Below are 134,290 nucleotides of genomic sequence, written 5' to 3'. Positions count from 1 at the left end.
AGGTAAGACTCAACCCACGCAATAACATAGATTCCGATAAAAAATGCTAATCCTAAACCCCGTCCATCCTGAAAAATAACTAATTTTTATGGCGTTTGTCTCGTTTATGTTTCAAATACATAGCAAGCGGATTTAAAAGGTTGTATTGAGACTAAAAAAAGTTGATAAAATTGGGCAAAATGTGTTCAAAAAGATGGGTTCAAAGCTAATTTAATGGGTTCCAAGTGATGTCTTGATGTGTCCCATTTGCTTGTTTCAGGAGGAGCGTGAGGCGTACGACCAGGCAGACAGATTGAGGAGGAGCAGGTCCTGCTGTATGCCCCAGTGTCAGCCATGTGAGGTGAGGTGTCAGGGTCCATGCAGTGTAGACGGCTATGGCTACAACACCACCTGTCAACAGCCCAGATTCACCAATCTATGCGCACCCAACCCATGCAAGGTCAGCTGCAATCTTTTTTTTGCTGGCATCAATATCTCATAACTTTCTGCGCAGAATTTTCCTTGAATAAATTTTTTCCATCGTATAACTTCCAGTTTTTGCAGTAGCTCTTGATTATATTTTAAAATGTGTTTCTTTTAAACAAAATAAATCAACGCTGTGAAACTGTTGTTTTTCGAAGCTGTCAATCGACAAATAATGCTTCCTTTCTTGACAAGAAAATCCAAAAACCTCAGTGAAAAAAGAGACAGTAAACGAAAGTACCTTAGAGTCCAGCAAGCTGCTATACGTTTATATTCACTCAAGCAACCTTTATATATGAAAAAAAATCATTTGAAGTTGTAGGTCTGTATTTTCTTTCGTTTTGCAGGTGCCAGCACCTCTGCAAATGAATTGTGCCTTGGGCCCCCCAACATCCGGCTGCGTACCTGGATGCTCCCCCGGAATGGTGTCGAACTGTCCCCCCTCCCCTTGCAGGCCAGGGGGGTTGAACTCAATCATGAACAGACTGTCTTGCATGGAACAGGACCTCTGCTCTCTGAATCAACACTGCTGAGGAGCAAAATAGCGCCGAGTCAGATAAATAGAATAAATGATGGGACTTTTTTTGCAGAGTCTAAGTTGTCAAAAGCCAATTTAGATAGTAGTGTTTTCTTTTTTCACTTATTAGTACTATTGCAACAAAGTTTAGAAAATCAACTTTTTTCATTTCCCATGTTTTTTGAGATAATTGCCATATTCTAAGCGTCGCTTGAAAGTATCGTTGAAGAACGACAAAGATTTTTTCAAGAACATTCATCTCTTTTAAATATAAACCGAGGGTTAATCAGAACATATTTAACAACACTTTTACAGCTTACCCAATTCAATTCATAACGAAAAGATGTTTAAAACGTTTTTAAAATAGCTTTTTTTTGCATTAACCAACTTACAGCAAAAAGTTTTCTTATAGGTTATGTACAAAACTACAGACAAAAATCACGTTTTGCTCTTTGGTACATATGTTTCTAACTTTCTTTTACTATACATGAAACTAATTATGATAAAAATAAATTGTCACCAGGTTCACAAATCTGTAGACTATCTTAAGATCTTGGTAACAACTATGACCAAGAATGAAGCCTGAGAGAACGTCTTCAGGCCAAGAAGTCCCTCTTCAAACGCCTATGAGTAGTCCCTTGTCAAACGCCTATGAGTAGTCCCTCTCCAAATGCTGAAAATATTTTAAAAAACTATAAAAAAATATCAAGAAAAAAAGGTAGAAGATCAAAAAAATGTATAACTAAAAATGTCAAAAATATGATAGAAATTGTACTGTAGAAATTGTAAGTTGAAAAACGCAAGAAGTGTTTTAGTTTTATCAGAAACAACCTCACCTAAAAGATAAATATGAGCTTCGTTTACATCAGTCGAATAAATGATTTTCCAAACCATGATTGCTTAATAAGAAGTTGTCCAGAAAACGGTAATTTATACAAATAATTTCTGAAGTTGAAGCCTTAAGTAATCTTCTTTAAAATCAATCTACTATCCGAATGAGGCTTTATACACTTTTCTGATTCGGATGATTATTAAGTTTTTAGTGTTCTAGTGTACTTATATGTCTAGCAGTTGATCTTCAGACGATATTACGTTTCTGAGTGTATCGATAGACTTTTAATCTGGAGTTGTAATCACTTTGCTTAATAAATTGAACAGTTCATTGAGATATAAGTCAGTAGCACTGTGAAGGTGATAACACTCATTTAACGCTTTGGAGTCTTCCCCTGAAAAATTATTTGGTGCAGTCTTATAAAATCGGATCAAAATATTTGATTCAAGTAAAGTTCGTGGAGCCATAAATAAATAAGCCGTATTCAATAATAGGCTGAACATATACCCAAAAATTTTGTATCTTCTCTGATTATGTCAATGTCTACCTCGGCTGGTCGATTGATATCTTGCCGCACATGAAGGAAATTTTACGTGACTGCTAAAATTGAGATCAGAGTCAATGGCAAATTTCAATTACTTAAACTGATGTTTGTTTTCAGTTACTGTTTGACTCATTTGAAACCCAAAGTTAGCTTACGTCAGCTTTTTTTTGCTGTATCATTGGCACACAAATCGTCTTCGTATCTTTCTCTTCTGGATATGAATCAATTATAAAAACATTGAAGAGGAGCATAGACCCATGTGGGAAGTCAATATTAACAACCCTTACATTTGAAGACTTTTTATTTTTTCGGTTGTAATTCCTGTTATGAAGATATGATATCAAGAAATCAAACACAAGACCTCCTAAGCCAAATGATTTTTTTTGTTTTAGTAGTTTATGATCTACCGTGTCGAAAGCTCTAGTTAGATTCGAAAAAGCGCATTTTGTGTTTTTTCAATCTCCCATTTGGATCTTATTAGTTAAAACTATTGTCGCAACTTGTCGCAGCTCAAAAGTTTTCGAACAAAATACTTCTCAGAATATAATGAAATAGCAAAAACTTATCTTTTTTTCTTTTTTACAGAGAACGATGTCTTTTCCGACCAAAAAATTGTAGACCCGTATCATTGCTTCCTGCACTGGAAAACCTCTGCAAAAAATCTTTCTTAACAGAACTATGAGCATCCCGCAATTTTGAAATTACTTTGACTTTGCGGGATGCTCATTATTCTGTTAAGAAAGATTTTCTGCAGAGGTTTTCCAGTGCAGGAAGCAATGATACGGGTCTACAATTTTTTGGCCGGAAAAGACATCGTTCTCTGTAAAAAGGATAAATTTGTGCTATTTCAATATATTCTGAAAAGTATTTTGTTCGAAAACTTTTGAGACAACCTTGTAAGTGTCAGAACTAGGTATGGTGTTTGTTTTCTTAGAACAAAAAAAATTCAACTCGAAGCTATCTGCACGATATTTAAATTACAAGTCAGCAGGCACTTTTTCCTTCTCTCTCATTTGAATTGGTAACATGCTTTGTTTTATAGCAAACTAATCTCTCCTGTTTCCCAGTTTCTTGGCAAACTATTGCATTTTTCTTGAAAAAAAGCTCATCAAAACTCTTTTGTGGCCAATAATAGTGCCTATTAGCTGTTTCCTTGTTATCTCACAAGCAGTTAGCGCAAACCAATCAAACCTCAAACTATATATATCTAAACTCGATGTAATTGAATCTTCAACAACGTTTTTACCGCAAACTCACAGCAATTTGATGCCGCCTGCGGACTCACAGGCAGGTCACAGCGATTGAAAACAGAAAAATAACTACTTTTAATGGGTTATGACACATGGGTGTTTAGTTTGGCTGCATGTTACTCATCTTAGATCTTTCAGAAAAAATTCGAACGATCGCAGTTATTTAAGAGTTTCAATTTCGATTATAATTTCTCGTTACGCTCAAGTATTGGCTGTGTTTTGCTCTTTATGCGCTAAAGATCTCTCATCGGCATCGTTTTCGACCGCTCTCGATGCTTTTGGTCGATTGTTTTCGATGTCAGTCTTTACTATTTTCGGCAAGCCCGTCTTAAAAAGTACGCGCAAAAATTACCAAGTTCGTTTACTCCTTCTGCAAGTATTATCAAGACTATAAGTATTTTGCAGTCTCCTATCTGAGTTCAGCCTCCGATGGGGACAGACACTTAGTCATGTATCCGTTTTTTTGGTTTCTCCTTATTTGATTCAATTTATGGCCTAACTGACGATGGGCATGAAACATTTTATCTTTATCAGCAAAGTATATGAATCTGCATTTTACACTCTATAAAAACCAATTAATGGTTGAGTCAAGCAAAATGCGACATGCTTTAGTCCTATGTTCAGTTATCTTCACTACCAAATATCATTTGAAAAATACAATGTTCGTTTGAAAAATCCCTTTTTGCATCGAAGGATCGGTTCATTATCATCGTGCAATTTTTACTTGTGTGGCGATGTTGCGCTTGCAATCAATCATTCCTACTCTCCAAAATTAGTCTGATTTTGTTCGAGCTTTTTTGACTACTACTACTTTGCCTCTGTTCAATTGTAAGAGCTGGCAACTTTTGCACCTCTTGGGCACCATCACATACTTTTTTTCTATCTCTGATTTTACCCTCACGAACTCATGTAGTTTAGATGAAATTCCACTTTCATCGGAAACATCCATTGAATTATTCGTTACTCGAATAAAAATTACATCACGCTTTAATTGAAAGATTATTAATTCTTTTTTTTTCAGTTCTATCGACGAGAAATTTAATTTATCCATCTTTTGACAAGAAATATGCTTTCGCTTTGTGTTATAGATGATCCGTAAATTGGAGCTTTAATAGATTCTGCATGTCAGTTTTTCTATTGTAAAAAGTTTTGATGAAAATACAGGTTCAAGAGCTCACAAATTTGAACTCTGAGTTTTTAATATCATCGATTTACAAGTCTACGCAAAGGTGGATGTAGAATATTCTCAAAAGAGTGGGTTTCAAAAAAAGAAAAAAAAATCGACGTTGTTTGCACTCGACATAATTCAACCTCCATTTTGCAGCATTCTTGTTTTAGGCACGTATTTGGGCGTTTTTTGGACTGTTTTGGTCAGAAGATGGCGCTCCCTTAATTTATTATATACTGGCGCAAAAACTGCCGTTAGAAAAATTATTAGTGCTGGTCAGCCTCAAATGGAAATCTTAAAACGGTCTCAAAGGCAAGACTCTGGGTTGGGCCAAGGGGTCAAATCCCCGAGCAGGAAGCCTCGCCCCCACCCCCTCTAAACTTTCTATCGAGTCTACTGCTTTTTCTGACAAAATTCACAAAAACAATATTTCATTGCAATAATAGTCGAACTGTTTCTTGACATGCAATTGAAGGCTTTTTTGAAACACTGCGATGACCTTTTGTTCAATAAGGGCAAAAAATTCTCTTCTAAACTATATAACAATGACATACTCGTGTGGTTACATCAGTTTAAGGGGTAGGGAAGCTGATTCTTCTGCTAAATAGAATCTAGTTCAGATTATGCTTCGATTGAGACCTATCCTGGTTGATCGTCAACGGAAAATATTAGCGTTTAACCAATTAGGTTGCATGAAACAATTTAGAAAATTTGGTTTGACGCCTCGAGCATTCAAGAAAAAGGTTTTAAATTTTTGCTTGAGCGGTTTTCAAAAGGTTGCAGAGAAGTTAGAATGATATGTTGCAGTAGATTGCAGACTCGATGTTGTTGTTATCTGATTTTATGATCATATATTTTAATTTAATTAACATGCCTTGTCTGGCCTTCGGTACTAAGCACTCCGTTGGAGTGCTTATTTGTTACTCTTTACATAATGTTTCAACTTCATCTAATTCAATTTTTTTAACCAATTTTTCTTAGAACTTCTGAGTAATTTCGTGTTAGCAAAAGATAAATTTATCATCGCGCAGTCTAATAAAAACGCCTCGATCGTGAGAAAAATTCCAGGGTTTTCGCGAAGTCATACTGTTGACCATCTTTTCCGTGGGAAGATTGGAGCTAATTACTTCAATTGGCAATGGAGCCCAAAGAAAACTGTGCTATCATTTTTTTTGCTGAATTAGTTGAAACCACACCCAGCAACCCGACTCGGCCAATCATCGAAAATACCCGGAATGAAACAAACATTCAAGAGGTGCAAGATTGGTCAGAAAACTGACTAAAGAGAAAAGCTACGATGACGAATAAATTAGCAGCCGCACAGCATGCAGAGCAAAAAGAAATTAACGGCATGCGTCCAAAAAGCGGACAAAAAATTGAGATCGTTGTTTTATTTTACTTTGAATTTGGAGTCAAAAATGGTCAAAAAGGAAACGCAATGGAGAATAGGGAGAAATGGAGAAAAGGAATTACAAAAGTGAGAGTTTTAGGGAAATTTTTCAAAATTGTTTCTGATATTCTTGCACAACCTTTTTTGTTCAAAAAACATACGCATTGTTCAAAAGACGAAGTATGTCAATTTAAAAAAAATAATACCGACTCTCTATAAAGAATTTTGAGGAGCTTATGTAAAAATAGCAAAAATGATGGGGTATATCCAGCGGAAAGGAAAGTAGACATGAGACATCTTCATTAACAATATGATTCGATATCCACCAAAAACTCTAACCAAAATTTTAATCTCATTGAGAGTATTGAAAGTAGCACTAATCGACGAGAAAAGGAATAAAAAACAATTGAAAAAGACAAACAACCCTACATCCACCGTAAATTTTGCACATAGTGACAGCAATATACCTTTTAATTTCACTGGAGAACCCTCACTGGATAAAAAGAGAGAACCCACGAATGGAAAGCAGAAAAAAGTGTTTGAAGGACTTTTAACATTCTGATGATCAAAAATTGCTAATTGCCTAACCAATAAATACAAAGATCAAATCACAAAATTTGTGTAAATCTAAACGTAGAAACGTAAGCTTTGTGATTAAACAAAACAAAAACGTTCATGGGAGAAGATTCTCTCGGATCATCTAATTCTATGCTATATTCCTGATTTTCAAAAAACGAGGAAGAAAACAATTTGAGTTCATTCAAAACTTTCTTCGTTTAGATCCGAAAAATTAAAAACCAAACAAAATTTACCATTTACACATTCACTTTCAGCCTATGCAAAAAAAAAAACGAAGCAGAGTTCCAAACCATTTAAAGTCAGCCCAACCATTTTATTTTCAACCGCTTGGTTTACCTGACTTTAAATGGTTTGATACTCTGCTTGGTTTTTTTGCATAGGCTGAAAGTGAATGTGTAAATGGTAAATCCAAGACCGTCGAACTTTTGGTGCTTTGAGTAAACCGAAGTCTTTGTCAGTTGCGTTCTGTTACAAACACAACCCAAAAATTTTCTGAAAATATTTTAAGAAAATAATCAACTTTTAGTTTATGGAAAAATTTTTGTCATACAATCTTCAAATATGGAAAAATGCTTATCATAGAGATATATTACAATTTGCTGTACGTATGGAATTGTATAAAACTGTGTGGTAAGGAGTTTTTCTTAAATGGAAATTGTATGATAAGAAGTTTTGGTCAGCACGGGAAATACGATTTTACAATATCGTATGGAGAAACCTCGTTTAAGGCTTATTGTCAAAGACATTTTGATTTTAAACTCTTTTTTTTCAGTCTAATTTCCTAAACCAAACACCTCCTTCGGTTTGTTTAGTTAAATGTGCCGTGATTTGGTCTTATAATGGATATTGAGCAATTGAAATTTGTTTTTTTTTGACTCAATCAAAATTGGAGTTCACCGCTAAATCAATTTACTAGTTTTTCTTGAACTTTTTGTTGATGTGGTTCAATTTATTAGTTTTTCTTGAACGTTTTGTTGATGTGGTTGATAATTCCCGTGTTTCATCGTCGCAGTTGTCTAGTTTTTTGAGAAAGCCCATCAATTTTATTTTCAACCGCTTGGTTTATTTATCTCAAAAAGCTAGACAACTGCGACGATGAAACACGGGAATTATCAACCACATCAACAAAAAGTTCAAGAAAACTAATAAATTGAACCACATCATCAAAAAGTTCAAGAAAAACTAGTAAATTGATTAAGCGGTGAACTCAAATGTTGATTGGGTCAACAAAAACAATTTTCAATTGCTTAATATCCATTATAAGACCATATCACCGCACATTTAACTAAACGAACCGAGGGAGGTGTTTGCTTTAGGAAATTAGACTGAAAAAAGAGTTTAAAATCAAAATATCTTTGACAATAAGCCTTAAACGAGGTTTCTCCATACGATATCGTAAAATCGTATTTCCCGTGCTGACCAAAACTTCTTATCATACAATTTCCATTTAAGAAAAACTCCTTACCACACAGTTTTATATAATTCCATACGTAAAGCAAATTGTAATATATCTCTATGATAAGCATTTTTCCATATTTGAAGATTGTATGATAAGTATTTTTCCATAAACTAAAAGTTGATTATTTTCTAAAAATATTTTCAGAAAATTTTTGGGTTGTGTTTGTAACAGAACGCAACTAACAAAGACTTCGGTTTACTCAAAGCACCAAAAGTTGGACGGTCTTGGGTTTACAATGCAAAGAGAATGACTTGAATTGTATGACCAAATTATATAGCGAAAGTAACGAACTTTCAAGTTTGGCAAAACATTTCAACGATGATTGTTTTTAAGAACTGAGTTTAAAAATTATCAGACATTGATCAAGACAAGATTTGCCATACAAAAGAAATAGGAGTTTTCATCGTTTTTGAAAAAATGATGAAGCAAAAAGGAAGAAACTTTGAACATTAGTGTATCCAGGACTACGTTATGCACACAAAAAATTAAAATTCGCAGGCAAAAAAAAACATTTTGGACAATGTTTGTTCGATTACAAAATTTGATTTGCGGTTGAAAAAAAGTTTAAAAAAGTATGTTTTTTTTGTAGTTTTTTTTGTAATTTATATTGTAATTTTATAGATACCGACCATATTATGACAATATAATCGATTATGAACCATGAAGGCTCGGTGCGGGCTTACAACCAAATGAAATTTTATTGCGAGAACGCCGTGGTTAGCAAATTTTTCAGAAAAATTTTGGGTTCTGTTTGTAACAGAACGCAACTGACAATGACTTCGGTTTACTCAAAGCACCAAAAGTTGGACGGTCTTGGATTTACAATGCAAAGAAAATGACCTGAATTGTATGACCAAATTATATAGCGAAAGTAACGAACTTTCAAGTTTGGCAAAACATTTCAACGATGATTGTTTTTAAGAACTGAGTTTAAAAATTATCAGACATTGATCAAGACAAGATTTGCCATACAAAATAAATAGGATTTTTCAGCGTTTTTGAAAAAAATGAGGAAGCAAAAAGGAAGAAACTTTGAACATTAGTGTATCCAGGACTACGTTATGCACACAAAAAATTAAATTTCGCAGGCAAAAAAAAAACATTTTGGACAATGTTTGTTCGATTACAAAATTTGATTTGCGGTTGAAAATGTTTGGCGCAGTTTCAAAAATGTTTGTGTCGCTATCAAAAAATGTTAGTCATACATTTTCCACATATGGGAATTGTATGACAAGCCTTTTTTTTTCAAAAAAAAAACAAAAACAAAACCAGACTGTTACCTAAGAATTAAACAGCCGCTGTTTTCAACCAGTTTTCGAAATCGTACGAAAATTGTATGACAAGCTTTTTTCCATACATTTGATGTATGGAGTTGTATGATAAGCATTTTCGGTGTATGGAGTCAACCCGGTTTAATAGTTCAAAATAGTTAGATCAATAAAGCATCAGTTTCAACGGTAGAGCTAGCCTCAGTGGCACCATACACAAAACTGACCTTGCCTTCAGAAACTGTGGCTATTGAAAACAGAATTTTTTTCGTGGGAAAGTTTCGATCCCTAAATTTCCTAAAACCCGTATCAAAATAAATACCTCTAGCCGGAAGATTTTGAAGTTTCAACTAACTGTCATAATATTGCTCTCCACAAAAACACCTGTGGTAAATAAACGATCTTTAAAATCATCTTCTTGAACTCAGCTAAAAACTCATGCAAGGGCGACATTGCAAACGGATTAATAAAAATAAAAAAAAATTGTTGGCAATGATTCCATTCACTGTAAAATTTACTGAATTCCCGCACCGAGCGCACATAATTGTAACCGATAAAAATAGATTCCCGAGTCAAAAATAAATCCATTATAATCCGAGACCAAAAAAAATCCATTATAATTAAAGATGAAGAATTCAGGCCACGAACTCGATTATATTGGCAAAATAATCGATTATTTTTGAAAAAAAAAACAATTATAATCCAATGAAAAAGGGATTATAATCTATGATAGTAGGTGGTTATAAAAGATTTTCGGAAAAACTATAATCAATTATAATTGATTAAAATTTATTAAAATGTCACCAAAAATGTTATCATGTAATGGATAATAAATCGTTTAAACATCTAAATTTGGCGCTTATAATTAATAATAGTTTTGCTAAAGACACGATTATAAATATATGATAATCAATATAACTCTCTTTTTACTCTGCACGGTTAGCAACAGCACTAAAAAGGATTTAAAAGAAATTTGAAAAATAATGTAAATTTCATGATTAACCTCTCAAAAAAATTTTTTATAATAGAATATAATCTATACTAATGGATTATAATGCCATAGAAAAAACTCGATTATGATGGATTATTTTGACGTATAAAAATTTAGGATTTCAATCCGTTTTTAATGGATTCTAATCAATTATCTTGTAATTTTATAAATACCGAACTTATTATGACAATATAATCGATTATGAACCATGAGGGCTCGGTGCGGGCTTACAACCAAATGAAATTTTTTTGCGAGAACGCCGTGGTTAGCAAATTTTTCAGAAAATTTTTGGGTTGTGTTTGTAACAGAACGCAACTGACAAAGACTTCGGCTTACTCAAAGCACCAAAAGTTGGACGGTCTTGGATTTACAATGCAAAGAAAATGACCTGAATTGTATGACCAAATTATATAGCGAAAGTAACGAAATTTCAAGTTTGGCAAAACATTTCAACGACGATTGTTTTTAAGAACTGAGTTTAAAAATTATCAGACATTGATCAAGACAAGATTTGCCATACAAAAGAAATAGGAGTTTTCAGCGTTTTTGAAAAAAATGATGGAGCAAAAAGGAAGAAACTTTGAACATTAGTGTATCCAGGACTACGTTATGCACACAAAAAATTAAATTTCGCAGGCAAAAAAAAACATTTTGGACAATGTTTGTTCGATTACAAAATTTGATTTGCGGTTGAAAATGTTTGGCGCAATTTCAAAAATGTTTGTGTCGCTATCAAAAAATGTTAGTCATACATTTTCCACATATGGGAATTGTATGACAAGCCTTTTTTTTTCAAAAAAAAACAAAACCAAAACCAGACTGTTACCTAAGAATTAAACAGCCGCTGTTTTCAACCAGTTTTCGAAATCGTACGAAAATTGTATGACAAGCTTTTTTCCATACATTTGATGTATGGAGTTGTATGATAAGCATTTTCGGTGTATGGAGTCAACCCGGTTTAATAGTTCAAAATAGTTAGATCAATAAAGCATCAATTTCAACGGTAGAGCTAGCCTCAGTGGCGCCATACACAAAACTGAGCTTGCCTTCAGAAACTGTGGCTATTAAAAACAGAATTTTTTTTGTGGGAAAGTTTCGATCCTTAAATTTCCTAAAACCCGTATCAAAATAAATACCACTAGCCGGAAGATTTTGAAGTTTCAACTAGCTGTCATAATATTGCTCTCCACAAAAACACCTGTGGTAAATAAACGATCTTTAAAATCATCTTCTTGAACTCAGCTAAAAACTCATGCAAGGGCTACATTGCAAACGGATTAATAAAAATAAAAAAAAATTGTTTGCAATGATTCCATACACTGTAAAATTTACTAAATTCCCGCACCGAGCGCACATAATTCTAACCGATAAAAATGGATTCCCGAGTCAAAAATAAATCCATTATAATCCGAGACCAAAAAAAAATCCATTATAATTAAAGATGAAGAATTCAGGCCACGAACTCGATTATATTGGCATAATATTCGATTATTTTTGAAAAAAAAACAATTATAATCCAATGAAAAAGGGATTATAATCTATGATAGTAGGTGGTTATAAAAGATTTTCGGAAAAACTATAATCAATTATAATTGATTAAAATTTATTAAAATGTCACCAAAAATGTTATCATGTAATGGATAATAAATCGTTTAAACATCTAAATTTGGCGCTTATAATTAATAATAGTTTTGCTAAAGACACGATTATAAATATATGATAATCAATATAACTCTCTTTTTACTCTGCACGGTTAGCAACAGCACTAAAAAGGATTTGAAAGAAATTTGAAAAATAATGTAAATTTCATGATTAACCTCTCAAAAAAATTTTTTATAATAGAATATAATCTATACTAATGGATTATAATGCCATAGAAAAAACTCGATTATGATGGATTATTTTGACGTATAAAAATTTAGGATTTCAATCCGTTTTTAATGGATTCTAATCAATTATCTTGTAATTTTATAAATACCGAACTTATTATGACAATATAATCGATTATGAACCATGACGGCTCGGTGCGGGCTTACAACCAAATGAAATTTTTTTGCGAGAACGCCGTGGTTAGCAAATTTTTCAGAAATTTTTTGGGTTGTGTTTGTAACAGAACGCAACTGACAAAGACTTCGGTTTACTCAAAGCACCAAAAGTTGGACGGTCTTGGATTTACAATGCAAAGAAAATGACCTGAATTGTATGACCAAATTATATAGCGAAAGTAACGAACTTTCAAGTTTGGCAAAACATTTCAACGATGATTGTTTTTAAGAACTGAGTTTAAAAATTATCAGACATTGATCAAGACAAGATTTGCCATACAAAAGAAATAGGAGTTTTCAGCGTTTTTGAAAAAAAATGATGAAGCAAAAGGAAGAAACTTTGAACATTAGTGTATCCAGGACTACGTTATGCACACAAAAAATTAAATTTCGCAGGCAAAAAAAACATTTTGGACAATGTTTGTCCGATTACAAAATTTGATTTGCGGTTGAAAATGTTTGGCGCAATTTCAAAAATGTTTGTGTCGCTATCAAAAAATGTTAGTCATACATTTTCCACATATGGGAATTGTATGACAAGCCTTTTTTTCAAAAAAAAAACAAAAACAAAACCAGACTGTTACCTAAGAATTAAACAGCCGCTGTTTTCAACCAGTTTTCGAAATCGTACGAAAAATGTATGACAAGCTTTTTTCCATACATTTGATGTATGGAGTTGTATGATAAGCATTTTCGGTGTATGGAGTCAACCCGGTTTAATAGTTCAAAATAGTTAGATCAATAAAGCATCAATTTCAACGGTAGAGCTAGCCTCAGTGGCACCATACACAAAACTGACCTTGCCTTCAGAAACTGTGGCTATTAAAAACAGAATTTTTTTCGTGGGAAAGTTTCGATCCCTAAATTTCCTAAAACCCGTATCAAAATAAATACCACTAGCCGGAAGATTTTGAAGTTTCAACTAGCTGTCATAATATTGCTCTCCACAAAAACACCTGTGGTAAATAAACGATCTTTAAAATCATCTTCTTGAACTCAGCTAAAAACTTATGCAAGGGCGACATTGCAAATGGATTAATAAAAATTAAAAAAAATTGTTTGCAATGATTCCCTGCTTTGTAAAATTTACTAAATTCCCGCACCGAGCGCACATAATTCTAACCGATAAAAATGGATTCCCGAGTCAAAAATAAATCCATTATAATCCGAGACCACAGATCAGGACCACAGACCCAAAATGACCACAGATCAGGGCCTGAAGCAGCGATACTTATCTCTGCGACGCCAAACATTCGTATTCTTAACATATGGAAAAAAAATTATCAGTAAGACGACTTTTAGCATTTTTCAGTGAATTTAAGCTCGCTCGTTAAATTGTTTTTTATTCGCGTTTTCATCGGAGAAAAATTTTGAGAAAAGTGCTCGAGATTTTCAAGCGTATTTCTAAAAAGCATGAAAATTGATTTGATTTTTTATATAAATTTTCAGCGTCTTTAAAAGAAGCTAAGAGTCTTAGGCTTTATGCGAAGCACGCTATGTTTTGAAACAATAAGACTATACGCTTGTGGACAAACATCTTCAAAATTAATTTGGTCAATTCAAAAAACTTTGATATATATTAATCTAACATATATTTTTTCATCTTCTTTGCACATTCCTCTTAGATCTTCGGTTCAAAGTCATTTACTTACATTTTATTCATTTAATAACATCCACATATTACGTCTGATCTTCAAAAACATTTTGAGCTGATACGACTGATTTAATATCCTCAAAGCGTCGTCTCCTCATCCTGATTTAATATCCTCACCAGTTTCAGAATCACCTGTGAACAAGAGTTTTATGAGTAATTCTTTAAATGTTTATGACAAAGTTTATTAGCCTACAAATAAATTTAAATACTATTTTTGAAAAATACCTATTTTTAAATACTTAGTAAAAACCTACTTTGTTATCTGAGGGCTATATGGCAGGTATTTAAAATTTAGTTGCAAAAAATCATGATGCGTTTATGAATAATTAATTTTTACCGTATCCGCCAGGTTACCTACATATGCGAAGAAATAAACTAAAGTTTTGTTGTTTTCTGACAAGAAAAGTGTTTTTTTTTTCAAAAAGCGTGAGACTTCCTTGTAAAGTTAACGTTTTTATGATATCACATACAACAAAAACAGTATACGCAGTTTTGCAATTATTTAAAACGAAAATAGCATAAAAACTGGGGGCGATACAAGATTCTATCGCGTAAAACGCAACTCTCTTTATAGTCAATAATTTCCATGTTTCTGAAAAAACTGAAACTTTGTTAATATTTTCATGTCTTGGGATTTTGGCGAGATATCTTATCCGTAAAGAAAAAAACTTGAAACAATCTATCGATTGTTATCAACTACACCGCTTCAAAAAATAGAATGATTTATCGATAAACCATGACTTACACCAAATGTGAATTTAAAACTTAGTTGATGAAACAAAGATAAAAATTACGATATAACATTTTTTTTACGCAAAACTTTGAAACCTAATCAAGGAATACTGGTTTCGCTACGATGCATTTTTCGTTTTCATCATAAAGTATCTTGAGCAACGACAAAATTGCTCGTATCAAGGTGATGCGCTGATTTTTTTTCGACTGTCCTTTAACAATAAATTGTTGAAAAACGTGCAAAAAATGTTTTTTTTTTCATTCGTTTTTTTTTCGTTTTTATCACCCACAGGCCAGAAAAACTAAAATAATGATAGATTTTTCGTCTAATGACATATCAAAAAGAACAAACAGTGCGCCTCAATTTGGCTTCGAAAAATTTATTTCGCAGCTTAAGCTTTAACCAGACAAAGTATACAGCGCGTTGATTATCCCAATTCTATTTAAAATGGTCGAAGCAGTCCAAAAATTAAACCCTTTTAACTTATTTGCAGATCACCACCGGATAACTTTTTAGTTGTCTGTGAACCTAATTTTTTAAAGGAAGAAATACTAAAATTTCATCGCGTTTCTTGCGGTTTAGTTTTTGATTGAAATAATCAAGTTACGCTCCCCAAACACGGAAGCAAAAATGACGCAAAAAATGTGAGCAACTTTTAGTTTCAAAAGTGGACTATAGTTATTAAATTTTCCAGCGAACAAAATATTTCATAGTTTAGTTTTTTGACTCCCTTTTTACAGCCAAAGAAGTGTCACTCATATCAAACTCTTGAATTTCAAAGTGCTCAAAGTCCATATGTATATATTTTAATTCAGAAAAAATGAGTTTAATAGCACTCAGTCGCTTTTTTCTATCTGCATACTGGCTATTTTTTAGCTTTGAGTTTTGGGCGTCAATTTAATTTGGTGGGCTCAAAACAACTCACCAAAAATGGCTGGTCAAGAAGTCAAACTTTGCTATTCGAAAACTACCTCTAGCACAAGCACTTTGTCACTATTTTTCAAATTTTTGAAAAATTTTGACTCAGTTACTGCAGTTTTTTCTAGTTCAAATTAAGCCAGAAAAAATTTCGAGCGTTTCAATATTAATTTTTTGCTCTAAAATTTTTTTTAAAGCATGCGAATTATATTTTGGGCTATCAAAGATTCATCAATGTGCTTTCGAAAAATTTGAAAATTTTTTAATTGATGAACATATGATGCTGATGCGCAAGTGAAGTTAGGATTGTAGATCATCTCTTACATGTATCAAAACACTGCAACAAAATGGTACATTTCTGAAGAACAATGCCATTTTAGTCTCAGTAGTTTGTGCATTTCATTTGAAAGTCTATGTAAAAAAAAGCAAGCTAGAGCTTTGAGTTTTGATTAAACTGGTTTTCAATTAGGTTTGCGACAAATTTTTGACGATTATATAAAAATGAAAAACAAGTCATAGACGCTTTTGTCATAGTTTGGTGTGATTTTTTTATTCAGTGAAGTTTTGGCGATCAAAATAATCATAAACATTTTTAAGAAAAATTTTTACAACCCCATTGAACCCATTAAAGTTATCGATTATCTATAAAAAAAGTGCTAAAAAATTTTTTCAGCTCCGATAAATTTTTGTAAAGTTCTAGTAGTTTAAAAGTTGTCATTTTAACCATCCTCCGGACTAATTTATGGAAACTTATTCATAATGCCGGCAGCGTAACACAAACTATTTATGCGTGGCGAGGTATCCCGCACAAAAAGTGTTCCAAGTTTAATTGAGGCTACCAAACTGGTCGTATTTTTTTTGTACGATTTAAATTTCATGCTTGACATTTGGTTTTGTCCAAAATTTTTAGTTTATCAATGTTTTGTTTCCAAAAATGTTCGATATGTATTAAGGGCAGTCGTAACATTCAGGGTTTTGACGTGATATACGAGCAGTCAAATTACAATCTTTGCATTGATTTCCTCCTCCCTCATCTTTTGCAACTTAAGTTTCACAATATTTGTGCATGATTCTGTGACCAGATACGCGATCAATTAAAATATGAAAAACAGGTGTCTTCAAAATAAATAGCTTGTTGAGGGCAAAACTTTAATACTTAAATTTCGGTTATAATTAGAAGTTGTATATGCAACAAAAAAAAACTTCAAACATTATATAAGAAGACAAAATTTCAAAAATTCTGAAATGATTTCAATGTGGACTAGAATATGTAATAATTGGCTGCTTTCTCGGAGTTTTTCTAAGCTTAAAAACTCACCAAAAATTTTTATGTTGTCAGTCCTCAAAAGTGATAGAAAGAAACCGGGAGCAGATTTAAAGATATTTCTATCGAAAAAAAGTGCTGAAAACCAATGTCGCAAAACTGAGTTTTTTGTGTACGTAAAAAGTACTTTTTCAGTTGTTTTTGAGACGAATCAGATTATGAAAGAATTCATGATGTCTTTTTATGTTGAAAAAAATCTTGAAAATAGCAAGACAGTTTAAAATTTACCAATTTTGCTTCCCATTTTGAAATTTTTGGAATAGACTTCAGAATTGCCAGTTTGGTGATTTCTAGTTCCCCTTTTTTGCGTGACCGTGTGATGAAATCGCTTGTAAATTTTAGCAAATATGAATTCAATCAGAAACCGCAGAAAATCAGGCGAACAAAACTTTAAAAAAACTGACGTATCTTGAACTCAGTCCTGTGTTTCAGTCCTGAATTATTTAGATGGTTCAATTATTGGGTTTGGTCGTTGAACCGCTGAAAATTAGCAACAGTTTTGTTGTCGAAATGATGAAAATTAGAAAAATAATAAAATTCTAATGTTATTTCGTTTTGTTTCGCGATTTTTTCTCCACCTCAAAGCCAACTTCCATATGATAAGCATCTTACTTGTTGACTAGTTATTGGGATCAATAAGCTCGTCTCAGTTCATTTAGGAATGAGTTCAAGCCGGCTCACCTTGCATTTTAGGAGAAATAGGGAATAAAGCGGGCTTAAGTTATGTCGAATTGGTCAAAAAATACTCATGAAAAATCATTTGGGGCGAAATAACTTCCAATTTTTGAGCACAGGATAACAAATTTTTTGGAATGTATAGAACAGTTGCGCCACTATTTGCTGTACAAAATGTCATACAGTCTTTATTTAGTTCAACTTACAGCAGTCAATCAACTGTCAATCGTGGTGCTAATTAATCTGTTAGCAGGTGCTGTCCTTAGAATAGTCTGTCACCCTTGGATATTGTTTAGTATCACTCTTATTGTTAACTTTGTGAGATCAAGTTGATTATATACTGGAATTCAAATACTGAACAACGAACGTTTTTAACATGGCGCAGCCAGCAGTCTCAAGTGGGGGAGGAAAAAATCCACTGGGCATTACAGGATTCTGGCCATCAAAATGTACTGAACCGTCCATGATGTGGGATTTCTGGATTAATAGATTCCAATGGGGAATGGTGGCGAAGCACACAATCAACCCGAAAAACTGCTATTACGCAGCAACCCTTACTGCAGCCCAAGTTACCGCTTTGCCCGAGGAAGTTGATGGGAAAAACCGACTGGAATCAGAACAAATACTGATTTCGAACATGTATTTGTGTCTGCGGGAAAAGGGGCAAGATGAACTACGCAAGAGACGACCACATCTGGATCTCTCAACGATTCGTTACCCAAGGATGTTAGACGTACTGGAGACGGAATTCAAGAAGGAAAGGAACGAAACATAAGAGACATTTCAACTTCTCTCTCGGAAACAATTCATCAACAAAAGTCTGGAGCAATTCCACTCCGTCCTGAGCGGACTCGCGGCCCGATGCAATTTTTGAGCATTGGAGGACCGTATACTCAGGAATGTATTCATTGTAAATATGAATAACCGCGAGGCACAAAAGGAATTGTGCAGTTCAACGAAAACACCGGAGGAGGTGTACAGGATCGCCGTTTCGTATGAGCGGGGAAACAAATATGCTACATCTTACGTTGTCACGGGATCGGTGGGAACCCAAGGATCGTCATCAGAGGGAGGAATCTAGATTAAAACAGAACCGGTCGGGACGATACGAGGAGGATATCGTAATAACCGTGCAAGGGGCAGAGGCTCATACCAAGGACGAAGCTCAAACCGGGGGGGGGGGGGGGGGGGGGATCTGCTCCAGAACAACCGACGCTACAATTGCGACCAACCAAATTTTATAAGAGAACATTTGGATAGATGCCCCGCAAAAGGAGTCACGTGTAATTTTTGCCATAAAATTGGACATTTCGAACGTACCTGTAGGAGGAAGCGTGAAAATCAGCGAGGACAGGAAGCAGTCGGAATGATACGTGAGAATGCTGATGATACACATCTGGAGAATTCGGCGGATGAGGAAGCGTTTTTCACTATCGGGGAACTAAAAAGAGCCCTTGGAGCTTCGGGGATAAAACTGGACGCCCTCTCGAACGAGGATAATGCATTTCGGGATTATGGGAACAATCCACTACAGATGATTGGAACAATGGCCATCACTTTAGAATCCATTGGCTGGAAGATAAACGCGAGGATAAAAATCATCGGAGGTAACCGCCCATCGATAATTGGAAGAGACCTGATGCCTCAACTAGGACTACAGTTGGTGCAGCAATCACCAGGGGAGCAGATAAAGTCCATTAATGAGGTGAAAGAGGAAACATCGGTGCAAAAGGGGGAGCTGGACTCCTGGCAAACTTACTTCACTAAGCAGTTTTCAAACCTTTTTGATAGGGTCGGGAAAATAAGAAATTACAAAGTGCAAGCGGAATTTTTTGAAAATCTCACACCAGTACAACAGAAGGGACGACGAGTTTCCATTTCATTGCAAGAAAAAAGTAGATGTTGAAATCGATAAACTACTTAAACAAGGTCATATCGAAAAACTATTGGAATGCTCGGATAAATACTTTGTATCCCCAATCGTAATCACAGTAAAAAAAATGTGTCTGTAAAACTAGCGCTCGAGTCAAGAGAATTAAATAAACAAGTGCATAAGAACAAGTATCAAATGCCGAACATTGAGGAATTAATGGATACAGTGGGGCAAACGATCAGCGAGAAAAAACCAGGGGATATATTTTTTTACAACGATGGATCTGACCTACGCGTACGGTCAATTGCCTTTAAGCGCGGAAACGAGCGTACGATGCAATTTTTTTCTCATCGGAGGTCGGTCAACGGGTACGTACCGGTTCAAGACCGGGTTCTATGGACTGACTACAATGCCATCTAAATTCCAGCGCGCAATGGATTGTATCCACACAGAATACCCGAAGGCGCAGGCGTTTATCGACGACATCTTGGTAGTAACCAAGCGAAACGCGATTGACCACATAGCAACGGTAGAGAAAATCTTTTAAAAACTGGATCGGGAAAATATGTCGCTAAAATTAACGAAATGCAAGTTCGCACAATGGGAATGGGAGTGGTTAGGTCACAAAACTACAAGAATACCTCCATTGGTACGAAAACAGAACCGATAAAAGAGCTAACGCCACCGCCGTCCTTAGCGCAGTTAAAATCGTTCATGGGGTCAATACATTGCCTTCATAAGTAATTGCCAGCTTTAGCTCAATCGTCCGCGCCTTTGCGGCCACTATTAAGTAAAAGTAATGAATATATTTGGACACCCGAATGCCAGAACGCATTTGAAAATCTCAAGAAACAAGTGTCCAATATTGTTGAACTGCGACATTTCGATATTCACAAGGATATTCGATGAGTAGGCGATGCATGTTCTAACGGGCTAGGTGCCGTACTCAAACAACTAGGACCGGAAGGGCGGAGAGCGATTTCATTTGCCTCACGGTATCTTAACGATGCGGAAAGAAAATATTCAACAAATGAATTAGAAATGTTGGCAGTTGTGTGGGGGGCTGAATACTTGCAAAATTACATACTGGGAAGAAAATTTTTAACAGTGACCGATCATAAAGCGCTTATATCCCTTTTGATTGGAAATAATAAGAAAAACAAGACAATGTTTAGCCGTTTAACGCGTTGGTTAGACCGACTCATTCTATTTGATTTCCAAATTGAACATAAACCAGGGGCAAAAATTGGGCTGGCGGACTACTTATCACGTCATCCGAGTCAAGAAGCAACGCCAATTAGTACGTATAATATTATGTTTACCTAGGCGTAAATAAACTTAATATGTATCGCTCTCGGGTTCGATAACAGTAGTGCATCCAGGGGATATAAAACACGCAATAATCAATCCAAGGACCGCATATCAAAGCGGAAAGCAAACAATCAATAAATAGATTGAAAGTTTCGTCACGAAATACACCGGTAGAGGGCGGCAAGTCATGCGAGTTGAAATCGACCAATCAGAATCGAACACATGACTTAAACCGACGGCTACGCAATTTACTCAGTAATTTAGTCGGTGCTATTACTCAATCTCAGAAAAGTTGTCTAAATTTTAATTCAAAATTCCACAATTCAAAATCTCAAATTAAAATGGACAAGAATATGAAAAAATGGCAGAAATTTTTGCAACAACACCCGAGTTTAAACAACAGCAGTGACGAGAAGAATTACCACGGAATAACTTATCCTTAGAGGCGATTACCAAAGAAACAAAATCAGTACGGAAAAACACTACCCTCTCGTTACCCTCGGCTTTCAAAGGTGAGACAATTTCACCCGTGGATCCGAATTCAATATGCATGTCAATCATTCCTCGAAATTGCAAAATTGTAAACAAGATTACCGCATTACCGGATTTGTTCAATCTAAAGTTCATAGAGTCCAATTACGTTTCTGACCCCCAACTGAGCGCGATTAAGGATTTAATAGTTACAAAGGATCCTAACATTCACGCGAAGGTTACAGCTATGAATCGTTATTATTCTCAATTTTTTAATGCCTTTTACGTGAAAGAGAACGTCGTGTGGATGGATGAAAAAAATTTGATACCAATGAACCTCCAAACTGCAATTAATAACCAAACTCATGCTTATCATAACGGGAAAACCAATATAATTGATGCCGCAAAAGCTGTTTGGTGTCCATACATTTATCGTCCAATAGCTTCAATAGCCGAGGACTGCCCTGAATGCACCGCCGCAGGTAAGAACTTCAAAACGATTTTAAGTAAGAATCAGCTCAGAAATATACCTGAACCGAAGGAACCAAACGAATCAGTACAACTGGACTTTTGGGGCCCTATTAACTATTTAAATGAATCCCGGAAAAATGTGTAAGTGGCGGTCGATAGGTTTTCTCGTTGGCCATCGGCAATGGTCTATGGAAACAACCGGTCTGATAAAATAATGAAGTTTTTAAAATGTTATATAACAAATCACGGGGTGCCAAGGAAAATTCACTGGGACCAGGGAACAAGTTTTATGTCGAACGAAATTAAAGCATTCTGCAATGGGGAGGGCATTGAAATCATAAAATCACCAGTTAACGATCACCGGGCAACTGGGTGCGTGGAGCGCACCATTGGTAGTCTTAAAAACTCATTTTGCCCAAGAAAAACATCCCGATCCCTTGGAGAAAATGGATGAAAGGGCCCTTGGTGCTCTCAGATTTTCGAAGAATGCAACACTAAAAATCTTGCCATTCGAGGCGCATCATGGTCGAGAAGCGCGAACACTGTCCTAAGAAACCTTACTAAAAACCATCTCTTCAAAATCTGGATTGGTCGCGGGTTATAAAAACGAAAAATGCTTGTTTAGATGACGCCTACCCTAATGTGAGGGACATGCCACACCCTGCTGAAACGAAATGGGGTGTACGATCGGATCTCGCTTATGATATTAAGCACAGAAGCCACGCGCGCCAGCTGACCAATGAGCAATCAGGATCCTAGGAACACGAACCGTCAATACTAAAATCCGCAGGCACCAGCGGACAATCGGGACGCTCTGGGTTGTTATTCCAGCGAACCGGAAACCGAAACCTAAAATTGTATAAACAGCTTCACTCTAAGGTTAAAGCAGAAAGTGCTCATACGTTAACTTTAAATAACGGGGTTGTGCTTAGAAAATCGGGTGTGGCCACGAAGCCAAAATCCAAGAAAGTAAAGTCGGCAGTAGCACAAGCGGTTCTACCACCCCCAACTCCAAGCGAAGTAAAAGAGCGGGCGACACGGAAAATAGATCCCGAAAAACAACGGAAGCAAACCGGGCGCCGATTTGAGAACAGTGGTTCCGAATAGGAAGATAGTGAGGATTTACCAATTATCTCAGTTAAACGAACAGTCCAAAAATCCGCGGAGACACAACCAGGAGCAGCACAAATCGGAGCAGATATCGGAAGATATCAAGATACAATCCCGGCACTAGGCGGCGAATCGGAAAGAAATCCAAAGGATCCATCAGCGTTGAATCCAGAGGACCAAAAATTGCCAGTACACGGGTAAAGAAGAGAACGACACGAAAAGCCAGGCTGGTATCGTATAGCAGTCAAGAAGATAGTCAGGACGAGACTGCATCGAGAAGGAGCGGAAGAAAGAGAACGGCGGTGACGAAGATGGGAGGGGTGATGATCGATTTCATCAACAAGAACGATAAAGAAGAGGAGAAATAGTTGAAAACTTAAACCTGGAAATTACCAAAACTATCTAAGCCCAGGGAGAGGGTTGGTCTTCATTTGACTAAAAACTCAAAATGCCAATTCACTGCTAAGTGATATTTTAGTTGCTAAAATCAGCTGTCAGTAAATTTGTTAATCATATTCAAAACGCTCAGTCAAACATTTTCTTCATCAGTAACTTATGGTCAACATCTAGTAGTTAAATTTTTCAGTCATTTAGAGTTTCATCTATTGAAGGGGAAGTGTCATATAGTCTTTATTTAGTTCAACTTACAGCGGTCAATCAACTGTCAATCGTGGTGCTAAATGATCTGTTAGCAGGTGCTGTCCTTGGCATAGTCTGTCACCCTTGGATAATGTTTAGTGACACTCTTATTGTTAACTTTTCGAGATCAAGTTGATTATCTATTGGAATTCAAATACTGAACAACGAACGTTTTCAACAAAAATGTCTAGTTTTATCTAGAAAAAAAACAAACGACCCCAAAAAACAATACTTTTATAACCATACCAGTGTAATCACCCCAATATCACCACACAAACCACCTCAAAATCACTTTTATTTCTTATCATATATAATGACGCGATTTTGCTTAAATGTTTAATACAGCAGAAAGAAAAACTGGCAAAAAATGACGTATTACGGCACGGTTTGTGAATATTTCGGCTGAAGGGTATTTTTTTGCTGCGCACCCCCTTGATGAGAATTGACAACATTAAACGAAGGTATTGTTGATGAGAATTGATTGATAAGGATAAGAATAGATTGCTGACCTTAATTGCTGATCTGTTTATCTGTGAACTGTAGTTTTTCGCCAATGTTAAGCTGTAGTTTTTCTCAAACTCTGATTTTTTTCCTAAATGTTGATCTGTGGTTTATTTTAATCCAAACATGGTTGATCCAAACATTTGTGGATTCTCGCTAAAACCGCAATTCTTATCTCAAAAAAAATATAAAGTACTAAAAACTCAAATTGCCAATCATTTTCTCATCTGACTTAAATGCCAACGCAACTTAAATTAGGTTTTTCAATTACAAAATAAAGAAACACTAATACTAGTTAATCTGTAAAAACCCATTCTCTTCAGCAATCGTAATATGGTTGAGTTTTCACGTTGTTGTAACGAGCAGGGCTGATCGACTTTAACGCTTCGCATTCAGAAACTAAATTTGTCTCTTTGATCGCGTGAAAATTTATCGGCCTTGGGAACGTATATTGGTTGTTTTCTGTGATGAAAAACTGATTATCTTTGTTTCTACTAGGAGTCACTAATGTACCAGTTAGCTTCAAAGGAATAGGTGACCCGTGTTTTCTTCTGTTTCGGCCATTCGGCAGTTCTCGGCTGTTACATATTTCTCGGCTCAAGTCGGCTTTAATTAACGGCAGTCGTGAAGTTGTGTTGAAATGGAAACTATTGGTTGCTGATTGACAAGTCGCGTCGCTCTCCGTTGCCGAACTTAGTTTGTCGGACCCAGGAGACAAATCATCGGAGCCCTGGCCAAACAACGGCGTCGTGTCAGAGCGAATATGTTTTCGACCAATAACGCTATCTTCATTCGGCGAGTTGAAAGTTTTCGAGCAACGGTCTTCTAATGATTTCGTTTTATTACCCAAGTTGCATTTTGCCGCTGAAGGAATTTTTCCATTCATGGATTTGTTATGGGCATGATGGTTGTCCATATGTATGGTCGAGTTTGTATCGTCTGAATACTTTTTTGTATGGACAGTTCCGTTAGGTCTTCGAATGTCGTTACTAAGTTGTATTTTTTCAATCAGCGAACGTGATTGTGCCTCGCTGATTCTCAAATGATTGATTCTACGAATTAAGAACAAGATAATTCCGAATAAAAGAACTAATAGCATGGCGAATATTGAAATGATAACTGCTAGTACAGAGTTGGATTGTTCGGCGGTTTGTTCACTGCTCCAAGAAGGTCCCCCCAGAAAGTGATTGTTTCCGTTGTGGTAGGGGGGTGACAATTTGTCAAGAGTTGGATCTAATGTTGGGAAACCTCGCAGTTCGCCACAATTCTCGCGAATACCTGAAAGTTTACAATTGGCAAATAACTGTAAAAAGTCAAACGCATTACAATCACCTTTTTTGGGCTTTAACAACAATTTTTCACCCGTTTTTAGGACTATAACTGAACTTCCAACTACAAACATTTACAATTTTTGAATCTAGAAAAATTTCTTTTTGGAATAAGGGGAGCTAGTTCGCTAGATCCAATTTTTTTTGCTTTCTAATTAATATGGAGCTTAATCATGATAATTAATTTTACGGACAGTTATTATCATTTGAGAGAACGTCAACGCCTAGAAGCCTTTGTTGATTTTCGAAAGACATACCATATTACTATAAAAAACAGCTTCAAATTTTAGCTTTGAAATTACTGATTTTTTTTGGGAAAAAAGTTAGAGAACTTACCCGACAATCGTGGCATGAGGTTATTCCAGAAATCCAACGTTCGCTTCCTGAACAAAAAGTATCTTTTTTTATGCTGCATTCTTGGGAGGGTTATTGAAATTGAACTGAATGAGCAGGGCAGCAATAACTTGAACAACCTTTACAATATGGTACCATTAGTTTTTAAGATTGAGTCAATAGTAGCAGAGATAATCCACCTCACGTAAGTTTCATCCCTACTTGCTCACATTGCGATTCAGCTGCTGATCGTTTTAGTTATAAATCAAATGCCAAAAACATTAGTGTGGGGGGGGCGCCTTTCTCTCCCCTCAATTCTGTCTGGGTGCCAAATTTTTCCCAAGAATCCCTCCTTTGGTAGTAATTTTACGATATCCATTTTGGCTGGCCAACCTAGAAATTTTCTTGAGGCGTCTATGCGCAGGCGCCAATATGACTTAACTTGAGGGGGAGTTCGCGCCGAAAAAAACGCTGTTTTTTGTCTAAATTTTTCAAAAAGTGCCCAAAAACAGCATTTTCATGTTTTTTATCAAATTGCCTGCGGCGAAGAAGTTTTTGTCATAATAGGGTTTTTATAGTGCTTTGGGAAAGCTCGAGACTCAATCATCAATTTGGTTGACTAAAAAAAGAGAGAGAAATGGTCGACAAAATTTTCAAACTTTGGGTACATTCTGAAAATTTGGGTACATTCTGCATAAAATTAGTCAAAATCTAGGCCAGCGTAAAAAAACTTAGCCTATACTAACATGATTTGGAAAACATTCAAATGGCCAGAGCTTAGCCAGATATTTAGGTACCAGAACATCGCAAACAAATGCAGCAGTTGAAATTAATGTTTCAAAACGTGGAAATATGGCGGAAACTAAAGCCCACAGCCTTTGTCGGTTTAGAGTCAAAATTATGAGATGTTTATGGCTGGAAAAATTTTCATAAATACAGGCTATGCATTTCTGATTTTTATTAAAATTTTTCCAAATAAATGTTTGATCAGTGATTATTAAATGAGAACAGGAATTGATTTGTTTCAGTGACAATTTGTCAAATTTTATTGCTATATTAGAGTGGTTTTATCCGCCTTAGATATTTTACGAGAAGGAATTAAAATGATATCTTTTTCTGTTGTTTTTTCATTGTTGATTGTTTATCATTCTTCTGACCGTCTTTCAAAAATACTCATAGGCCAAATTTTAGCAAGACATTTTTTTTGTTAAGAGTGTAAAAACATCCCATTGTTTTGATTTTTGATCGATAACTTTTACGACTTCAATACCTTCAAAACGATAAGAATATAGAAAAAAAATAAATCGAGGCTAGAAAAAAATATTAAAGATAACTGAATTGCTTACGTAAGTTTTGATTGTCCTATTTTAACTGTTTCAACTATACTGTTAAACCTATGAAGATATGGTATAATTGGTATAATTTAGTTTTTTCTCACTTGAAATGTGTTTCCACCCGAGTGTGAGATGCAATATGCAGATATGTCTGTTGCTGAGATGAGTCATATGGCACCCATGTCAAACTAGCCCTGGTGGACGCTGGGCTACTATCACTAACTGAAGAACTACCATTTCTGGACAAATTCCCCCTTGTTCTCACCCCTGAGTTGTTATTGGCCTCCTCGCCCTTGTTTCGAGGACCAATCAGCGCCTTTTCACTGCCAAGTGCAGGGTTCCTGAAACACTCATTCAATCACGTCACGTGTCAACTTCAATTCAACTTCAAATTCAGCTTAAAACCTTTTCATGTTTTCATTTCAATATTCCAACTTGATTTGAAACAACTTACGCGTTCAGATTTTTTAATCACGCAGTAAGCGTCTCAGAATTGAAAGTTAAATTCAACATTAAGTACTTCAAAAATTTGACAGGCTTGAAGTCGGCTGGTTATAAGATGTTTTGGCAGAAAAAGAAAGGGAACCTTTATTTCTGGTCAAAATTTTGTATTAATTTTCATGCAAAAATGCATTTCAAACACAGCGACGATAGAAAACTACTCTAAGCGTAACGAAATAGTGAAATTGTTTTTGTCGAACAAGATTTTAGACCGAGTATTTCAAATAAACAAAAATTTCTTGAAACTCTTGAAAAGCTTGGAAACTCACAATTGCTGACGCTGAAAAACATGAAACTTTTCTAAAAAAAAACAGCATGATCTTGTACATCAGAATTTGGCATTTAACTCTAAATTTTAGATTGGAGATGCGGGTAATCTGGTCTGGATCCCATTTTTTGAAATTCAAACAAAATAACCTTATACAAATTGAATCTTCGTCAATTGATACCTACCTAAACAAACATCTTAACACCACTACAAGTTTTGAAATAAAAAGTGGACTCAATTATAATTTTTGTTTTCAAATGGACAATATTATGTAAGCTAGCAGACCAAAAATGCTAATCATACAATTTTCATATCTGGAAAAATGCTAGTCATACACTTTTCATGCAATTCCATAAGTACAGAAAATTGCATGAAAGGTCTTGATTAAAGGTTTTTATTATATGGAAATTGTATAATTAGCATTTTCTAAAAAAAAATCCAAGAAGGTTATTTTTTCATTTTGATTTTTTAAATTATCAGACATTGATCAAGGCATCAAGGCATACATAAAAATGCCGTAAATAAGAATGCCGTAAGTAAAGGCCGTAAGTAAAAGTAGGAGTTTTAGGCAATTTTGAAAAAAAAGTTACCCAGAGAAACGGAAAAAAAATCCAATTTTTGGGTGTCACGACTATGTTATGCACAATTGAAAATATTTTTTGTTTTGGCATAAAAACCGGTGTATCGTACTAAATGAAAAAGAAAAAATTTTGTTGTTGCCTTCAAAAAAATGCTAGTCATACAATTTTCATAAATGGAAGTTGTATAATTAGCGTTGTTTCTGACAAAAAAGGTTCTTATTTGCTTAGTACGATACACCAGCTTTTATGCCAAAAACAAGAAAATTTATAATTTGTTGAAACCAAATTAGCAAGATGTATAAATTTTGTATGATTAGGGTTTTTTCGTAGACTTAAATTATGGAATTGTACGATAAGCATTTTCGGTCTATGGAGGTCAACCCGGGAGTGCTTTGTAATGATTTTGAAGCGAAAGTGTTTTGGATATTCAAACATTCAGTTTGTTATATTTCAACACATATAGTCTCAATAGGGTATGAAATCCAAATTTTGGAGGAAGTACGGAATATTTTTGCTGGCGGTGTTTTTTTTTTCAGTCATCTTTGGACTTATAGCTCAGTGTTTTTGACGGAAACTTTCTTTACAATCTAAAAGCTAATTGTTCCGACTTTGGAAAAAAACAGAAAGTTTATGCTTAGTGCGGTTTTTTATTCAGTCAATTTTTGGCGATCGATGTAATAGATCTTAACAAAAAAATATACCTCCTTGAAAAAATCGGATCTCTTAATTCAAATGTATTAAGAAAATAAGTTACCTCCGTTTGTTTTTTTCAAGGTTCAGGGAATTTGAAAATAGACAACTTGGCCATGTTCATAAGGACTAACATAAGCGCGCTTTGAATAATTTATTCCTTATGCTGAAAGCCTAACGCGGCTTATTATTTAAGCGTGACGAATCATCCTGCACAACAAAATCGTTACAAAGTGAATGGAGACTAGCTGATCGGTCGTATTAAATTTGTGCGACAAATATTTTCTCATTTCACGCTTGATTTTTGTCATTCTCCAAAATTTAAATAGTTTCTTTTACCAAAAACTATTCGAGACCAATTAAAGGCAGTCTGAACATTCAAATCTTCGCCCTGATCTACGAGCAGTTTCGTTTGACTTATTTGGTATCATTAAAGCGCGTATAATAGCGTTATTATAAAGCACGCAATGCTTTTTAAAGTTGAATTGAGACGCATCTATTGGCCTAACTTTCAGAACACGAGACACTTAATTCATCCCTTCTTACTTTACATGACATATGTGAGGTTAAAATGAATAAAAAAATAGGAAAAGGATCTTTCACTGGTTTTAAAAACTTTTTAGTTGGCCTCAACAGGCAGTCGGAAAAATCAGGGCCTCGCCCTCATACACGAGCAATCTTTTTGGCGTGAAAATTGTTTCATAGCACAGTTTTCATTCTATTTGATTTAAGAACAATTACCAATGTTTTGTGAGCTCTTATAATGAAAAAGGAAATCTGAATTCCAGGTGTTTTCGGCTTAAACTTCAGGTATGAAAATCCTATGTATACCATTAAATAGGTAGGATTAAGTGCTTCCTAATTTGCCGGTGTTTATAATTCCAGTTAGTGTTAAAAGTTACATAAAAAGTTAAATTGTCATGGAGTTAAGAGACATGTTGATAAATGACATGGTGTTATTGTGTAATGATGTTAAATTGTAGAACACCTACTAATCGACTTCCGAAAAAAAAATTAAAAACTAAGTATTATTTCTTTTGTCTTTTAGACGGATTTGAAGTTTTGATATGAACTGACGCGTTTTTTAGCAAAAGTATCGGGGCCTTTATTGTGGCGTGGTAACTGTTTTGAACGAAAAAAAATCCTTACGAGGCCAAACTGTGCATTCTGTGCATTGCAAGCGGATTCGGCAACTGACCAAAATCAGATTTGTCTCGGAACCCGCAACTTTGCTACTTCTCTTTGATCTTTTTCGCTGTTTTGGATTCCACAAACGAATACTTAAAACACTGTACCGCTCAAAATTGCTCCAAAAATAGGCGATTTTGCGCAATCCATATCCGTAATTGCGGAATCAGAACAGTTTGTGGAATCCACAAACAAATAAAAAGACATTCGTATAGTTAAATTGAGCAGTTGCGGATTCCGCAACTGTAAGCGGAATCCGCAACTTGCAAGTGGAATCCGCAAATTGTTGGCGGAATCCGCATTTTGTTTGCGGATTCCGTTTACATATATGTATATGTGTAGTATAGCATTTAAATTTATATCTTTTAACTACTGGTCAAAAAAAATTAATCTCAATTACTACTGTGATCAACTACGAGTTGAAATACCAAACGTTTGGTCTCAATTCCTGTCAGCCCAACTTCGATCTCAAATCCTGTCGACTTCAATCCCAACTTCGATCCCAAATACTGACCTACTGAACTTCGATCGCAAATACTGACCTACCCATCCCAAATATTGACCTAATTTGATCTGAACTTCGAACCCAAATACTGACCTACTGAACTTCGATCCCAAATACTGACCTACTGAACTTCGATTGCAAATACTGACCTACCCATCCCAAATACTGACCTAGTTTGATCTAAACTTCGAACCCAAATACTGATGCAATCCCAGATACTGACCTAATTCGGCGATTTCTAAACACTCTCAAGTCAGTTACTACCAATATTGATTTTATTTGGCGTTAAGCTTCTAAAATCAGTGTTTGGGATTGACCTAAACTGACAATATGATGTGTGTTGTGTTTCCATACACTCTCAACCCAATGACTCCAAATATTGAACTTAATTGGCCTTAAGTTTTCAAAATATTAAATGGTGACATCCACCGATTTAGTTAACAAATGTTTTGAGATTTGTTCGTGGATTCCGCTGACAATGGTTAAGTCCTTGCCTTTAAATTCCGCATTGCTCTAGATAAGAGTTCCAGCTCTAGCTTTTAATTGTTCATATGCAAGTTCAGTAATAAACAAAATTTTGAATCCACTTACAGTTTGCGGATTCCACTTACATTTGCGGATTCCACTTACATTTTGCGGATTCCACTTACGTTTTGCGGAATCCACTTACAGTTGCGGAATCCAGAATAACTAGCTATATTTGCTTGTTGCGGAATCCGCAAAAAATCAAGTGTGCCGACAAAATTTACGTAACAGGTACATGTATGCGGAATCCACTAAAATTTTGTCTGTGGAATCCACTTACACTTTGGAACATATTTAAAGACTTGTCTCTGGAATCCAGGAACATACAGACACAAAATTTTGCGCCTATCCAGCGCACATTTTGGCCTCGTAATGATTGAAATAATGTTTTGTTTGAAATGTGCTTTTTGAATGTTTTCGTTTAATTGTGCTTAAAAAGGCGCAAACCGAGGCAAAAATGTTTGGATCAGAGCATTTTTTTTCAAAAAGCTGCAGGAGAATTTCTCGCGTTCTACTAATTATGAGCAACTTTTTATTCTTGGTTTTTATATTTTGACCGGGATCCCTTACGGCTGTTTAGTTTCTTTTTCAAGCAATGATTTTAGCCGCAAACTTTTCAAAACTCCGCCTTGCGTTTGTTTAAAATGGTTGTTTCCCAATTTTCTAAAAATAAAAAAACGCGTAAATCAATAAACCGACCGATTAAAGGTTCGTCCTTCATTTATATGGGAGGTTTTTTAAAAGACAATGTAATAATGTAAAAGACAATATAGTAATCTCTTCAAAACTGTAGCACAAAATCGGTTTCATCTTTCGAACTGAGAAAAAAACGAAGCCAGGATAACAGTTACCAAAAGGCGACAAATTATCCTAATCTACAAAATAAGTGGCGCTAATCTGTATGGATCAAGTGGCATGTTTCAATTGGCTGTTTTAAACTTTTTGAGCTTGCTGCAAGTATCTACGTCAATTGGCATCATTTGGTAGGTCTGCGTATCGTATTCATGAATTGTAATGATCAATTAAAATTAGATGGAATTTCAAACCACGCAGATATGTTTGTAGCACACCTGCTAGTATTTGTTTTTGATTGCACTTTTCTCAGACCAATCATAGTTTCCGCATCGTTCAATCATTGCTTGAAGATTGTCTATTTTAAAATTCATGATGGCTCAGTATTCATCATCGGAACTTTTCCTCTGCTTTTATCGCAGGGGAAAGTGCTGATGTTTTTTTTTCTTAAAAAGGAAGTTTGTTCCGTGTTTGAACAAAAAATGGATTTCATGCCATGCTTATGCTATAATTTCTACTTTTTAAAACAAATGTTCAGCAAAAAAAATTGTTTACTCTGCTTTTTATTTTTTGTTTGATTATTTGAGGTGCGTGAGGCAAATTTTTCTACATGAAAAAAAAAAACTAAAAAACATGTTATTCTTAAGCAGAGTGACAACAACTTTTTTCCTTCGTGGATAAGTGATCTTATTTAAATTTTGGTATTTTTTTTTATCTGATCATCATTTTTGCACCCAAAAATTCAGTTTTTTAGCTACCTTGTGATAAGGATATTGAAAAGTGTCCTTATTGCAAGAAATCAGAAACTAATAAAAATGTCAACGCGAAAAATTGTCGCAAAAATAGGAAAAACCTATGATCACAAATAGTAGACCACGTTTAATAATGCTTCTAAACACTCAAAGAATATTTTTTTAAAACATGTACATGAAATTGATTTTTTGTTTCAATTTTATAACTCAAATTAATTAATCTCAAATTAAAGTCCTAATTAGGGGTCTCCATGATAAATGAATTGATGAACTCGTTTACTAATTCACGCGGACAGCTTTAAAAAAAGAGAGATAACTCATGATGGCAATATCCCCGCCGTGAAAAGAGAAATGTTTTGTTCAGTTAGCGTTGAAAATAAATATTCAGATTTCTTGCTTCCCAAAAGGTTTTCGGGTACTGAGAAATTAGAAAAAAAAATAAATTTTCTTGTGTTTTGTAATTTGTATTCTTCCATTTAGTAGCTTGGAATGAAAAATCTTGCAAATTTTTAATAAAAAATTGACAACTACCCAAAACAGAAACTGAGAGTTTTCGCAATAACAGAGGTTGAGTAAAACAGATTGTTCATTCCCCAAACAGCTGTTTTTACAATGCTTTCCCCAAGACGGGAGATCCATGCGGATAATTGCTCGAGTACAAGACAATAACGGTTTTCGAGAAATTCCAGATTTCAAAAAAAATTCAAAATAAGTTAATTAGTGTTTTTGTTGCTTGTGTAATTCACTAGTCTAACTAAAAACTTTTATTAGTTTCAATATTTGAAACATGTTTTGAATTACTTTTCGTAAAAGGTCGTAAGTATCTTGGGCTGAAGAAAGTAAGTTGAGGCAGTTTCTTGATGGAAATTTTTGAGATTAACTACTGGAAATCATGATAATAAAATAAATCTTAAGTAAGCTGATCTCGCTAAGTTCTTGCAAGAAAACTCGGGTGACAACTCACAAATTATATCCCTCACATTGCATATATTTCTTGCAGTCTACCTATTTAGGTACAACGTTCAGTAATTGAATGAAAAAGAACATTTCGGACAGTTTGAGGCCAAAATTCCTGATTCCTAAACAAAAAAAATAGTGATTGGCTACGCCCCGTCTTATAATGGTTTGCTGCCATGAAATTTCAATAATAATAAATTATTATCGGCTTTTATTGTAGTTCTCTTTTAAATCCATATTAGTGCCTAGTTTCAAATTTTCAAAAACACTAACATTTTCGCCCAGTCAAAGGTTTATATTTTTTCGATTTTGCATAAACTTCAAATAGCAAGTAAACATTTTTGCAGGAATTGATCATTTTAAAAGTTTATTGCGGAAAAAAACGAATTATGTTTTTTATAAGGGACTTAAGTAAATTTTTTGGTTCAAAATCATCGGTTGTATTAAATCATATAAGTATACACAGTGTCGAAAACTCAACGCAAATTATAATCACTTTTTATCCATAAAACCTCGTTGCGGGTTGAACCGAGCATACAATTTCGTTGAACCTCGTTGTGTTGAGCCGACGTGGAAATTTAAAGAAACTAATTATTAATGGCCCGTCATCAAAATATTTTGAGGCAAGCGTGAATTAAAAAACAAACGTTTTTTTTTGTGCGGTTGAAAAATTTGAAAAAACGAGGGATCTTGGAAGCTTTTGTCTAGAACTATCAAATGATTTCATCAGTAATATTTTTTCTGGGTTGATTTCGACTGCCCGCCTTCCAGACTACATCAAGATTCCATGTGAAATGTAACTTTTATGGAGATTAAGGTAATATAGCACTCATAAACTTATTTGCCCACCGTCGAGACTCCATCAAAATTCCAGACGAAATATATTTTTAGGGAGATAACACCTTAATGTAATATAGCGGTCATAAAAATTGTTGTCCCTTTCAAAAACTTTTAAATTACTTTTGCTCAGTTTGTTTTTCTCAGTTTTGATCTTTAAATTACACTTTTGAGGTATTTTAAACTCATCAAAAAGAAAAAGTAAAACTTAGGGTGTTTGAAGCTCACAACTTGAGGCGAGCTAACCAGCTCAAACATGACATCAAAAAATGCTATGTTATTGTTTTATGTCATACCACGTTGAAAATATCAGGTGTGACAGTAGATTGTCAATATTGATGTTATTTTCAATTTTGTTATTTTTCGGAAACTTACCAAAAATTTTGAAGCGAGTTTGAGTCTCACTTTATGTTTCCGTTACAAGTTAAAAATCGAAGCTCAATCGAAGCGAAAACTGATCGAGCAAAACGGTTCCTACGGATCAAAGAATGGATGCGCCTTGTAAGATGAATATACTTAGTGGGTGCACCCTCTCAATAGTTTCATGTATACCAAGACAGAGTTCTAATCTCAAAGCGCGCTTGAGGTCAAAAAAGAGGCTCATTAAAAATGCATCAAGTTTGAACCGCTTTTCAGGTTTTCAGATGTGGAAACTTTCTGCTACGCAGACACAAGAAGTCATTCTCAGAAACAATATCATTAGCTTGTGTTTTTTCTATCAAAATAGCTGCTGATGCTTCTGTTGCTACATGTACTTCAAATATTTATGGGTCTGAAATAAAATGTGAGCTATTCGTTTTATTTCACGCACTCATCAGAATTGAGGAAATCTGAAATATTTGCAGCCTGACTTATTTTGAGAAGGAGTGTTGAAGTGTTCATAGTCGCATTACAATTTAATCACGCTTCAGTTGGCGTGTTGATTAGAATAGCGCCACAGCAAACAGGAAGAAAGGGGAAGCGCCCTTGACCGTTCTCCCGCTGTCTTTTCTGGGCGTGCTTAGCGACCGCCACAGCAGACAATGATGAAAGAATAAAACAAGGGGATAATTCAAATTAGTCTGCCGTCGAGTGCCGAGTGAATTTCAAAAAAAGCAAGCGTAGTTGGGGTTGTGTAAATAGTCCCGGGCTGAGGTTGTGGCTTTATTATCAGACGGTTGCGACCAATATTTGGTATTTCCAGAGTTTTTGGACCAAGGAAATGTGTCCGCGACCGACGCGACCGAAGAAAAATTAACCGCGACCGGTGCGACCGGTTAGAAAGTAACGCAATATGGGTGCGACTGAAGAAAATCCGCAAAGAAAAATCTCCGCGACTATTTTTTCGACTATGCCGCAACTAATTTCTCAACCGGCGCGACTAGTTTTTGTTTATGCCGTGACTAATTTTTGACCATGACTTGACTAATTTTTCGATCGCCGCGTGATTAACGAGGCCAAACTGTGCATTTTGTGCATTGTAAGCGGATTCTACTTTTTTGATCCATGATGCGACTGATTTTTCGACCGTGCCGCAATTAAGTTTTCGACCATGCCGCGATTGATTTTTTGACGCCTTAACTAACTTCTTGACCATGCCTAGACTAAATTTTCGACCGCCGCGACTAAATTTTTGGACCATGCCGCGACTAATTTTTCGACCAGCGGAACCAATTTTTCCACCACGCAGCGACTAATTTATCGACCGCTACGAAAAAAAAACTTTCAATCGCCGCGAATAATTCATCGACCATACCGAGACTGATTTTTCGACCGCAGCCACTAATTTTTTGACCGCCGCAACGAATTTTTTTGACTGCCACCAATATTTTTTTGACCATGAAGCGACTGGTTTTTCGACCGCCGCGACTAAATTTTTTTACCATGCCGCGATTAATTTTTCGACCGCTGCGACTAATTTTTCGATTAGCAGAACTAACTTTTTGACCTCGCAGCGGCCTAATTATCGAACGCTGCGAAGAGTTTTTCGATCGCCGCGACTAATTCATCGAATATGCCGAGACTAAAATTTCGACCGCCGCGACTAAATTTTTGGACCATGCCGCGACTAATTTTTCGACCAGCGGAACCAATTTTTCCACCACGCAGCGACTAATTTATCGACCGCTACGAAAAAACTTTCAATCGGTGCGAATAATTCATCGACCATACCGAGACTGATTTTTCGACCGCAGCCACTAATTTTTTGACCGCCGCAACGAATTTTTTTGACTGCCACCAATATTTTTTTGACCATGAAGCGACTGGTTTTTCGACCGCCGCGACATAATTTTTTACCATTTTTTAGCATACAATTTCGTTGAACCTCGTTGTGTTGAGCCGACGTGGAAATTTAAAGAAACTAATTATTAATGGCCCGTCATCAAAATATTTTGAGGCAAGCGTGAATTAAAAAACAAACGTTTTTTTTTGTGCGGTTGAAAAATTTGAAAAAACGAGGGATCTTGGAAGCTTTTGTCTAGAACTATCAGATGATTTCATCAGTAATATTTTTTCTGGGTTGATTTCGACTGCCCGCCTTCCAGACTACATCAAGATTCCATGTGAAATGTAACTTTTATGGAGATTAAGGTAATATAGCACTCATAAACTTATTTGCCCACCGTCGAGACTCCATCAAAATTCCAGACGAAATATATTTTTAGGGAGATAACACCTTAATGTAATATAGCGGTCATAAAAATTGTTGTCCCTTTCAAAAACTTTTAAATTACTTTTGCTCAGTTTGTTTTTCTCAGTTTTGATCTTTAAATTACACTTTTGAGGTATTTTAAACTCATCAAAAAGAAAAAGTAAAACTTAGGGTGTTTGAAGCTCACAACTTGAGGCGAGCTAACCAGCTCAAACATGACATCAAAAAATGCTATGTTATTGTTTTATGTCATACCACGTTGAAAATATCAGGTGTGACAGTAGATTGTCAATATTGATGTTATTTTCAATTTTGTTATTTTTCGGAAACTTACCAAAAATTTTGAAGCGAGTTTGAGTCTCACTTTATGTTTCCGTTACAAGTTAAAAATCGAAGCTCAATCGAAGCGAAAACTGATCGAGCAAAACGGTTCCTACGGATCAAAGAATGGATGCGCCTTGTAAGATGAATATACTTAGTGGGTGCGACCTCTCAATAGTTTCATGTATACCAAGACAGAGTTCTAATCTCAAAGCGCGCTTGAGGTCAAAAAAGAGGCTCATTAAAAATGCATCAAGTTTGAACCGCTTTTCAGGTTTTCAGATGTGGAAACTTTCTGCTACGCAGACACAAGAAGTCATTCTCAGAAACAATATCATTAGCTTGTGTTTTTTCTATCAAAATAGCTGCTGATGCTTCTGTTGCTACATGTACTTCAAATATTTATGGGTCTGAAATAAAATGTGAGCTATTCGTTTTATTTCACGCACTCATCAGAATTGAGGAAATCTGAAATATTTGCAGCCTGAATTATTTTGAGAAGGAGTGTTGAAGTGTTCATAGTCGCATTACAATTTAATCACGCTTCAGTTGGCGTGTTGATTAGAATAGCGCCACAGCAAACAGGAAGAAAGGGGAAGCGCCCTCGACCGTTCTCCCGCTGTCTTTTCTGGGCGTGCTTAGCGACCGCCACAGCAGACAATGATGAAAAAATAAAACAAGGGGATAATTCAAATTAGTCTGCCGTCGAGTGCCGGGTGAATTTCAAAAAAAGCAAGCGTAGTTGGGGTTGTGTAAATAGCCCCGGGCTGAGGTTGTGGCTTTATGATCAGACGGTTGCGACCAATATTTGGTATTTCCAGAGTTTTTGGATCAAGGAAATGTGTCCGCGACCGACGCGACCGAAGAAAAATTAACCGCGACCGGTGCGACCGGTTAGAAAGTAACGCAATATGGGTGCGACTGAAGAAAATCCGCAAAGAAAAATCTCCGCGACTTCTTTTTCGACTATGCCGCAACTAATTTTTCAACCGGCGCGACTAGTTTTTGTTTATGCCGTGACTAATTTTTGACCATGACTTGACTAATTTTTCGATCGCCGCGTGATTAACGAGGCCAAACTGTGCATTTTGTTCATTGTAAGCGGATTCTACTTTTTTGATCCATGATGCGACTGATTTTTTGACCGTGCCGCAATTAAGTTTTCGACCATGCCGCGATTGATTTTTTGACGCCTTAACTAACTTCATGACCATGCCTAGACTAAATTTTCGACCGCCGCGACTAAATTTTTGGACCATGCCGCGACTAATTTTTCGACCAGCGGAACCAATTTTTCCACCACGCAGCGACTAATTTATCGACCGCTACGAAAAAAAAACTTTCAATCGCCGCGAATAATTCATCGACCATACCGAGACTGATTTTTCGACCGCAGCCACTAATTTTTTGACCGCCGCAACGAATTTTTTTGACTGCCACCAATATTTTTTTGACCATGAAGCGACTGGTTTTTCGACCGCCGCGACTAAATTTTTTTAGCATGCCGCGATTAATTTTTCGACCGCTGCGACTAATTTTTCGATTAGCAGAACTAACTTTTTGACCTCGCAGCGGCCTAATTATCGAACGCTGCGAAGAGTTTTTCGATCGCCGCGACTAATTCATCGAATATGCCGAGACTAAAATTTCGACCGCCGCGACTAAATTTTTGGACCATGCCGCGACTAATTTTTCGACCAGCGGAACCAATTTTTCCACCACGCAGCGACTAATTTATCGACCGCTACGAAAAAACTTTCAATCGGCGCGAATAATTCATCGACCATACCGAGACTGATTTTTCGACCGCAGCCACTAATTTTTTGACCGCCGCAACGAATTTTTTTGACTGCCACCAATATTTTTTTGACCATGAAGCGACTGGTTTTTCGACCGCCGCGACATAATTTTTTACCATGCCGCGATTAATTTTTCGACCGCCGCGACTAATTTTTCGACCGCTACGAAAAAAACTTTCGATCGCCGCGACTAATTCATCGACCATACCGAGACTGAGTTTTCGACCGCAGCCACTAATTTTTTGATCGCCGCAACGAATTTTTTGACTGCCATCAATATTGTTTTGACCATGAAGCGACTGGTTTTTCGACGCCGCGACCAATTTTTTTTACCATGCCACGATTAATTTTTCGACCATTGCGACTAAATTTTCGATTAGCAGGACTAACTTTTTGACCTCGCAGTGGCCTAATTATCGACCGCTGCGAAATGTTTTTCGATCGCCGCGACTAACTCATCGAATATGCCGAGACTGATTTTTCGAAAGTCGCTACTAATTTTTGACCACCGCAACTAATTTTTTGACCATGCTGCGACTGGTTTTTGACCGCCGCGACTAATTTTTTGACCACTTATTTTTCGACCATGCCGGGATCAGTTTTTGACCAAAGCGACTCATTTTTTGACAGATGAATTTTCCGACCATGCTGCGACAAAATTTTCAAGATTGCGACTAATTTTTTCACCGCCTCGACTAACTTTTCGACCGCCGCGACTAGACTTTCGAAGCCCGCGACTGATTTTTTTTACCGCAATAACTAACTTTTTGACAATTCCGAGAGAAAATTTTGACCACCGCGACTAATTTTTTGACCATCGCAACCAATATATGCTTTTTTTCAGAGTTTGTAGAGATTGTCCGCGACTTAAAACCGTGTCCAGACTATGAATTTTCGGTCGCGGATTTATTTTTTTTTTGCGATCGACGGGTCGAAAATTTAGTCGTCGACCTCGAACTGGGCACAGAGGGTTTCGACTCATTTTGTCTTAAGCATAGCAACAAAATTGGAATTTTCTTTGCAATTTGCACAGCCACCACCCAGTTTGGGGATATTTTTTTCAGTTCTATACAAATATTTTCAGGTTGATCGATATGGCTCCAAAAAGGTACGGAAGATTGGGCCATCAGGGGGTCGAATCTTAATAGAGGCAAATGAGAGCCACAACATTTTGAAAAATTTTCGGTTAAAACATATCAACCAAAAAAACGAAGTTCGAAACAAAACTGAACAGGAGACTAAGGGCTGACTCAAGACTGACTATCAGACTGACTAAAAAGAGAATAGCACTGACCACTGTCTGACTTTGGGCCAACAGAATTGTCCCCCTGACTTTTACTATTTTTATGTTAACGCAAATTTTTATTGTTCTGGCCATTTAAAAAATTCGGAGAAACTTTGTATTCGAGTGAGTTTTATTTGTTCTTTTTTTTCTGTTTTTCACACAAAATCAAGTATCACAAATAATCAGTGGAATGGCTTAAATAATATATCATATCAAAACCGTTTCATTCGTGATTTGAACGACGTTAAAAATAATTGAACTTTTGTTTTCTCACTGTTGAGAGAGACCGGTATGAAACTTTTGATTTTTGGCTTAAGTTCCAGCTAATAAGGTCAGCGTGCAGGCTTACAATAGCTTATTTAAGCTTAATTTAAGCCGTGAAAACTTAATTTTACTCGAGCAAAGTTAGTTGTTGGTTTTTTAGCGCCATTTTGGGAATCAAAAGTTTCGGAAATTCAAAAAAGTTCTGCAAAAAAATTAGAAAAAATGTGCGAATTTTTTGAAAAATGTCTTTTTTTAGACTTGTTCTACAAACTTTTTTCCCATTATGCCTGCGGAATTTTTTTATGCCTAATTACTATTTTTTCGTTCTGATGTTTTCAATACACCACTCAGAAAGAATGACACTAATATAAAAAAGGTTTTGTGTTTTTTAAGACAATTGTCGAAACATTCTGTGCTATTTGCACAAAAATTGGCTATTCTTGTTGTCATTTGGAAACTTCAGATAAGTGTAGTATGGAATAAATGGTACTCTTCTTTAAAATTTTCTCTTTTTTGCGACAAAAGTATGTTTGTCAAACTTGAAATGAGCCAAAAAAGCAAAAAGAAAATCGATTGACAAAATAAAAATGAAGTATTGACTGTTTCTATTTGATTTTTAAGTAGCTTGAAACGTTTTTTGTCTGTTCCTTTCATAGATTGTAAACAATTTTGCACAAGAAAATCAACAAATTCTGTTTAACTACATTGTTTGAAATCTGACATTAAAAAGACTGCCTCTCAACTCAGTTGAACTAATGGAAGGTTCGCGTTGCTTTCTTAAAAAAAAATTAGAAATTTGGTTATTTTAATTTTTTTGTGAAAACCTTGTTCTTTTTCAACTTTTAAAAGATTTCGAAGCCGGCAACAATGGGATGTTTTTTTGTTTGGGACAAAAGATTGAAAACAACAAAACATTTTCATTATTAAAACAAGGATCGCATGAAATTATAAAAACATCAAGCCATATATGGAACTGCATTAACTATAACACCGAAATACACATAACAGTACGGTAACAAAATATTTTAGGTCGCATTTAATCTCCGACACTTTCGACTGTAATTAGATGAAGGGTTGGTTATACCATTATCGTCGGTTTTAAAAATTAGAAGAGCACAGTAGAAAACTGGGGATCATTTATATGAGGAGGGAGAGGAGGCAGACAGACGCTTTTTTCTTCTTCTTTCAGGGATCTCCCCAATTTAGTACTAATTTACGAAATCCATTTGTGGCCGCAGCCCCTGAAAATTTTTATAAGAAATTTTAAGCGACCCTGAAATTTTTAAAGTTAGTCAACCAACCTCCCTTATCCCCACCAACCCCCTCATTTACAGCAAAATAAATCTTCATTTTCACGAAATGGTTTCTGACCGATCGACCAGCAACTTAGTAAGACTAATTTGAACGGATTGTTAGGTTTTAAAGATCAAAATCTTGTGCATAGATGAGCTATTACTTTTGGGCGTTTCTAAGAAAGAACAATTTCTGAGAAGCTTTTAGTTCTAAATGAGCTGCTATGAGCTCTTCATGATATCAGCAGTTTTCAACAAGAGCCGCTTTGAGTTGTTTTGGATGTGAGCGGTTTTTGAAAAGCTTTATAAAACAAAAGCCAGTGGTTTTTAGACGCCAATTTTCAGAATAGCTAATTTGAGAAATGCCAAAGGAGACCAAAATTGTATTTTATGCATGACTAGATGGATAAACATAGCCAATCAAAAATCGGAAAAGAGTAATGAACGCAAGAAAACAATTAAAAAACACTGATTTGTTGAAAGAATCTCAGCTTTCGAATTTCAAAGAAAAAAATAGATGCCCTTTAAGCTCTTTGAATTTCTAGAACGCTTTACGATTGGCGCTTTTTTGATAACATTTACCCAACTTGAGAAAACTGGATCAACAGGTACAATTTTTATTCCACTGGAAAACTAAAAATTAAATTCCACTTTCGAAACTAGAAATCGTTCACGATTTTTTGCGCCATTCCCACTTTCGAGTTTGGAGAGTGGTATTTAGGTCACTTTTAGCAGCTGAACTTCAATTGAACTCAAAAAGTGCATATATACCTAAATGCATTCATAACTGCATCAATATGTATGAATGCACAACTGAAATAATTAAAGACTTTTAAGACTTTTCCTCAAACAATAAAACAAAACAAAAAAGATCGGCAATACCTAAATAAGTGTCTTAACTACGTTCAATACTATTAAAAATGCCAAGGGTGCAGATAGAATGCAAAGATAACTATTTTGCTTAGTCTTTACGAGAAAGTAATAATTTTTTAAGCCAGCTCTGGTTTTCAACAAGGAAAATCTAGCTCATGAGATTGAAATCAATTTTTGTTTTTACAATAATATCAAAATATGCGTACAGGAAAAAATGCTGCAGGAAAACTTTACCCAGCATCATTTCAAACAAGGCGTTGCTTGAGTACAAGCCAATCATAAATAAAAGCAAACATGACTTCTCGGATCAGGGCGAAGACATGGAGACTCCAATTGCCCTTTAATGCTTATATTCGCTTCAAAAACATTGATGAAGCTAAGCTAAAGAGATTAAAAAAATGTAACTACAGAGAAACGTTTTTTGCCAATAACGAAGAATTAAATAGATCAACTAGCATGCCGCTATCAAAATTTGATACATTTTTGAGACAGTATTTTTCTACGCTTACGCGTTAACAAAACGAAAATTTGATGAAAGTACGAAAACATTATTGTAAAGAGTTTCAATCAGGTGCAGCAATCTGATCAAACAACATGAACAATACTGCACCTTTTATTTTAGTTGAATCCAGAATTTGGAGACCAGAGATTGGCAGGTCTTCAGATATCTATTTCAAACTTAGGGACTTAACATAAATCTTTATAACACACCCCTATTTCAGGGGGACAATCACAAAAAAATTAACCCGAAAAACTAAAAGCGCCACTGACTCTGTAACCAAAATACCCGTGCACATACATCAAGTAAAAAGGTAACAATCTGATATACGTAAGTTTTCTGAATATACTCAGTCTTAAGCAAGCTTTGAGGCCGGCCCTCTTCCTGAGCTACTAGAGCGACTATGAATTTTTTCAATTCAATTACTCCATGTTTGAGGTTTTCATGTTTGAGGTTTCCATTGCTCACTTTGTTTTCTCCACTCCCTGTGGTTGTTCTTGGTTTTTCGGTTTTTTCCATGTTTGCGTTCGCCTCCGCGTTCACTCACGTTCACCTCGTCGTGCCTCTTCGCTTCGGCACTTGCTTTTTCGGTTCTTCGGTATCAACTTCTTCACCATTTTTGTCGCTGCTCGATTCTTCGCTGCTCCGTTTTTTCAATGATTTTCCCTTTGGCATCTTTGCACCGCTAGCGAGTTCTTCACTATTTACAGACGATGGACTTGCCGCCATCATATTTACATATGATGGAGCTGCTTTATTTGCACTTTCATCTATTGTGATTGAGCTGCTAGTTGTTTTGATCATTGAAAATGGGGAGGAACTTTGAAATCGGGTTTTTTTCTTTTTGTTTTCCACGCAAAGTCAGGTGCCATAAATAATCATCTGACTGGGTTGAGTGATATATCATGTAAAAGCCCTTTCAGTCGTGATTCGAACTACATTAAAAATTTTTGCAGTGTTGAGAAAAACTGGTTTGAAATTTTTGATTTTTCTTCCTAATTCGAGCGAACAAAGCAAGCGAGCAGATTTACAACAGCTGAATTATGCCTATTTCAAGAGCCTAAAAGTAGTATTGTATCGTGTCCCGGATCCTAAGGGGGGGTCCTTCCTAAGGGGGGGGGGGGTCCTCACGTAAAGCAAAATCCTAGGAAAGGGGTCCTTAATTTTTTGGAGGACCCCTATCCTAGGATTTTGTAAATGATCGCAAGTTCCCACCCCTAAAGTAAAAGACCCCCTCCTTAGGATCTTGTTAAGCTGAGCTCAACAACCGGGACGCGATACAATAATTCCTTCTAATTCCTTTGAAAGCGGTCCCTTTTCCCGCGATAATTAAAATTAATCGTCCTAATTCCTGAACTTTTCTTTTTTCGTCCTAGTTTCATGTGGATATCATTTCCTGGCTTTCTTTCTTTTCGTCAAAGATTTGTCATGCTATTAAAATTTGTTATTGGAAACAAGCCTAAGGATTTCACACATTTGTTTGAATTAACACTTGGTTTGCGTCTACTAGTTTATTTGCCTGAAGCTATTTATGATAAAACAGTGATTGAGCTCAATACGAGTATTTTATTAGTTGTAAATTGGTAAAAACCAAAACATATACAAGTCGAAGTATAAAAAGGACGAACAGTAAAAATCATCTGAAAATATATGTTTCAGACTTTAATGTTTATTGTTTTGGTTTTCTTTGCGCTGTTTTTTAGATGGTCGTTCTTCTGAAGCTTCAGATAAAATAAATGGGTTTTTTATAGGGGGACGTTCACGGACTCGGCTACTAGAAGCTTCTTCTTCTTCTTGCAGCTCTGCTTCTGAGTAGGGCCGCGGTAAAAATCCCCAATCCGGAAGTCTAAAATCGGGAGAACTGTTATCAGTTTCATTGTATGGGTTGGCCCACTCGGTTTCCATGTAAATGTCTTCTAGAAAAGCATTTTCTTCAGCGGCTTTATGGCCAAAGGGCACTGTCGAAATTCCGTCGAAAAGTAGAAAACGTTTTGAGTCGAATGGTGATAATGCAAGTTTGTTTTGTTTCACTGTCATATTGGTGTGACCTTTCGAAATTATAGTTGTATACTCTCATTGTTTTTCCAGTGAATAATGTGTCCCTGAAGGTTTGGTGGACCAATTCTCTCTGTGCATCCCGTTTAATTCCTTTGGCACTCAATTTTTGAGTGCCTTCTAAACAGAAGCAAAATTATTATTCTTTTCTACAACGTAGGGGATAGCTTCATTTCACTTCAGCCACTCAATTTATACCGAACAAAATTTGATTCATTTTACCAAAAAAGAGCAGAAGACTCCAAATTATGATTAAAAAAGTGGAAAAAAGAGGGAATATGTTGTCAGATAAATCAACGTTTAGGCAACATTGTATAATGTTTCCTAAATCAGCTAAATGCCCATAGTTTAATGCAACAAATTAAGGGGTGTAGGTAGGTTGGTGGTGGTATTTTTGTTCTGTAAAAGGTAGGAATGGGGGGTGGAAGGGTGGCTTAAATTTTATTTACCATTAAGGACGACCGAATATAGTTTCGATTTTAGGGCGATGAATTCTCTGATCGGCTTCCCACCAGTCTCGTCTTTGAACTTCAGCACAACTTTCTTGTTGGTATCCTCGAACAAGAAATGGTCCTTATCGTAATTTGAAAAGTCGAAATCAGCTTTTATTTTCTCCAAGTCTCGGTAAACGTCATCAGTTTTTATAGCGTAAATAAAACTATCCGTGTCGGAGTAAAGGAGTTCCAAGTTTAGATTTGGTTTCATTTTTTGATAATGAAACTGAAACATGAAACGCTTGGCGAGGTCTAGGATGGTCGCACCAACTATCATAGGTTTATCCCACAATATTTTTGTTACTGAAAAGCTAATTGTGGCTAATTGATCGTCAATGATTTGAAAGCTTTTCATTGTGCTCAGAGCTGTTTTTTGTAAAAGTTCTCTCTCTTTCCTTACAATCTCCAGCTTCTTTCTTCCTAACTTAGACTCCATTGTCTTACCGAAAGCTGAATTAACAATTAGCTTGTAGAAGTTCTCCTGGAATTTATTTACCGCGGCTTTTCGTAGGCGGGTGTTGAGGTCAACAAAGGGTGCCATCCAGTGACTTTGGCGGAACTGAAGAACTTTTCCGAGGTGAGTTATTTTCATTCCCAGCTCATGGTACAATTTTAGGGTAAGGTAGTGCAAAACATAACCTTCTTTAGGGTGCAAGGTCTGTAGAAGCTTTGGCACTTTTGGCAGTGTGGTGATTCCCAATTTTCCCAACATTTCGACTTGCTCGTTGCTCATTGCACCGATGTCCACTACTTCACGAGAGGGGGCAAGGGGGTAATCAGCAAAGAAGTCGTGAAGCTCTTCGGGTATGGTTAAATTGACTTCAACTATATAACCCCACTCTGAGGTTTCGCTGGTGAACAGTATGTCTGCCAGACTTTTTTCAACTATTGAAAAATCGTTTAAGGGCAAAGGGCAGTGTTTCATTATCCCCCCGTACAAATTGTTTGCATCAATATTGAGGATGTAGCTTGATGGTTCTGAGGGCGAAAAATCGTCGAGGTATTTATTGTTTGCTTTGTAAAATCGGCGCGCGTAAACCGACGACATGCCTCCTCGTATCATTCGCTGCACAAGGTCTAGATGTTCACGGTCCGTTAAGAGTTTCAGTTCGGGCTTACAAACTTTTAGAAAGGCGTCCCCGGAAAGGTTACTTGCCGTGAAGTAACAGGCGCAATCCACCCCGTATGTTTGATAGCAAACTTCACGAAAAGCTTCGAAAACGGAAGCAAGCAATAGCACATCTGTAGTCAAGTACAAGTCGTGGTAATCACCAAGTGAGCCACACTTCAGTTCGGTGAAAACTTTAAGGGCATGATTGTACTCGCTTCTTGAAACACTCACATCCCCTCCTGTTAGACTATTTTTCCACATTGCTCGTGGGGGAAGGCGAGTTTCTCGGAATTTTTCGAATGAGTTGAAGTATGAGTAGGGGTAATGCCCTTTCTGTTTCAACAGACTGACTTTTTCACGTGAGTGGCCGAGTTTTTCAAAATAGTTCTCCAGCAGAAAAAACTTTTCGTTGGGCAAATTATCGACAAGTTTTGCCAACGATGCTAGCATGAACCTATACGAATCGATGAATCTCAGATTTTTGTAGAGTTTTTTGATTTTTCCGTTTTTGTCCGTGTACGTTTTTATGTAGACTGAGATTGTCAAGGATATATATTTTTCTTCAGATGCGGGTATTACGGAAAAAGTGTTTTCCGAATCGCTTTTTGCCAGCGCTTTGAGTATAAAGTGTAAATCATAATTTGACAAATTATGAGCTACCACTGGAATGTAATTTGTTGTTTTTCTATTAACGTTACACTCATTGTGTGCCCAACCCAGAAACTTGTTGGTGTAATGGCAATGATCAAGTACCACTTGATCATTGTCGGAAAAATCATTCTCGCATATCCAACAAATTGTAGCATCTTCCCGTTCCTGGTCTGTTATACCAGTGAAAGTGTAATATTTCCTTTTTTCTACGTAAATTTGTCTCGCTAACGATTCAAGGGAGCTAATTAGCTCTTCCATCACATTCGGTCCTCTTTTAAGCTCAAATTTTAACAGGTCTTTTTTTCCCAAATTCGATTACTGCTAACGCGTAGCCGCACGGTTGATGGATTTCAATGGTTTGCGTGCTAGACTTTCGCGGATCAGGTTGCTGTCCGTATACTGGTAAGAGCAGTGACTTCAAATCAAAGTAGATTACTCTGGGTACGTACCAACGAGCTGTTAAGTTTTTGAACTTGTGGTCATCTTTTCCCGGCTTGGGCATTGTTATGACGACATCGTCGTCTTGGTAGCACAGTTCTTGATGTCTTCTCAGAGTTTCGAATGAAGCGCATGTGTGGAAACATTTGCGACAAATCTCAGATTGAAATCGGTGCACTTTGTGCCGCACGTACTCGACCAGTTTCTGGAGATCACTTATCAACACATAGTGATATTTTGATCCATCTGTCAGCAGCAACAAGTCCACAATCAGGCTAGTAGTGAATCTGCTCGATACTCTTATGGGCAACAATTCGCCATCGTTGTACCTGAACAGAAAAATAATTTTTATACCTAGGTTTGGAATGAAATAAAAAGGATGTTTGAATAGGTGAAGAACATTATTGAAGGAATTTTAAAATTTTTAGAAGGCAATTAGAACTTGCTTACCGGAAGACGTTGATTTGACAATTGTTCAACTTTTCAAATCTGTCCATATCCATCAGACCCATTGGCATTTCGTATTCCCCATTGATTTTCACAATTACTTCTTTGTCGAGATTGTAGGTTGAGAGTTTGTTTTTCTCCAGCCACCGTCTAGATGTGGGGTAGAGGGCCGGCTCATTCACATTGTGATATGCGGCAACAAAGCAGTAGAGAAAGCAACGGTCATCATCTTTAGTGTTGATATTTGTGAGCAGAGTAGATGCTGCGCTGAGTGCATCAGGTAGCTCGAGGTAGGATCCTGCTCTTATTGGTGAGAAGGCCGCGAAACTGATTTGCAATTTTTTAATTCTGTCAATAATCCATCCGCTACCATGAGAAGAGAACGAATTGACTTGGTTGACCATATGTTCAATCAGTTCCAAGAATTGAACCCCAGCTATTCCCTCGAAGTACACTGTCAATGTCTTAGTGTTCAGAAACAGCATGGTCCTTTCGAAGTTTCCACTGTCCCTGTCTTGCACAGTGGGAATTTTGATCATTCCCACTTCCACGTGGAATTGCACCTTGTTCGGACCCTCTTTGACCCTTTCCAGTATAAGAGCATCTATTTCCTCCTTGTTTTGCATCATGACTTGAAGCAAATCCATTTCTTTTTCACCAACTTTGAGATCGTATCGACGCAATTTGCCTCTGAACGCGCTTTCCGTTGGGGCAGCGGAAGACGTCGTCTCAATGCCGTCCCAAACTGGCAATGCGTGCTTCTTCAGCAAGTGTTGTCCATAGCTTTCCGCGGTGAGAAATATTGTATGGCAATAGATACAATGACTATTCGAAGTCATGTCATGTACCAGCTCGACGTGCTTTCGGGCTTCCGACAAACTCTCCAATGACTCGAGACACTCATCGCAAACAGTTTGAGGAGGAGGGGGAGGAAGGATCTTGTGAACTTTTTGCTCATGTCTTCTCAAGTTCCTTTTAGAGCTCAGTATTTTTCCGCACTGCTGGCAAGGAACAGGTGTCGCGATAGAAGTAGAGTTCGGCATTGTTTGTTGAAGCTACTGAAGTAATTCGGGAAAATTTCAAGAAGTAGAACTGGTTATGAAAAAGCAAAAGCGAGAAGTGACTAGCACCAAAAAACTTTGCGGGTAAGGGCAAGTAGAAGCCATTAACGAGAGTTATACTTCGCCCACTTGGCAATAAGTACTTTCCTTTCCAAAAACAGGGTTTATTCTAGTTTAAGCTCTATATGTCTCATCACTCTGCTCAAGTGCAGGGGTTTTGTATACTAAAAACTGATTCATTTACAGCCTCAAACTTTTGCTGTTAATTTTAAGGGTTAGCGATAAAGTTTTGGCTTTTTTTAGGGGACTGGTTTAGACTTTCAATTAACATTTCAGCACTAAATTACAAAATTTAAAGCTTAGAATGATTCAGATAGAGCCTAAAACTTTTTCTGACTAATTTTAACCGTGAAACAGTAATTTCCTAATGATTTCAAGCCCACTTCTTGGTTTGCGTAAATAGGTATAATAAAAAGTAGAAACATGAGATAAAAGTATTCAGAAAGTAAAGCCCTCAGCTAACTAATTAAGTTGAAATAAACTAGTAAACTTAAAAAATGAAAATTTTGCAAATTTGACACCTTGATAGTTACCGAGGCATGATAAGCATAGATTGTCATTTGAATGTGTAAAAGATATCGGAATCAAAGTTTCCTTCATGTCATTCAGTGTCCCGTGAAACATTTCATATCATGTCCTTCGAAATATTAAGGCATGGCCGTTTGGTTTAAAGGGCAATAGCTAACCCGGCGTTGCTCGTCGCTACGCTCCTCGGGAACGCCTCCCGTTCTGTAATTTCAAGTGAAATTTTTTTTTTTCAAAATAAAGGAAAACCTCAAACTTTTTACGTTGTGAAAAAAGGAAATAAGTAATGTTAAAAAATAAAAAAGGAAGTAATGTTTAAAAAAGTGTCTTTTAAATCTATCAACAAAAAAACCAGTAAGTTTTGTGGGACCTCGACCACAGTTCTACTGGTCAAGTTCGAAATTTAAAAAACATAATTTTTTAACTTCTTTTTTCCATCATTTTTAGCTTGAATTATTCGTTCTCGTTTTAAATTCAAGTGAATGTGGTTTGAAATTTTTAGGAGCTATCTGATACGTAATTAGGACAAGCGTAGAAGTTAAAAAAAAAACAATTATAGCCCAATCAATGGGAGTAGACGCTTAAAATTTGTGATTTTTTGAGAAAATCTGATTTTTGTGAAAATATTGAAAAAAAAAATTGGGAAAAATTTTTTTTCTCTCCAAATCCATTGAAACTACCCTCAATCAATTTGCCATGAATTTCTGAGCAGGGTTAGGGGTCATGTTCATTTTTCGAAAAAAAAACATAATTTTTTTTTTTCACATTTTTACCAAAAAATTGTCCGTTTTACACCCAAAACATGTATATGAATGTAATATAATGCAGATTTATGGCTTAAAACACTCTCTGTTACTTTGCGTAAGACCTGGCTAACCCCACCGGGCACAAATCATGATGAGAGAGAGGACAGAGAGTGTTTGATAAAAAAGCCAAATAAATATGGTTGGACTACCAACAAGAAAATGTTGGACCCTTCCATATTTATCTTTCTTTTGAAAAGAAAGCAATATCCCGAAAAGGATGTTCCAAATGGGGTTCACTCCTGAGCAATTGTATTTATCTCTCTCTCTCTCTCTCTCTCTTTCTCTCTCATTCTTTCTCAAACAACAATTTTAGCGTAAAATTGATCTCGGTTTGTGATTTTTTTTCTAGTTTTTCTCTAAGATTTTGCTGAAAACTTTACGGGGCAAACTTTAATTGATCTATTACGCAGAATAAAAACTGAGACAAAAAATATACACACAGTAATGTTAAAACAGCTTAGAAGTCAAATCAAACAAAAATGAAAATATAAAACCTTGGAATAATATTTGATACAAAGGAAAGTTTTTTGTTTAAGTTATTAGAAACCTCGAAACTGTAGTTTTCTCTTTTTTGGCGCATAGCAAACTGCATTTGGAGGAGTGCCTTGAATGAGATCTGGGGTGACTAGATCAATTGTCTCCGCACTAGATGAAACCCGAGCATCCGAATAGGAAGTTGATTGTTCTGGAGTTGAAACTGCTCCCCTAACAAACGACTCGGGAGACATTGCTGTCGGAATATCCCAGTACGCTTCGCGCTCTGCATAGTCACGAATACATTCCTCCTGATTTTCATACAACGGCATTGACTCGCAGTCATACGCGAAGAGAATTTTTCTTGGAGACTGCTCGAGCGAGGTTGTGTCGTTTATCTCCGTCTTTTCTAATGCCGGATAGCTCTCGTGAATAGTGCAACTCTCGTACATTCGTTTTCGATTCTGTCTAAGTAGATCGATGTGATCAAGGAGGTAGTTCGGTAGCATGATATGACTTTTTGTAGTCCATTCCTCGTTTTGATTCTCGTCGTTTTTTCGGGGAGCCAAGTCATTGAACGGACTTGCTGTAGACGGAGAGACTCTCTCTTTCTGTTGATGGATGACTGCAATCGACTCTCTCGTGTATGTTTGGTAGATAATTGTTCTTTCTCGATCAGACACTGAGATTATTTGTAAAGGGCTAGTCATGACTTGAAGAGGTTTAAAGTTTTGTTAAAATGAAATGACTGAACTACCGAAATGAAATTGAGAGAATGAAAAGTATGAAAAGTTTATTAATGAGAATGAGATCAGGAAAGGGGTGGCATAGTTCAATTAGGTCAAAGCGAATTATTTTTTAGGCGAGGCTATCAAATTTTATTCATTCTTTTAAGCATGACGCCTGAGGTCATGTTAGGAATGAATGTGAAAACCCGATTTTTTAGATTTATGTGACAGCTTTATTATAGTGGCTACGGGCGAAAGCACTCAAAATCAAGTTTTCATGATAGTTTGCCAGACAATCATTGTTATGCTGTTAGAAATTCATTACCATGATTCATAACAGTCATTAAAATAACCGTCACAATAAATAACACAAGAAGATTTTTAGAGTATAGCCGGGGGAAAAAGTAACTAAATACCCATATAAAAAGAGGTTTATCGTTAAAGAAATTATATCCTTGGTGATTAAGTCTTATCAATATGGCTTAGGGCGCTCGTAAAACTTATCGCCTAAATTTTTACTTTGGGAGCGCATGATTTGTCTCGTATACTGTGATCAGTCATTCTTCAACGTTCCACACTAAAAACCAGTTGGTTGTTATTCATTTATAATGTACGCTTCTCTTGACACGGATGTAGACTATTTCGATGATTTTAGGGATATATCTTCGAATGATAAACGTTTAGTTAGAGTCGGTGCAAAAACATTCGCACAGACCGGTACTTACATAACTATCAAATTGTACAAAAAAGACGAAGAGGGAACTTTCAAGTATCGACAAGGAATAACTTTGTCAACTGGTGAATTCGAGTCCTTGGCGGACAATTACACAAAAATTAAAAAGTTGACGAAAGCAAAAAACTGCGACGTGACTGAAAAACTTGGAAAAAAGCGAAACAAATCGAAAAAATCTTCATGCTCTGAAAAGGAATGCGAAAGTGAAAACGATGATAACTGTCGGGTTGTGTAACATTATCAACTCGTTATTCTATTGAAACTTCAAAGCAATGGTTGAAGCAATCTATGAGCAATCCCCTGATTGTTTCAAACAGTTCCGTAAAAATTACAAATTTTTCATCCTGAATCATGAACCCAACTTTTCAGGCTTCGCTTCGAAAGCAAATTTTGCAGTATCCTCCCATTCGAATAAATTAGATTTTTGCAACCATTCGATTGACAACGAAAAACATTATCATGTGCTGGTCGAATTTACGAAAGAGTCTACCGATTTACTTAACAAGATGACTTCAAAAGCCTTCGTTGTTCCTTGTCTTCTCTCTACATTCAAATATTTAATTTTGGGTTGCTCCAACTATGAATTGTCTGGCCCTCTGATGGAAAAACTGAAAATAGCTGTGAATTATAACTCCATCAACAACTTAGATGTTAGTGGTGTTCCAGTTCGCAGACGATTGCCTCAAGTTTGCTTCGGCTCGCAGACTAAATCTGTTCAAACTCAAACTGACCTGATTACTAACGTAACAATTGAACGCTTTACTAATATTTTGAATGGTGAAAACGCTGCTGAGTTTTCTAAAATAATTGACATAATTTTAAGTGGGTATGGTTGTATGGAAATTGATTCAAACACTTTGTTTGTGAAATTTATCATGGAGAAGAAATTCAAGTTTTAAATATTGGTTTTCTTTCGCTTTTGTATATCAAAAAAAAAAATGTTACTACACATGCGGGAGGCGTTCCCGAGGAGCGTAGCGACGAGCAACGCCGGGTTAGCTATTGCCCCTTAAACCAAACGGCCATGCCTTAATATTTCAAAGGACTTGATATGAAACTTTTCGCGGTTCACATAAACTTGCAGAAAAAAATTTTTGTTGTTAATAAGAATGAATTGAAAAAAAAAACGAATTTATAAATTTTACAAAAACATCAATAAATTAATTTAGAATAACATATGTTTGGCAAATCTTATCAAATCATGATCATTAAGTTTGAAACCTATTGGAAATTTGTTTGTAATTATAACATGAGCAACATAAATACAATAAAGTCCGCATAACACTGAATCAGCTGATTGTATTGGTTTTTTCAACAGTAGCTGATTTCCCTCGTGAATTGTACGTCGCATATTCTTGTACACGAGGGGATAATCACATAATCGTTTACCTAGAGGATCTGCGAAGAATATCTGTCCTCCAGCTTGAGCAAAAAGCAACCAGTGGGTTCCAGGTTGATCCGATGGTGAGGCATTCAAAATCATGAATGTATTATCGTTTTTCAGTACTGAAGAGCATGGCAAACCTGCCGGAAAAACACCTCTAAAGCGATGTTTCAAATGTTTACAACGGTTAATAATTTCTACTAGTTGAAGATTATCCATGTCTATCTTAGGTCATAAGAGTGTTTTTGGTAATTTTTCTATCTGAACGCACATAAACTGTTGATGCACGCTCTCCCATAAACAATAACTCGACGTTATTACCGAGACCTGCGTCAAACTTGAGTTCGAGCGAAATAGTGCAATTGGTCAATTCAGGATGAATAAAATCGTGTGAAGCCTCCTGAGTAGACGTGAGATCAAAAGCCATAATATAATGATTATCATAATTAGCGAGACTGATTCCATGACTAGTGTTTAAAACAAAATCAAGAGCCTCAAGCGTATTGTAATAAATTCTTTTATTGTCTGATGTTGAGATGGGAGTTCCGGCAATGGGTAGACCGTTTCTGTACACAATGATCTCATTCAACCCAAATTTCTGGTAATGAAAAGGGTTTGTTCTATTAGTACCCAAATATGCTTCGTTTATGCTCATTGCTACTATCATTCTTCGAACAGGTTCTTTTGCAAAAACATCCTCTTGTCGCCAGCTTTGTTTTCCTGCAGTTGCGAGAAACGTTTTTGGTACTACTTCGATTTAATTGTAAATTGCCGGGTTCTTCAACAAAGTTTTTTCTATTGATGAGAGAACATAGTCAGTCACAGTCATCTTTCTGACATAGAGGTTAGCTTCGATTATTTGGACCTTGTAGTGTTTAGCTGCATCTTCAGATATGACAACAAAATCATTAGGAGAACGTCTAAGAGACAATCTTATTGTCACACCGCTAAGTAGATGCTTGTCACACGACAAAAAGTCGCAAGCAATTTTACCAAATAGCTTCAGCTCGCTCGAGGCCGCAACGAGACCTTTACGCTCCGTAACATCATCAGCTCTCCTTCCAGCACCGTCAATGGCTGATGGATTTTCTTCATAATAATAACCTTGACAAGCCAACCATGTTTTCTTAGCATCATTACCGTATGAAAACTCGGTCTCAATAAAGCTTTTATGGGCAAAATTAGCATTGGTAGTTGATATTTTTTCACCATTCAGAGACAGTGTACACTCAGAAAATAATGAAGATAAAGAATTGTTAACAAAATACGGCGTATCTCTGTTTGCCGCCTCTGTAGCATGCGTTCGAAGCACGTTTCCAATGCTTCGAACAATTCGTGCAACTATTTCCAAACGAGTACGTTGAAGATCGATGAAATTATTTCTGTCGCCGAGTACTTCAAACTCGAGCATAGGACCATCAGGAGAGTAGGAAGGTCCAATTTTTTGGGTGAATGCATTTTCAAAAGTGACAAGTAAAGGCGGTTTCTCAAATAAGTCCAAGGAGCTGTGAGTTGCTTCACTCGGGATTAAATTAGAAATCATTTTTAACCCTTGTAAAGAAATCGGAGCGACTTCTCTGTGCAGTTCGTTTTCTAGGAATGACGCGTCTCGTTTTTCGTTTAAACGCCGTCGTTCTTTTCGGATGACTTTTCCGAGATCTACTTCCTCCTCCTACTTGCTTTTTGATTGTTTTTCTAACGGTGCTTTTGAGTGCCTGCTTAGGACTTTTTCTTTTTGTTGCAACTTCTATCAGTTCTGGAGCTGCCTGAAGAAGTAGTTCTTTTCCGATTTTTTTAGCCGCGGGTATCACAAATTTTCGAGCCAGTGGAAGTGCGACTCTTCTTATTCCCAAGGCTAATGCACCGAAGCCACTGCCTCGTTGTCTATAATGCCCCGAGAAATGTGGTAGGTTTGCTTGGTTGTGGTAATATGAATCCATTTTGATCAATTGCTAAACTTTTGAAATTTCAAAGTCAGAACAACTTTCCCCTTCCAGCGAAAGGAACAAGTCCTCCAGTTTCTGTGCGCAAGTTCACAGAAATATTGGAAATATTATTGACCAAAAGTTTTTTAAAATCCAAATTACTAAACACTTTACGATGATTCGGTTCAATTGTACATGCGTAACCGTTTTTCACTCGACGATTTGTATCAATGACTCGTAAAAGGGGTGCTTTTGTGTCTCCGACTATTTGATATTGAATTATGTCCAGATAAATAAACATAAGCTGAGTACCAGCGCATACATCAACGGGATAGTCAGCAATAAGATCTTGGGTAGAGAATGTGCTATGTTTCGTGCTTCCTTGTTTGTAACCTATATGATAACCAGTTCCATCTCTGACGCCTTTGAATCCAAGTAGACTAGGAATTTGCGGGCTTGAAAAAGTTATACCTTCCCAATAATGCAGCCATAAGGAAAGATGTTTGGTTATTGGATCTATTACGTAATCCAATTTCTCTAATTCTGTCTTTCGACGAATCTCGTCCAGTATTTGATCAATGCTCGTATATTCTCCTTTTGTTAATTTTGCTGTTTCTCCAAGGTATGGCCTGGAGATCTTGTCTTTCTCAACTTTCATGCTTGCTATAACCCGATCTTTTTTGTAGTACACAATGTTGTTGTCAGTTACGTTGTTTATCTGAGTAGGGAAGGTAATTTCTGTAACTGCTACTCTCCATTCACCTTACAAATTTATTTCTTCACTCAGGAGATTTTTGAAGTTGGCCAGAGTGTTATCTTTAAAAACGTTCATTGATGCAGATGAAACTAGGGTAATTGTGAAGGAAGGGGGAACATTATGGGTGAAAAGGCTGTTGGAAGTGCCCTCAGTCATGATTGTCCTTCTCCAGAACGCGAATTAGTTCAGACTCGTAAAATTTTCCCTCAATCGGTTCTCTGTTAGAATCAATCAAATTGTATGTTGGGGGATTTCGTGTTGGTATGTCAAAAACTTCAAACACTTCATCGGTGAACGATTGTTTGTAACCCTTGCGAAAACGTATGTCTACTTTGGCAAGTCTAACATAATCACCAACATAAAGCTTTGGACGTCGAACTAACTTCAAAGACTGTTCTGCTCTTAATGAAATCAGGCGAGGAACATCTTTTTTAGTTATTTTATTTGGTGCAAGATTTGTGACACGATTTGTTCTCGAATTAATTGCATTGACAAAATCTTGCAATTTGTCAATGTATGAGTAAGTCCATTTATCCTCCAAGTACTTATAAATAAGATTTTTCAAGGAACGGATATTTCTCTCAGCGAATGCGGACTTTTTCTCGCTCTCTGTGCTATATGTGTTTATGCCTTTCTTTTTACATAATGCTTCGAAGGACCCTTTAAACTCTGGGCCCTTGTCCACCCATACTTTTTCCGGTTGTTTTGTCGTTATCATTAGTTTGAACGCTTCTGCTGTTGTAGTAGCATACTTTGATTTCAAGGGTTGCACTCTGAGATAGCGGGACATGCAGTCAACTGCAACAAGCAGATACTTAACATCATGGTTGTACTGGGCAAGTTTATCAACAAAGGCCAGATCTAATGACCCGATTTCGTCGATATCGTAAACTATGACCTTGAGTCGCGGCGTTTTTCGGATCACAGTTCGATATTTCGTGTAAGCAGGTTCAGTATGAAGGAAATGTTTAACTTTCTTTCGCGACAAATTGCTTGCTTTTATCAAGTTGTTCACACTACCAAATAACGCGGGACCTTTGTCACTGTATTTAGTTTTCAACAATTTTTCTTCAATCTTGGTAATTTTCCCATTGTTTCGTTTGCGCCTTCGTCTTTTCTGACGTTGGAGAATCTGAATCGTTATGGGGCGTTCCGTATGAGTCAGAGCCTTCTTCTGACTCTTTTTCACGTTTTTGGTTTTGGGTTTTTCTATTACCGCTGAGACTTTTTCGTTTGTGTTTTTTACTTCTCTTAAGGTTTGCACTACTTTTTTCCTGCCAAGTGGGCGACGTTGAGCGGGTTCTTGAGAGTCCGGGTTCTCGTTTCTCTTGAGCGTTAATAGGCGCTGACTGAACCGCGTGTTTGGCATTTCGATTTATTACCAGGTTTTCATTCAAGTTGAGAGCAGTTAAAATGTTAATGAACGCCGGATTGTGTAATTTTTTCGTTGGTTATTGTATTTTGTATAAAAATATTGTAGCTTTAAGTCCTGTTGGTACTTTATCTACATATATCACCTCATTGTCACGGTTTATGGTTACTCTTTCTGAATTTTCTATGATTTCAAGTACGGTTTTTGCTCTAACAAATTTTTTGTCTTCTAAAACTTGTAACTGTGCTAAAATGCTTTCGGTCTGTCTATTGTGTTTCTCTTCTAGTATTTCGTCTTTAACACGTTCGACCGGTACTTCTTCATCGTCCGTTAACAGTTTAAGCTGTTCTTGTTGGGGCTCAACATTATCCGTAAATGTTTCTTCGTTGCAGTAGTCTTACTAGTTTGTGGAGGTAATTGGGGTCTAAGCCGGTTAAGATAGGACAGTTGAGCATTTTTATGTTTAATATTATTATCATGAAGAACACGTGCAGCATGTGGCTGCTCTTTAACATATAAGTGTTTCGGAATTAAAATGAATTCTTCAGCAGTCATCATTAAGTTGTGAGGTACTTGAAACAAAAATAAAGTATTTGTCGAACTAAATGGAAGCCTTCTTTACTCAAAATAATCGCACGTTTTTTGACAACACTGGTTTTTGGAGTTATTAAGTATTTGTATGCTGTCTCGAATCGTTCGATGTTTGCGATTTTAACGGGTACGTTTCCATTGACTACATTGAGCAAACATTCACAAATAAGTGTTATGATCTCACGATTTGAAGTTTTTCTAATTAATCTTCTTAGCTGGTCAGGTTTCAGTTGTACCATATGCCGCAGAATAGATAAGTTTTTCTTTTTCATTTGTGATTGGAGTAGTTTCTGCTTCAGATAAGGGTAAATAAAAAACTGTTGGCCCAGGTGGTGTGATATTTGAACAATATCTCAAACAATCTGATGTACGGGGTCCAAGTCGATTAGAAGATGTCCAAAAGAGTCTCTGGTAGCTAATTCGTAACAGTTTCTCAAAAATTTTGATACATTCAATTGTCTTCCTAAAAGATCTAGTTGCTGAACGTCGCGAGGCGATTTGAACAGAATGATGTGTGAAGTGTTCAAATCAATCGTACGCGACCATCGACTTTGTTGAAACAAGTTATGCTTAACATATATTACATCTATCCCTCTATGTCTACCCGCTGTCGCTAACCTAACAAATTCCTTGTCATTATAGATGTCTTCACATGAATCATCGAAAACTAGAAGAACATTTTCTAATTTTCTCACAGATTCGAATCCGTCGAATTTCATTGACTCCACATTCACTTCGCGAGAAGACACTTTTACTGAGAATGCAGGTTGCATCTCTTTGTAAAGATATAGAACTGTTCCAAATTTAGGGTAAAAATTATTTCCCATCAGAAGTTTCAAAATTAACTCAGTTTTCCCGGATCCTGAAGGTCCCACTATCGCCATAAAAATTCTTGTCGAAGTATCAATCACTTTATTCATATTCTTGGGTTTGGTAGTACGTAACCAACCAAGCCTGATAAAATCGAGAACCAAACTGACGTTTTTTCGCAACTTAATTTAGTGAAAGAAAGTTTGAGAATGCAGAAGAGTAGTAAAATTAGAATTACTACCATTTGCGCAACAAAAACTACTTCAGACCTTGACAAAGTTACATTGTTACAAAACTTCCATGATTTTTTTTCACTGTTTGTCTCATTATAAACAAACTCTGTTACTAATGTTGCGTCAGGTTCATCTACTGCTGTTGTTGCTTCTGACATTTGAGAAACTATTTATTCTACAGACTGCGTTAGACTTTTTCTCTCTTTGAATGAAGCTTGTAAAAAATTGAATTAGTTTTGAGAACAGTAAAAAATTTCATAACATGTGAAATCTCTATCATTTATGTCATGCATTTCTAAAACAAAGTTTGCTGGGATATTTGCAGTTTTTTTGTAGTACATTATTTTCTTCACAGTATCCTCTTTCACAATCGTCTTAATCTCATCTGGCAATTCACTGCTGTTTAGATCCATCTGAACTCCTGGCTGACGTTGGGTACTAAGACTAGTTCGGGAAGATATACTCCTCGCTTGCTGGCTAACATTTCTGATAAACTTGAATCTCTGGAAGTATACAAATTGATCAATAACTGGAAAAAACCTCTGCAACGTAGACAACTCTTCTTCGGAAATTATTATTTGCTCCTTCCTCTGAACAGTTTGGCCACTGCAATCAATACGCTCTATTCTCGTTAATGAAATTTTAATATCACCCACTGGAGTCATCCACGCACAAAGCATTGAATTTGGTGATAGGTATGTCTCCGCTTTCGCTGATCTCTCGCTGTTGTTCATTTTTCAACCAATCATAAAAAACCTTGGTTTTCTTCAGGGCACAATGATTCCTGGAGTTGTAATGTGGAATATGTTTATTGCAACTTGGATAATTTTTAAAATATAAGTTTTCAACCCGAGGACAGCCCAAATCATCTAGGTTTTCAATCTTTCGGTCCAAGTACTTGGCCAAAAATTCTGTCTTTTCTTTTCCTTTAGCGTAAAAAACGGCACCGGGATTTCTCAACACAAAACTCTGAAGTATTTGATTCAAGTTTATATAAAGGTAATCACCGTGTTCCCAATGGAGACCGTGTAAATAATTTGTTAACCAGTTGTAAGCTTTTTGTTCAAGCTTTGGTAGTATATTGAAATTCACTGGAGGTAGCAAAATGAGTCGATCGCTGTAATCTGAAGTTGTTATTGCTAATTCTTTAACCACAAAGGCGTTTTTCTTGTAACGAAAGCCTTCCACGTCAAGCACAACTGATCTCTCGCCTAGCATTCTAGTAAATGATAAACTTCTGGTTTTTTCAACTTAATGAAAAGGCAGAACGCTATTCCACTCAAATGTCCCAATAAGCTGTTGTTACAGTTCCAGGGCAACATGTAACAGTACGTAGGACCCTGTTGATAAAATTCGTGTTTAAATCCGGCCGCATCGTGCAAAATAGCGTGTAATCGTAAAATTTTGGAATTTTTCAAGTATTTGTCCAAGGAAGAGTTATCAATACCAATCAAGCCACCATAAGGTCTCAACTTAATTAAAATGTCGTAGTTAAGGTTATCAGAACTAACAAAAAACAGAGAACATGCAGCTAGAAAATAGTTGCGTCGGTTAGAATTATCAGGATAAGTTTGTTTCAAAGACGTATAAATTTCGTGAAAAATTTTCAAATCAATAGGAGTTACTCTGCTTTTTTGCAATTTCATTATTTATTTTTTCCAACACCTCTCCAACCTGCTGAATTTCAAGCCAGTGGAAATAAAAGTGACCTTGCAAATACCATTTAGTCTCATTAAGATAACGGTGGTAAATAATTAAATAAACCACCGGAAATTTTTTGTATTTTGATAGCTTGTTGAAACATAGACGGATTTTTCTCTCCAAGTCTTTATCAACCCATAATGAGTTAAAGTCAAACGAATAGTCGAATACGTTTTCATAATCAGCAAGATTCAAATCGCTCACAGTACCATACTTTTGTTTTGTAGAAATGCACCAAGAGATTTGTTGAAGCTCACTCAAATAAAATTGTTCTTTGAAAATTAACTTGTATTCTTTCTTTGAAATTTCCTTTGCCCTTTCGAGGAAGACGACGTAGCGTTCATTACTAAATTTGAAAAATGAGTTTTTTTCTGCGGTTGAAAACACTCTTAATTGTAAATGTTCATTATCAATATCTTCAGTACACCAAGTTCCCTCTAATTTCATTTTTCTTATTTCAAAATTTGACAAATTTATCATTTGGTATATTTTGCCCAGAAACGGCCGCCGCCTTTTGAGAGTAACTTCAATTTACTGCCTTTTCACCAAAAAATTTAGGTCAAGTTAAGGAATTAGTTTACTGCTGCCAACAGTTAAGCTACGCTGCCAAATTGGCCGGCGCATTTTTATTATATACCATAAAAGGCAATTCCCCGTTCACTAACAAATTTCAACTAGGTCGAAAGTTCATTTACCCGAAACAAATATAACAATTAATATGATTCATATAATTAACCAGGACCAATAATTAGGACCCCAAAAATTGGAATTAGAAAGAATTTTGTATCGTGTCCCTTGTTGTTAAGCTAAACTTAGCAAGATCCTAAGTAGGGGGTCTTCTGCTTTTTGGGTGGAAAATTTCTTTCGTTTACAAAATCCTAGGATAGGGGTCCTCCAAAAAATTAAGGACCCCTTTCCTAGGATTTTGCTTTACGTGAGGACCCCCCCCCCCCCCCCTTAGGAAGGACCCCCCCCCCCCCCCCCCCTTAGGATCCGGGACACGATACAATACTACTCCTAAAACCTAATTTTAAGCAAACAAAACTAGTTTTTGGAGTTTTTTAGTTCCATTTTGGTAACAAAAATTACTATCCTTGTTTCATTCTGCCCTAAGTTACTTTTCTTTCCTCTTTTTTGTATCTAAGCGCATCACCACTTCGTCTTAACAGGTAACGTTCATTCGGACTGTATGAGTTTTAATTTATAATGCTGAATTTACTGTTTTGTATCTTCAAAAACACTTCGAATAAATTTCGCCAGTTTATTTTTGAGCAGACTACTCTATCGGATAGACATTTTTTGACTTTTTCAGCTGTTTCAATGTCTGACTTGGCGAGTTCGTTTTTTTTTATCTTTTAGTATTTTAAGTGTTGGTATTTTAAGTGGGGAGCGGTGGTGAAGTGGTTACGTCTCCGCCTCTCAATCGAAAGGTCGGATGTTCGCGAGGCCCACCATGATCCGTGCTCGTTGCTTGAGGGTGAGGCAACATTACCCAGCCCAGAAAAATAACCAAAAAAAATTGCATGTAGTTCTTAAACAGGGGCACAACAGCGGTTCGCCGTGATGAGCTGTACAGCTCTTGTGTTGGTCCTTTCCCCCGTGGATAAATGGTCTTAATACTAACTCGTGTTATTCGAATCTGCGGGGCCATTGCTAGGTCGTTGTGTTATGTAGGCGGCTCATATTATGTAGGCGGCTCTGGAGTCACAGAATCCAAAATCGACCCAATTTTCAGTGGACTTCACCCTCCTTTTTTTCTGCTGGCTGTCCCTTTATTTAGAGACGAAAATGGCTATTCTACAAATTTTAATTCAGATCCAACTCTCATGTCAGACAAAATGAAAAAAAAAACAGTTCAGATATTTTAGATGTCAGCAAGCAAGTTCAATTAGTAAGACAACGAAGTGAAACTCAAAATGGCTTTTTAAAAGACTAATTTTGTCTGGAGAAAAAAATCACCCCCTGCAACTAAGTTCCGTCACTTTCAAAATAATTCTAATCGATGGATTGGGATTGCATTCGGTTGCTAATGATTACAAAAATGCTTGTGTCAAGACGAAGCCCTGGATGTTGCGACTGCCTTTTAAGGTCTATGGAGGAGCGTTTGCCTTAGAAAAAATTGATAAACTTTTTTTAAATAGTTTTTTTTTGATATTCTTAAAATACAATCCCCCACACGCTCTGTTATCTACAAGGGGACATATTTTGCATATAGCAAGGTGTTGAATAAACTAAAGAGAAAGCTTCAAAGTGGAACGACTTTTGCACGAAAGTGATTGCGCGTTAGTTTGTCACAAATTGGCCAAAGACAAGTTTCGTACCCCCATAACTTTCCAAAAAGTGATCTCTGGTAAAAATGTTTTTAAAAGTTTAAGCTCATAACAACAATACCTTTTGAATGACATAAAACACTTTGTCAAAAATTGCCAGCTGAAAAATCGATTTTTTCAAGAGAAAAACAACACGAAGCACAAATATCGAAGCACGATCACGTACTTCGAAATTCTGAAGAACAATATCTTAATTCTAAATTTGTTTCAGGGGAATTTTTTGTGGCAAATTTTTCCCATAGGTGACTGGGGGATTAAAGTCTTCGAAATTAATTAGTGCTGATAAAAAAAGAAAACTATTTTAATAATTCGATCTGCTCTGTTTTCGTATAACTTTGCTTGAAACGTGAATTTAAATTATATATGATAAAATTTCACACCAGTCAGCAACTACGATTATTAAAAACATAATCTTTCAAATTTCAAACTCTCTCATGTTTTTTTTCTATAAAAATTTGTTCTCGAATATTTTTCAAGTAAAATTTTTGGGCAATTTAAAATGAAAATATTTTTTATCACAAAAAAAAGAATTTCTTCGTGCTCAGTATCTACTCTTAAAATTAGAAATCATTTAATTTTTTCATCAATTAACCAACTCTAAAAAGTACAAATAATCATCAGCAGTGAATCAGCGGAAAAACAATTGTTAATTGATAGCTGAAAAGTTTATATCAGTTACTCTAATCACAGCAGATAATCTAATCAAAACTATAATTAATCATAACAGAATCTTAATAACATAACAAGACTGTTCGTGTCAAGGCAAAACTCAACATGGTCCGCCTGCCCAGGGGCGGATTTAGGGGGGGGGGGGCGGGGGGGGGGGGGATCGGACGTTCCCCTCCCCCTCAGGGATTCGAACCCCTGCCAACCCAAAGGGTTCCTTTGGTACTTTTTAAGAAATCCATTTTTGGCCGACCGACCCTAAAATTTTTCTAAAGGCGCCTTTGGCGCCAATATATACTAATTTTGAGGGGGAGCGCGCGCCAAAAAAAAGGGTTTTTCTTGTCAAAATTTTCCAAAAAGTGCCCAAAAACGGCTTTTTTGACCTGTTTTTTCAAAAAATTGCCTGCGGCGCAGAAAGTTTGGCCAAAACAGGGTCTTTTTACTGCTTTGGGAGAGCTCGGAAAGTCAATCTGATCGACCTAAAAATGAAAATAAGGTCGTCAAAATTTTCGAAAATTTTTTGAAAATCCAACCCCCCCCCCCCCCCCCTCGAGAAAATCCTAGATCCGCCCCTGCGCCTGCCCTTTAATTGGTCTCAAAGAATTTTTGGTAAAAAATATTGACAAACTATGAAATTTAGGCTGATAAGAACAAATTTTAAGCGCTTAAATTCGAGTCGTGAATGGAATTAATTAGACCAATTAGCTTGGGTCAATTATTTTTGGAATGATTTTGTAATGCGGCATAATTCGCCACGTGTTGAGTATATAAAACCAACCTGGAGACCCCGAGTGACCAGGGGTTTTTAAAAACGGTCTGACAAAAACCACGCCGAGCATATATTTTCCTCACTTTCTTCAAAAGCCAGAACAATAATCACAACTTTATCTGTTTTAATCAGGTGATGATCATCTGTTAATACGCGGGTTTACCTCGTACGGATAGTCATCCCTGATTCAGCATTATACCATGAATCAGTGCTTCAAATATACTGGTCATGGATAAGTGGCCACTGATCAAAGGCCTGAAACAGCGATAGTTATCTGTGCGGCGCAAACCCGGGTAAAACATCTGAACCAAAGTTGATTGTTTGCTGATCATAGATAAGTACACTTATAAGGGACGAATTGATCATTGTTGGAGATCTGAAAGTCCGCTGATCCAGTAATAATAACCTGGGAAACTTCAATCAGGGACTAGCTTTGCCCGTATAGATGTCAGTAGTGACTCATAGAAGCTTTATAACACCAGTTTCGAAAGAGTTAGAAGGAATATTAGCGTAGGGTGGTGTTTTTCTACATACCATTTCACAAACCTCATCGAAAACTTGTTATGCTTCGAGCATATTGTCATAGTCCAACGGTCTCAATCGTTGTTATGATTTAGAAGACATAATTTAAAGTGTTCTTTTAGTGTAGATAGACACCGGTGAGAAAGTTTTTGAACTTCAAACAGTTTTGTCAAGAAACATAAATATTTTTGTCCTTTTTCAGAAAAAAAAGCACTGGTTATTACTATGGTTGAAACCTTCTGTGCTATAAAAAAAGCACTTTTCATAAAACTTTTGTTTTGTTTCTAATTGTCAAAACAAAATTTTTTGCGAAACAAGTAGGTTTTCGGTTGTAAACAAAGTCATGCGAGATAAGAACACTTCCTTTTTGAATTATGAATCCTTACTCTTTTGTGACATCGTTAGATTAATTTTAGGGCAGTTTTAGGGACACTTTATTGCCGGCGTGTTTTAGCAATGGCGCCGCCTTTTTGCCCTTAGCATGAAATGTAATTGCTTTTTCATTCTGGTTTGATTTCCGTTAATAATTCTCCCGGAAGAATCAAAATTGATTCATTATTGAACCACTTCAATGTAGCCGCCTACAAAACGAGCCACTGAACTGGGCTAAATTTAGGCCCGGTTTTTTTAGCCGCGCTCCGCAAATTAAGTACAAATAGTGGTACCATGAATTTTTTCGCCTAGATGTAAAATGCCATGAACCGAATTAATCCATGTAAATCGAAAAGTCAAGTGAAATCAATTTTGCCTTACTTTGTCCTAAAAACGATCAAAGTAAAATGGAAAAGAAGACACCATTTGCACCTTAATATCTGCACACTGGTTGATGATTTTCAATGAACTCAAAATCAATTATGGGGTTTATAGGAAGGCGGACGCCACCTCTCAAAGACCCTACCCCCTTTGGTACTATTTTACGACATCCACGCTCGGTCTTACGACCCTAATTTTTATCTAATGGCACCTCTGATGCCAAAGTACACTAATTTAAAGGAAGGTCCTCCATTAAGACACGCAGCGTGGTTTTGATAACGAAGCACATAATTGTTTCACCACGTCTCTGAGTAGGACTTCAAAGGGTTTCGAGGTTTAAGAGTCTCTTGTTTATGGAAACCATTAGCAAGTCATGCCTACACAAAATGCCGACAAACTATAAATTTTGGAGTTCAGGACAAATGAAGAAAATTTCCATAAAATTTCGACCCAAAGTATAATTACTTGCAATTGGATTTCAGCTCTTATAATAACTTGAAAGACATTTTGAGTTTCTTGGAAATTGGGGGAATTCTTCATGTATCACAAATACCGTACACGTACATACACTATGCATAAAACGCTAAAAATGTCCAGAACTTGGCATAGCTGGCAACTCAAAACCACTGAAAGTAACCAAAAAGATTGCAAATGGAAATTTGGTTTAAATTTGTATAATATATCTTTCTTGGGCTGAAAATTTTTTTTTGTCATTTTTAAGTTTTTATTGCAAAAGAAAATGATTGAGCACAAATATTCTAATCAATGTTTGCACTTAAAAATGTGACAATTTTATTAGCGTTACATTTATTTGTCACAAATGGACATTAAAAATCGTTACTTAACGCCAATTTTAAGAAAAATGTGAATATTTTTTTATTATTTCCCATTTGAAAACATTTAAAGGGTTGCAATGAAATGCACTTAAAGGTATGCCAAAAAAGCTTTGCTAAAAACTTTAGGCATTAGTTTTGTTGACTCGAGACCCAAATTTAGGTACATTCGTTGCTCAATAAACATGCTTGCTAGCCCACCATCAAAAAAGTACTAAAAAACACAATTGGCATTAAATGTTTTTCAAAACTAAACATTAAGCGCAAATTTCAAAAAAGTTGCAACTTCTTCCTTGTGTAATTATTTAGAATTGAGCTTAAAAGTACTTCGATAAATAGAAAATGAGTGCAAAATAATTAATGTGGACATAACATTAAAAGACAAGCTAAGCGGTTTGATCAAAACTTCTAATCACAAATTTTTCAAAATATATAAATTCCTTGTCTTAAAATTGCTTAAAATTCCAAATACTCTGCAATATTAGGTGGTTTCTGTGATTGAAGTTTTTCGATAATTTTTTTCGATAATTTTCTCATATTTCAATATATCCAACACTTCAAATTAAAAAGTTTTTGAATTTCGTCTTATAATAATAACAAAAACACAAAAAAAGTTTAAAGAATTTCTCATAGGCAGGAAGCGTACCCATGATATCTCGAAAAGGGTTTTTTTCACAAAACATTTCGGCAGTAGTAATTGACCAAACAAATTATTTTGTCGGCCTCTATTAATTCCCAAAAAAACCTTAAATGAAAAAATCTTCTTAGAAAAAGCCAATACTCAGACAAAGTAATAATTTAGATTAACAAAAACTAAATTTGGAAATAGACGAAGGTGATGCATATGAAACGAAAAATTTCGTATCAAGTTCATCACTGCGTTTTAGACAGAATTATCCCAACAAATTCAACACTCTGAGCTCATGACCGCCAAAAAGGAGATTGCTAAGATTCTTTGACAACAAAAAGTGATAGTCTAACATAGTACAATTCATGGCTTGTTTTAAAATCTCAAATTTTCAGTTCAACAAGTTTTTTTTTAATTTTTGTTTTTTAAATTTTTAATTCAAACGGAAACGATATCATCTGATAACGCTCTTGACCTACTTAAAGTTGCGTAGAAAATGAACGCCAAACTTTTGGTTAGTTTTTGGCAGTTAGTGGAAAAAGGAACTAATCAATTTAATAGACATTTTTTTGTCCAGGAAACAAATCGAAAACTCTAAGACAAAATGATAATTTTGTGGTATTAATTGCTTCAACATTCGAGGCAAAACACAGAAATTTTTTATTCAAAATGGTAATTTTTATTTTAAGGGTTCGAAATGAGCCACCTTGAGAGTTTTCGATAGTTATTGCGCGCGGAATACCCTCAGAATATTTGCACATGCCACATGCATTCAGCTCAAAGTTTTTTGAAATTGGGTTGAAGTAAGCTAATTGGTATAAACAGTACGTTACTAGTCGTGAAAACATTGGATTTCAAACGGAGAAGGGGGAACGTCAGAAAAGTAAAATGTATTCTTCCAAACCATAACACGAGTGATTGTATGTCAAGGCTACGTTCTGACTGTTCCGATTGCGTTTCAAGGCTAATTAAAAAATTGAGGCTGAAACATTGACAAATTAATCGAAAAAAAAATACAAAAAAGAGGAAAACCTTTTTTCATTTTCACTTCGTTCCCAACTTACTAGTTTAAACTAAATAAGCCTAATTCAATTTGTAACGCATTAATCCACCGCTCAGGCGTCTTATAAGAACGGAAAATATCGCGCGTTCATAATCCCAAATCGGCCAAATTAGCAATACAAAGCATGAAGAAAAAGTTCGTTCATTTTTTCGCAACATCTCCTAAAATCACGCAGGTTGCAGCGTTGTTTTGAATGCCGCCAGGCACTACACTTTTGAATACCTATAGTTACCATGGTTTGTCATAGTCCGTTAGTCTAGACAAGTTTCGGTTGCGGTGGTCCTGCCATTCTTTGTAGTTTTTGGGTCGCGCCGCTTTTAACGAATCGTACGTAGTTTATAACGTCTATTGGCAAAAATTGATTTCACTTTTTCCTTTCCCTCGAGCTATAACCTGCCTAGTCGTCAGGGGAAGATCTAGGATTTTCTCAAGAGGGGATTTTCAAAAACTTGGTCGACCTTTTTTTTTAGGTCGACCAAATTGGTTTTCCGACCACTCCCACAAAACTAAAAAGACCCGTTTTTGGGCACTTCTTGAATAATTTGCGTGCTCCACTTCAAAATTAGTATATATTTGCGCCAAAAGCGCTTTTTAGGGTTACGTGGCCTATAATGGATGTCATAAAATACTACCAAAGGGAATCGAATCCCTGAGGGGAAAGAAACGTCCGCCCCCACACTCCCCTCCGTATATCCACCCCTGCTAGTCGTGAAGGTTTACCAGTCGTTCAGGCCTTAGCTCCTCGACTAGTTTCTTGTCAATCTCAAGTTACCCGGGCTGACCTTCATACGCCGAAAATGCTTTTCATACAATTCCATACATTAAGTGTGCGGAAAACTGCTTCTCATACAACTTTCCTAAAATTTCGCAAAATGGTTAAAAAAAGAATTAAAAATATTTTCTGTGGCTGTTTGATACTAATAAAACAGTCTGGCGAGGAAAAAATTGTGGTTGTTCCCAAATATGGAAATTGTGTGACGATCATTTGTCTGATGGCGACACAAAAAATTTTCCAAGTAATTTTGACATTGGCCCAAAAACTTTTTTGTTCTTTCAACTGCAAAACGAATTTGGTAGACAAACAAACTTTTTTGTAGACAAACAAACTTTTTGGTAGACAAATAAACGAATTTGGTAGACAAACAAACTTTTTTGTTCTTTCAACTGCAAAACGAATTTGGTAGACAAACAAACGTTCCAAAACGCTCAAAACGCCTAATTATTTTGAATGGCATGTATATCAAGGCCTAGATCAAATCATGGATAATCAAAAGCTCAAACTTTGAAAATTATCATCTTTGAAAATTTTTGCCAAAATTTAAAAGTTTGTAACTTTCATTATATCATTTAAGAAAGTCAGCTTTAAGACAATTCAGGACGTGTTGTATGCATTGTAAATGCAAGACCGTCGAATTTTTGTTGCTTTGAGTAAACCAAGGTCTTTGTAATTTGCCTTCGGTTACGAACACAACCCAAAAATTTTCAGAAATTATTTTAGAAAAAAAGCAAATTTTGATTTAAGGAAAAATATTTATATTTAAGGAAAATAAATATTTAAGGAAAAATATTTATCACGAGGCCAAACTGTGCATTTCGTGCATTGTAAGCGAATTCCGCAACAAGGAGGCTCCCTTTGTTCTTCTTTTGTTCTTTAATTTCCTTTGATCGTTCCGACAAAATTTTCACATGTTTAAAGACTTGTCTCTGGAATCCAGGAACATACAGACACAAAATTGTTCTCCTATCCAGTGCACAGTTTGGCCTCGTAATGATCATACAGTTTTCATAAATGGAAAAATGCTTATCATAGAGATTTCATACAAATTTCTGTACGTTTGGCATTGTATGGAATTGTATGGTAAGAAGTTTTTTCATTTATGAAAATTGTATGATAAGAAGTTTTGGTCAACCCGGGTAAGCAACAAGCGTTCTGCCAGTCGAAATATTATTCTGACTTTGTCTCGGCTGATACCAAACATCTTTCTCCGTGTACTTATGTCGGCATGTCTAGAAAAATGATTTAGATCAAAATTCATTGAAAAATTGCAATGACCAATTGGACTTTCCGAGCTCTCCGAAAATACTATGAAGACCCTATTTTGTCGAAAAAATGACTTTTTGAGCATTTAAAAAAAAATTGACCAAAAAATTGCGTTTTTTACATTGGCGCCAAAGGCGCCTTTAGAAAATCTTTGATGTTGGCCAACCAAATTGGATCTCATCCACATACAAATTTGATACAAAATTATGGAACTCTCATACAAAATTATGGAACTCACCCTGTGTGTATGAATTTGTTAAGCATGTCCATCATTCGGGCCATGATTTCTCTGTCAACCGAATCCCAGTCGACAAACACTGATTTCGGCATCCCGAAAAGATACTGCAACTCCCCGCCCATCGCAGACCCATTGACTTCCAGGGCCCCGAACGTCAAATCTAGAGGACTGACTCGATCAAGTGTGAACAGATATGGCCTCTTATACGCGAACTTCTCTAAATTCTCAAAAAACTCGTTTATGGGTAAAACTAGTTTCTTGTCCATTAGCATCGATGATAAAAATGCAAACCGCGCTGAGGCAGTTTCGTAATTTTGGTTCTCCATGTTGAAGTATTCGTGTTTTATAAAGTCGCATTGAATGCCATTTAGGTTTTCTGAATCGCAAATTAAGCTTTTCACGTCGCTTTCGAAATCTTCAACTGTGTAAAAATTCACTTCCGGTTTGAAATCAATTTCAGGGCGCACTTGATGTGAAAAATAAGCACCGCTGTTGGTGTTAATGCCAATTAAAATATCAATTTTGCTTAGTCGAGCTAAGGATTGTCTGACTATTTTTTCCGATTCGGGCGACCAATAATCATCAAACATTTTCATCTCTCGTGATATTCGATTTAAATCTAAAACAGATACTTTTTTCAGACAATCGTCTAGATTAGATTTTGTTTCTTCTTTAGTTTCGGAGTAAATTTTACCGCAGCCAAGCTTGTCAAGAACTTTTGCTGTAGTTTGTTCAGTTTTGAACATAGTTTGTCGCGCCAATGGGTTTCCTGAAAGCAAAATTAGCCTCTGGGCTAGGCTCGAATCTTCTAGAAGAAGTTGAATAGCCACTGGAACCCCAGACGAAACAGCCATAAGTGTCATTTTAGTTGGATCTGCTCCAAAAAGATGTGCGAAGTTTTGAACCCAATTAAGCGCCATTTTAACGTCACTTAAGCCCACATTTTGACCAAAGAGTGCTTTATCTAGTTGTAAGAAACCTTGAGGGCCGTTTCGAAAATTAGCCACGATAATCATCGATCGAGAATACGACGCGAGAAATGTCCCGTTTAGCAGAACAGACTGCAAAAGAGCGTTATTTGGAACTTGTCCCCATGTATGGTACATAATATCTCGTGAGTCCAAAAACACTAAAATTGGCACTTTTTTCGAGTGGTTTGGAGTCCAGACTGAAAGCCGAAGACAATCCTCGTCTTCGTGTTCGTTTGCGTACAGCCCGTGACATTTCAGCCGATTTAAGCCAAAGTTAACAGTGTTTTCGTAAATTGGTTTTTCGAACGGTTTCGGCTGTGCGAACCGATCGCTTAGGTGAGACTTTTTTGTCCCTATTGGGTTGGCGTACGGTATGTTTAAATACTGCTGCACGTCTCTCAACTGTTCGCCTTGAATTTGGCCGAAATTTTCAATGTTGATAAATTTTTCCAGAGAAAACACATATTTTGGTAGTGTAAATATGATCAAAAAAATGAACTGAGATACAATCGTCGCCGTGCTGAAGGTTGCTGGTTCTTTAAATTTCTCCATTCTTTAAAGGGATCATTTTGTCAGCAACTTCTTACGCTAAAACAAAAAACTACATTTTTTTTGTGTTGCAAATATAATCAAGATATGAATACGGATTCGTTTTGATAGCCGCATTTTGAAGCTTTAGTGAGAATAAAAGCTCAAAAGAACCACGTGCTCAAAAATCTTCCGAAACTTCAGAGATCAGCCTTTGGTCGAAACAATCTAAAAAACCATAACTACAAGTACTAGATATGCCGCTCCTCTTCAATTATTAACAAATGATTAGTTTAAAAATATTTATTTCATAGTTGGTTTTTTCATTAATTATTTACAATGCCTTGTACAAAGCGGATGAATTTATTTCAAAATATGCTTTTGAGATTGGTGGAAGCTAATAAAAATGATGAACAGATATGTTTTCAGCGCTCGCAATAGTCTTTGGTAGGTTAAAAACTGCGCTTGAGTTAGACTCCCCGTTGCCTTCCCATAAAACATATTCTTTGATGTTTTTTTGCAGGTGATACAAAAAAGAGAGCATTAAATCTAAAAAGAAAGAAAAAGAGAAAAAAAATTGTTTCTTCTCTGAAAAAACGGAAGGTGCTTTGGCGACTTGTTAACAATCGTTCAGTTCATTAATTTTCAAATGTCTTAAGCTCTCGTTTGTGGTGATTGAAGTGTTTGCGCTTGGCGGCACAAAATTCGAAAGAAACATTCAAATTTTGAAGAAGCTGGCACAAAAATCTTAGCCGGTTCTTTAAAAGGAAAGCGAGTCAATTTTACTGAAGAGAATCGGTTTCGGTTGTTGAGGTGAACCTTTGATGAATTATAAAACGGTTATATTGGTTATGTTAAACGGTTAAACGGTTATATTATATTGGTATCGTTAAAAAACGCTGAGTCACAGTATGAAAAAAACGAGATGGTACCAGATATTAATCATGACTAAATTTGGTAGGAAACAATACTTTTTACAAAACTTATAACGATTTATAACTTGGGAAAATTGTATCCACCAAGATTGACCGAAATGGAGTTTTACTAAAAAATAATGCAAATATTTTAGCGAAAACCGTTTGTTTATGACAAGAAACGAGTTCGTATATAACAAAAAGTGTCCGAATTCAACAATTGAAAGGTCCAAAAAAGTAATCAATTCAAAACTATTAAACTCGTAATTCGTTCGAATTAACAGGGTTCCTACAAAAAACCTATATCATGTTCAAATTTCTCAGGGGCAGATCTAAGATTTTTTCGAGAGCAGAAAGGGGGGGGGGGCAGGTTTTCAAAAACATTTTTGAAAAAAATTTGGTGACTCTTTTTAGGTCGACTACATTGAGTTTTTGAGCACTCCCAGAACATTAGTAGACGGTATTTTGACGGCACCCCAGGCACACTTTTGAAAAAAAAAAACACGTCAAAAAGTAGTTTTTGAGCACTTTTTGGCGCTCGTCCCCCTCAAATTAGTATATATAGACGCCCTTGAAAAAATTTTAGGGTCGCTCAGCCAAAAATGGATTTCTTACCAAGTACCAAAAGGGGACCCTTTGGGTCGACACGAACTCAAAGCCCTGTGGCGGGGGCTTCCCCTCTAAATCCGCCCCTGGAACTTCTAATAAGATGTGAAGGACTTTTTCTCTCTACAACTTACAAAAATCTCAATAAATTTGAAAAAAAAAATCATATCGCGGTGTTTGAACTATTAAACAAATCTAATATAAGAAATTTAAAGCTTTAAAGGGCTAAAAAATCAATCAGTTTTCCGCTGATATTGGATTGAAGCTCAAAAATGATGTTTTGAAGAGAAAACATCAATTTTATTACGCGTATTTTAGTCGATCTGGAATGGCAGCACTCTAGATTTTCAAAAAAAAACTGAAAACTGTTTTCATCAATCAATAAAGCTTGATCGGATGGTATAGGCGGTATAATAAATGCGGAAGCTAAAAGATTGCAAGTTATAAAGCATAAGACAACATGATAAAATATCGGCTGTCAAGCTAATTATTTCTTTATGCTAAAACTGAAATGCTTTAGGGTATACAATTTGGTACATCTAGCATTTATTCTGCATCTTGGAAACTCATTTTTCATTTTTCTGTTTAAAAAAATACTGAAGACACTTTGCCCAAATTGATCTAATGACAGACCACATAAGGCTGTACAGCAGTAAAAACAACTGAAATTTAAACTGTGCTTCTTTGAAATGGCAAATTGCTATGCCAAAAAGCTGCAATTATAAGAAGACAATAATACAAGGTGTATTCAAAACTGATGATTTAGAAATAATTTTCTATTACTGCATGCTTGTAAATTTCGCAGCGAGGTAAGAAAAATAGAAGGTAGCATCTTTATTTTTTACCCCTCAGCGCGTTAGCCTTTTGATAATAGTAAATGTTAGTTATTAGACCCATATTTCAAACCCTGGTCTCAGGTGGTTTTTTCTATGTACCACAGAAAAACTCGGTTGCCAAATTGGTTACATATGGTAGCCTTCGGCACTCTAAAAGATACATTTAAATTATCATTTGATAGCTAAACAGCCAGCGGCCTTGATTTTGATCAGCTTTGGTACCGCATTTCTGTTCTTTTTGAGACAATTGTGATAATTTTTGGTCGATTCAACACTAGATTCATTTTGGACTGATTCAAAACTAGATTTGAACCAAATAGTTGATTGCTGTGCAAAATGCAAAATACAATCCAAATCGGTTGTTTAAAAAAGTATTGCAAACATTTTCATTTTTATCGGTTGGTTGAGTGGGCGGGACAAGGTTAAGGAAACATTACCTTAGGTTCCCGAAAAAAAAGTAATTTACATTTTCTGTCACGTAAGGTTTGATGTTGTTTTTCTTCTCATGTCGAAAATAGTGACTAGATGTGGCCGACCACTCAATAATTAAACTACAAACAAACAAACTTTGAACAGTTTTTCTCGTCATCTAAAAAATATAATTGAAATCTATCATTGCAGCGCAAATCACGGTGCAGCTAATGACATATGCTAGTGATGTTTGTTTGTTGTGACAAAAATTTTACAACGAACTCTAACTTATAAAAAATTTAGCCAACGGACCCCGGTTGCCAACAATATATGGTTTGTATGGAAAATATCTAATCATATGTCCTGCAAAAAGTTTTGTCGAAAGCTATGAAATAGCTTTTTTACTGCTAGAGTTTTCATCTGTACAGATTCCAATTACCACAAAAGCTGTTGAAAAAAGATTTAAATTAATTTTTACCATACAAACCAAACGACGCATTCATTTTTTCTCTCGCTAGTTTACAGGTAGCTAGTTCGAAGGCGACGGGTTTAGACCAAGACACAAAAGTTTAGTACTTTCTGCTGTCCACAGCCCCAGAAGAGTAGTTCGAGAGCATTATTTTAGACTAGTTTGCAATAAAGAAATTATTCGCGATACCATATTCAGTTCCATAGAAATCACAAACGGCACCACTTTTTGTGAGAAACCAAATTTTAACATTTCATGAAAAAAACTTGCTTTTACGTCATTCCAGGTGTTGCCAAGATAAAAAAAAAGTTGTGCAATTATTTGTCGGATAAATTTTGGAAAGAGCTTTATTCTAACGGTTTGACAGGTCGGCCTGTATGGAAACATGTATGGTGCAATTTATGGTTGCACATTTTGGTCAACTCGGGGATAGCTGGGAAACTGTCGACAATACCAAAAGCTTAGGCGAAAAAGCAGTGCGAAATACTGCGGAATCGGTTAATAAGAGATTCTGAATAAAAAGTGAAACCCTGCAATCCGCGACAAGGCAACTTTTCTTTGCTCTTCAATGAACACAATTAGCTGACCACGAATCGTTTGCATTATTAGGTATTAGCCAGTAAATTGCCCGCCTAATCAGTTTAGTGAATATTTTCAAAGAATAGTTAAAAGCTTGTTTCCGGATTCCAGTACCTACACACAGTTTTCTGCTGTGAAAATGAAAACAGCCTGGCCTCGTAATGGTTGAAGAGCTCAAAAAAACTGAAAAAAAAACAACTTATTAATTCTGAAGCTTTTTCATGAAAAAAGACATGGCCCTAAATATCTTGCATATTCAAGATTTTGGTATTGTTGAGACTTTTGTGACAAATTAAAAAGAGAAACCTGACCAAAATCAACACCTTTTTATTCTGCTGGGAATTTCAACAATGAAAATTCATTTTCGAAACTATAACCTATTTAGTTTTCTTCGCATTTTTTGTACATTTTTATCGGAGAGCGTAGTTGGCCTTTATTTGAGCAAGCGCATTTTTTCTTAAAGTAGATAACAAATCGAAAGTCAAACCATGAAATATCTAATTTGAGCGCAAAAAAGTGTCAAACTTCTTCCTGGAAAAAAACAGCGAAAAGTTCTACCCGAATAAATGATAAACCCACCTATTTAGGTTATAAACTTTTTAAAACTTCGTCAACACTTAATTTAAAAGCCGAAGTTTGAAACGTTGTTTTTTGGATTTTTCTAAAACAAAATTTTACCTTGTGTTATCAAAGTTTTTGACGGTAAGCTCTGTTTTCATCTTAACTAAAGTACTTTTCAGCGCTTATAGTATTTTGTTTGGGTCGCAAATTCAGTAAAATGACTTTTATTGTTTTCATCGGGACTGAAAGTTTCGTCGCTGTCTTCTGGAAGATAATGAAATCTCCCGAAGCTATATTGGTTGTAAATCAGAAATTAGAATGCCAAATTCAAATCAAAAAAGAAAATGAATGGTTGTAAACTTTCCAGCTTTGTCCCAGTGAACTTTTTTGGTGCAAAAAGGACAAATCTAATTCAGTTCACTACTCTATGAAATTGCAAAAAAAGTCTTTCCTTGCATTCAATTATATTTTATGCGATGCCCTGAATCGAAGCAGTCTACTTTCAATCCGCTCTTTCACATTTGATTTTCAACTTGTCATAGGGTATCAAAATTAGGTTTGGTGATCAGCAAATTTACTATTTTTGAACACCCGCATTGGCAAATCTATGACTGCAATCGATTATCGCAAGTAAAACCTACAGCTCAGTAATCTAGTTTTTTTGATGCACTAGGCAATGGATTTTTTATACTATCAAATTGATTACAATCGATGGCAATTTATACTTTTCGATAGACACTAAAATCCTTTTTAAGTACGTATTTTGGTACAGAGTTTATACAGATTATAAACACTTTTTAAACAGATTAAATACTTTATAAAAGCCATTGTATTTTCCTTTAAATTTTCATTATCAAAAAAAATCCGAATTGAAAAAAAAATTGTTAAGAGTCTTGTCTTGTTGAAAACGACCAAAATCAATAAAGCAACATTAAACCGTCTAAACAAGGCCAAAACTGATAGTTTTTTTCCTGCTAAAAGCAAAATACGCGCAAATTCCAGTTCTTTTCTTCTAAGTATTGATTGTGTGAAACTGGGTTTGTTTTGGGAGATGAATTCGAAGAAAAAACTGGAAAAAAAAAGATTTTTTTCCGAAAATGGAAATCCCAATATCGTCTTAATTTTTTCAAAATAAATTTCCTGAGACGAGTTCTTCATTTTAAATATCACTACCCGCAGTAAAAAGAGAAAATAATCAATTATATTATAATTATAATCGTACTTCTAGCAAAATTATAACTGATTATAAGCGCCAATTTTAGATGCTTAACCGATTTATAATCAATTATAATGATAGCATTTTTGGTGAAAGTTTAATAAATTATAATCAATAATAATTGATTATAATTTTTCCGAAAATCTCTTATAATCTTTTACAAAAGATTAATATTATCTCACAAAATAATCAATTATAATGGATTATAGTTTAGCTATTCTGCATGAAAATACAGTAAAAATCAAATTTAAAGTGAGTTTAACCAATAAGCAGGGGCAGATCTAGGACTTTCTCGGGGGAGGGGGGCGGATTTTCAAAAATTTCCGAAAATTTCGTCGATTTTTCTTAGGTTGACTAAATTGATTTTATGCGCACTCCTAAACTCACTATAAAGACCCAATTTTGATCGAATTTTCTGCGCCGCAGGCAAAATTATGAAAAAAAACAGGCCATAAAAAGCATTTTTAGACAATTTTTGGAAAGTTTTGATGAAAAATTCGCGTTTTTTTGCGCCCTCTCCCCCTCAAAATTAGCGTAAATTAGAAAGTACTTAGGCTCCGTGACCAAAAATGAATATCTCAAGATAGTTCAAAGAGGGAAACCCCAGCCCCCACCCCTAAAATCGCCCTTGGCTGTAAGTACAAAATTACAGTTTCTTTTAGTTCGGTAACCAACTGAAAAGCACACGAAACAAAACAAAAATAAAACGAAATGAAGCGATGACACAATTGTTGAAAATGGATTACAATCTATTCTAATGGATTATAATTCAAAAAAATTTGAGAAAAAATTTTTTCAAAAAATAATCGATTATAAACGATTATAATGATTTTTAATGTTTCGAAAAATAGTAACATTATAATCCATTTTTAATCAATTATAATCAATTTTTTTTGAAATTTAGGGAGACTGACAATAAAAATCCATTATAATCTATTTTTTTCTCTGTTTACTGAGTGCGGGCAAGCAAGGTAGTGGTCTCGTTTAGCTTCGATTGCGAATCATGTTTTTCGGCCACAGACGGGATGTATTTTTCAAAGTTGCATTAATTGATCCCCCGAATTCAGTAGAATTGAATTCTTATTATTTTGATTATTCCTTGTGCTTTTTTGACGTAATTCACAACAGAAGCTGATCAAGACCACTGTAGCTATTTATAATTGTTCCAACTTTCGTAGCGAAGGCAAGGGAATATTTGATTTGTTACTAGGAGCAAAATTTATCATTTTCTACTCTATATGGTTCTATGGGGGATGATTTTCACAAAAAAATCTCAAACTAAAATAAATATTTTATTTTTTGTACATTTATATTTTTTATGTGGTTCAAGACCTCAATAGGCGGTCGGAACATTGAAGGCTCAGCCTACAAGCAGTCTTGTTATTCTTTCAGATTGATTGAGTTGCTGAGATTTATTGAGTTTGCATTGCTGAGTTGTCACTCAGTGGAGTTCTCCCTAATTGACTGTGGAGAACGTTGAAGTTCACTCAAGTGTGAGTTTAAAGCTAAAGAAAAGAGAGGCAAAAATAGCCGCTCAAAATTAAGAACAGACAAAAACGGTCTATTTTTTAAAGCAAAAAGGAGAGCTGACCTTGTAAGAAACATTGTTCTGAATTTTTATGAACTTCTTCCAACATGACATCAGTCGAAATTCAATTAATACGGACGCACACAAACGCTTTATTTCAATAGGAGTTAAAGGAAAAATTCAAAATTTTACCCCGATGTATACGCTTCCAGAATGATAGGATGAAAACACTTCCAACATGCACTCAAAAAATATCAACTCCAATAATGACGAAAGTGTTTGTATCAGGGCAGTACCCTGAATGTTGTGATTTCACTTCGGTATAACTCGTCTAGTACTTGCTTCAAAAAATTGATGGTGCTATAAGTTTCAGGATCATTATTCTGGTTCTTTAATAACCATTTATGAGTTGATCATCTTAGATCTAAATATGATCTTAAATCTAAGATGATCTTAATTTTGCCAATGCGGTACATTTTTTCTCAAGATTTTACCTGTGAAAGTTGCGCATTTAGCAATAAAAGCATGTGAAACAACAACGAAAGCAGAAAATTTGAAACATGGTAGGGTGGGGGGGGGGGGGGGGGGAAGGTGGAGGTGGAAAGAAAGAAAAGGTAAGAGCATCAGAACAAAATGTTTTCCATGGATGAGAATACCAATTGATTGACTATTGACATCTACTAAAATTGAAATTTTGAATTGGTTCAATCATTGATTTAATATGAGGAAAAACGACACAAGAAGAACAAAATGGCTACTTGATAATGTCAGAAAAGCAGGAAGAAATCACTTATTGGATTTCCTTCTATTTATGATTTATGTGCCTCTTGAGGTAATGTAAAATCACAACTGAATTGTCTTTTTATCCGTCACAATGTTTTCACTCTCATGAAATGAAAGACTCTTGATTGAAACAACATAACCAACTTCCGGCTATTTGTTGTTATACAGACAAAAAGACGGCTAACAACTACCGAAAAAATCGCAACCTTTCAAAAAACACAAAAAATGACCCGCAATAAAACTTGATCAAAAAATCGTTGCATTGTTAGCAAAATGCAGCATTCGGAAGTGTTATTTATACCGTACAACGAGGGCACTAATTTAAAAATAATTAAAAGTTTTTCTTGGACTTCACGGGTTTTTAAGTATAAGTGTTCCCTTAAAAAGTGCGTCTTTTGAAAAGTCGAACCTCCAATTTTTGAATGTTGGCTGTAAAGACATTTCCAGAAAAAACTTTTGCTCATAATTTCAAAAAATTAGCGTATAATTATTGGCACGGAGATAAGCTGAATATTTAGCTTGTTATTTTTCACGCATAAAACAAACAAGGATGCTAGTATATCAAGAGAAAGTCCTGAAAATTTCAAATGCCACTTAAAATTAAAGATAAAAATTTACTTTGTACAAAAATCGATAATTCAATCAGAAAAATATGAATGATTTTAACTTTTCAGTTATGCCTTCCTGTAATCTCACTTGGTATATAGAACTCAAAAGTGTGTATTTAGCGTCTTATATTGTAATAACAGACCGATATGCTGGCCTCGATTCATTTTGGATTGATTCAATTATTTGCTTGCGCGTGTTATAAAATCCCAACTTATCCAGCGTTATTTATTCCAATTTGGCTAACTTAGCAATTTTTAAAAGCCCCCAAAAGTTAAATAAAACAATAACCAACAAATAGTTTGATCTCATAATATTGATATTTTTGATGCCTAAAAAACTTCATCAAAACGCTTAATTGAAATCTTGCAGTTGGACTGGATAAAAACCAATCGCCCCATTAAAAAGCTCAGTCACTTTATTCGAGAAAGAAAAACTTTTTCCAGAAAAAAAAACTTCAAGTTGTTTCTCTCACTTTTGGTAATTGAGCAGTTATAACAGTTAAAATTTAACTAAGGTTTTGAGCTTTTCTACTCGCATGCAGTTATTTTTGCGCGCTTTTTATAAAAAAAACTAGGCACATGGAAACTGTTATTGTTTTTGTTAAGCCAGCCTGCACTTTTTTATCTACCTAGATTTTAAAAGTAGCTGAAACGATTTCAATCAGTTTATATTTGGCATGGATGTTTTCTGTTTTAATCATCCGATAGCGAGTGGAAAAAAACGTCTTCGTTTTTTACTTGATTTTCCGGGGCACACTTATTTGAGTTCAAAAGCTTAGTCATTCTATGACGCGGGAATTGAACAGTAGCGAAAAAGATTAGTGCAGTAAACTAATTTGGTTTATTGGTTTAAAAACTAATTTACGAAAAAAAATCTAATTCAGTTTGCGAACTCTTCGAAGTTTTGTCCTACTAGTTTTAAGCAAGACCTACAATTTTGATATTAAAATATTGAGAACAATGCGCTCGGAAAGTTTTGGTGATTTCACAGTTAATTTTGATTTAAAATGGTTGCCTTTTTTCCGCCAGTTTTAATTAAATTAAAACGGTATTTTGGCACTTATGATAACAATATTGAAGAAAAACTTCCGGTCCTGTTATATCATTTTAAATTTTTACATTGTTTTTGTTTTTTGTTGTTTTCATAAATATAGTTTCCTGTAAATTGTAAAAATGCAGATCAAAAACGCTGATTGCACTGATTAGTTCGATTGAAAATTTGCAATAATTTAAGCCGAGTTTGAACTCGACCGAATTTTGAGCAGGCATGAAAGTGGTCCTTTTTTGATTGGCTGCTTTTTTTGGTCTTTCTTTTTCCTGTATTTTTTCTGGTATGTATTTATAGTTTGACTTAAAAAATAGGGCGATTGAAACATTTTGAGATGGTGCATACATTTGATTGGTTAATTCTAGCCAACCAAATTGAAGCAAAATGGTTTCAGCTAGAGATGTTGAAACATTGACTTTTGGACAGAACAAGAAATAAAGAACCATTTTTAGCTTATGTTATTAAGGTAACTCTAAGTAATAACGTAAGTTCTTGCTTCTACTCTATCAACTTTTTGCACGCACAACAGTTTTAGCGTTCATGTTTTAGTGTTGAATACTTCCAACGTAGCAATTCAAACTCATTCGTAGATTGATAAAAGCCAGAAGTTTCTTATGCTATAATATTATGCTGATATATTTCATTACGAGGTCAAACTGTGCACTGGATAGGCGCACAGTTTTCTGCCTATATGTTCACGGATTCCAAAGACAAATCTGTAACTATGTTAGAACGATTCATGAAATTGAAGGAACAAAAAAAATTAACGGGAGCGTTTTTGTTGCAAAATCAGCTTACAACTCACAAATAAACAAAATAGTTCTGCATCGTCCTGTAATTGAAGAAGATATGTACACGAAACGCCTGCACTGTACCAAACAACCGAAAGGTACTTGAGAAAAGCTTTTCCTAGATTAAGCAACCAGGTGAATTTACTATATGCATATCTAGTATTTTTTCATGCACACTAAAAATCGAATATCTGCTCTACAGTTTTTTGTTTGTACGCAAATGATAATTTTGAGCAAGTCAGTGTTGTCTTTTACAAAGTTTTTAAGTATTACTGCTTCTATTGAAACAAGATCCTGATTCTTTCAGTTGCTCAATTGCCCTGGCTGTCGATGAAAAGTTTTGCTGGAGAAAACGAAAGTTGTTTGACAAAAAATTGTTCGCTTCAATGAAAAAAGTTTTTTAACAAAGATTAATTGTTTGCTACAAATAAATTCATTTATTTGCCTCCATTTGATTTAGAATGATTTATTTCGCTTCTCTCGCTTTAAAATTTCCAAAAAGATCACTAATCATCCAGATTGGCAGCTTTCAAATTGTCTCAGTTTTACTGAAAAATCAAAAGGCGAAGATTTTTTAAAGGTGAGCTCAGTATCTTCATATCCTTGCGATTGAAAAAATTCAAAAAAATTAAAAGAAGATTTCAAAAAACCAATGTTTATGTCTATAAACTGCACCGAGCACGATTGTTGTGTCATTTTTGAAATTTGAAACAGCTAACATGTCTCAATTCATTTTGAAATTTTTGAGCCGATAAAAATTGCCTCTTAAAAGAAAAGTATACGTAAAGTATACAAGAAAAAGTATACGAAAAAGTAAACACAAAGCATAATTCTCGCGCCTTAATTTTTGCAGATTGGCAAAATGGCACTTTGCAAAGCCCCATAACAAAAAAATCGCCCAAAAAGATATCCGTAAAACTCGAGCTCAAAACTTCAGTAGTTTTTCAAATAATAGTAGAAATCCCGTAAAAAAAACGCTGTTTTTTGACAGTTTCTCGACAGAAAAAATACATCGAGCACAATTATGCTGTCATAGCCTACCACTATGAAACTATGTTGAGGAGCAATTGATATAAATCCGAGCTTTATTTGTAGCTCAAATTTCATTTAATCCCAGTTTTAACGAGCTTAATCACAGTACCTGATAGCTGAATTCCGCTTTAATGGTAGAGTCTTTTTAATTACTTAGCTCATTTTTTAAAAATTATAACTAAATTTGACACGGAGCATTAGATGGATTGAAATCAAATCAAACTGAAATCCAATTATTTCTGCTTTTGATTATTTATGTGGCTCTTTTGTCCTTAGATTTTGCACGGAATAACAAGGGAAAAACTGCATGGTGCTAGAAATTGAGGTGAATAAAAGAGAAAAACAAACTTATTCTTACTTTATCAAGTAATCAAAATGAATAAAACAAAAAAAACATGACTTTTCCTTCTTTTACAAGTAGTGTTTATCAAATTTTTTGTTGTTCATGAAACTGCGTAGTTTGTTTTTGACGTTGAGAAAAGGCAAACACAGCTGAATCTATGGAGACAAAAGTCATGTCAAAAGACGGCCAAAATGCTACTATCCGTAGTGAAAAAATAAGGCAAGCAGTGATTTGATTAAATTCGAAAACATGTGCGGCCATTTGTTTTACGTCAGCTAATTAATTTTTAATTAATTCATTGATTTTTCATAATTCGCCGATTTAGTTTAAAGCGCTTAAGGCAAGAAACTTTTTATATTGTGTTAGTAAACACCCAAAACACCAAAAAATAGGTATTCGGTGAACTGCGTGGAAAAGTTTTTGCAGTTCTTACATACTTTTTTCATTTCTCATCAATTGCCAGAAACCCTGATGAAAAGTCAGCATGAAAACCAAGCCAATCAGCATGAATAACAGACCCCCCCCCCACACACACACACACACACACACACACACACATGCACGCAGACATATATTGGTTCTTGTTAAAGGTGGTTATTGTTAAGAAGATCTAAAAATTGTCATTAAAATTTGAAAGTAGACTTTGAATGTGTTTCAAAAATTACAAATTCGTCATTCCTCAACTAAAAGCATCCAAAAATCGTTGTTTCTTATTTGAAAGCTTTTCGGGCAGCCATTTATAAAAAGGTATCAAAAATCAAATCGGTCGGCCTGAAAAAAAGGAAAAAAATTGTCTCCTTTTTTGGTGGCATAAGTCTGTTTTACATGTAGTATTGACAAATAGTATATGTTTTTATTCGTCATATTTGGTCAAACAAGAAAATCAATTCTAAGAACATTTGTAAGAACAACTGAATTGTCTCAGTTTGGCAGGTTTCATTGTGTCTTTTTCTGGTGAGCGCAGGATCTGTCAACAGCTTATCTCTTTGAATTTGAACAACATAGTAATTATTACGAACATCTAGGCAAATTTGGTTCTATTCCGTTTATCAATTGCGTCCTATAAAGGGGTGAAAAAATCAGATAGCAGTAGCTTCCTCGTCGGAGTGAAAACTAATTCCGATGACGTTTTACTGATGAAGAAAGAATTAGAAATTCAGAAGACAAATTTAACAAAGTAAGAACCAAAATTTATTGAAACAAGTGTAGAGTAGCCGGTTCCTGTGCACATTTCTAAAAAAAAAACGAAAGAAAAAAATATCTTCTGTTTTTTTTTCTTCAATTTTGTGACATTTTTTGTGCATGGTGCGACCAAAGAAGAATTAGAATTTTTGGAACAGTAGTAAAATATGCAAAATCGACTTCACTTGTCTAGGAAAAATGAATAATATGCACTATGTTTTCAATGGTACTTGTATGGCATTGTATTCAAGCGTGTATTCATACCGTGAGAAATCACATCTTACGTTCTTCAAGGCAATCCTTTGATTTTTCTTAAGACACACAACTCTCCAAAATGAATCTCCATTTAAACCAAATTTCTGATGGAGGTTTAGTTAAATGTAAAATTTGAAAGAAAAAGAAAAGAATTTTTTTTTCTGAGAATTTTTGAAAAAAATTCGAAAGACAAAGTAAGCTAATTGAATAATTATGAAATATCTAAAGATTCAAATTAAATCTGAGAGGGGCAACAGAAATTTTGTGTACTACAGAGTTTTTGTTTTAACTAATTTTTCTTTCCTAAATTACTAGTTTTTATTCAAAGATTTTAAATAATTTTTCGCCAATTTGTTGTATTTATTTATTTTGTTTTGTTAGTTTCTATTTTTCTATTAGTAAAACAGAGCCTGCTATTTTTTTTCTAGTCAAACTATTAAAATAAAAATAAGCAAAGTAAAATAAGTACAATTAATTTTAAAAAAACATATAGAAAAATTTGTAAAATTAGTTGAATATAATTAAGCACAATAGTAAAACAAGCTCACATAGAACACAGAGTACAAAAAATTCTACGTATTTTGACCCCATTCCAATATAGTTTGAACCTGTTAAATCCATGGTTCGACCCTGTATGCAAATGATTCATTCCACAAACAAAGATTTCAAAAAAAACACTTACTGAAAATCTATGGCATGATTTTTTGTAAACAGAAAAAAGTTTTTTTATTTTTGACCACATTCCAGTATAATTTAAAATTTTTAGACCCATGCCTCGACTCTTCCACAATTAAACATTTAAAAAACTCTTCAAAAATTGGTGGCAAAAAAATCATTTTTTGGTAAAAAGACTGAATTACTTTTTGACGCCATTCCATTGAAATTAAAGCCTTTTAGAGCCAGGCTCTGAAACTTTATACAAATTATTCGTTCCACAGTCAAAGATTTCAAAAAATCTTACTAAAAGTGTGGTGGCAAAAAAGTCATTCTTTGGTAAAAAGACTGAAACTTTTAACCCCATGCCAATGAAATTGAAGCGTTTTAGACCTATGCTTCCACTCTGTTTACAAATGATTCATACCACAATCGAATATTTCAAAAACTATTAATAAAAATTGGTGGCAAAAACATCATTTTTAGGTTAAATAGACTAAAAACTTTTCTTTTTGACTCATTTCAATATAATTTCAAATTATTATACAAATGATTCATTCAACAGTCAAAGATTTCAAAAATTCTCGCCAAAAACTTTGTGGCAAAAAACTTTTTCTTGGGTAAAAAAACTGAAATAATTTTTTGACTCCATTCCAATATAATTTGAGCCTGTATACAAATGATTTTTTCCATAATCAAAGATTTCAAAAACTTTTACCAAAGCTTTGATGGCAAAATAAAATAATATTTTAGCGAACATCAGATCAATTTCTTAAATGCTAAACTACATTTTCAGAACATATTTGAAAGAGATTTGCTCGTGTTAAATCAAAGCTTGAATATTTCAATTGTTTTTCAAAAATATCTGTTCAAAAAGCAGAAATCATCAAAAAACGAAATGTTTAAATTTTCGTCTTTTAGGTTTTCGAATCCCCCATATACAATTCCAGGTTCAAAATGATAAATTTCGCAATTAGCAAAATATTATTGAAAACAACGAAAATGCTGCAGTTGAATTTGTATTGCAGAAGCAAACGCACGAATAGAAAATTGATAAACAAGACTGCTCGTATCAGGGCAAAGCTCTGAATGTTCCGAGTGCCTTTTAAGGTCTATGAAGCAGTGATACATAAAAACAAATAAAATGTAAGAAAAAAAAGTAGAAAAAAAAGTTTCCGATTTTTTGTGAAAATCATCCCGCCACGCGCCATAGAAAGTACAAAGTAAAAAGTTTTGCTTCTAGTAACAAATCAATTATGGCAAAAAAGCTTCCTTCAGCCAATTTGGAACGTTTCTAAGACTGATTAAATTTACGCTTACGCGTTAATAGCGCGAAATATATTGCGCGTTAATTGTCCCAAATTGGCCAAAATGCCAATCTTTGAACCCATATAACTTCACAAAAAATAATCACAGGTGAAATAATTTTTCAAATTTAAGCTCAGGACAACAATACCTTTTGAATGGTATAAGAAAACTCCGTCAAAAATGGTTAGGTAAGAACGTCGAAATTTGTCTGAAGAAAAAAACCACCCCGAGCACAAATATTCCGTTACTTTCGGATCGAAAATCGGGACAATAATTGCGCTCTAATTATCGCAAATAAGTCAAATTGGTGAAAACTTTTTATTTTAATCCCCAAATTCCAAATCCACAAATGGTCGCAAGCGAAAGAAATTATTAACGTTCAGTTCATAGCCATGGTAACAAAAATTGTTAAAATCGGTTATATATCAAATTGAAACTACAAAAATCAATTCAAGAGCAAATATTTCGTCTTAACAATTTGAAATAAATATAGTCTCTTTCTGTATAGAGGTATTTGCAGTATTTTTTTTGTAGAAACTGTCGGTGAATCTTGAAGTATATTCAACACAAGAGTTTTCCTGCAAAATGAGATTGCATTAGCTTTACAACGGATGTTTAAACAATCAGCTTGTGCCAATAGTTTTTTGTAATTGGTGATTCTTGTTTTTGAGCGGCTAATTTTTCCATCTTTTTCTTAAGTCTCAATTGCCTGTTCTTCGTTGGAAGTTCGAAAAAAGGTTTGCTTTCAAATTTGCACTATAAATAGCACTGCCTGTGTCCATTAAATAAAAAAACGCTCTCTTCTTCTGAAACATATTTTTCTAAATGATCAAAACCCAGACTGACTTCTGAAATCAGTTGCAATGAACAGAGGCGTTACGGAGAAGACGTGAATGGAATCGTCTGGTCGAGTAGATTTAAGACAAATTGATTGAAATATATTTTTTTAGATAATAACTCATGTCAGCTTTTTAAAAAAATGTTATTTAGAATTGTTATTTTAAGTCGATTAAAATAATCATTTCTTGAGTCTCACAATATTCTTTCAGGAACGACATTTGAGCTTTTTTACCCAAAGTGGCACTCTAAGGGACCTCGTACTTGAGTATAAAACAATGTAAGGTTCAAATGTAAATTTACGTCGTTGAACTATACTTTTCGAACATAGTTATTATCTGAGTCCTAGCTCTAGATCTGAAACTCTGAGTCGCTCAGTTGTGCTATTAAAAAAAACCGTGTATTTGATCTTGGTATAATGAAAAAAAAAAGAAATTTAAATACAATAGTGTATTTACATTATATAAAAACAAATTAAGGTATTGCCTGCGCGGTACCATATTCCCCGATCGAGGAGAAAAATTAATTCTATCACATTTAATGAGAAAATTTTTATTAACTACCAATAAGAACTTCAGTATTCGGTTACAGCTGCAATTTTATTTAGGTAAATTAATTCTAATCGCTCCTGTATTATTCTACTTTTAGATCAAAAATCCGAATCAAAAATCTTTTAGATCAAAAATCTAAATTTCATATAGAGTCCTACTCTCTGTAGGCAAGCTCGCAACACGTTGGCGCGACTGCGGCGGTCACTATTATTGGCTGAATTGTCTCTGGCTGAATTGTCTGCATACTTTTGGCTGAATTGTCTGAATTTCAAATCGGCTGAATTGTCTTTGGCCGAATTGTCAGGACGCGCAAAAATCCAGCTCGGATTTCAAGGAGCTGTGAGGTGCAACAAGTTGTATTCAATTTTGGACAAAATAAGTGTCTTTCTAATAACAAGAGTCTCGTCTCAATGGTCTATCAAGTCTGCTATTTTTCAAAGTTTTTTAAAGGCCATTTTAATCGGTGTACTATTAGCGCTTTTTTTTCAAACTGCCCACTGTCATTGTCCACTGTTATTTCCTTCACTTAGTGCCTAGTGCCTCACTGGATCCCAAAATCTAGACGATTATTTGTTCTTCTTCGATCTGTTACTCCTTGCACGGTTAATTCACCCTGGTTTGATTCGACTGAAAATCCTGGTTCAGCCTGGAAACTCGAATCTGCTTTCTTCGTGGATTACATTCGCAATAGTAATTCGTCCGCTGTCTTCTAAATCCCTCTTGTCAAAGTCTGCTCTACCAGATTGTCCCACTCCTTTGATGACATGCCTTGATTTTGGAATGAATTGATTATGTCTTTTGTTTTTGTATGTCGTTCTATATTCTTGAGTTTTGCTTTTTCTGCTTTCTTCTTGTCTTCATTGCGCTGGGGCATGTTGACTGATGTTTTTTCTTCGTAATTTTTCTCTTCTAACTCCGAAACTGCTGCCTTTGCGACTTTTTGCTGGCATCCTGCACAGTGCGTTTCTTCATCAATTTTTCATTAGCAGTTGTTTTTGAGTCTTAGGGCCGATCGCTCTTTTTTGCTCTTTTCTTAGGGTTTTGCTCTTTTTACAGTTTAACTCAGTTCCCGTCTTACTTCCGCATCTCTCAACATGACAGCTAACGAACTGTTTTGAAAGTGATTGCTAGCAATATCTTTTCCAGAGTTTGTTGCTGTGATTACAGTTGTGTCGCCAATTCTGCTTTCTCGATTTCTTCCTCTATTTTTTGGTTCGATCACTGATTTTTTGTTTGAGCTCTGTTTTGAATCTAATGGCGATTCAGAATCCCCATAAAAATGGCAGAACGATACTAGCTGGTTTTTGTGATGGTGATTATTTTAAAGTAGTGACTAATTTACCCGTTGGATTGATTTTGTTCTGAAATGTTCCGGAGGAGATTGAAAAAAAATTGTTTCCTCTAACTCATTTTCGACTTGTTTCTGCGATGCAGCCTCTTGTTTTTCTTTGTTGCTTCTTAATCTGCTCTATTTTAGGTCCTCGTTTGGTTCTCGGGATAGTCGACTACACTCAAGTCCTTGCCTGGAATGTGAACTACTATAATTGACAAACTATCAATCGATGCAGCCACCCGGTTAACCTGGATTTAAACGTTTTCTTTGATCTACTGCCATCTAATGCCGGCGTACGAGCTTTATGGTCTGTAGCCATGACATTTTTTTTTCTAACAGATAATCTTTATATCTTTATACCGCGAAAATGACAGCAATGCAGCAGAGTATTTTCTTTCTCGGACATCTGGTTAGTTTATTGCGCAAACGAACGGTACTTGTTCTTTCTTTTCTGTTCTTAGTTCCAATGTGGTTACTAACCCAATGCGGCTAGCGTCATGATTTAAAATGGTATCCATATCGGAGTCGTATATCTTACTTTTGAAATTTATTCCATCGCACTTCGATACTTTCAAGCTTTTTTAAACTTTCAAGCTCTTCAGCTCAACAAATTTTTCTCACTGCTAGTCTCATGCTTTTTTGTCCTCTTCGATTGCATTCCTTCAATAGTGACAGTAACTTTTCTAAAGAACCAGCCTCAAAGAACCAGTTTTTTTTTGCTAAAGAACCAGTTTTTTTTTGCTGAACGATTACCGCTACCGAAAATTAATTTTAACTGTTTCAATGATTTTGGCTGATTCAGTTTGAGAATTGATTGCTTTTTGTAATAGTTGGGATTATACCTCATTAAAAAACACGGCGGGCATGTCCCATAATAGCCCATAAAATCGTTTGTATAATATCCTGATTAGCTTATTTCAGCTGGTTTTTAATTGTTTATATCCAGTACTTTAGAAAACAATGTGTTCTAATTTCATCCATTGACTGTTCGACTCACCTTTTCTGACAGGTCATCAATGTTAGGCATTCGTTATTTGTTTTAAAAAGATGTTTGATAACAGATTAAGCGTTCATTTCTATTTTTTTGAATCGTCTTAAATGTTATCACATTTGGCGCTTGTGGATTTATACAATTTGTTTGGTTGTGACCCTCTGTCAACAATTTTTTAGTGACCGAACGTTATCGGATATCGATAGCAAAAGTCCTACCTTTTAATTATATTAAGAAAAAAAGTTTTTGAGATTTCCGCTTGAAACATGATTCTTTGATTCGCTGTTTATATTTAGTAGAATAGTTTTTTTTTCAACCGTCTGACTGCTCGCACAGTAGCACGTCAAGTCTGGACAACTATTTCGGTGCCGATCTGTGTATTGTAGTAATTCCCACTTGAACCTGTAGAATCAATTTCACAAAAAAAAATTGGCGGCGTGTCTCTATCAGAAATTTTGCTCCTTTTACTTCCCATTTGACTAATCTGATATCGTTCTTCAGCTCCCCTCTTATCAGAAATGCGTGTTTATTACAGTCTACGAAATATGCCGGTAGATTCAGCCAGAGTTCCCATGTCCAGTTCGTAGAAAAAAATGATTGACCATTTCTCAAAAATGTGTTTCTTGATTTCATTTTGTTTGAGTATAAGTTTTTCATTAGTTTGTTTTTCTCATCAATATTTTGCCCTTCGTTTGGTTTCGTGGTTTTTTTTGTTGCCAAACTTGGATTGAACATTTTGTTCAAGCTGATCTGCTGTGGCAATTCCGGTTTTGATCAACTTAAATTCCAACTCTCTACAAGAATCGAAGTCATCTACTGGGTTGTTTTTATCCTCTGCTTTTAGACATCTTTGCAAAATGGTCCGGTTTATCACAAGAGTTTGCAGGTTTTACTTATGACAAATCTTCAACTGGCAATTTGAAACTATTCGGCCATGTCTATTGCACGGCTTACGTATTGACCTTTTGTTCGATCTTTTTTACAGTATTTACTCTGAACGAATGTCAATTGTTCTAATTTGAAATCCTGACTCTCATCATTGGTTTTTGCTTTTTATTCATCGGTGCCGCTGCCCCTGCCGTAATTGAATCATAGCTTTCTTTTTTGATAAGCAAACTTTCTTTTTTCTGCAGTGTTGAAACGTTTTCCCCAGATTATATTTCAATCAGTTATGTTCTTCTGCACATCTTCAGCGGGTAAAGTTTCAAATGTCAGGTGTCTTATCAAATCAAGTTTCAAACGTCAGGTGTCTTATCAATTCAAGTTTCTCTTTTTTTGAGACGAGGAGTTTTCTGGCCAATTCTTCCTCTAGTGTTTCCACAATTCGAATCGAATTGCCTCTGCATTGCTGCATGAAACGCTCCTTATGAGTTTCCCTGTTTTTGTGCTCTTTTTTTTTAAATTATTTTCGTACGCAACGTTTTTTGTGCATTCAAATGCAAAATGCCTTTCTTGACATGGTGATTATCTCACGGATTCCCAACCTCGCCATCTCTTCATGTGGTTTTTTCTGCATGAATCTTTTCTTTTGCTGTGTCTAGAATTTGTCAGCGCTAGAATTTGTCAAGATGTTAAATGTTTCTGGACCTCGAAATATTAGACCTTATGACACACTTTTGGTCCTCTGGCCTTTGATCTATATTTGCTTGTTGATCTTTTTCCACTGTGTTTTTGTTTCTTAGCGCCCTTGCTGCTAAGCCACCTGTGCCTTCCCCATTTCGCGGGGGCTTTGAGTTTTTTTCATAGATATAATCAAAAATTTACAAAATTGATTGAAGTATAACTATAAGCCATGAGTCAAACTGTTTTGATCTAAAATACTGGACGACTTACACAACCTTTAAGTATTCAAAATCTAGAGTGGGAAAGTTCAATTATCCCATTTTTTTGATCTGCTTGATTGCTTCATGAAAAAAACGATAGCGCCATAAAAATAAAACCAACTGTTATATTTCAAAATATGACTTAAAATTTTTTTGAAATTAACTTGCTAGGTAGGTTACGTTCCCTATTGACGAAATTGCAGGTCATGTTAAAGTTAAAAGTTTGTTAAAATCAAAGGATAAAAGATCAATTTTTTGTGTTTGGTCGACAAACAAGTCGCGGACCTCGACCCGAGCTACCTTTATCGTTTTTGGTCGGTTACTTTCCAGTCGACCGTGATGGACCTTGGTCGATCGTGTATCGAACCTGGTCTACCCATCTATCGGACCCTGGCCACCTATTTAAGGACCCTTGTTGACTCATGTATCGACTTATTTTGATCGATCTAATGTTTTTGTCGATTTGTATAACCTGAGTCGATAATCAGACATCGTACGACTCTACGATTGATTATCTCAACCCGGTTTTGTTGGAAAAATTCAAATTAAACTTGTTCCAGCTATTGCATATTTGACTCGAACGTTTCTTAATTTCATTTGAAACAGTATAAAAAAATGACAATTTGTGTTTCGAAAGCTCGGCAAAACTCAATTTTCAATGAGTTGTAGTTTTTGAATGAAAGGTTTTAATTTTAAGATTTGTGAGCTCGTCTTTTTATCGTTAATAGCGAGATATTTTTTGAATTGCTACTTAGAAGCCAAAAATAAAACTCACGTGCAAAAGATAGCTCAATAGGTACTTGAGGCATGTTTATAACCACTTGAAAATAGTTTGAATGACATGAAATCATAAAACATATTTTCCAACGAATGTGGAAAGCCAAAATTTACAATGAAAAAGCTCTAAAGTTTCATTTAGATTGAAAAAAGAATCAATAAAACAAGCATAAAAAGCGACTTTTTTCTTTCTTAAAATGACAAAAAAACTTTTTGCGAACAATATTAAGGTGCTGCGGAGAACCGTTTTTGCTATTCAGATACAAGTCTAGAGCACCAGCGTTCTTCGATGAGGCTATGGTCGCCTAAACAAAATTTTGCAAAAAAAAATCATTTTTTTTTCATAAATTTCGATTTTTTTTCAAAATTTTTCTCGATACTCATGTAAGATAAACTTCGTTCGGTCAATTGATTGCGTGCTATAAACAAATCATCCATCTACTTGCGTTTGCTGTTGTCTTTTTGTAGAGTTTATTCGTGTTTGCTGGGGGGGGAGATAGCTCAATTGGTCATTACGGGGGGGAGATTGCTCAATTGATCCTTTTGGTTTACTGCAACTCAAGACTTATTAATCTACCATATTTTTTGATACCGTTACTTGCAAAATTGCAGAACTGAACTAATTATTCTGATCATGTTTGTAAGCACCCCTGTTTTGACTCTATTTCAAAATATGTTTTCATTTTATATCGGAAGCCATTCCGGATATTAGGGGTAGATTACAAGTCATTCAGGACAAATTTGCAATATGAGATAACGAGACTGTTATGATGCGGACACAATATTCCCCATCTGTAATCATCAACTGACAAAAAAAATAAATCATCAACTGACAAAAAAAATCGCAAATTATGCTGCTCAATGCAGATGTTCAGTGCTGATCATCAAGGAAGTGCTCATAACAATTCTTTTCGGTTTCTAATTATTTCAAAACAAATGACTTTAAAATGAAGAACTTGTATAATAACAAAACCAGAACTGAATATAACCAAACTTTGAAATTAGATGGAAACTTGGTTAGATGGAAACCAAACTTTGAAATTAGATGGAAACTTGGTTAAATGGAAACCAAACTTTGACATTAGATGGACACTTGGTTAAATGGAAACCAAACTTTGAAATTAGATGGAAACTTGGTTAGATGGAAACCAAACTTTGAAATTAGATGGAAACTTGGTTAGATGGAAACCAAACTTTGAAATTAGATGGAAACTTGGTTAAATGGAAACCAAACTTTGAAATTAGATGGAAACTTGGTTAGATGGAAACCAAACTTTGAAATTAGATGGAAACTTGGTTAAATGGAAACCAAACTTTGAAATTAGATGGAAATTAGATGGAAATTAGATGGAAAAACAATTGAATATTTCGAATTAAAAAAAAGTGTTAAGCAGAATTTTAAAAACCATGTGATCATAAGACTGTAAGCGAAAAAGTATATATATATACATATATATATATATATATATATATATATGTTTTTTTTTGTTTCTTATACTGTTTAGAAGAATGTTTGGGGTTAATAGTGATGAATAGTGAGCTCGAACTTTACCGCGCTACATGCTCAATTGCACGCTTCAGGTAAATTGATAATGCATTTTTACAATATTCATTGACAAACTTCAAGACATTTTGAGGATTTTTGAAATGGCGCTAAATTGTAATAGAAGGAACCCCTCCCCCACCCTCCGTTCTTATTGTCAAATTTTGATACTATTTTACGATATTTAACCATGGGTGACCGACAATGAAAATGGGTCTGAAGGCGTGTTTGGCGCTATCATATATTTCCATTTTGAGGGATCACTTCTTCAAAAAAAATTCTCAAACAGCAATTTGTTACATAGGGCCTTTTTGAAGTTAACTATCCAAAATTTTCATATTGGTGTCAGCCATTTTTTTGAAAAACAAGCCCCCGTCAAATAATTCCTGATTTTACCTCAAAATTTTAGATGAATTTATTGGGCGATTCTTAAAAATCTGAAAATAATTGAAACTTTTTCTCAGTAAAATGTCAATAAATTTCTTTGAAGATTTTTTATTATCTTTTTCCGCCTTGTGTGTTTATCTTAACGCTCTCATAGCTTACTTTGTGACAGCGCACTGAGAGGTGAAGTTAAGAAGAAAATTCTAAGTTTCATTTCGAATTAATTTCAAAGTAGCGGAAACTTTTTGATTAACAAAATTATTGGACTTTACGTACCATAATGCGGAGTTCAGATGATGTTCAACAATAATAATGTAAATAATAATTACAAAAATAATGTAAGAACTTCCTTAAGAGCTTCAGTAGTTGAGTGATAACTTATCAAAACAAAATATAAAAACCATAAAAGCAATAGCTAAAAGGATTAAAGACTCTTTAAGTAGGGATGTCTAAGCCCAACTTAAAATTAGCTTTTAGTAAAATTGACCAGCTTAGTGTTTTAGTGGGCTAATTGTCTGTTTCCAGGCTAGAAAAAATCAAACTGCGAGACATTTGTGAGGCGCACTGTTGCAAAACAGCATGACAAAGTAATGACTTTGGTTCACAGGTATTTGCTAATCTGAATATTCTGAGTGTTGCGGGGAGGGAAACAGGGAGCAGTTAGAGACGGTCTAGTAGAACTTAGAATTTAGACTGTCATCTTAAATTGAGGGAACCGAATTTGATAAAATTTTGAGTGAGATGCTCATTATGGTTCCATTAGCTTCCAATATTTGAAAACAGCTTCTACATTAGTGGCAATAAAAAAGCGGGATGAATATTAAAAAGTGTTTTTCTTTTTGGCCAGAGCGAATATTAGCTGAGGAAAAAAAACAGAAAAAATTTACATCGCCATCGCCTCGGAGCTCGATTTGATTGGTTGAATTTTTAAAACATTTTTTACCACTTTGTAATAGCAGAAAATACGCAAAAAATCATATAACTCAAACCTTGAAGGATGGTATGACGCGTATAATTTTTATTAGACTTCACTGCGTTTTATGACTTTCAGATCTATTTGATTTCATTTATTTATTGTGAAATAAACTCTTTGAATTTGACCCGAAAATATGATGCCATCCTTGGTCAATTAACCTTTGATAAACAGGAAGATTTATTCAAAATATACAATGATAGGAATTTGTCGAAGCGGTGTATTTTCATTTAGTAGCCAACTTTTTTCCAGTGAAGGTAATTTTTAGTGAAAGTAATTTTCAGGTAATTTTCAGAGCACCGTTTCATATCTTTATTCTTTTTTCTCATTTGCTTGTATTAATCGATTAACTGCATGATTTTCTCTGCATGTCACAGCATTTCAGATTTAACAAAAAAATCATAAAAAAAGAACGGAATACAAGACCTACTTACTACACCAAAATAATCAAAGAGGTGTCTCAACTCAATCCACTTCAGTGGCTTTGAAGTTATGATTTAAAACCTGGAATTTGAAATTTAATGAACTTTTAAGAAAGCGTTGGACGATTAAGGTAGGGTTGAATGTTTAAGGGAGGGTTGATTTCAAAAAAAAATAAACCTTTTCTGAATTTTAACTTTTGACCTAAATATGACACTAACTAATCGCTCACTTTTTTTTGCGTATATCACAGCTATACATAAAGAAGCTAAATCTAAGGTCAATATTTTCCGTGATAGCAAATATATTCAAGAAAAAGCTACAAAGAGTCATACACTTTCAAATTTTGTTTGGATAGCGGTTCTAATTTGAGTTAAGTCTATGAACCCCTTGCAAAAGGCTCCATGATAACTCATGGCGTTTTTGAAAAAAAGGCTCAAATGAATTAATTATAAATCAAAAAGTTCACCTAATCTTAAGAAACATTCATCAATAGAAGAAGTTCACTTTTAGAGGACAATAATCAATAATTAAGTCAACTTCCTTTAAACAAAACTTTACAGTTTGTCTCGTTGACTTTACTTCAATAAAATTCGGGACCTTCATTGTTTTCATAGATCTTTTTCTGAATAATTTATAAGCAAAAAGCTGCCAAAATTGACCGTCCACTTCATCATTGCGCAATTATTAGCAAGGATAGCCGGCTACTGTGCAGGTAGCACATAACTGTTTCGACCCTAGACTTAAAAAGTACAAGAAAAAGTTTTTCAATTAGTGTCGTTTTTGCTGCGTTGCGTGATAAAGGATCCGCACAAAGCTAGAACTTAGACATATTCAACAGTCATAGTACAACAGACAAACTGAAAAACAAATTGTGTGGAAAAATTAGTCGAAAAGCCAAAAAATATATATATATAAATTTTTTTAATTTGAAATCTTAATAAGTTTGAATTTTGTAAGATTTTGATTCTGAGATGGCGCTAAAAACTCCAATAACTAATTTTATATAAATAAAAACGAAAACTGAAGGCTTAAATTAAACATAAGTAAGCTAATGTATAAAATCCCGGAACTGTAGACAATGGCGACAATTTTTTAAAGTCGTTCGAATTACCCGATTTTAATGGTTTGAACAACAACACAGAAAAAATGAAGCCAATTCTTCTTATACTTTTTATGGGAAAATCATTCAACTCCAATAATCAAAATCAAAATTGTAACCGCTTCAACCTAGAAAATTATACTCAATTAATGCTTTTTTATGATCATTTTTTCGGCATATAACTGCTTATTAATAACTTCAACATTTTAAGCGAGAATAATACCAATCTATTTAGGAATAAAAAAGCAAGCTCTTAATTCTTTAATGTTATCCTTAATACACCATGATTTGGTTGGGGTCACACTGAATCAAACCTAAACGAAATTTGAGAGAAAAAAATTACAAACTTCTAATTAGTGCTACGTTTTCTTCTTCTGCACGTTTCCGTTTTTTAGGTGTTTCGAACCTGAGTTACAGGTGTTCAAAGCAACAATTCTATTTCATAAAAATGGGTTTTTGCCGGATTGATTGGTCTTGCCTTCAAAATCAACTCATCTAAGCAGCGCTTTTTTCCAAAAATTTCTTCTGTCACCCAATTTCTGCCGATTTTATCGAGGAGTACACGTTCAACGTTATGGGCGACTCCCTCTTAGAAGCCGCCGTTATTAGACTAAAAAGTGATGGGCGTACAGCGGCACGCAACGAAAAATTGAGAGACCATCACACATTTGGTGGTGTCTAGTGATGACACATCCTCGAGCTGTACAGCCCTGGTGAAGAAGTAAGTGAAAGCAGAACCGTATCTTTCCTCAGCCCTCCTTCAATTGGCTGCCATTTTTTCTATTATTGCGAAAGTTACTCCAGACGCCCAACTTTGGTACAATGAGTTGTATGGTCAAATTTGAGAAAATTTCGGTTTAATGCTAATTTTTGGCTGGATGTGATTAAACTGACATAGGCGGATCAAAATGTGGATGCTCCGGATTCCAAAACTTGAGTAAAAAAGCAATATTTCGACAAATAAATCCAAATATTGATACATTTCAATCAATCATTATATCAACCACTTTGTGTCCCATCAAAATTCAAAGCAAGTTCTCAAACCACTGGTAATTATCTTTGAGACAGATTGCTTCTTGGGGCTAGACTGAATCAAGTCATTTTGCTCTATTCCTGGATCTACATTTTTAATGTTAAAAGTATTAGAAACAGTTAAATGCGACCACACCTTGGTTATATGTTCTTAAGAATTTCATTCTGGGGGACTAGAAACCGGTTTACCGCAGTTCTTACCGGTGTACTGGCGGCAACCGTTCTAGCCATTATATTATGAAACCAGGCGTTTAATTACTTTTCGTCCAATCAAATTGCTTTTTTTTTCTTGCTTTCAAATTTTTTGCTGCAAATTTAAACATGATTTGCGTACGCTCTTTACTGCGCAGAAACTTCCAAATATCCTTCATGAGAAAATGGGTGACCGACAATGAAAATGGGTCTGAAGGCGTGTTTGGCCCTATAATATATTTCCATTTTGAGGGATCACTTCTTCAGAAAAAATGCTTAAACAGCAATTTGTTACATAGGGCCTTTTTGAAGTTAACTATTCAAAAATTTCATAATGGTGTCAGCCAATTTTTTCAAAAACAAGCCCCCGTCAAATAATTCCTGATTTTGCCTCAAAGTTTGAGATGAATTTATTGGGCGATTCTAAAAATTTGAAAATAATTGAAACTTTTTTTTCAGTCAAATATCAATAAATTTCTTTGAAGAATTTTATTACATTTTTCCGCCTTGTGTGTTTATCTTAATTTTCTCATAGCTTTGTGACAGCGCACTGAGAGGTGAAGTTAAGAAGGACATTCTAAATTTCATTTCGAATTAATTTCAAAGTAGCGGAAACTTTTTGATTAACAAAATTATTGGACTTTACGTACCATAATGCGGAGTTCAGATGATGTCCAACAATAATAATGTAAATAATAATTACAAAAATAATGTAAGAACTTCCTTTATAGCTTCTGTAGTTGAGTGATAACTTATCAAAACAAAATATAAAAACCATAAAAGCAACAGCTAAAAGGATTAAAGACTCTTTAAATAGGGATGTCTTAGCCCAACTTAAAATTAGCTTTTAGTAAAATTGACCAGCTTAGTGTTTTAGTGGGCTAATTGTCTGTTTCCAGGCTAGCAAAAATCAAACTGCGAGACATTTGTGAGGCGCACTGTTGCAAAACAGCATGACAAATTACTGACTTTGGTTCACAGGTATTTGCTAATCTGAATATTCTGAGTGTTGTGGGGAGGGAAACAGGGAGCAGTTAGAGACGGTCTAGTAGAACTTAGAATTTAGACTGTCATATTAAATTGAGGGAACCGAATTTGATAAAATTTTGAGTGAGATGCTCATTATGGTTCCATTAGCTTCCAATATTTGAAAACAGCTTCTACATTACTGGCAATAAAAAAGCAGGATGAATATTAAAAAGTGTTTTTCTTTTTGGCCAGAGCGAATATTAGCTGAGAAAAAAAAACAAAAAAATTTTACATCGCCATCGCCTCGGAACTCGATTTGATTGGTTGAATTTTTAAAACATTTTTTACCACTTTGTAATAGCAGAAATACGCAAAAAATCATATAACTCAAACCTTGAAGGATGGTATGACGCGTATAATTTTTATTAGACTTCACTGCGTTTTATGACTTTCAGATCTATTTGATTTCATTTATTTATTGTGAAATAAACTCTTTGAATTTGACCCGAAAATATGATGCCATCCTTGGTCAATTAACCTTTGATAAACAGGAAGATTTATTCAAAATATACAATGATAGGAATTTGTCGAAGCGGTATATTTTCATTTAGTAGCCAACTTTTTTCCAGTGAAGGTAATTTTTAGTGAAAGTAATTTTCAGGTAATTTTCAGAGCACCGTTTCATATCTTTATTCTTTTTTCTCATTTGCTTGTATTAATCGATTAACTGCATGATTTTCTCTGCATGTCACAGCATTTCAGATTTAATAAAAAAATCATAAAAAAGAACGGAATACAAGACCTACTTACTACACCAAAATAATCAAAGAGGTGTCTCAACTCAATCCACTTCAATGGCTTTGATGTTATGATTTAAAACCTGGAATTTGACATTTAATGAATTTTTAAGAAAGCGTTGGACGATTAAGGTAGGGTTGAATGTTTCAGGGAGGGTTGATTTCAAAAAAAAATAAACCTTTTCTGAATTTTAACTTTTGACCTAAATATGACACTAACTCATCGCTCACTTTTTTTTGCGTATATCACAGCTATACATAAAAAAACTAAATCTAAGGTCAAAAATTTCCGTGATAGCAAATATATTCAAGAAAAAGCTACAAAGAGTCATACACTTTCAAATTTTGTTTGGATAGCGGTTCTAATTTGAGTTAAGTCTATGAACCCCTTGCAAAAGGCTCCATGATAACTCATGGCGTTTTTGAAAAAAAGGCTCAAATGAATTAATTATAAATGAAAAAGTTCACCTAATCTTAAGAAACATTCATCAATAGAAGAAGTTCACTTTTAGAGGACAATAATCAATAATTAAGTCAACTTCCTTAAAACAAAACTTTACAGTTTGTCTCGTTGACTTTACTTCAATAAAATTCGGGACCTTCATTGTTTTCATAGATCTTTTTCTGAATAATTTATAAGCAAAAAGCTGCCAAAATTGACCGTCCACTTCATCAGTGCGCAATTATTAGCAAGGATAGCCGGCTACTGTGCAGGTAGCACATAACTGTTTCGACCCTAGACTTAAAAAGTACAAGAAAAAGTTTTTCAATTAGTGTCGTTTTTGCTGCGTTGCGTGATAAAGGATCCGAACAAAGCTAGAACTTAGACATATTCAACAGTCATAGAACAACAGACAAACTGAAAAACAAATTGTGTGGAAAAATTAGTCGAAAAGCCAAAAAAATATATCTAAATTTTTTTAATTTGAAATCTTAATAAGTTTGAATTTTGTAAGATTTTGATCCTGAGATGGCGCTAAAAACTCCAATAACTAATTTTATATAAATAAAAATGAAAACTGAAGGCTTAAATTAAACATAAGTAAGCTAATGTATAAAATCCCGGAACTGTAGACAATGGCGACAATTTTTTAAAGTCGTTCGAATTACCCGATTTTAATGGTTTGAACAACAACACAGAAAAAATGAAGCCAATTCTTCTTATACTTTTTATGGGAAAATCATTCAACTCCAATAATCAAAATTAAAATTGTAACCGCTTCAACCTAGAAAATTATACTCAATTAATGCTTTTTTATGATCATTTTTTCGGCATATAACTGCTTATTAGTAACTTCAACATTTCAAGCGAGAATAATACCAATCTATTTAGGAATAAAAAAGCAAGCTCTTAATTCTTTAATGTTATCCTTAATACACCATGATTTGGTTGGGGTCACACTGAATCAAACCTAAACGAAATTTGAGAGAAAAAAATTACAAACTTCTAATTAGTGCTACGTTTTCTTCTTCTGCACGTTTCCGTTTTTTAGGTGTTTCGAACCTGAGTTACAGGTGTTCAAAGCAACAATTCTATTTCATAAAAATGGGTTTTTGCCGGATTGATTGGTCTTGCCTTCAAAATCAACTCATCTAAGCAGCGCTTTTTTCCAAAAATTTCTTCTGTCACCCAATTTCTGCCGATTTTATCGAGGAGTACACGTTCAACGTTATGGGCGACTCCCTCTTAGAAGCCGCCGTTATTAGACTAAAAAGTGATGGGCGTACAGCGGCACGCAACGAAAAATTGAGAGACCATCACACATTTGGTGGTGTCTAGTGATGACACATCCTCGAGCTGTACAGCCCTGGTGAAGAAGTAAGTGAAAGCAGAACCGTATCTTTCCTCAGCTCTCCTTCAATTGGCTGCCATTTTTTCTATTATTGCGAAAGTTACTCCAGACGCCCAACTTTGGTACAATGAGTTGTATGGTCAAATTTGAGGAAATTTCGGTTTAATGCTAATTTTTGGCTGGATGTGATTAAACTGACATAGGCGGATCAAAATGTGGATGCTCCGGATTCCAAAACTTGAGTAAAAAAGCAATATTTCGACAAATAAATCCAAATATTGATGCATTTCAATCAATCATTATATCAACCACTTTGTGTCCCATCAAAATTCAAAGCAAGTTCTCAAACCACTGGTAATTATCTTTGAGACAGATTGCTTCTTGGGGCTAGACTGAATCAAGTAATTTTGCTCTATTCCTGGATCTACATTTTTAATGTTAAAAGTATTAGAAACAGTTAAATGCGACCACACCTTGGTTATATGTTCTTAAGAATTTCATTCTGGGGGACTAGAAACCGGTTTACCGCAGTTCTTACCGGTGTACTGGCGGCAACCGTTCTAGCCATTATATTATGAAACCAGGCGTTTAATTACTTTTCGTCCAATCAAATTGCTTTTTTTTTCTTGCTTTCAAATTTTTTGCTGCAAATTTAAACATGATTTGCGTACGCTCTTTACTGCGCAGAAATTTCCAAATATCCTTCATGAGAAAATGTTATAATGAAAATTTCGAAAGTTTTTTTTTATTTTTTTACTTTTTGTGCGGTGGATATGAGCTGATAATTATATAAGCAAAAGTTTCGCGTACGAACAACTAAAATTGGCGTCAAGATTGACGTCGGCAGATCAAAATGTGTCCGTTCTTTATTTCACACTATTTCGAAAAAAAAATCGACAAATTTTCTAAAATCGCGAAAAAAAATTTCAATCAGTCATAACATCAGCCATTTTGTGTCCAAACAAAAATTAAAGTAAGTTCTCAAACCACTGGTGTTGATTTTTGAGACAAATTGCTTTTACTGGGGGCCAGACTGAATAAAGTTTTTTGGTTCTATTTCTGAATCTACATCTTTCAGGTTAAATGTACTAAAACGGTTAAGCGCGACTATACCTTGATTATAGATTTTTGAGAAATGCATTATGGCTGACTGGAAACCGGCTAACCGCCGTTCTAGCCATTGTACTGTAAAAAACGCGGTTTTTATTACTTTTATCATTTTGCATTTTTTTCTTGCTTACAATCCTTCTGCAGCAAAAATTAAACATGATTTGCCGAGCACAAAAATTTCCGGATAGCATTAAAAAAAATGAGAAAAATTTAAAAGAAACTTTTTAAAAAATTGTTTTTCTTTTTTGTGTGTGGTGGATGTTTCAATTAACGTAAAAGGATATGATTTGACTATGGTTGAACATATTTGGCTTCAAAAATAGCTTAACGATACAAAAAAATCTATAACTTTTTTTGTTTTTCCACAGATTGTTTTGAAGACCCAGATTGTTTTGTGGAGCGAATTTTCAAAATGTTGTTAGGAGTGAAAATGATAGACGAAATAGTAAGAAACGGTCAAAAAATGTGTTCCTTTGGCGCGTGCTACCTAAAATTTAGTCCATATTGACGCCAAAGACGCCTTCAGAAACTTTTTGGACCGTTTGGTTGAAAATTGATAGTAAAACTGTACCGAAAGGAAAACCCTTTGGGTGACGAAGGAGTAAAATTCGCTTCCTTGTATACCCCACCCTGTCGACCCAAAAGTTTCAGCTTTGCACTATTTTGAGATATTCATTTTTGGCTGACGGACCCTAACTGTTTTTTGTTGTTTTTTGTGGGTGGTATATATGAGAAGGAATTTTAGAAGCACGAGTTTTGACTATGATTGACTACAATTGGCTTCAAAACTGACCTCGGCGGACCAAAACGTGTCCACTCTATATATATTTACTTCACACTCTTTCAAAAAAAACAATATTTCGATAAAATTTTCTAAAAACGGGACTGCACTTTGCTTATACTATTTTTAAAGGTGCAATATGGGTGACTGGAAACCGGTTTAGTGGAGTAAAAAGGCATCATACTGTGAAACCACTGTTTTAATATCTAATGGTTCAATCATTTTGCTTTTTTGTTGCTTACAATCTCTCTGCAGCAGAGACAAATTTAAACATGATTTACCGACGCTGTGTACTGCACAAAAATTTCCGAATATCATTTATGAGAAAAATTTAAATAGATTTAAAAACTAAAAAATTTTTTCAATTATCCACAGAATTGTTTGGAAGGGCTGATTGAGTCTTCAGAAATTTGTAAAAACATTTGATTGGTTTAAAAGTAAGTTATTCTGATGAAAAATTGTGAGTCGTTTTGCTCGCTCGATCTAAGAACTGTGTTTTCTACAATCTAGAAATGTTTTATTTGAAAGGTTTGAAAATGATCAAGCAGCCAATCTGATTCAGCCAGCGATAAAAAAGTTATAAGACTTCGACATTAGTACAAAGTTTCTTTTTTTCCAACCAAAGTCGAAAATAAAAGTGCTACTTTTGGTGGCACTTTTGAATTTGTAAGCTGCTCTAGCGGTGCTATATTATATGTACTTTGAAATTTGGTCGGTAAGATATTAACACAGCTGATGCCTTTTTATTTCATCAAAAGAACCAAAAGTTATCTGTTTTAAACAGCAGTACAAGGATAAAAAGCCCGATTTCTTTTCCAACTCATTGTTTTTTTTCAATTTTCTTTGAAATGGTTTTAGGCATTTTAATTTATATGCATGCAAGTTTGTGTTTTTTTGTGTGTTTGGTGCTACTATATGTAGCTGCGTTGTTGGTGGCTAATTTTTGGGGATTTAAGCCTTCGTGGCTGATTGGCCAGTGCTTGAGATTGAAATATGCTAGGTCACAGATTCCAATTCGACTGGTAGCAAAATTTTTGCAAGTTCGAGGCCTATTTCTTCTTTTTTGTATTTCACTTGATAGAGCTGCTTTTTGGTTGTGTTCTCGCAAGTGTTTGCTAAGCGCAGCTTCACATATGTGTGTTTTTTTTGTGATACCTTATTTTGCGTGGGAAAAACTAACATAAAATTGATGAGAAATACTTAAAAAGAGAATTACTTAGAGCATTAACACATTCAGTTGTTGGAACAGTGCGGATCTAGGGTTTTCTTGAGGGGGCAGATTTTCAAAAAAAATTCGACCTTTTCGTAGACTTTTTTTGAGGTCGACAAAATTGATTTTCCTGGCACTCCCAGAACATAAATTAAAACCCTAATTTGACCAGAAAAAACCAGATCAGAAAAAAACAGGTGAAAAAACGTTATTCGGCATTCTTAGGAGGATTTTGAAAAAAAATGCGTTGTTTCGGCGCGTACTACCCAAATTGGATGTCATTAAATGTTAAATTGGGGGACCCTTGGTTTGGCGAGGGGAACGAAACCCGAGGGAGGGAAGAGGCGTCCCTTCAAGCCCAAAACCCCTATATCCGCCCAAGGTCGGATCATAAATAGCTCTGAAAAAAAAACACAGTTTTCCAAAATTTGTTTTTATCTTTTTGCTCAAAGTTTTGTTTACAACAGAACATTTCTATTCAATAATTTGATCAATTGTTTCGTTTTTATCGTCATATTACCATTTTTAAAATTATTTTCACTAATTCAAAATTTGTTCCTTAAAGAAGAAAAAGTTTGTCCAATGAATGATGATGGACGCATTGAATTCAGATAGTTTTGCACAAAAACTAGATGTTAAAAATTAAGGTGAATGCAATCAAGTAGAATTGAAACCCTTCAGCCTTGATGCTGGCTGGCTGCGATGAAAAGTTTCCAAAGCCGTTTCACATTGCAAGAAAATTATTGGAAACTTTCTGTAATAATTACAAGTTTTTGTAATAAAGCCTCCTTCTTAACCACAAAAAAAAAGATAATCCGAAATTTTTGTGCTAATTCACGAAAAGTTTTTCTGAGGTCGAATAATTGATTTTTTGAGCTCGTTAAAACACAAAAAAGCCATTTGTGATGAAAGTTTAGTAAGGAATTGTCAAAAAATGTGTTCTTCAAAAACTTTTGATCGTTTGGTTGAAAATGGATAGAAAAATAGTACTAAAATGAAGAGCCTTTGGGAGACAAAGGAGTAAATCCTCATGGATTCCACCCCCTGCCGACCCAAAGGGTCCCCCTTTGCACTATTTTGAGATATCTATTTTTGGCTGATATACCCTAAAATTTTTCAAAGGCGTCTGCGAAGAAGTTAATAATTTTAAGGGGGAAACGGGCGCCGAAAAAGCGCAATTTTTTGGTCAAAAAATTGCAAAATATGCCTAAAAACGCCTTTATTGGCCTTTTTTTTCAAAATTAACCTGGGCGCTGAAAATTCGGCCAAAGCAGGGTCTTTTTAAAGCTTTGGGAAAGCTCGGAAAATCTCGGCCTAAAAAATCGCACCCCCACCCTCCCTCGAGAAAACTCTAGATCCGCCCCTGACTATACCTTTTAAGTTTTCAGACAAAAATACATCAGGGAAATAATTGAGAAAACAGTGGTTACCTGAGATGAAGTGAATTTAGAAAGACTGTAATAAATTTAGTAGTTTGAGATTAATTAATGACTTTATTGCAACTAACTGGTGCAAAAATAAGTTCTGCTAGACACTGATAAAAAAATAAAGAGCACCCATACATCAAAAACCACAGCCGCACAACTCCTTTCATACTGTCATTGAAAAATGCTAGATGTAACCAATTTTCAATATGAGAATTGTAATAAAAGCTTTTTATAAAGATTAGAATTTACTAATCAAGAGTTAAAAGCTGCTTTGGGCAAAACAAAAGATAAATACAATTATTTTCTAGTCAAAAACGTGTGAACAATATAAGTTAATTTTTGAGGGAAAAGTAATCAACATTTTACCTATTATGGGAGGTGTGTGTCTAGCTTAACCCCGTTTTGTTTATGGCAACGCCAAAATTATACATTTTTGAGACAATTCAAACCCACACTGAAGGTTCATGGGATAGTAATCGATTATATTGGATTTTCATTGTCACACTCTATAAATCCATTTAATAAAATCTATCGGTGTGTTGTTTTCATTTTTTCATAAAAATGTTAAGCTTATGTTAGTTATTTTGTTCTCTCGCTAAAATTCAACTTTTTCCCAATTTCAATTGTGTTCATGAAAATTTATAAAAAATCATGTATTTTTGTTTTAATTTATTTTGAGTTTTATTTCCCAAACCCGTGTTCATCTCGGGAAAGGAGAGGGAGATGGAGGGAACAGTAGGGAACTTTAGGGGGGTGTAGGGGGGGGGGCGATGTGTGGGGGGGGGGGAGTTGAAAGGACTATCAAAAAATTCGAAATTTTAGTCGATTTTTTTAAAACATCGGATCAGTTGATTTCCCGAGCACTCCCACAACACTAAAAAGAACGTATTCTGACCAAATTTTTATTGCTGCAGCGAGATTTCTTGAAAAAAATTAGTCAACTGTTTTTGCTGTTTTTGAGCACCTTTTGAAAAGTTACTAAATTTTGGCCCCTTCAAAACTACTACATATAGGCTGCTCCTGGATGAACGTGTTGTTCGAGTTTTGCAGAAAGTTACAAAAATTAGAATCAGTATTTACATGAATTTGATGTACAAAAAATAATCTATTATATTGAATACAAAAATGGATTAAAATCTATTATAATGAATTTTAGGTGATTTTTTTTCGAAATAATCGATGAAAATGGATAAAAAATCCTTTACGCTGTCTAAATTCGCCATAATAATAGATTATATGGACAACATTTAGTCAACAAGAATCCGTTATAATCGATTTTTATCCATGAAATTTCGGTGCCGGAAATTAACTTGATTATAATCCATTTGAACTTTTTTTCTTAAATATCTTGCAAGTTTTCTGCAAAGTTTCCTGCTTTTTCTTCTCAAATCTACTGGCATTCGACATCCGTCACATTTTAAATTCAGGACTTCTCAATTTTAACAACCAAGCTGAAAACGCCCAAATATACACCCAACCCACATTTACCGCACACCTACCCTGCCCCCCACACATACGCCTACACAAACCTACCCCCCTCCCACCTACCACAAAACCTACCCTACCCCCTACCATCTACCCCTTCCCTCTCCCACAGCTACTTGACACCCCGCATCCAGTTTCAAGCGTTAATAATCGATTATAATATAATTTTAGTACCAATCTTTCAAAAATTGAGTAAAAAATGATTTCAATCAATTAATAATTGCTAAGACATTATAATCGATTATTTTTATCCAATTTTCTAATTTAGTTAATTTGCAGAAAAAATCCATTATAATCGATTATAATTGATTATAATCCTTCTGTTTACCCATTTTGTCTTCGACCTTGCACCTGAATTGTTTATATTTTTTTGCTTTTTGTATACGTTGGTTTATTTGAAAAATGAGAAAATTGTTTCAACAGTTTTCAATTTGTTTTAACAGTAATCAAATTTATAATGTTTTTTTTTGTGTCATTTCTTCTTGAGTCATTTCTTCATTTCTTTAAGTTTTTTCACCACCAATTTTGTCATTTCTTTTTTAAGTTTTTTCACTACCGAAGTATCAGCACACAACTTTAGTTTCATGATTTATTTAGGAAATTTATATTTAATCTATCGCGGGAGTCTTTCATCTAATTTGAAGGCATCTCTATGAAACTTTATTTTTCGTGGTGAGTCTTTGTGTTCAGATGAACCAAAGAATGACAGGTATCTCAATTTTAGAGAGTATTGACAGAAAAAAGGATTACAATCTATTATAACAGATTATAATATATTATAAAAGATTATTAGAGATTTATGGAAAAAATATAATCAATTATAAGTGATTATAATTGATTATATTGTCACGAAAGTAATATTATTATAATGGATTATAAATCATTTAAGCATCTAAAACTGGCGCTCATACATTACGAGGCCAAACTGTGCATTCTGTGCACTGTAGGCGTATTTCACAACAGGCTCAAATCAGATTTGTCGCGGAATCCGCAACATAGCTACTTTTCTATCTTCTTTGCTGTTTTGGATTCCACAAAAAAATACATAAAACACTGTACCGTTCAAAATTGCCAAAAAAAGCGAATTTGCGGAATCCGCAACCGTATTTGCGGAATCCAGAACAGTTTGTGGAATCCACACACAAAAACGAGACATGTGCAAAGTTGAATTGAGCTGTTGCGGAGCCCGCAACTGTAAGCGGAGTCCGCAAACTGTAAGTAGAATCCGCATTTGGTTTTCGGATTCCGTTTACATATATGTATGTGTAGTAGCTTTCAAAAACTATATCTTTTAATTACTACGTTGATCAGCTACCAGTTGGAAAGCCAAATGTTCGATCTCAATTCTTGTCAAACACCCATTTTCTATCTCAATTCCTGACAAACATACGCAACTTCGATCTCATCTTAATTCCTGTCAGACATACCCAGCTTCAATCTCACTTCCTACAAATTTTAACTTCGATCTCAACTCCTGTCATCAATCTCAATTCCTCTAAACTTATTCATCAGTTCATTTCAAGCCATTCAATAAAAATAAAAGTTTCAGTTTGGCCATTTTGAAATATTTTGAAAATGCAAAACCAGAACAGAATTTAATAAGGCAACATTTTCAGGACTTTGTTTTCGTGTTTTTGAACTTAAAGTTTAAATCTGCTGTAATTCATATTTGGTAATTTTTATCTAAAACTAATTTACTCAAATTAATTGAATAGATCATTTACTCCTTGTGACCAAAATGAATTGAATTCACGCTGCCAAATACTGAATCTCCAATACAAAGTCGCAATTACTGAATTTCAATTACTGAATCCCAAATACTGACCTAATTTGGCGATATCTCAATCCAATAATAAATCAACCCAAATACCGAACTAACCCAATGAATTTATTCGGTGTTTTGTTTCCAAAACTATGATCCCGAAAACTGCTTGCAAATACTTAAGTGTGACATTCACCGATTTATCGTTGACCACTGTTTTGAGATTTGTTCGTGGATTCCGCTGACAATGGTTAAATCCTTGCTTTGAAATTCCGCAAGTGCTTATGCAAGTTCAGTAATAAACAAATTTTTAAACTCTTTACAATTTTCGGATTCCGCTTTCAACTTTTGCGGATTCCACCTACATTTGCGGATTCCACTAACATTTTGCGGAATCCACTTACAATTGAGGAATCCCGAACAACTAGCTATATTTGCTTGTTGCGGAATCCGCAACAAATTAAATACGCCGACAAATTTTACGTTACAAGTATATGTACGCGGAATCCACGTAAATCTTTTAAATGGAATCCACTTACATTTTGGAACATGTTTAAATACTTGTCTCTGAAATCCAGGAACATGCAGACACAAAATTGTGTGCCTATCCAGTGCACAGTTTGGCCTCGTTATGTAAATAATTATAATTTTGATAAAAGTATATATTATAATTGTAATATTATCGATTATTTTCTCTTTTTACTGAGTGCGGGACCCACCGTAGATTTCAAAAACCTTTTGATGCGCTATTACTCTATATGTCAACTGTTTTTCGAAGGACAAAAAATGAACTACTTTACAAAACAAATGTGCGTTCTGATAATTTATGGAGCAATGCAAGTCGTAATTTTCGATACACTGAAAAAATGTTCGTCCGACACACATTCACAGAAAATTGGAAAAAAATATAGCTCTTTTTCCTCCCCCCCCCCCCCACCTCACGCCAGTTTCAACTTATTAGTGTAACGAGTGGTTTTACGATGTTGAGTATTAAAACCAAATATGTTTGTCGTGGCCTTATTAGTCTGTATGTAAATTTTCATAAAAATCGGACAATGTGGTCAACAAATTTACATGTAAAAAATAGCAGGTGGGGGAGGGGGAAGGAAAACGAGCCAAAAATATTTATAGAATTTTAAATAACTTTGCGAGAAAAGGTTTGGGAATTATTTAACAAGCATTTTTATCAACCCCTGAACCGTTGACAATTTTATTACGAACTACATGGAGTTTTATATTGGGCTTCTGTCGATCATCAATTATACCTGCGAGGCGTTATATGTATTTTTGCTTCATAAACGCTCCCCAACAAACAATAAACAAGAAATTCTGGATTCAAAAGCAATCTGCACAACCTATTTTTGTTCACAATACATTTTTAAAAAAAGTCTAAAAATAGAAACCAGAAAAGACTGAACAAGTCAGTCTAATTAGTTGTTCCACCTAAAGTAAGCTTAGGTGATGATTAAAATGTTCTGTTAAAGATTATTTGGGCTATGTATTAAGCAATTTAATTTTAAAATTGTGCGTTTTGATACTGGCCCAAGATTCATCGGATCAATTGAGCATTCCCCCCCCCCCCCCTTAATGACCAATTTAGGTATCTTCCCCCCAACCAAAAACAATAAAATGCTACGAAAGACATTTACAAACGCAAGCAGATGGTTGATGTGTTCATAACCAGCAATCAATTGACCTACTGAATTTTTTTTTATATGACCGTCGAGAAAAAATTTTGAAAAAGAAAAACAAAGACGACCATTGCCTCGAGGAAAACTTACCAATATTGGTGTTCTAACTTTGCATATGAATACCAAAAATTTTTCTGCAGCACGTTATTAATGTACGCAATAGCATTTTTTCTTCATGCAAGACAGAAAAAATGTGCCACTTGTCAGTTTTAGTAACTTTTTCAGTCTAAAAATACTTTTTGAGCTTTGGTTTTTTGAGTTTTGGTGTTCCACATTCGTGAGAGAATTGGTTGATGACTTGTTTATATTTAAACTATTTTCGAGTGGTTTCAAACATTCCTCAATTACCTATTGAGCTATCTCCCCCACCCCATGTGACAATGGGGGGGGGGGTTGCTCAATTGATCCGATTGATTTTTTATCATAGAGTAGCTTCAGACAGAGAGTCAACCGTCTGTTTGTCACGCTATGCATTTCGGCTGAATAGCTTCATGCAACTTTTTATTCCGATACTGATTTTTTTCTTAATAAAGTGGTAATATAAATGAAACTTCAAAAGTCGCGCCAATCCGGGGTGTTCAGAACAGTTTGAAAGCTTAAAATTTTTATAAGTGAAAGTTTTCTTAAGCTATTCAACGTGCCATTCCTTCAGTGCATCTCTAAACACAACACGGTTAATCATCTGCAGGAGTGTGCCGTATTGTTTCTTCGGGTTGTTCCCGTAGTTGTTGTTAATGCTGTAGTTGTTCGTTTGCAAATTTCACGTAGCCAAATAGGGTCAGTTAACACGGTGTTCTAAATATCCTGGCGGAGAAAAGATCGGGATAGTGAAGAAAAGAAAATCTGACTGCTCAAGGAAACTGGGCCGACATTTCTATTTTTAAATGAAACTTGCACTAAATTTTCCTCCTTGAGGTATTAGTTCATTCGAATATTCGTCACAACAAAAACGTCCACACTGTGTTTCTGGCTCATAACACTATCACATTTGGTGATAAGCAACACTTGTATAAGATATACTACTGCTTTGAGTTAGGTTAGTCATTTGAACTCAACCAAGAGGTCGCCAATAAAACCCGTTTAAAGGTTCCTTCAAGCGATGTTGATAATGTTTTTGGAGAAATCATCTAATTTCGTCACTGATGTTGCCTCAATCGAACCTCCGGATAAAGGATTCCCGACTGGGATCAGTTCAGTTCTCTTACAACGCATAAAACGACCATTGCGTTCAAGCTAAGGCTACTGCCGTCACATACATCCTTTCGATGTACAAACCTTCAGATTACTAATCTTCGTGAGTCTAATATTGCGGAAAAAAAGCTCATACACCTTACTCCAACGGACTCATTTCTTGCCAAATTGAAATTACTTACCTCTGGCAAACACTTAGGAGCAACAGCATGATAGCCACGCAATCTCAGTTTCTCGTTTCAAACCACTGACCGAATAATACGTTTAGTTGACATCAATTTTGATTTCGCAAATTGTTTGGAGCCGGCATACATTAGTAAGGTTAACCTTAGCTGGGAATCGCCACCGTAATAGTAGTCATCAAGGGTTGGAATACATGCTCTCAGTCATCAACTTAAAAAACGCCATAATTGGGATGCGTCGATTGCTAAGTCTACTGAAACCCATTGCGTTACATGTCGAAAGCGGAAAGCAAAAACGGTCAAATCGAATATGGCCAATTTACTACTCAAACAGCTTGGTTATAAGTAATCGCTATTTTCATGCACTGCTGTGAACTACTTCAAGTCATATAGCGTTTCAAAACACTAGAGTACTGAAAAAAATGGGGTGTTCTTTTCAATTGCCTCAAGACTAAGTCTGTACGTTGTACGTTGTGCCATCAAGATATAACAGTACAAAGCGGAAAAAAGTTTCGATTTTTTTTAAATTTATTTTTATCTTTATTAATCAAACTTTAGATGTAAATTTCTTTCTATGTTGCTCTAATAAAAATTTTTGTGATTTAATTTAATTTTTCTGCCAAATGAAACTGTGTAAAATGGTTTTTTTTACTGCTCCAATTTTTTTTCTATCAAAGAATTCAAACTTGCTTTGAAGTAAAGCGTTGCTCCTATATCTGTTATTTAAATTTTGTTTGGTTCCCTTGCACACTCATGAAGCAGATAAACGAACAATTTTGAAATTTTGTTTGTTGTGAAAAGCTACAAAGTGGCGTGTTGAAAAATGCTCTGGAAATTGGATATTTATGTATGTTAATCTTCTTTTGTATACGTTTAGTTCCCATCAACAATGACACCAGAACAAATAGATTTGCGAAAAAAACGGTAGCATCCAAAACCACAAAAGGTATAATTTTGGCAAATTGTAATATTTTTTGTTCATTCAACTATGAAAAGACCAAAGCTTAGAAAACAAAGATAGCCAGTTACTGTGCAAGTAGCTTAGAGTTTTCCGACTATAATCCAAGGAAATACAAAAAAAAACTTTTCAAATAGTGTCGTTTGTACTGCATGGTGCGAAAAATTATGCACAAAAGTAACTAAAACATTTGGCATTCAGTGGAAAAAACCAATTGTAAAACAATTTTTATTTAAAAAAATTGACCATAAAAATATCGTTAAAATTTTCAAACGTTTTTTGGCAGTAAGGTTTTGAATTTTAAAGATTTTGATTCACAAGTTGGCGCTGAAAAACTCCAAAAATTAAATCTATATAAAAAAATATTTTTACGGCTTAAATTAAGCAGAAATAAGCTGTTGTAAGCCTGCATAGTCCTTCAAATTTTTTGCACATCTTATCAGCTTGAAATTAAATTAAAGGTCTAAACTTTTAAACTTGTTTTTCTCGACACTGAGAAATTTTTTTCAAAAGTTTTCAGTTTTATCTAAATTATGACTAAAAAGTTTTAGTCTGATTTAATACTCCACTCATTCCGATGATTTTTTGTGTTACTTGATTTTGCGTGGAAAACAAAAAAGAAAAAGAAAAAAAATCACACCCAAATGCAAAGTTTATCCAAAGTTTAGAAAGTGTGGGGAAAATAAGTTTTTTCAACAGTAAAATGACAGAACAAAACTTTGACTGCATTTTGCCAAAAATTTTATCAAAACAAACAAAAATTACTAAAAAAAAATTTAAAAAATTTATTAATTTTCTTTGAAATTTTTGCAGATTTTTTTTCGTTTTTTATTGTGAAAAATGCCCTGAAAAATTTGCCAAAAGCTATTCTTCCTAGACTAAAACTAAGTTTTCAAGTCTTATTTTCGTATTATAAGTCTGTTCGCCCGCATTAATCGCTCGATATAGACCAAAAATCACAACATTTTTTTGATAACGTTTCAATGGGGTTCCACTCACAAATGCAAGTGCTTTATTAAAATATATCACACAACCTTTTCTTTCCAGCCATTATTTGTTTTACCTGAATTTGCGCTGAAAACCAAAAAAAACTAACTAAAAGTCACCGGAATACAAAGTTGCTCACGAATTTTAGTGGTCGGAACAACAAACAGGAACCGCAATTAATGTAAATATTCGCGCAGAAATGTCCTGAAATCGCATAAGTGAATTTGATATTTCTAGAAATAATTGCAAAAGTTTTGGATCGGCAGTTGAATCACAGCTCCAATGAATCATGAGAATACTTTGTATGAGTCCTTTTTGGAACCAAAAAAAGTGTTGTGAACCCATTAGTTAAGTTTAACTCTTCTACAGCACTAGTAGATTTTTATTTTTGTTCACGATATTCTATTGACATCAAAACATCCTTAGGTTTCATGCTTGATCTTGTAAAAGCCATTAGCTGACAGAAAAACTCGAGATTTATCACGTGTTGAGTCAAGAAAAATATAGAGTAAGTGTTGAATTAGCTGTTTGTTCACGGCGTTTAATTTGTCAGTTTCACTGATTCAAGCTGCTTCCTCCGTCCACATTTATTATCTGGCCCGTGACAAAATCACTTTCCAACAGAAACTTCAAAGCTGACAAAATTGACTCGACGTTTCCGAACTTCTTGAAGACGTTTTTGCTGATTGCGACAGCTGAACTTTCGATTCCAGGAGGCGCAGGAAAAATAGCCCCGGGAGAGATCCCGTTCACACGTATTCCATAACTTTCGCCCAATTCTTTAGCCATGCATTGAGTGAGAGAAATAATGGCTGCCTTTTAGTAGGTTGATTATTATTACAATAGCTGGTCTCAAATTTTGAACCTCGATATTAATTTTCTGTAAAATTATCTCAAGCTTAATCCTTAGTTTAAGAAAAAAGAAAATGCTATTTAGTTTGCACGTGTGAACTAAATCCCCAAATCTTGCATAGATACTTTGTACAAAAGGTACAAAATTTGTATATACTTAACCACAGCGGATTTAGGGGGAGGGTAACGGGGGCAGGGGTGGACTCCCCCCCCCCCCCTTCTCAGGGATTCGACCCCCTGCCGACCCAAAGGGTTCCCACTTTGTACCATTTTGAAATATCTATTTTTTTTTTGCTAATTAACCCTAACATTTTTCTAAAGGCGCCTAAAAACCTGTCTCAGAAAATCAATTAGGTCGACCTAAAGAAAAAAGTATAATTAGTTTTTTTAGATACCATTTGGCCACTTGGGCGGGGAAGGTTGGACGGGGCGGGGAAGGTTGGAATGGGATGGGGGTGGGGTGTTGGATAATTAACAGAATAGCAAACACATAGTTATAGGGATTACCACTATTGTAATATATGGCCCTTGCCTTGGAGACGCTGTAAGACATGAACCCATGGAGGGGACGCAAGCCATGCACATCGCATAAGTTCACAATGCATCCAATCTTCGAAACCTTCAAATATTTAATCGAACTTTGAATCAGCAGCGCTGGAATTTTGACATTCACTGTCATTTGTTGGTCATAATCTGCTTCGAATAATTGGCCATCCTCTAAGCTAAAACGAAAAGCAAATATACGTAGTATAAAATTCAAAAATGCAGAAAAAACGAAAAGATGTTTTTTTAACGCGGCATAGAAAATTAAGGCTGATTGATTTCTATAGCTCACCTTGAACAGTCAAAAACTCTTATTCTTCGCCAAAAAAACTTGAACCAGAAACAGATTTTGGAGAGCAGCCAAAAATAATTAAAGCTGAAAACAACCGAAGGCTCTTTTAGATTTGAGTTGGATGATAAGGCGTGTTGTAAAGCAGTTAGGTAGACCTTATTCCTGGTGAGGGGTCTAAGCCCTGAAGGTTTTTTTTAACTCCCATCCCTTCAATCTGAAAAAAAAACTTTTTATTTCTTCTATTTTGAAGTGCTTCCCTTCTTAATTTCTAACTTCAACTTTTTCTAACTTCTGCTTTTAATTAAATTTCAGACTCTTTCCACCATCCCCATCCCCTATTTTTTTTCACGCAGCATCATAAAACCAGGGGAAAGGGAGGGCGCTGCGCTGAAAAATTTTGCCTGGTATAGTGATTTAGGAGAGCTCAAAAAGTTGGACTGACTTAAAATAAAAAGGTCGACAAAATTTTCAACTTTTTTTGAAAATCCTGAAAAAGACAATCCCAGATCCGCCCCTTTCGATTTTCCTTCGATTTTATGATTTTCCTGTTTTGATCAAGAGAATATTTATGACTGTCACATGGATGTTTTCAAATACGTTTTCAGCATTATTTTAGCTCAATCAAATTTTACCTTGTGCCATTAAAAACTGAAGCGTTGTTGACTAGGAGGTCGAATTGTCCCCACTTGTTCGCAGTCTCGTCCACCATCTTTTGTACTTCTGAGATGGACGATGAAGCGAAGTTCAACTGATAGATGAAGGCCGAATCTGGTCTAATTTTGCGAAATTATTTCAAATTTAGGCGTGATAATTGGCTGACCAACTTCGGCGAGCAAATAGTTTTTTCTTTTTTCAGTAACGGTAAAATTTTCTACAATCTTTTTGCTAATGGTAAGCCTGTTTTTTAAAGAGTTTTTTGTACTGGCATTGAAGTTTTTTTTGCAAAGGAGCCTTAGATTCTACTATTGAAAATACGAAACGAAGACAATGAAATCATAAGCATCGGAGTAAATTTTATGTAAAAAAGACCATACGAAATATCCCCAGCCAAGATAAAATTATAACAAATATTCCTTACTTTTTTAAAACAATGAAAAAACGTTTTCATGCGAACCCTGACTGAAAGTTTTTTGCATTGCAAAGAACGTCAAACCCACAATTTTTCTAAATGAATCTTGAAAACTGATGTCGGAACGTACACGCGAAAAAAAATGGAGAAGTCAGAAAAATTTTTTTTGGACGCCGCATAAATTTGAATGGATCCCTTGATTGGTTGAGTTCTTCCGCCAACTTTTCTGCGCTGGTTTTGTTTGATGAGTAATGAATACACAGATTGTAATTGTGAGAATGGAGCCACTTGGTAATATGGGTGCCAATTTTACTACAGCCTCCGGTAACTAGGCCAACTGTAGATTTTTGGCTCGTCATCTTTTTGCGGGACAAGTAAAAAGAAAACTGAAATATTTCTGACTCAGGGGGATAAAAAAGGAGCAAAAACAATGTAATTTAGTAGCTTAATTATGTTATGTAATCAGAGCATAAAGTGAAAACTAAGATGAATTATTCAAGCAATTTAAACGTGAACAAGAAAAATGATTAAGTTCAAACGTTTATAATAGAAATATAAATCTTCTAAACCAAATCAGATCTCTTTCAAACCATTTCTTTATCTCACTCACACACGTTTTGTCTTGCTCTGCTCTGTTTGCAGTTACGGCGATAAAGTTGCTTTGTCAATACAGTGCTGATTTATAGTTGTTGGCAGTATTGGTAATGGTGTCCTTGATGGCAACATTCAGGGGCGGATCTAGGATTTTCTCGAGGGGGGGCGGATTTTCAAAAAATTTTCTAAAATTTTGACGACCTTTTTTTTAGGTCGACCATATTGATTTTTCGAGCTCTCCCAAAGCACTGTTTTGCCGCTATTTTGGCTAAATTTTGTGCGCCACAGGCAAATTTTTGAAAAAACAGTCAAAAAAAGCCGTTTTTGGTCACTTTTTGAAAAATTTTGCCAAAAAAAACGCGTTTTTTTGGCGCGCGCTCCCCCTCAAAGTTAGCATATATTAGCGCCAAAGGCGCCCTTAGAAAAATTTTAGGGCCGGTCGGCCGAAAATGGATTTCTGAAAAAGTAACAAAGGAGGACCCTTTGGGTTGGCAGGGGTCAAATCCCTGAGGGAGAGGAGGCGTCCGCACCCCCCCCCCGCCCCCCCTAAATCCGCCCCTGGCAATATTGGTAATGGTTGGCAATATTGGTAATGGTGTCCTTGAGTAATTTAATAGGTCAAAATTATTGTATTTTAGGATATTTAGTTTTTCTAACACACTTTTTACGTGCGGAAAGGAGCGAACCACAGAAATCTGATGTCAAAATGAACAGTTTTAGGTTAAATAACTTCGCTCAGTTTCGTTGACCGAAGAGGATATTGCCAACAGTTTGGCTTAAACTATAAATTATCCGAGCGAAATGCACAAGACTTGAAAACTGAAACGCAATTTTTTCCAACTGGGTTGAAATTAGACAAAAAAAAATGAAGACAAAAGTTGCTTAAAATTTGAGCGGAATTATTGGTTCAGTTTAATTTGCAACACTAGTACCCAAATTTTTACCCAAAAACGAATAATTGGTGGTTTTTTCAGTCAACCAAATTTTACCAAACTACCATTTCAATTACTGGCAAAGTTATATCAAAGTGAGCCTTTTATGTAGCTCAACAAAGCTTAAAGCTTAAGAAAGATATCATTTTCTAATGTTCGAGCAAAACGTTTTAAAATCTTTTTTTTTAAAAATAATTTTAAAGTTTTATGTAGTAAAAATGACATAATCTCCCGCAAGGACGTTCCATAAATATCAATCAGTTATAATGTACTTTTATGGTCTGTCTCTATAAAACTTTAAAACAATAGATTATAATGAAATCGTAATTAAAAATAAACCAAACAAAAAGAAATCAATTCAAACCATCGATTTTAATGGGTTTTATCAATCATAAATTAATTTAGGCAAGAGCCTGAACTTCCCAAAAACTTTTTGGATAATTTCAAAACTTGAACATTGCAATCGTTAAATTGAGATTCACAACTGGCTGGTAAATTTTGTTGTATTGTTTTAGTTTTTTTTACGTTTACCTTTATTTTCTTGCTCTCATCACTTACCACCCCTCTTTCACTGTTACCCCTTCCAAATTTCCGTTATATTTTTTGCCTTTTTGTCTATTTTATCAAGGTTTAAAATAATTGAAAAAATCATTACGAGGCCTAACTCTGCACTGCATAGGCGCACAATTTGGTGTCTGTATGTTCCTGGATTCCAGAGACAAATCTCTTAACATGTTCCAAAACGTAAGTGGATTCCACTAACAAAAGTTTCGAGGATTCCGCGTAAAATTATTTGTAGCCTAAATTTTGTCGGCACTTTTGTTTTGTTGCGGATTCCGCAACAAGCAAATATAGCTAGTTGTTCTGGATTCCGCAACAGTAAGTGGAACCCGCAAAATGTAAGTGGAGTCCGCAAAATGTAAGTAGAACCCGCAAAATGTAAGTCGAGTCCGCAAATGTAAGTGGAATCCTCAAACAAAATGCAGATTCCACTTAATATTTGCGAATTCCGCAACAGCTCAATTTAACTAAACACATGTCTTATTATTTGTGAGTGGATTCCAAAAACGGTTCTGGATTCCGCTAACAATGCAGAGAATGCACAGTTTGGCCTCGTAATGATCTTGAAAACTGCTATGGGGAATTGCAGGGACTGGGGGAAGGTTAGGTGAGAGGAGCGTGGAGAGGAACAAGTATAGGGGGAGGAGGGAGGGGGTTGGGTAATTAGGGGGGGGGGGGGGGGGTAAAATGAAATGTGGGAGGACGTGGCAATTATTGGGTTACTTGACACGTCAGGGTGGTGCAAGTGTGCTGGATATCGTTTTGCAAAAATAAGTAATTTTGCAAAACTCCAGTAGGATGTGAGAAATGTAGAAAAAACTGCATATTTTGCAACAAATTTGGAAAAAGTTCAGACAAATTATTCTTCATTTTTTTTATCCGTATCAAATTTTTTGAAAATAATTAATTATAATGGGTTATAATGGATTGAGTGGGCCCAAAGTATAATTCTAATCGACTATAATGGCCACACACCTTACCACGAGACTTAATTATAGTCAATCGTTATCGTGGAAACTCATAGCGGATATTGTTGCACTGGAATTTCGACAAGATTCGATTATAATGGTTTTTAGTGAGACAATATATTGAACAATATAATCAATTATTGATGCCAGTTGGAACTGAAGCCCCTTTGTGATGATTATAACCAATTTTTCTTGCGTTATAACTTTTCTCAAAATAGATCCTTAAAAATTGTTTTTTTCTTCACAGAAATCCATGACAATCGATTGTTATCTGCTCAGCTCGTTGCACTTTTTTTTGCAAAACTATGAGGGATCAAAGATAAATTTTGTACGAAGTAATAGAGAGCATAAAAACAAAAAAAACGAAATCAGTTTCTAAATCATGTTTTTTTTGCTTTTCTTGCATGGCTTAGAGATCCTTCCAACCCCTTCCCCCTCCCTCTAAACTCCCGCTCATTACCTCCCTTCTTCCCTAACTTTTTCGGCCACCACCACCACTAAACTGGTGAGAGGGACCTGGGGAAGAGGGCAAACTGGGGATTAGAAGAGGTGGTAGATTCACCCCCGTCAGTTTAACCATTCCGCTCTTCAACCATTAAATAACTCCCCGCGTTTAACCATTGAACTCAGCTCCCCCTTTACTCAAAGGTGAAGGAGGTGAGGTAAGATGGGCGAATTTAAGAGCACAGGTAGGAGAATGCTCATTTTTCCAACGCGATGGCAAAAAAAAAACAATCGAATAAAAGGATTACGTCTCAAATGGCATAATTCCCAAATGGCATAAATTTCATGCAACAAATGCTTTGGAAAAATCGAGAACAATTTTTTCGTGAACAAGGTGAGAAAATTAGTCAAATTGAAAATTCAAATGTTGATTGACATTTTATCGTGAAAAACTTCTAGAACTTTTTATCAAAAGCAAGAAGCATAAGCTTGCGCTTATTAATAAGCTTCTTGTGGTCATTTTTTTTCGACAAATCTGTTGCTTAAATTTGTTTGGAAGCAATTAATTCCAAATCTTGTTCACATGCTTTCGTTCCTGACAAAATGAAATAGAAATTGATAGAAAGCGTTTAAATTACAATGAAAACTTGAAATTTATGCCATTTGGGAAAAGTTTCCATTTTTATGCCATTTGGGAATTATGCCATTTGGGAAGTTTCCAAGAAAAGGTTATACTGCCAACTTGAAGGAAAAAAACATACAAAAATACAAAAAATAAAACATTTTATGAAAAACAAAGCTTAGTAAAGTAAGTCGTTGCAATTCCACTACACAGGAAATGAGGTACTTTCAAAAAATGAGGTACTTGCAAAAAATTATTAACCTCATATTTCATTGTATTGAATTAAATAATATTGGTATTTATGCCCAATTTTGATCGATTGTATTTGAAATTTATTAATACTGACAATGAAAACTCAATATAACCGATTATTATCCATAAAAACCCGGTGCGGGTCAAACCTAAGTGAACATATTTATACAAAACTGAGAAAATACTCTCTGCTTAAATTGTAATGAGCAACATAAAAGTTAACTTTAAGCGAATATTGACGGCAAAGAGTTTGACGCAATTTTTGATTTAAATAAAAGAGCCAAAACTGGTTCGTTTTTGGGATAAAAATTTGACCCGAGTTTCCCAAAAAAACGTCCCATTATAATACTGTTGAAATTTTAAGAAGGTATTTAGCATGTCGCACGTTTTAAAAACGCAACATGTCGCGAATTAATTATCCCAAACAGACCAAATTAGCAAATATCAAACCCCCACAACCTAACCAAAAATGATCACAGCTAATTTTTTTTAAGTTGAGGGCTGCATAACAAAAAATTTTGAATGGTATAAAAATATACATCAAAGTTAAAAAACTAAAAACTGACTGAACAAAACAAATCACCAATAGCATAAAAGCTCCGCTTCCTTAGAAAGTCAATGAATAACGTGTTTTGATAGAATTTGGTAGAGACAAAAAAAACTTTCAGCAAAGTTTTCTGGGATAACGTACTCAGACAGTTGAATAACAACCCATATTTTTCATCAAGTTTCTCATTATAAAGCCAAACAAAAAGGGACAGAAAACTCTCAAAACTCGTAAAATCCATCAATTGCATTGCACTCATTTATTATTTTTACATTTAATCATTGGATGTATTTTAACACCTTGTTCCACTAAACCTTTGGAAGTTTCACCTTCACAATCAATCGTAAGGAGCTAAAAACTTTTTAAAACCAGGAAAAACGAGGATATTCAGTTGCTGTGACGGTACCACAGAATCTCTCGACAACAAAGATTGGAGTAGAGAAAATCAAAATTCAAGGAAACCTTCAAAATAAAAAAAAAATCCAGCCGGAATTGTTTAGACTTCTTTTTCCGTTTTTTTCCCTGCTGTATTTAGAAGTGCAAAAAAATAATAATGTTAAAAAGGAGCATCTGAGTTGAAATAAAAATCCAAAACATTCGTAGTTTTCAAATCATTGGTCTAAAACAGAAAAAAAGTGTCCGCCATTCTATCTCAAAACTGAGACACTTTTTCGATTTTTCGTCTATGTAATCTTAATACTTGCACGAATGTATCTCCGGTATTACCTTCTATAATTGGCTTACCAGAATTTTTCTTTATTTTACTACTCTTCCCTTTATTTCGATGCATATACAAAACAGTCCCATACAGAACAGTCCAATACAAAACATTCCAAAAAATCATGAAAGGAGGGAAAAAAACAGTCCGATACAAAACAGTCCAGCTTAAGGTCGCTGATGCGGGCGTGGTTGACGCTTTGTACCGATAACCGGCACTAAATTTCGTAGTTAGTCCTACCCTCTGTTGGCAAGCTTGCAACACGTTGGCTCGACTGCGGCGGTCACAATTTTGTTCTTTGTTTTTTGATTAAAAGGACAATTCATGTCCTACCGGCGTTTTAAAAGAATTATTACTTGGGAATGTTTTTCTGACTGTTTTCTGTTGGACTGTTTTTTCAATCATTTTCAAAAAAGTATGCATGAAAAAGACTGCATGAAAAAGACGCTTCTTCTACTGCATGAAAAAGACGCTTTTTCTACTGCATGAAAAAGACGCTTCTTCTACTGCATGAAAAAGACGCTTCTTCTACTCATTAAAGATTTGACGTCCGTCTTGTCTTCTCTTCGGTGATTGATCGATGGAAGAGTAAAATTGACAAAGAATTTTATTTAGCCTTGAATTATGAGTTTATTTAATTAAAAGAAGGACAAAAGATACCCGGGTTGACCAAAACTTCTTAGCATACATTTTCCATATATGAAAACTTCTTACCATACAATTTCATGCAATTCCATACGTACAGAAAATTTTATGGAATCTCTACGGTAAGCATTTTTCCATCAATGAGAATTACATGACAATTACATTTCAATAAGCAATAAAAAAGTTTCGAAATTTAATTTCCAAAAATCTTTGATTTGTGTTCGTAACCAAACTCAAGTGACAAAGACCTTGGTTTACTCAAAGCACCAAAGGTTGGACGATCTTGCATTTACAATGCATAGAAAACGACCTGAACTGTCATAGAGCTCTTTTTCACAAATGATATAACAAAAATAACAAACTTTTCAACTTTGGCAAAAATTTTCAAATACTTTTTTTAAGTTGTTTTTTCAAATTATTAGTTATTGAACACGGCATACATAAAGTTGCCTTAGTGAAAAAAAGCGCTTTAACTTTTTTCACAAAAACATTTTAGCGAAAAAAAAAATTCCACCATAAGTGTATCCAGGACTACGTTATGCACACAAAAAACTAAATTTTGCATGCAAAAGTTTTTTTTTTTGGAAAAGGTTTGTTTGAATACATAACTCGATTTCGGTTGAAAATTAACCAAAAAATAACTTTTGGGGCAATTTCGAAAATATTTGGAAAAATTTTTGTGTCCTCATCAAAAAATTGCTAGTCATACAATTTCCATAAATGGGAACTGTATGATAAGCATTTTTTTTTTCAAAAAACGAAAACCTCAATTTTTTCATCACCAGACTGTTTTATTAGAATCAAACAGCCGCAGAATTTATTTTATATCTTTCTCACTCATTTTTCGAAATTGTAAGAAAATTGTATGGCAAGCATGTTTCCATTCACTTGATGTATGAAGTTGTATGATAAGCACTTTCGGGTTCGACCCGGGTGAATAGAGATTTAGGGTTTTAATTATGATACCACGGTTGATTTCTTCGGGTTTTCTTCGAGGTAGCCAAATTTGGGCGGAAAAATACAAACCAAATCGTTGACTTTTTTGATCAATTTTTTGTGACCCGTTGGTAACAAAAGCAAGAATTGTATAATGCTGTGTTATTTTCTTGAAAATTCAGGCTACAGTTGGTTTTGTGCAAAAATCGAAAAACCAAATGAAAGAAGTAATCCTTTATATGAAAACCCAATATAATGAAGAATTGAGGTCGGTATTAGACAGCTTCCGGTTGGAAATGAGTAAGAAGATTGAGCAAAAGAATAAACAGGGGCAAGCAGGCAAAAAAAGTTTGCACAAGGAACACGCGAAAATCTTTTCTCAGAGCAAAAATGGTGAGACAATGCTGGTTCAGAAAACTAAACACTGCCTTGCGGAGAAACTTTTTGTGGCTGCTAGTGATGGCGAAGGAAAGGATCATCGGCGCAAGTTCGAGATTAGTCTGCCAAAATGAAAAATCAAATAGGCCATAAAACACAGCTTTCAGAGTATGACTGGCCTGTGTTTTATGATCCAATTGATTGTTCATCTTGTCATATTAATGCCGACCTTCTTCTTAGTCGTTTTTTCTTGTACTCGGCTTCCCTAGTGGCAAGAAACAAGTTACCTCGAACACCATTTCCACGAGAGCTTTGTTTACTGTCAGCTCGCTCCTCCTCAAGAGCATTAACGAGGTTGGCTAATAACTACATTTTTTCAAAGTGAGAACCGCTGCTTTTCTTTGGTTTATTCTAGATTCTACGCCATATAACTTAACTCAACAAAACGGCATTTAGCCCCATGAAAATTGGGGTCATTTTGGACTTCGTGCACATCACAAAGTTCATAATCTCAAAGCGCCTTATACTTTTACAATAAAATATCTGAATTCATGGCTCTATTTTACTCCATTTTTTTTGCTTTTAAATTGAAATTTGCTATGTGCAGCGCTATTCAAACATTCAGTAAGATTTAAGTGAAAAAAAAAACAAGATTTGTCGAATCGGTTTTCGCATAGAAATTTTAAATTGGCATTTTTATTTTGAAATTAGGCATTAAAAATTCTACCTAATGCTTTTGTAAGAAGACAGGCGATCTGATTATGCACGATTGCTTGTATTGCTTGTATTAGGGCAAAACCCTGTATTAGGGCAAAACCCTGTATTAGGGCAAAACCTTGTATTAGGACACGATTGCTTGTATTAGGGCAAAACCCTGTCTGTTCCCACTGCTGACTGAATATTTATTGAGCTTAGCGTATCCCAAATTGGCAATGTCCAACAACCCCAAAACCTTGCATAAAACTGTTGCATGTAAATTATCTTACTTATTTTGAGCGCTAGGCATCAATGAGTTTCAGCTAAAAGTCCGTAAAATGTCTGGATAAAGAACTCAGATTTATTGAAAGAAAAACACGAGCTCAAAATTTTCCGTCACTTTGATCAAAAATGCAACAACAAACATTGCGTATCCTCAATTAAAAAAGTTTAAATTTGATATGCGATAATAATTTAAAACTTGAATGACGAGTTGAAACTGCATTTTGTGATTTATTGCGAGTGGACTCCTCCACAACACGCAAAAATCAGATTCGTTGTGGCAATTTTTTTGATCTTCTTTGCTGTTTTGGATTTGACAAACAAATCGCCTAATCAATGTACCACTCAAAATCGCTCAAAAAATAAGTGAAGTTATGGAATTCGCAGCAGTTTTGTTTACGGAATCCGGAACAGCTTGTAGAAGCCACAAACAAGAGCAAAAATATGGGCATACTAAAATTGATCTGTTGCGAAATCCGCATTTGTAAGCGGAATCCGCAAATTGCAAGCGGAATCCGCAAATTGTGAGCGGAATCCGCAATTTTTTGAAATTAAAATTTTAAATTGAAAATTTTTTGTGGGTCATCAGCGAGTCTGTCCAACTGTTTAATATCATTTACCGCCAACAGTTTGAAGTCAATAGCTAATACTCAAATACTTCAAATACTCAAAAAATGAACACCTTTCTAATCTCAAATACTGAAAAAATTAACATTTTTCTGATCTCCAATAATGAAACATTGAACACTTTTCTGATCTCAAATACTCAGAAATTGAATATTTTCAGATCTCAAATACTAAAAGAATGAACAATTTTTCAATTTCAAATACTGAAAGAATGAAAACAAAATAAAGTAAACTATTTTATGTGTTCTAATGCTGATATATTGTTAAACTTTATTTATACCAAACACTGAAGAGCTACATCCAATGTTTTATTGACCAATTGTGAAAGAATGGTTGTTGAATTCCACTAACAAAAATTAAATCCTTGCTTATAAAATTCGAATTTCCTTGATAATAATTCTAGCAATAGCTCTTAACTGTTCACGCAAAGACTGATTCAGTTCAGTATAACAAACAAAACTACAATCCACTTATAATTGTGGAATCCGCTTACATTTGCTGGTTCCGCTTACAATTTTGTTGAATCGGGATAGATGAGTTAATTCGCTCGTTGCGGATTCCGGGACAAAATGAAAGTAACAACAATTTTTACGTTACAGGTACTTGCTGGCGGAATCCACGGAAATGTTGTAAGTGGAATTCGCTAACACTTTGGAACATGTTTAAAGACTTGTCTCTGGAATCCAGGAACACACAGACACCAAACTGTGCACCTATCCAGTGAACAGTTTAGCCTCGTAGGTTAGAGCAGGAAAATTTTTTTTAAATGAACTGGACAAAATCAATAAAAATCAAACAAAGATTTGCCATACCCACTTGCTTATACGGGTATCATCTTTTGATTAGGAAGCAAAACAAAATCTTAAAAATAAAACTGAAAAAAACGGATCATTAGTGGGATTGGAAAAAAAATGAGTTGCTAAATTCTCATAATCATGGCTTTGCTTACATAGTTTTGGACGCAGGGAGTAAAACCATTCTATCAACGAATTCGAACCCCTGGGGTTCGACACCAAGGATTTGAACCCTTGCTGACCCAAAAAGTTCCACCTCTTTACTGTTTTGAGATATCCATTTTTGGCTTAGTGTCCCTAAACTTTTTCTAAAAGCGGCTTCAGCGCGAAAATATACGAAATTTGAGGAGGAGCTCGCCCCGAAAAACGCAATTTTTTTGGTGAAAATTTTCTAAAGGGTACCTAAAAACACTTTTTTGGCCTTTATTTTAAAAATTTGCCTGCGGCGCAAGAAATTTGGTCAAAATAGGCTCTTTATAGTGATCTGGAAAAGCTCAAAAAATCTAAATGTTTAACCTAAAAAAAGTGGAAAAAATTCTCGAAATTTGTTTTTGAAAATCCACCACCCCTCGAGTTACTTTAGGTCCGCCACTAGGTGTTAGTAAACAAGTTTAATACAAGAGAAGGGGGCGTTCAACAGTGCCGAAGTACAACAGTGCCGAAGTACAAGAGTGCCGAAAAAGGCGGGAAAATTTCAGAATAAATTACACGCATTTTTTAAAGAGCGGAAAATTACTGACGCTAATTATCAAAGAAAATCACTCCAATTTTGGCGTCAATATGTGTGCAACTGCAAATTAAACAATTTTTTTGGCGCCAAAACGTGTAAGCTGCAAATTCTCTTGCTCAAAATCTTAAAGTTTTAATTAAGATTGTAAACGATCGCTGTTTAATTTTTGATTGCCGCACTTGATATGTTGAAATTTGTTCAAATATTCGGCACTGTTGAACAAAGTTTTTATTTTCGGTATTGTTGAACAAAGTTTTGATTTTTCTAAAAGCGTCTTTGGATTGAAAATATACTAATTTTGAGGGCGGAGCATGCGTCAAAAAACGCGATTTTTTTGTTGAAAATTTTCTAAAAAGTGCCTAAAAACGCCTTTTTTGGCCTGTTTTTTCAACATTTAGGAGAGTTCAGAAAAACAATTCGGTCGACCTAAAAAAAGGTCAAAAGTTTGAAAATTTTTTGAAACTCCGTCCCCCCTCGAGAAAATCCTAGATGCGCCCATGAATCCATCCAACATGTCAAGGGCGGATCCATGACTTTCTTGAGGGGGGGGGGGGGCTGTTTGAGAAAAATTTTGAAAAAAAAAAACAGTTTTACATATTTTTTTACATATTGTTTTTACATATTGTAAATAGTTTTATTTACAATAAGAAAATAAACAAAGTTAAACAAAATTCAGTTTCAATTTTTTGCGGCAAATCTGTCAAGGACCTCTTCGACTTTGATTTCTATATCTTTGAGGATGTAAATTAGCGCCAAGTTTGAGAGTCGGTCCTCCTTCATATTGGAGCGGAGGTAACTTTTTAGTAGTTTCATGCTCAAAAAAGAGCGCTCGGTAGTGCACACCGTCACAGGGAGGTTAGCACCAATCTGAAGCCAAGCAAAAAATACTGGCATTGTGGCTTTGTGACACACTCTGAGTGAAGCTGTGAAGGTTCCTTGGATATCGGTGTACAGGGGGAAACACATGTTTTTCTAAACTTCGAACTTGCTTGTGATGAATGTCATTCATCAACTGAGGCAATTCTAGCGAGTCCCTGAGAGGTACCTGCCTCGAGTCATAAAATGAGTCCAATTTGAGGCCTCAAAAAAGACGCGTTTTCACACCTCGAGCTTTCACACCTCAAAAATCTCCCCCTAAATCCCGCCCCCTCCCATAAATGCGGCCCTGCAACATACACAAATTATTGACCAAATTAGTCAAGCAGTGACAGGACTCGAGCTTGCGTCTCTTATTGCTAGTTTGAGCTCTTTTAGATTCAGTATAACAACCTATTGACCACATGCTTCGAACAATGTTGGTTCAAGAGCGTGATATGCCAGCTTGTTGGTTGTTATAATGGTTAATGAAGCCGCCTCTAAAGCAGTTCGGACCAAAACTTAAACGCCGAACAGCCCAGCCAATTTTGAAATTTCAGAACCACTTCTTTAGAGAAATATGTTTTTTTTTTATTTTTTATCATCATAAACAGACAACTTAACAATTTAAATTTGGTGAATTTGATACTATCTGCGTAATAAAGCTATTATCAGTTAGTTAACTATCATTTGAGGAATTTGACACTATTACTTATCAATGCATTTATCAGGTTACCACCTATACTTTTGTTAGTGAATAATTTTACTTTTCAATTCTTAGCATTTTTTAAGTTTAGATGAGCTCTGAGTAGAAGTTGAACTGGTCTTCCTGGCTTTTAACAGGAAGGTCCTTCTGTCTTTTCAGAATCAAGAAGGGCTCAGTGAGATCCTCTCCGAGAGTCTCCCGCATGTACTCATCACTTTCCAGAGCATCCAGAGCTGCTTCCAGGGTCCGGGGTAGCTGCTTCTCGGGGCTGAAGCCTATGGGAGGGGGCTGAAATATTTCAAAAGACTAGGGTAAACATCAATCAAGTAACAACTTTCATCAATTTAATAGAATATAATGGACAATTTTCATTTATGCTAAGGGCATAATGCTAAGGGATTGGACATTTATGCTAAGGGATTGAAAAGTAGTGACCACTTAGGAGGAGAGTGCGCCTAGTAGATCTTCCTAATTTTCCTAAGCACAAATCTCGCGCTGAATCATTTATGATTTTATTGAATTGCAACTTCCAAAGCTTAGATTCTGTTTTTTTTTATTGAGCTCTACTGGTGACATTTGATTTAGTTTTCTCTTATCTTAGCAGGAACCTTGCTTCGACGAGAGCTGAGAAACCTTATATGAACATATGGCTCGCCTCGCGATTCTTTGGCAATCTTTTCATATTCACTGAATCATGCCACAAATCCATCCTGATTTTCTTAAGGCTCTTCATGCAAAGTGAATGGTTTCAAGAGCATTACTTGAGCTAAAGCGTTAGGCTTCTAGGCATGAAATATCGAACTGTTCAGTTTTTTCAATAGAACTGAGAAAAAAACAAGATTGCACCAAGAAATCATTGATTTATGGCCATGAAAGCTTACCTCTAGCTTGTTGCGTAGTCCATCCATTCCAGCAGCAACCACAGCTGCCATGACAAGATAGGGGTTCGCAGCTGAGCCGGGACTGCGGAACTCCAGGAAGGTATTGGTAGTCTTGCTCTTCTTTACTCTCAACATGCAGCCTCTGTGCTCATGGCCATAACAGATGTTGAACGCCGCAAACCCGCCCTCGAAAAACCTACAAAAATATATTTAATTGTTCTAGAGTGTGCTTTTCTTGACATTTCCAGCATTTACAAAAAAAAATAAATTTACAATTTTAGCAAACGAATATAATACTATTACAACTGAAGTAACATATCTGTTTGTTCTGATTGCAGTCAATTATTGCAACTAAAATATACAGTTCGACAATATAGTATCATTTTATGCTCAAACAACTAATTTGGAAGCAAGATTTTGAGCGCAATCATCAAAAAAAACCGCTCAAACCGCTCAAATCTTGCTTCAAATTAGGTGAAAAATCTCGACTCGGGTAATAATTAGATTTTATTGAAAATCAAATTGATTACAATCGATTGCAATTTATACTAATTTAAGTCACCAAAATCGATTTTTGAGCGGATTTTTTGATACCGATTATAAACATATTTTATGCTCTTTATATACCCATTTTACACAGATTATACACAATATAACAAGAATTTATTTTCGTTTCAATTTTTTATGGAAAAAAAATTAATTGAAAATCATAGCCAACCGACAATTGGAAAAGACAATGAACACAAGCAAACAAAACAAACACTGAATTCTTTTTAAAAAAATTCAATTTACGAACTTCCAAGAAACAAATAGATGGCTCTAAAGCTCTTTGAATTTCTATAACCACTTGTGACTAAAACATTTAGATAAAGTTTGAGATGAACCCAATTTAGATAAACCCAACATTTAGATAAACCCAATTTGAGAAAACAGGATCACCAGGTAAAACTTTTTATTCTGCTGGGAAATTTGAAAACTTAAAATCACATTTGAACTAGGAAAGAATCGCATTTTGTGCGCTATTCTTTTTTTTCGTAAATGGGGAGCATAATACGCCCTCTTTTTACCATATGAACTTAAAAATAAAGCTGAAAACAAAACAACAGTTGCCGCAAAAGATCAAATTTGCCATGATTAAATTTTGAAATCTTCCTAAAAAGTCAACACGGTCTACAGAGGTGACATCACTTTTTTACGCAAAAGCAGGTACCACAAACAACCATCAGAATTAGTTGATTGATATATCATTTTAAAGCACTTTCGGCCACGAGCCGATCCGACGCAAAATTAAATTATTTAAACAAATTCCTGCTTAGTAAAAAATCGATGTTTTCACATCGATTCATTATTTCTTAGTCAAATTTAGAGCTAGGAAAGGGAAGAGGAGCGAGTTTGTATTTTTCCAGCACCAAGAAATGCAAAAGCACTGAAAACTTGAGCCTTAAAAAATGAAAAAATCATTTGGGATAATTTTTTGATCGGGAGGCCAAACGCAGCTCGCA

The 134,290-nt window shown here is 35.2% G+C and overlaps 3 protein-coding genes across 3 annotated transcripts in view; all 3 read right to left on the bottom strand.

The window, feature by feature from the left end:
• Positions 1 to 24,373: 24,373 nt before the first annotated feature.
• LOC134854055 (acetylcholinesterase-like) lies at positions 24,374 to 97,650 on the bottom strand. The gene is made up of 5 exons (XM_063870127.1): positions 97,079 to 97,650; positions 71,941 to 73,499; positions 27,285 to 27,521; positions 25,850 to 25,896; positions 24,374 to 25,463 (listed from the first exon to the last, which is right to left on the bottom strand). Exons 2-5 carry the CDS (start codon positions 73,461 to 73,463, stop codon positions 24,505 to 24,507), a joined length of 2,766 nt encoding a protein of 921 aa, XP_063726197.1. The 5' UTR covers positions 73,464 to 73,499; positions 97,079 to 97,650; the 3' UTR covers positions 24,374 to 24,504.
• A 19,521-nt stretch (positions 97,651 to 117,171) lies between these two features.
• LOC134854407 (pteridine reductase 1-like) lies at positions 117,172 to 120,248 on the bottom strand. Its single transcript, XM_063870644.1, has 4 exons — positions 119,818 to 120,248; positions 119,184 to 119,326; positions 118,249 to 118,438; positions 117,172 to 117,680 (listed from the first exon to the last, which is right to left on the bottom strand). Exons 1-4 carry the CDS (start codon positions 119,977 to 119,979, stop codon positions 117,420 to 117,422), a joined length of 756 nt encoding a protein of 251 aa, XP_063726714.1. The 5' UTR covers positions 119,980 to 120,248; the 3' UTR covers positions 117,172 to 117,419.
• Positions 120,249 to 131,901: 11,653 nt separating this feature from the next.
• The window catches only part of LOC134854445 (glutamine synthetase-like), a gene marked incomplete in the record, with an annotated part of 29,987 nt that continues 27,598 nt past the window's right edge, over positions 131,902 to 134,290 (bottom strand). Inside the window, 2 exon segments of the mRNA XM_063870697.1 lie at positions 131,902 to 132,195; positions 132,789 to 132,984. Of these exon segments, the coding sequence (XP_063726767.1) occupies positions 131,995 to 132,195; positions 132,789 to 132,984 (397 nt within the window).

Source organism: Symsagittifera roscoffensis, chromosome 9 (genome assembly GCF_963678635.1).
Source record: "Symsagittifera roscoffensis chromosome 9, txSymRosc1.1, whole genome shotgun sequence".
Taxonomy (NCBI): domain Eukaryota; kingdom Metazoa; phylum Xenacoelomorpha; order Acoela; family Convolutidae; genus Symsagittifera; species Symsagittifera roscoffensis.
The sequence above is the reverse complement of the archived record's forward strand: the minus strand, read 5'-3'. Positions and strand labels throughout refer to the sequence as shown.

Coding starts and splice junctions, on each gene's coding strand:
- LOC134854055 (XM_063870127.1), bottom strand. CDS start 73,463: ATGGAGAAATTTAAAGAACCAGCAACCTTCAGCACGGCGACGATTGTA. Junction 25,897..27,284: donor CGGGTGGAAACACATTTCAA/GTGAGAAAAAAC, acceptor CTTTTTGTTCAG/GAAGCGAACGTTGGATTTCT. Junction 25,464..25,849: donor CCTCATGCCACGATTGTCGG/GTAAGTTCTCTA, acceptor GTAAACTTTCAG/GTATTCGCGAGAATTGTGGC.
- LOC134854407 (XM_063870644.1), bottom strand. CDS start 119,979: ATGACGAGCCAAAAATCTACAGTTGGCCTAGTTACCGGAGGCTGTAGT. Junction 119,327..119,817: donor CGGAAGAACTCAACCAATCA/AGGGATCCATTC, acceptor TTTCGCAAAATT/AGACCAGATTCGGCCTTCAT. Junction 118,439..119,183: donor TCAGTTTTTAATGGCACAAG/GTAAAATTTGAT, acceptor TTTTCGTTTTAG/CTTAGAGGATGGCCAATTAT.